This window comes from Cervus canadensis, chromosome 19, assembly GCF_019320065.1.
Source record: "Cervus canadensis isolate Bull #8, Minnesota chromosome 19, ASM1932006v1, whole genome shotgun sequence".
Lineage (NCBI taxonomy): Eukaryota > Metazoa > Chordata > Mammalia > Artiodactyla > Cervidae > Cervus > Cervus canadensis.
The window spans coordinates 45,797,252-45,941,430 of record NC_057404.1 but is presented as its reverse complement, the minus strand read 5'-3'; the positions used below and the strand labels follow the sequence as shown (position 1 = coordinate 45,941,430).

The window sequence follows — 144,179 nt, the reverse complement described above, 5'->3', positions numbered from 1 at the left end:
GTCAGTGATGCCATCCAACCATCTCATCCTCTGTTGTCCCCTTCTCCTACTGCCTTCAATCTTTCCCAGCATCAGGGTCTTTTCTAATGAGTCAGTTCTTCACATCAGGTGACTAAAGTATTGGAGTTTCAGCTTCAGCATCAGTCCTTCCAATGAATATTCAGGACTGATTTTCTTTAGGATGGACTGGTTTGATCTCCTTGCAGTCCAAGGGATTCTCAACAGTCTTCTCCAACACCACAGTTCAAAAGCATCAATTTTTTGGCACTTAGCTTTCCTGATAGTCCAATTCTCACATCCATACATGACCACTGGAAAAACCGTAACTTTGACTAGACCGACCTTTGTTGGTTTAGTAATGTCTCTGCTTTTTAATATGCTGTCTAGGTTGGTCATAACTTTCCTTCCAAGGAGTAAGTGTCTTTTAATTTCATGGCTGCAATCACCATCTGCAGTGATTTTGGAGCCCAAAGAAATAAAGTGTGTCACTGTTTCCACTGTTTCCCCATCTATTTCCCATGAAGTGATGGGACTGATGCCATGATCTTAGTTTTCTGAATGTTGAGCTTTAAGCCAACTTTTCCACTCTCCTCTTTCACTTTCATCAAGAGGCTCTTTAGTTCTTCTTCACTTTCTGGCCATAAGGGTGGTGGGGTCTCTGCATATCTGAGGTTATTGATATTCTCCCAGCAATCCTGATTCAGCTTTGTTGCTATCCTCCAGCCCAGCGTTTCTCATGGCGACTCTGCATATAAAGTTTAAATAAGCAGGGTGACAATATACAGCCTTGATGTACTCCTTTCCCTATGTGGAACCAGTCCTGTTGCTCCATTTGCGCAGAGAGTGTTGCTGTTCCTGACCTGCATACAGGTTTCTTAAGAGGCAGGTCAGGTGGTCTGGTATTCCCATCTCTTTCAGAATTTTCCACAGTTTATTGTGATCCACACAGTCAAAGGCTTTGGTGTAGTCAATAAAGCAGAAGTAGATGTTTTTCTGGAACTCTCTTGCTGTTTTGATGATCCAACGGATGTTGGCAATTTGGTCTCTGGTTCCTCTGCCTTTTCTGTAATAGTTGCTAAATGGTGATTTACTATCTCTTCATTCCTTCTACACAAGATTCCTCTAAAAGGGAGAATTTTTCCTTCTTCCCTGTTTATTTATTATCAGAAGAAACTCACCTGTTTATTTACTCTCAGTTCTCAGTTCATCGCTGATCTGCATTGTCACCTCTGTCATGTACCAGGTGTCCATATATTCTTGGGTCTTTTCGGGCTCTCCCTTTTGTCCAATGGCCTTTTTTTCTTCTCTGTATCAAAACAACATTATCTCAATTACTATGGTTTCATCATTAGCTTCAGTTGTTCCAGTGTCTGTTTGACCAAGTTTCTCCTTCAATAAAAATTGAAAAGTGCCTTGGGTTTTCTTCCTTTTCCATATACATCAGAATCAGCTGTTATGTTTCATAAAACCTCTGTTGATATTTTGATTAAGAATATATTAATTTTGCACATCAATTGGGGGAGAATCACTTTAAAAAATTCAGCCTTTGTTTCCATGAATATGTTTCTCCATGTACTTAGATTTTCTGAGTGTCTTTTAATAATGCTTTATATATATATATATATTTTCTGTACAGAGCTTGTACATCTTTTATTAAATTTAATTTAGATGTCTTTTTTTTAGCTATTTAAATACAATCTCTTTCTAAATTATGTTTTCTATGTGTATATTGTTACAGAAGCATTTTCTGAATACTTGTTAAATTTTATAGAAAAGGAGTTGAATCTTACATATTGATCTTATGGTAAATTCTTATTACTTTTAATAAGCAATCTTTTCGATTTTTTACATAGATTATCATATCCTTTGTGAAATAATGTAGTCCGAGGTCTTCCCTTCCGATCTTTTTGTCTTTGATTTCCTTTGTGTCTTTCAGTGTGAGATTAATAAAATGGGTTGGAGGCCCTGCCTGGTCCTGGGCTGTTGTTTTGCTATCCAAAATCCATCCTGGTCCCCACTGTAGTTTGGCACCATCTAGCGGTGATTGTTCACTCCAGTTTGCAGTGATGGGAAGGATTCAGGGTCTGCAGCTGACTTGAGGGCAGCACCAGTGATTCCAGGAAATTGCTGGCTAGATGGCAAAATTATTGTTGGCCCAGTTTGGGAATATTGAGTTCAGAGATCACTGAGCTAGCAGCATTCAAACTCCACCTCCCCTCTGGGTTTTGTGCTATTTTCCTGCCAGGCTCTTCCCTCTACTCCAACCCCAGAATAAGAACTTTGCTCTCCTTCTTTTGTACCATCTGCAGGGCTTGGTGGTGGAGAGGAACAAATCATCCATTCTATCATCTCAGAATTCATCATATCCTGTGTGTATTGTCACAGGATTTTACTGTACTTATTTGTATATTTTGCTCTCTTCTTTCATTATAGTAAACTTCAAAAGGATTCTTATGTCTCATTCACAGTCATATTTTCATGAGTGGAAAAGTTCCTAGCATGCAGGCACCCGAGAACACTTATTAAATAAAATGAGCAAATGACACAGAAATCTTCCATTACATGATACATTTGTTAATTTCTTCCTGTAATTTTTGGATGAAGCACAAGCTGGAATAAAGATTGCTGGGAGAAATATCAATAATCTCAGATATGCAGATGACACCACCCTTATGGCAGAAAGTGAAGAGGAACTAAAGATCCTCTTGATGAAGGTAAAAGAGGAGAGTGAAAAAGCTGGCTTAAAGCTCAACATTAAAAAAACTAAAATAATGGCATCTGGTCCCATCACTTCATGGCAAATAGATGGGGAAACAATGGAAACAGTCACAGACTTTATTTTTTTGGGCTCCAAAATCACTGCAGATGGTGACTGCAGCCATGAAATTAAAAGATGCTTGCTCCTTGGAAGAAAAGTTATGACAAACCTAGACAGTGTATTAAAAAGCAGAGCCACTACTTGGCCGACAAAGGTCTATATAGTCAAAACTATGATTTTTTCCAGTAGTCTTGTATGGATGTGACAGCTGAAGTGAAGTGAAGCGAAGGCTGAGCGCTGAAGAATTGATGCCTTCAAACTATGGTGCTGGAGAAGACTCTTGAGAGTCCCTTGGACTGCAAGGAGATCAAACCAGTCCATCCTAAAGGAAATCAGTCCTGAATATTCATTGGAAGGACTGATGCTGAAGCTTCAATGCTTTGGCCACCTGATGTGAAGAGCCGACTCATTGGAAAAGACCCTGATGGTAGGAAAGATTGAAGGCAGGAGGAGAAGGAGATGACAGAGGATGAGATAGTTGGATGGCATCACTGATTCAATGGACATGAGTTTGAACAAACTCTGGAAAATCGTGAAGGACAGGGAAGCCTGGTGTTCTGCAGTCCACGGGGTCACTGTCAGACACAACTGAGCGACAGAACAACAACAGTTACTTAGAAAATTTGAGGGTTTTTGATCAGATGTATACAAAATTAAAATTGCTGCAGCTTCTTGATGAACTCAGTCTTTCTTAATGATATTTTTAGTTTTTTGGTTTTGGTTTTCATATTTTTGGTCATGAAACCTATTTCAAGGCAGTGCGCTCAGTGGTCCTGCCAGTCTGTCTCTTGCTTCAACAGTATTGATGCAACAGATGCCGGGATGTCCCTTGCTCCAGCCTCTGACCACCCTCCAGCTTCTCTTCCAAGCGCAACTTTAGAACCAGCCACTCGGCCATCCTTGACCTCTGGGACCAGCCAACACCAATTGTTGAGTTTAGCTCTTTATTACCGATTAACCATGAATTCCAAGATTCCTCAGAATTATTCCACCAAGGTCGAGGCTGCCTTCAACTGCCTGGTCAACTGCATCAGCCAGCCTCCTACACCTACCCCACTGGGCTTCTATTTCCACCACAACAGCATGACTTTGGAGGGCATGGGCCACTGTTTCAGGGAATTGGCCAAGAAGAATTAGGGTGCTGAGCCTCTCTTGAAAAGGAAACTCCAGGGCAGCGGCTGCACCTTCTTCCAGGACGTGCAGAAGCCATCTCAAGTTGAGTGGGGGTAAAACCCAGGACACTGTGGAAGCTGCACTCATGGAGAAGAACGATCTGCCCATGCAGACCCCCACCTCTGTGGCTTCCTCGAGAGCCACTTCCTAGAAGAGGAGGAGAAACTCCCGGAGAAGATGGGCAATCTCCTGACTAACTTCCAGCGACAGACAGGTCCCCAGGCTGGGCTGGCTGAGTGTCTCTTCCAAAGGCTCACCATTCAGCGTGACTAGTCGGAAGGAGCCTTGGAAGCCCAGCAGCCTTTGAGGAGCTCTTCTGGTGTCAGGGCTTCTGCCTGAAGCCTCTCCCTGCAGGCACAAGGCCAATTTTTCACCACCCTGGAGCCCTCTCCCAAGCCTTGGACCAAATGGAAACAGTAAAGCTTTTTGCAGCAACAAAACAAAACAACCCTCCCTGCCCCACCCACCACCAAAACCCCAAAAAACCCCTCCTATTTCGATGCTAACATGCCATAAAGCTTTCTTCTGGTTAAAATCTACCACGTGTCTTTTCACTTGCTTTTACTTTCAACCTACATATGTCTTTATGCTTTATTTCCCACTCTTCCAAACAGTATTTAGCTGGATTTTTAAAAACACAGTTGTATAGTCATTTAACTGGTAAATTTAATTCATTTATGTTTATGATAATTATTGATGTATCTGAATTTATTTCTATACATGTTTAACCTGTTTATTGCCTTAAATTTATTTTTTTTTTGATGATTGCACTTCTAAAAAATCCTTTTGCTTCTTTTTCAGATCAGGTTATTCCTATTAGTCTTATTTTACCCACTCATCTTTAATTCTATTATAATTTTTTAAACTCCATTGTTTATTTCTGTAAAGATTCTATACCCAATCTCCATTCTCGAGTCAAGTTGTAACAGTTATACTAGTCACATTTAAATAGTGCTAACATAGTTGTTAAATAATTAGGTAAGCCCATATGTGCCAGATAACTCTCTAAAAATTTTAATAAAGTATTTTAACCTAGTATACCCAAAGTATTTTTTCAACCAAGTACTCTTTTAAGAACTTTACTTTCATTAGATCATTTAAGTCTCATTTTACTGATCAACCCCATTTTATGGAATAGAAAACTGCAACAGAGAGGGAGGTCAAAAAATTTGGCCAAGGTCACATAGGTAGGTAGATTTTTTAGCTGCGATTTGAATGCAAGTTGTTAACTATACTCACTATATGCTGTGCTTAGTAGCTGAGTCGTGTCCAACTCTGCCAGCCCATGGACTGAAGCCTCCTCCCAGGTTCCTCTGTCCATGAGGATTCTCCAGGCAAGAATACTGGAGTGGGTTTGCCATGCCCTCCTCCAGGGGATCTTCCCAACCCAGGAATCGAGGAGAAAAAAACCTCAGACGTTGTTTTTGGCAAAATAAAATGTTATTTTTACTTTTTTTTTTTTTTAATGCTAGTGATTTTCAACTTTCTCATACAGTAATTGGCTATCTGTACATCTTCTTTAGTTCATCTTTCATATTCTTTGTCTATTTTTATCTTGGAGTCATAATCTTTTGTAGTAAAAACTCCTTGTCTTAACTACAATAAAATGTATTTTTATTTAATAAATTTTTCATTTTACCAGAGATAATTTCTTGGTTAACATTTTAATTTCCTAAGGAAATTTAGAAGAGTTATATAATTCCCTTTTCAAAGAAAACATATCTCTGCTCTCCTTCATCCTCACTATCAGGAAATTCTCAGCTATTATTTTACAGTCCCTGAGCTCAAATTTCCAAAGGAAACCATGAAGAAAGTTAAAAAAAAAATAACATTCTTCTTTTATGTGTATTATGTAAAATATAATTTCTGAATCTCTATAAAATTAAAAATATATATATTAGTTATATCAAAGAACTAAATCTATTTAATATGATATAAGCATAATACAGTACAATGAATAAATAGACAATTTATATTTGTGTTATTTTAAGGAAAAAAACAAAATTTTTAAAAAGGTGAAGATTAGTGATTATGAAAGATATCAAAAGGAATACTCTGTTTTCAAGAATGAGCCACTACAGAGATTCTTTATGGAGAGATCCAAAGTCTTATTTGATTTTTAAAACGAACAGGCAAACAAAGAACCATGCAGTCCCATTTTGAGGCTCTCAACATTTGCCATGGTCAGAAACTGTCCTGGGAAAATTCAGCACAACATAGGAATGTTGCCATCTAGTGTTCACTTTTAGAATTGGCCCCACAAAATTAGTGTAATCTAAACATATTATTTCAAAATGTAGTGACTCTTTGGAGCCAGAGATCAAGAGAGTTTTCAGAGGTAACTGAGAAGTTTTTAAAATTAAGGAGAGAAAGGAGGATGTTACTAGAGATGTGTAATTGTACATGTAAAGATTGCAATGAAGCAGAATAGACAATGGAAAGAGAAAACAGCAAATGCATAAGACCCTTTAGAGGAGATAAAGAATGTTAGAAGGCAGAGGGTCAAATCTTTGAAGCAGTAGAAAAGCAAAAGTCTTTGAAATGTATTGGGTGGGAAATTTAAAGAATAAAATGTATGTTTACAACTTTTGAAAGATTTTTGTTTTAGATAATGAAAAGTTACCATCTGTTGAGGACTTAGTGAGTACCAGCTATTATAAATGCTTTGCATGTAATATATATTTGACTTCTATAATTACTCTGTTACCCCCATTTTAAACATGAGAACATTGAGGTACAGAAAGTTTACAGAGTTTGGTAAGTGGCAAAACCTCGTTATTGATTTGTCTAAACCAAGAAGCTGTTTCCAATGTCCATGCTCTTAACCCACATACTATGCACTTCCTTCTAAAGTAAGTATAGAACTTGAGCTGGGGTCACCATGTAATGTTAGCTAGAAGGTTTAGTCAACTATCCAAAGCATTCTGACGAAATTTTATTATTTTTACTATCTGGATCTGGTGTTTGAACTGATAAACTCATCTAACAATTGCTCAGTTTTCCCTTTTACATCTGTGTCATGTTCTTTTTTAAAAATATTTGTTTATTTATTTGGCTGCATCAGATCTTAGTTGCAGCACTTGAGATCTTTCATTGCCATGTGCTGGTTCTCTAGCTGCTGCGTGTGGGCTTATTTGCCCCAGGGCATGTGGGATCTTAGTTCCCCGTCCAGGGATTGAACCTGAGTCCCCTGTATCCCAAGGCAAATTCTTGGCCACTGGACCACCAGGGAAGTCCCCGGTGCTATTTTCTTGCTGAGGTTTAGTAGGTGCGTGTCTTAGGTGTAAAAATATCACAGCACCGTGTTTTCTTTTGTAGAGTGTGTACGGCAGCATCAGTAGTGGTAAATTTCTTCTCTCAGCTGTTGGTCCTCCTTCCTGTCACCAGCGCAACTGTAGTCACTAGTATGGGGTGCGTTGCGTCACCCCAACCCCGTTTCCCATTCACATGTTGAAGTCCTCACTCCCAGTTCCTCAGAATGTGGCTGTCTTTAGAGATAAGGTCTTCAAAGAGGTAATTAAGTTAATAGAAGGTCATTGGATTGGGCCCCTAATCCAACAAGAAAAGGAAATTTGGGTGTGAACACTTACTGGCGAGACCATGTGAAGACAGGGAAAACACAGCCAGCTAAAAGTAGAGGGGAGAAGCCTCAGAAGAAACCATCCCTGGTAAAATTTGACCTCAAACTTCTAGCTTCCAGAAATAGGAGAAAACACATCTCTGCTGTTTAAGCTGCCCCGCCTAGGGTACTCAGTTATGGCAGCCCTAGCAAATGGAATGGAGTGCGTGCATTACTCAGGCTCCTGGTTTATAAAGCAAACAAACCGCTCTTGCTAGGTTAAGAAGAAGAAAAAAAGACAGTTCCTAAGGAATATTAGATAGCTCAGCGAATCTTTGGAGGACTAGAGAGCCAGGTTGAGAGGCCACACAGTCAGAAACAATGCCCAAACCACATCACCACATTGTACCAGTAAAGGCTTCAATGGAACTAGACCTTACAGGGCACACCACTCACTGTGGACTTGAGATGCCAGGACTTCCATCTTCTGACCACAGGAGATGACATCTCAGCAGCTACCTTTGCCCCTCAAAATGGAATTCCTGCAGCTCTGCCTTGCCACATAGCTCATGTATGGTTTGATGTCTCATGAGGTTGCGTGTGCTTGGAGAAGCCTAGGTTCCATGCCTGCAGCCCAGTTGTGAGTGAGCCAAGGGAGTGAGTTTTCTGACTTCTGCCACATGGAGGTGGATCAAAAGGCAGGAAACTGTCTAGACATGGAAAGAGTGTTAGTGGAAAACCAGAAAAAGCACATAAAGGGAGTCAACTGTAAAATCTCAGTAATATGATTCTTGGCCCAGTTGCTCTGCTAGTACATTTCTCTGAGACCTAGTTGTCATTTCCATAGTCCTTACACTTTTCTTGAATTTATTTTTATTTTCATTAGATAAAACTCTCCCTTGTCTAGAATTCACATGACTATCAAGCACAAACAGCTGGATCCCTCACCCCATCTTGTTGTCTACTTTTTAAGACAGAAAGAAATTAAGGCAGCTAATATGAAGATGCTGCTTTGCAAGTATCCATTCTTCTTTATGCTGGTAAAAGAATTCCCAATTTTCCTCAGTGAGTCATCCTTTTTTCCTGTCTTTCTCTATGATTTCTGTGAGAATACCATTTCCTGGCCTGCCACTCCTGCCCAAGTTCTAGAAGTCTGAGGCTCAATTTTGCCAATCAGAACATGCACATACCATCCCTCCTCCCCAGCTCTGTGATTAGCTCTAGAATAAGCAGCAGCATTGTCCAGGACGGACCAATGAGACTCCATCTAAGGATATTTCCTAGAAGAATACACTTGCCTTCTCTGGCTCTTCTCTTTCTGCTGTGGTTGCTAGGCTAGGACACAAGCCTGGGGCTGCTGCTGACTAAACTGATGCTCTTTGATAAGACCTTTCCTGTAACATTGACACAGTGCAAAGCAGAGCAAGAGATAAATAAACAGAGTCCTAATATCCTGTGAGCACCGAGAACCAGCTGTGCTTGAAGTTTGCATTGCTTCTGGATTTTTCAGTTCCTTATGCCAGTGAGGTCACTTTCTGCTTAAATCCATTTGAGTACCTTCAGTTACTTGCAATCAAGACTCTTGACTCATTTTATTAGGTAAATAAAATAGTTCATTACTACAAATTTTTCTCTAATAACTCTGATTAACAAATATTTATGGTATCTCTTAATTCGATGTCCAAATGAAAAAAACTTGGGCTTGTTTTTACATAGGTGTGCACATACCACATATGCATATGCACAAGCAAACACACACTAGGTGAGGGAAAACAGAGTAACTATATTGAAGGTTTTATTCCTCTTGGTTTCTTTCCCTTTAGACAAAATGACCTTTTTATGATTTGATGAGAGAGAACATACTTGCATGTATTTTTCTGTATTTTTTGCTTTATCTAGATTTACTCTTGAATGCAGCAGAGACATATTTTTCTGTTTCTTACATCCCGGTGTTTGGAGGTCAGCATATGGGTTAGTTGGATTAATTTTGTTTCTTTTTAACCTATGTGTCTCTACAGGTTTGACCTTTCCATTTTTTTCCTACATCTGACTATTACAGGTTAAATGATGGGATGTACATACATGTTTAATAGAGGAGTAACGTAAGTTCAGGCAGACTTGCAACTCTCTGTCTTCTGTAAGAATTTATGAGCACTATCAAATAACAATAGTACCTCACTTTGATTCATCTTTTAGCTTTCAGCGCCTAGTTTTACCTGTCCTCCTTCTTCTAATCATAAATCAGTTTCCACTGTACTTACGAGCAGCTGTTGTATTGACGGAGACAGATCATTATCACTAATGTAAATCTAATGTACTTTGGGGGAAATATTTTGTTAAAGGTACTGTACTGCATCTAGATATATTAAGAATCTAGTTCTTGAGTTGTTTTTCTGCATAAATTACAAAATGAGACATAAATGAGTGCCCTGGAGAAACTATAGACATATGTACCATCTTGGTCTGTTCAGTTGGTTGTAATAAAATGCCTCAGACTGAGTGGCTGATAAACAGACCTTCCTCTGTCCGGGTTCTGGAGGCTGGTGAGTCCAAGATTAAGGCACCAGCAGGATAAAGTTCAGGGGCTTCCCAGGTGGTGCAGTGGTAAAGAACTCGACTGCTAATACAGAAGATGCAGGAGACACATTCAATGGTTCAATCCCCGGGTCAGGAAGATCTCCTGGAGAAGGAAATGGCAAACCACTCCAGTATTCTTGCATGGAAAATTCCATGGACAGAGGAGCCTGACAGTCCATGGGGTCGCAAGAGTTGGACATAACTGAGTGACTAACACATACACACATATACACACAATGCAGCATCTGGTCTTCTGATTATCTTATGTGAAATGAGTCTATGTGTTTCTCAGAATACCACCTTACAAAGACCCAGATCAGTGTGACCTACCTAGTATTCTGGACATCAGGGGAGAAAAGGATTAGAGACGAGGGAAGGCTGGGCAGAAGGAAAGGGGAGAGGAGGAGGAGGAGGAGGAAAGAAAGAGAACTGTGTTTAACTGTGGTTAGCACTTTATATTCTTAGGGCAAATCCTGAGTATCCCCAAGCTTCTAAATAACAGGATAATGTCCTATCTCTGAAATTAAGACCTTGTTTTATGTTATGAATTTATAATTTCCTAATTGCTATTGATATTTGTTGCAGCAGAAAATAAGCATACACACTTTTAAATTAGATTTGCCTATTAAAAACTAATAGATGTCTCAGGTTCAATCCAATTTCTTGGTTCCTTATAGTATGAAAGTTTTTAATTTTGTTTTCTGTAAGAAATATGCACAATTAAATTGGCTTCTCTCTGATTAAATATTTTATAACTTCCTTTATGTATTTGACTTGTGATTTTTACTGATAAAGTGGTTATTTTCAAAAGTGTGTGTGTGTGCTAAGTCACGCATGTCCAATTCTTTGCAACCCCATGGACTGTAGCCCACCAGGCTCCTCTGTCCATGGGATTTCCCAGGCAAGAATGCTGGAGTGGGATGCCATGCCCTCCTCCTGGGGGATCTTCCTGACTCAGGGATGGAACCTGCATCTTATGTCTCCCGCATTGGCTGGTGGGTTCTTTTACCACCAGCGCCACATGGGAAGCCTGTTCAAAAGGAAGTGAAGACAAATGATTGTAGTAAATGTAGGGTAAAGGAGTTAGAGAAGGCAAGGTTCAGAAAAAGAATGAGACCATCACTTTACAGGAACAGATCACTTTTAATGAGATGAGAAGGGGCAGCAGTCAGATTAGTGAGCTGCTGCAGTAACCCAAGAAAAGAGTAAGTACATACAGGCATATACGTGGAAATCTACCGTCTTAAGGGGGCCTGTTCTTCTCCAAGGTTGTTCGGAGTAGTTATCTCTTAAACTGCTGGGGCAAGGAATTCTGGAGATGGGCCAGAGGCTGGACTGGCTGGGAGCTGGGAGTAATCAACCTTAATGTCCATTTTTTTTCTTCAGGTAGGCGGGTTTTTTGTTTTGCATAGAATGGTGGGGAGTTTTAACTCCAGGCTATTTTGAGCCCTGTAACTTTCCTTCAGTAAACAGTGAAATTATTTAAATATTTATAAATAAATAATGTATTTCCTCTAAAATAGGTCATTTCTGAAGCAGACACATGTGTTTACAAATATAGTTTAGGCACAATATGTTAAGATTATGCAATACTTTTTCCAAAACATTTAATATATTTTTTTTATCTATTGTTTTTTAAATTTTACTTCAAAACTTATTGGCTTAAAACAACCACCGTTTTGTTATGCCTCACATTCCTGAGAAGGAAATGGCAACCCACTCTGGTACTCTTGCATGAAGAATCCTATGGACAGAGAAGCCTGGTGGGCAAAAGTCCATGGGGTCGCAAAGAGTCTGACATGACTGAGCGCGCACAATTTGTGGACTGGGATTTGTCTATGGCTTATTGATTTCACTACTAGTACTGGATTGGAATATCCAGGATGCCTGCTTCGCTCACATTAGTCACTTGGACTCGGATAGATTGGACTGATCGGCTGGAGTGGCTCTCGTAGGGTCAGATACTTGGTGCTTTGGTTCCCCCTGCTGGCTGGGTTCCTTGGTCTTCTCCTTGTGCGTCTTTGTGTAATTCTTCCGGCAAGGTGGCCAGACTCCTTAAGTTGCCAGGTGTAAGCCTGAACTGATACACAGTCACTTTGGCCACATTCCATCAGCCAAAGTAAATCACAGGGTCAGCCTGGATCCAGTGTGGGAGACTACACAGGGAGTGAATACTAGGATGAAAGATTCAGAAGGGAGTGGAGGTACCCTGTGGAGTTTAGCTACATCAGTCTATGTGTCCTTAGACAATATCATTTCCTGGATCTTCAAGGGCAAAACTGAATTTTTCTCCAGATGCATCCTTTGTGTTATCTGCAGCTGAAGAAACGCCTTTCAGGTGACAGTGCAAATGACAGCCCTTCTCTTGGGTGTATAATGGAATCCTAAAAGCAGTAAGGATTTTGCAATATACAAAATATTGATTTTGTTTAACCTGGCATTTCCCAAGCATTTAAGTGCATAGAACCATGCCTGGTACTTAGTAATCACTTATAAATATCTGTTGAATGAGCTTTACCCTGGGACATTCCCCCCTTTTCTTTTTTTTTCAAAACATACATGAACATTACTAAGAACTGGTGTTTCCGAAGGAAGAAACTTTGTGAAAAACAGGCTATTATGTGAGAAAGGAGCATGTGATTCTGAGTTTCTTCCTGACCTATAACTCCCCATCTAGCTGTTTCCTAATGAATTAATTGTTGTACTTTAGTCTGTACGCCCCCATCTCCTGGTTGCAGGTGAGTAGACTTGTGTGGGCATCTGACCCAAAGGCAGTTATCTACAGGCTGGCCAGCAAGAGCGCTGTGCTGCAGCCTAGCACAAGAGCTTTTACAAAAGTAGTCTAAATTGGGTTGTGATAGGCAGACCAAGTTAGATCCTGTCCCTTGGATAGTTTGAATGTGGGAAAATCAGTCAGTTCATTGTTAGGGGTAGGAGCAGTAGAAACAGAAGCAGAGAACAAATGAGTTTCCATTACATGGAGCCCTAGGATGCTGTTTCTTCACTATCCTGGTTGTGTGGCTGCTGAAAACACTTCCTATTTCCCTTTCTCCACCCATATTTAAAGTGAAACCCCATTAACTGAGGTAGCCCAAGTGCGTCTCTATGTCTTACTATCTGAAAGAGCCTAGTACATGAAGTCAGGAAGCGAGGCCTTATGCTATCTTATTCAGAATAAGAAAACACTCTATTCAATCATCTTCTCAGGAGAGAAATGCCACTGTAACATGTCCCTCCTGAAGGATGACTCCTACTAGTGGTGCCAACAATAAGCAGAATGGTAGGGGAGGCTGGCAAATGAATGGCTCAGGAAATGTTTTCAACTGTTGTAGGGAACTCTTTAGTTAATAGAGACAGAAGAAACCAGATGTGACTGAGAATTTTTCTATTAGGAGTCTCAGAAATACATGCTGAAAAGTCTGTTCAGGACGTTATTTTCCCCCACTGACTACCAGAAAGGAATGAGGAAATTAATTATGGAAGGGAGGTGACAGGTGGAAGGAGAAAGCACATGGATACCAGTGAAGCTGGGGCTGTTGTGCCAAATTTAGTTGGCTACTAAAGCAGAACTGTTCTAGGGAATAGTAGAAAGCCCGGAGAGAGGTTCTGATGGCCACTAGTCTAAGGCAGAGTCAGAATATAACCACCTGCTCCAGTATTTATTAGGAGGCTGGGGGAGTGGGGAACAGCACCCAGAAAATTCAGTGTAAGGCCACAAAAATGCCAAGCCAACAATGTCAGTGAGAAGAGACAGAATATCGACATTTGAACACCAAATCAATCAGTGGGCAGGGCTGCAATCCACATGAGGGAGAAGAAATTTAAGCCAGAACCCAGGCATGCACAGAACTTGCCTCTTCCTGTCTGAACAGGGTCAGTGGATGGTGAGCATTGAGGATTTTTTAAAAGAGATTTATTTATGTATGTATTTGGCTGTGCTGGGTCTTTGCTGCCATGTACAGGCTTTCTCTAGATTGCAGCGAGAGGGGGCTATTCTCTAGTTGTGGGGTGCGAGCTTCTCATTGCAGTGGCTTCTCTCCTTGCGAAGGCTCTTCTCTGAGCGAGGGCTCAGTAATTGTGGCGCATGGGTTTAGATGCTCTGGGGCATGTGGGATCTTCCGGAGCAGGGATCAAACTCATGTTCTCTGCACTGGCAGGTGGATTCTTAACCACTGGACCGTCGAGGAAGCCCCATATTTGGAATTTAGCACAAGAAAGGAGCATGTTTGCTCTATGGTGTCAGGATTCTTTCATTTTATTAAAACAGTTTTATATTTACAGAAAAATTAAGCAGATGGTACAGAGAGTTCACAAATACCCGCACACCCAGTTTTCCCTATTGTTAACACTTACCTTACAGGGTACGATGTTACAGCTAATGAACAAATACTGATATTTTATTATCAACTGTAGTGCACAGTTTACTCAGATTTCCTTAGTTTTTGCCTAATTTCTTTCTATGCCCCAGGGTCCCATCCAGGATATCACACTGCATTTAGCTGTCATGTCGCCTTCGGGTCCCCTTGGCTGTGACAGTGTCTCAGACTTTCCTTCTTCTTTTTTTTTAATTCGCGTATAATTGCTTTACAATGCTGTGTTAGTTTCTCCTGTAAAACAACATGGACCAGTTGTAAGTACACATGTGTCTCCTCTCTCCTGAACCATCTCTTGCCCCCATCTCACCTGTCTAGGTGAGCACAGAGCTCCGAGATGAGCTCCCTGTGGCCTATGGCAGCTTCCCACTGGCAATCTATTTCACACACGGTGGTGTACATGTCAGTGCTACCCTCAATTCATCCTTCCCTCCCCTTCCCACTCCCTCCCCTGTGTCCATGTGTTTCTTCTCTATATCTGCATCTCTATTCCTGCCCTGCAAAAAGGTTCATCTGTATCATTTTGCTAGATTCCATATATATGCATTAATATATATTTCTTTTTCTCTTTCTGACTTACTTTGCTCTGTATAACAGACTCTACATTCACCCACATAATGACAAATGATCCAATTTCATTCTTTTTATGGCTGAGTAATATTCCATTGTCTCTATGAACCGTATCTTTTTTATCCGTTCATCTGTTGATGGATATCTAGGCTGTTTCCATGTCCTGGTTATTGTAAATAGTGCTGCAATGAACACTGGGGTACATGTGTCTTTTTGAACTATGGTTTTCTCAGGGTATATGCCCTGTAGTGGGATTTCTGGGTCATGTGGTAGTTTTTAGTTTTTTACCTCCATACTTTTCTCCATACTGGCTGCATCAATTTACATTCCTATCAACAGTACAAAAGGGTTCTCTCTGCTCCACACCATCTCCAACATTTATTGTTTGTAGATTTTTTGATGATGGCCATTCTGACTGGTGTGAGTTGATACCTCATTGTAGCTTTGATTTTCACTTCTCTAATAGTGATTGACGTTAAGCATCTTTTTAAGTGTTTGCTGGCCATCAGACTTGCCTTGTTTTTGATTATCTTGACAGTTTTGAGTACTGGTCAGGCATTTTGTAGGTTATCCCTCTATTGGAATTTGTCTGATGTATTTCTTATGATTCAACTGGAGCCATGGGCTTTGGAGGAAGATCACAGAGGTGAAGTGTCATTTTCATCACATCACATCACATCACATCATAATAAGACTACCAACCATCAACATGATTTATCAGGGTTGATGTCAATCCTGATTACCTGACAGGTAGCATCTGTCAAGTTTACTAGCTGTAAAGTTTTTTTTTTCTCTCTATTTCCATAATGTACATCTGGAAGGAGGTATGCATAGCTCACATTTAAGGAGTGAAGATTTATGGTCCCTGACCTTGAGATTTGAGTATCTACATAAATTATTTGGAATTCTTCATAGGAGATATCTCTTCTCCCACTTATTTATTTATTCAACCATTTATTTATCAATATGGACTCACAGATATTTATTTTATACTTATGATAATCCAATACTACTTTGCTTTGTTGCTCAAATTGTTGTTCCATCTTCGGCCATGGGAACTCTTTCACTTGGCTCTTGTGCTCCTTTGACAGAATGACATGAATGTGGTATTTTGTTGTGTTTGTTTTGCTTTGTTTTTTGTACTCCCTCACTTTCTGTCACTATATGTTCCAGGCTCATCTTGTATATTTCTTTGCTAGTCTTTAGGTCAGCTATTATGCCAAGGAACTCTGGTTACTGTTATTGCAAGTGGCATAAGAAACCAAGATCTGGGCATTAGGTATACTTGTTATGATGAGTGGAGTGTTGTTTCTTTAGAGCTTTTTCATTTGACAAAGCAAAGAACTATATATGCACGTATCACTTATGCATATACACGTATCTATAAATGATGATCTATATGTAAAGTTGACTCCCACTTCGTGCCATCCATTTACTTGTTTAATTCCACTGTACATGTACAGTAACATCAGAATTATTAACCCATACACTCATGTGGAATGACTTTATCAACTAGCATACAGTGCTTATGTGTAGTTCCTTTTGCCTTTGGTTTTACAGATTCTACTCTTTTCCAAATTTACTCAGTTCAGCACCACACTTCCCTGTAGTGACACTGTAAGGAATGGAAGAGGATGGAGAAGTAAATTTACAGAATAAAATAGTCTTAAAGATGTATCATACTTTTGAAATTGGTAATATTAAATTACACCATCCAGGGATGTACATTTAAATGGTGAAAGGAAAAAAGCAAAGAAGTTGTGACTATAGAAGTAACCACATAAAAGCAACTCCTCCTTCTGGGCAGATGAATTGTCAGAGACTGGATGTACTATCCCACCCGAAACAGGTTTTAAAAAACCCAACAAGATAATATATGAAACAATGATTTTCAGACAGTAGATACCAGGAAATGCAGGGCAGTGGTTCCTGAGAGATGAGGAAATAAATAAGGTAAGCCCTATAATTGCCTTGGCTTAACTAGGAGAGAGCTTTGAAGCTACAGTGCAGGCAGGGGGAGCCCCAGAGGCCAGGAGTTCCCCTGAGTTAAGGAAATGGCGCTGGGAATCCAGCCTCCAAGGAGTGGAGCGCAAGAGAGGAGAGAGTGACCACAGAGAAAGCTCCAGGGGCGGCAGGAAGTCCACCTGAGCACAGGCAAGCAGGAAACTAATGCAGGACAGAGAAAAATACCTGGAACTCCACCAGAAGAAATCATGTCCCCTCTAGCCAGAGTAAAAAACCTTGGCTTTGGGCAAAATACACATAGCGCTTACCAAAACCTCACTTATTTCACTGAATCAACCAATACAGCCTTGACCCCAAAACACTCACCGGCAAACCCTAATAAAGGCACGTGCCGCACCCTGCCTCCATCCTGCCTTGACCTCCCCGTGTGACCCCTTAAGGTGTGCCGTGTTCTTTGTTCAGGACCTGTGAGTAATAAACTCTCTATTTCAATCTCTTTTGTCTCTACTTGAGCCACAACTCATCCTGCACCCTATGTTCCACTTAACAAATGTCAGTTTGACCAAATCATAACAACATACAATGAAGTACTAACCATCAATAAAATGGAATGAACTACTGATACACACAATAATATGAATGAATCTCAATATTTATGTTGAAAGAATGTAGGGAAAGAATCTGTGCTGTGTTTGCTGCTGTATCCTATTACTCACTACTTCGCTACTTTAACATACAGAAGTTATTAACACAATGCTTTACAGAACGTAAGATACTTAAAGACAGTTTGTGGTTTTGATTAAATCATTATTTACAGGTATAGATAACACACAAATTAACCTAGAATAATTTTAGGAGAAGAATCCTTTGAGATAAATATATCCAACTGCTCCCCCATCCCACCGGAATTTGCACGATTTACCCAAAGTCATATATTTAGTAGAAAACCTAGATGTCTAGCAAGTTATTTCCACTCTCTCTGAAGATCTCCTCTGAATTATGAATAAGCCACAATTTTAAAACATAATTTTTAGCAACTGGTCTTATGAAATCCACTATCTGGGGACTTTTTCCTAAGGGAAAAATAAAGTTAACCACAAGGAAATGCTTCAGATGAAATTGATAAGTGATGATTCAAGGTTTCTTTCAGTCTTGTTTCTTTATTCAATAAAATCCCTCTGGTGGAGAAGACATTTACTTACCTTCATGTATTTTGTCCACAAACAAAATACGGAGAAAATGGAACTACTTTGACTAGAGGCAAACAAAACAGTATTTTGTTCACTCTAAAAATGAATTAGAAATCTTCTCACAAGTCCCAGAATCTCTAAAGGAACTTTCCCCAATCTGTGGTGATTCCCTTCAGATGGAAACCAAACATTCCCGGCTGCTTCCAAACCACCACACCAGTTTCTCAGCTGGTAAGGATTTAACAATGGAATGTGGAGGGTGACTGAGATTCTAATGATCATTTACCTCTGGCTTGTGCAGCATCTTTTCAATTCTCCCAGAACTCCTAAGACTGATGCTCTGATATCACCAGGGTAACTGACTTAATATTACCAAGCTTACTTACCTATTACTCTCTCACTGAAAGAACCTGTGTACCCAAAGGGTTAAAATATACTTTGCTCCAGGTTTCCTAACTTTTATACCTCCTCAGTTTAGCTTAAAATATTTAATTTTTTTCTTTCAGTTTTGATGACATTTGAAATACATAGTTAAATTATAAGAGAGAGCTAATGCCTTCAGTTAATTACTTAGTTATAGATATTCAGGAATGCCCACCCATTACTTAGAGCAATAGTTCTTAAAGTATGGTCCTTTCTCACTAATAGCCTTGCTTCATACTAAATGAGAAAATAAAAGCCTTCAGTGGAAATCCCCTCATCTTCCCACCACCTACACAAATGAACTGGCATCTCTGCCCCTCTTCTCCTTTTAGCTTATTTTGCAGAAATGACTTACTGTCCATCAAAGGTCCAGCTTTATTTATGCTCTGGATTCACAGTCACAAGGACCTCCATCCATCAGTTACCCACCCCCCTCATTGGATCATTCTCATCAGCATACAATTTACTCTAATTTCTCCTTTTTTTAAAAAAAAAATCTTATTTTGATTCTGTATTATCCTTCAACTATATCACATGTCTCTGCTCCTTTTTTCAAGTCAAACATCTTACGGGTTGTTCTCACAGGCTCACTTCATGTGACTTCTAATTCAGTCTTTCCAAAAAACGTTTCTTGCATGCATGTGTCAAAACGATATATCCTAATAGAGTCAAATAATCTTTTAAGGAATTTTAAAACAGAGAGCAAATCCTTAGTCATCTTACCCTTCTCCCCCAATTTCCTTCCCTGGAGGCAACTACTCAAGTCTTTTAGTGAACTTCCTTGGAATTCCCTTGAAACAATAGATACACCACTATTCTTGGTCTTTATGTTTTACACAATATCTCTTATTCTCTCACTATGGTACATGTGGATCTATCTCTCCTCTTCTATCACCATCACTCACACACACACACACACACAAATTTTATCCCCTCAACCTCTTCAGCTAGTCATAGTGCAATTTTGTTAATATTTATGTTCACAGTTTACATTATTATGTCTACGTGTGATTTAGAGCTGACCCATGTAGTAAAACTATTATTAGTCTTCCTTTCCAGCATGATATTTTTCTTCTAGAGACAGTTTCTTTTTCTTTTTTTCATTTTCTATTCTTTTTTTTAAGTGGGCGTGTGTGTTTCTTTGAAAAATTGTTTTTTGTCTTTTTAAAAAGAAGAATGCTCACATAAAAAAAGAGATAGTGTAGAAATATGCTTTTTTGAAAAAGAATATTTCATAAGTGGCTCTAGCAGACACTCCTGGCACCCACCTACGTCTGTTCAGCCCTTACTACTGTGGAGCAGGCTATTTTGACTTCCACCTGTGAATACACTGCCATCTCTTTTCCTAAGAGTTTTCTTTAGGACTAGTGTCCTCTCCATTGAGGTGCACTGCAATCCAAACGTACCAGAGAATGACTACTCCCTGGGAGTGGTCCTTAAGTAATGACTGAAGGGAGTTGTGTAATCGTCCTAGCTCTCTCAGGTGATATACCCTGAATGACAAGTTCAAAGTGCAGAACTCTGAAGTTCAAGTTCAGAGTTCCCTGCTGAAAATAAGCTCCAGTCTCCCACAATGACCGCTTGATAGCACACTCTTTATTGACTTGACTACCTTCTTGTTTCTGTATCACTCCACTAATGGTGTTTCCTGGGATAACTTCCCAAATAAATGACTTGTACTTGAATCTGTCTTTCCATGCCTGCCTCCTGAAAAATACAAACTAACACTATAGTGCCGGGTATTTCCTGTTACATCACTTTTTAGGGTACATGTTATCTGCTGTTTCTCAATTTTAGAGATACTAAGACTGATAGGAGGCTGCAGGCGGTGTCAGCCTCATTTCTCCATTATAAAGTTCCCTTGCCTGCCTGTATTAGTCAGGGTTCTCCAGAGAAACAGAACCGATAGGATAGATGGATAGATATTTATCATAAGGAATTGGCTCACCTGATCATGGATGGTTAGAAGTTCTAAGATCTGAGGTCAGTAAGCTGGAGACCCAGGACAGCAGATGGTGCAGTTCCAAACCAAGTCCAAATGTCTGAGAAGGAGGAGAGCTGATGGTGTATATTCCAGCATGAAAAATAGCAAGCTCGGGACCCAAGAGCCAATGTTTCAGTTCAATTCTGAAGACAGGAAAAAGACCAATGTCTCGACTCAAGGAAGTAAGTCAGGAGGAGTTACCTTTTAGTTGTGGAAGAGACATCATGTTGTTCTATTCAGGCCTTCAGCTGACTGGATGAGGATCACCGACATTAGGGAGGGCAACCTAGTTTAGTGTCTACTGATTCAAATGTTAATATCTCCCAGAAACACAGACACGCCCAGAATAATGTTTAACCAAGTATATGGGCACCCCTCAGCCCAGCCAAGTTGACACAAAATTAGCCATCACATTATCTTTCACCTAACAATTTTATCAGTTACTAATGGTTACTGCCTGGTCATATCATTTACCTGGTCAGATGTTTAAAATGGCGATTTAAAAAAAAAAGCCAGTATTCCTTCTGCATTTATTACCTGAAATTCTATCCATACGAACTTTCCCTTCCTTATCAATTGTTTTATTACTCTGAAATATAGTGTTTACAGAAAGAATGCAATAAATGTATCTTTTCTGATGACTTGGTTTTCTAAGGAGTTATCACTAATTTAATCCCAAACTATGTCAGCTGTCTAAATTATTTTCAGTATGTGACTCCCATCGGATGCTCTATCAATTTCATCTTCCTAAACTGAGCTCTCCAAGGATTTTCTGACTTCATGAAGAAGCTTCTGGATGATTATCCTCTAGACCTGATCCACAGCAGTCATCCTGGGATCTCCCTTCATTAGAATTCCCTCCAGCTGTTTCCTGTGTGGGAGCTCCTATTCTCTGAATGCTGTTTTTCCTCGTTATATTTAAGTGAAGCATATCCCCCAGGTTTCTTTAAGAGAGAGTGTATTATAATTTCAAATTCTAGGTTGGAAGCATTTTTCTTTTCTTCTTTTTTTTTTTCATGGCAATACTTTTTGTTTTAGAGCATTTGTTTTCTAGCTCTTGATGTTTTTCTTGATAGCTTCAGTTCCTATTTTTTTCATCTTGAGAGAAAAAATCCTGCATTAAAGGACTATGGAGTCTGCTTTTTATCAACTGCTAAGTGTATGAGGGAGACAGCAGAGGTGGGGTGGGTTCATACTCAGCTGCAGGGCTGAATATGGCACCCCAGCCATATTTCTCTCAGCCATTCATTGTGGTGAGAGCCAGCTTCAGTCCATTTTCACTCCTCATTCTTTGTTTGTGAACTCTCCTTCTCCTTGGAAGCTTGTAGGATTTCCAAACAATTTCAGAGTGCTGGGGAACAGCATTTGGAAATTTCACAGTGCTTTGTGTGCTTGATATTTATCTGTTTAGTTGGACATTCAGGGAAGATCTGAAGTCCTTCAGTGACAGGAAATTTTGTTGAATAATTTTCTTGGTTATTTCCTCTGGTGAGCTTTTTCTTTCTGGAACTCCTAATATTTGAATCTTAAATTTTCTAGACTGTTCTTTTAATATTTCTCATCTTTTGGATTTTTTGCTTTACATCTGGAAGATATCGACACCTTTCTTCCACTCCTACTATCTTGTTTTTAATTTCCAGGAGCCCAATTTTGTTTCCTGAATACTTTTGGGCATTGCCATTTCATTGGTAAATCTTTCAATATGTACCTCTAAAATTACTCCTTTAATAATAACAATGCTTTTATCACAACAGAAAAAGTTAAGTCTTTAATATCAAAAGTCTAGGGACTCTTTAAATTTCCTGTGGTAAAAAATATTTTTTTGTTTGAAGCAGTTTTCAAATAAGTTTATGTATTTCAATTGCTTATTTTTCATGTTATCTTTTAATGTTTAGTTCTTCCTTGTTTATTTTTTCCAACCATTGAGTTACTGAACAGTCAGGTCATTAATGATGTAGAGTTTTCCACAGTTTGGACTCAACTGATTGTATTTATGCTGATTTTACATCTTCCTCTTTCCTCTGCATTAACTATAAAATGCTGTCACCAGAAGACTTTATTAGAATCAGATTTGACTTTTTGGGGGGGCATTAATACTTTCAGGAAGCAAAAAAGTTCTAATTTGTTCTTTATTTTCATGATTTAGCAGCCATTGATGATCATTGCCTTTATTATTTCATTTAATGGTATAAAATATTATAAACTTATATTTCTTTCTGAATTTATTAGCTGTATGTCTACAAAGGAAAAATTGCTCTCATCAACTTTTTCATTACCTGAGTTACAGTTAGTGCATGGTACAATTAGCAAATGCTTAATATTTTCCTTTTGTCAGTTTTCAAAATGATGAGTAGGTTTATTAGCATCTTCCAAGGATTACAATGAGTTCTTTTTAAATTGTCATCATTATGAACATCTAGATTTAAATGTATTTGATTTGTTTCAATACCTTGTAGATTTTACCCCCTTTAGTCCTCTAATGGTGTAATTTTATTTTTAATTATTTGTTTTTGGCTGTGTGGGGTCTTTGTTGTTTTGCAAGGGCTTTCTTTAGTTGCAGTGAGTGGCAGCTACTTTCCAGTTGTAGTGCAAAGGCTCCTTGTTGTGCTGGCTTCTTTTGTTGTGAAACATGGGCTCTAGGTGCTGGGCTTCAGTGGATGTGGTGTACAGGCTTAGTTGCCCTGAGGCATATGCAATCTTCCTGGACCAGGGATCGAACCTGTGTCCCTGCATTGGAGGCAGATTCTTCACCACTAGACCACCAGGGAAGTCCCTAATTGTGTAATTTTGACAGAGGAAAGCTTCTTCCGTTTGGCTTCTGAGTCCTTTTTACATAATCATACTGTTTTTTTTTTTTTGACAGTTCCTTGTTTTGGATTTGACAAGTTGTTTCAGGCTCATTTGCGTGATGTCTGAAACAATAAATTTGAATTGATACTATCAATGTAAACTTATGATACATTTTACCTGAAAAAGTCCATAAATATTGAGTAACTCAGAAGCATTAAACACTCCTGGAAGCCTAGATTGTGATACCTAAAAAACATTTGCTTCTGAAAACCAGGAATCCTGGGTCTCCTTAGAGAAATGGCTGATTCCAGGTGTAGTGTTGTGTTTTCATCTGAAGCTTGGGATCTTCTTCCAAACTCAGTCTGTTATTGGCAGAATCCAGAAATTCATTGAAATTAAGTTCTATGTACAGATTGTAAATGAAGAATCCCCAAAGAAAAGGCTATAAGGAACCATTGACAATTTGAGGATAAAATTTTTAGAGACATTACTCTGACAGCAATGACAAGAATGGAGTGTGTGGGCAGTAGAAGCACAAGATGCCTATAGACAGAGATTAGTTGTGATTCTTCCTGGATATGGGGAAGGCCTAACACTAAGACAGCAGCAGTAGGGTAAATAAACAGGGGACTGGTTTGCTAACTATTAAGAATGTATGACTGTCAGCATAACTGATGCCAACTTGGGCATGTACAAGTTCCTATCCTTCCACTGACCCTACCCAGAACTGTACACTGCAGTAGATCATTTTACTGTCATCAAGAGCTGTGTAGTTACTAGATACTATTTAATAATCATTAGGATCCAGTGGCTCCCCTGGTGGCTCGCCAATAAAGAGACAGCCTGCAGTGCAGAAGACCCGGGTTCGATCCTGGGTCAGGAAGATCCCCTAGAGAAGGGAATGGCAATCCACTCCAGTATTCTTGCTTGGAGAATCCCATGGAGAGAGGAGCCTAGTGGGCTGCAGCCCATGGGGTTCCAAAGAGCCAGACACACTGAGTGACTAACACTTTCACTTCAGGACCCAGTGGCCTCTGTGCTATCTTAGTCCTTGAACAATGATGAAGACCTTCTCTGACATATTCCCAGAGCCCAGGATACTAGTTAGCCGTCTATAAATCTTGACTTAGAAATGCACTTACTGTTTCTAAGCACCACTCCCATTCCCTTGGCTAACTATAAAACTGCCCCAGTGGCCCCTCAGCACTGTATGCAGTGCAACTGCAAATGCCTCTGGATCATAGTCCTTCTGATCCTATCCTGTAAGTTACTGAACAATAAACAAATCCGTTGATTACATGGACTTCCCTGGAGACTCAGACTGTAAAGAATCTGTCTGCAGAGCTGGAAACCCGAGTTCCATCCCTGGGTCTAGAAGATCCCCTGGAGGAGGGCATGGCAACCCACTCCAGTATTCTTGCCTGGAGAATTCCATGGACAGAAGAGCCTGGTGGGCTACAGTTCATGGGGTTGCAAAGAGTCTGACACTACTGAGCGACTTTCACTTTCACTGACTACATTGAGCTGCCTGTCTCATTTTTTTCAACTGCAAGATATCTTCTCAGTTTGGTGGGCATTTTTCATTTCCTTTTGTCCTCCAACGAAGAGGAAGTAAGGTCAGGTCTTAGTGAGTGGTGTGCGCGTGTAGGGGAGGGCACTGGGTTATGGGCAAGCGCTGCAAACAACTATTTTGGTGCTAGGGACAAGCTACGGAAAAGCCCTGAGAGTGGTGGTTTAGCCGCTAAGTCGAGTTCGACTCTTGCGACCCCAGGGACTGTAGCCCACAGGCTCCTCTGTCCACGGAAGTGGAAAGGAAGGTAACTCTCAGAGGAAGCTCCCTCCATCCCCAGCCCATCCTCAGGTGAAGTAGCCACGGAATTCTCAGGTGAGTTTGAACATGTCCTCTACAGATGGGCATTCCACTCAGTGGTAACCAAAGGCTCTCCCTCAGCCTGGATTTCATTCCTCTAAGGATTTCATGAGAAGCTAATAAAATACATGCCCCTTCTTGACTTGGCCGGTGAGAAGTACCTGACAGAAATCTCCTCAAGAGATGTCTTCTAGTGGGGACGGAGGCACCTGGCAGATAACCGCTAAAACCAGAAGAGATGTTAACTACCGATGGTGTATTGACTTTTTTTTTTTTTTTAACTGTTGGGCAGAATTTCAACACGAAGGGGAATGTGTGGACAACAAGCTGTTAAATCTTCTCTTTGAGATGCTGGAAAATTCCTTTTTATATGTGCCCAAGGCGAGATGAGCACAGATTTGGAAGATAGGAAACTGGTGACCGGGCTTATGGAGGAAAAGACAGGGGCGGGAGACCACGTCCACGTCTTCTTTCTAGTAAACAGCAGCGGAGCTGGGAGCCTGGTATCTTCCTTGTCTCTAGGTCTGGGCTTGGGACCCGGGTCCAGCCTCCACGCATGCGCAGCTCAAGGAGCGAGTCAGAGAGGGACGGGGGAAGTTCCACGACTACCTTCTCAGGCTCCGCCCCTTCCTCAGAATCAGAGGGAGGAGCGTCGTGCGCGCTCGCGTCGGTGCGCGCCCTGAAGCCCGCCCCCAACTCCTGCCTCTGGTCGCTCCACCCCGCACACCTCTGCCCCGGACCCATTTCGGAGGCGCGGCCGACGCGGCGCGCAGTCAGAGCCACGAGCACGAGCGCGTGCCTACGACAGCGCGGGCCAGCCCCGTCGCGAGGAGGCCCCGCCTTCCCGCCCCGCCCCCGCCGGCCTCAGGTCCTCTGGCTTCGCTCACGGCGCTGAGAATCCCGGCACCCGCGCGCGCTCTGTAAGCCATGGAGGTCCCCGGTAGCCTGTGCAAGAAAGTCAAACTGAGCAATAACGCGCAGAACTGGGTGAGTCGAAGCAGATGTGTGGAGGAGGCTCTCAGAGGCTCCGGCTGCAGATCCATTCGGAGCCGCTGCCCGCTCCTTCTGCATGCATCCTGCTTGGAGAATCGGGGATGGTACCCGAGGCCGCGGCGCCTTCCAGCAGGGACGGAGGGTGGTGCCGGGTGGCGTGGCGTGGCGGGGGCGGGGGTCTCTGACTGGGCTCTGCAGGCAGTCGGATCCACGGTCCGTGGGAAGAACGCCTGCTTCTCCAGCTCCACGGCTCGGATGAGACCTCGAGGACTATCTTTCGGGAGTGAGCTGGCGGCTGCTGAAATCTTCTCCCGCGAGGGGAAGCTGCCCGCATCCCTTCCAGTGGCCTGAAGGTCTGCAGAGGAAGCGGAGGCAGGCGCCTTTGGGGCATTCCTGGTTTTTCTTGGCTCTGCCAGTGCAGTTAGCCCAGGTTTGGGTCCGTCTCCATGTCTTTCCATTTCTGACTTACAACATGAAGGGAGAGTACCCAACAATGTGGCCATTCATGAGTTGAGACTGCCCTGAACTGAGGTTCTTTGTGACTCGGTGTTAAATTGGACTATTTAACAAATAACATGGAAACTAAAATGTAGGGGGAAACTAATGGTTTATAACATTTAGCAAGGACTGCCAGTTGGCTTTGATGGTGAAGTGTTCTGTCCTCAGAAGGTTGCTTCCTTCCTTAATTATTCTTGCTAAGAAACTGCCTTAAGCTAAGGTTTTGTAAGTGAGGTGGGAGTGGGGTGGGGGAGGTGGTGCCCAACTCTGGAGGCCGGAAAGGCCTTGGTTTTAAGTCTGGATGGAAAATTTTTTTCACAGTACAGCAAGATCATGAGGTTTAAATGCAGCCTTGTAAGTCATCATTACTCTTGGTGAATCGAAGAAGAAAAAAACCATTTCAGACAAGTGTTCATTTTAAGTCATTAATTTACCATTTCTGAGGTTACCAAGGATTCTCACCCAATTCCTTTCTCCTTTTAATTAACTTCTCTGTTCCTTTAGGTGATGAGGAGGAAGAGGAGATAAAAGGTGAATTAGAACATTGAGAAGGAGCCCTGGACTACCAGTCTGGTCTCTGGTTCCAACTTTGCCATTTAGTAGTTGTTTGATCCTGAGTGAAAACACTCGACTTCTTTAAACCTCAGCTGACTTAAAGATATAATAGCCTGTACTTCTCTAGACAGTTTTGAGGAGTAAAGAAGGTAATGATTTGGAAGGTCAGTGATACCACTGCTATGCAATTGTTGATATTGCTCCTGTTACTCTGAGGTATTACCTGGTTAGGGACATAGGGTTGGTTAAATTAGAGTATTTACAGGTCATTTCAGCTACACTGTCTGTAACTCATTTACTGTTCCACTTGCCAAAAAGTGCGTGTGCTTTGTAGAAGCCCTCAGAGAAGATGAGAAATGAGGGAATTGGTGCTTGCCTTCCAGCTGGTCATGGCCTGGTTGGAATTATAATTGGCATTTGCTGGATGATGAATATATCATTACAGGCCCAGTTATTTTATCACAATTTAGAGGAGAGATTAGTTTAGTCTGGATGTTTTGGAGAGGATTTATGGAAGAGAGGCCTTCCCTGGTGGCTCAGACGGTAATCCGCCTGCAATGAGGGAGACCTGGGTTGGGAAGATCCCTGGAGAAGGGAACAACTACCCTTTCCAGTATTCTGGACTCAAGAATTTCATGGACACAGGAGCCTGGCAGACTACAGTCCATGGGGTTGCAAAGAGTTGGACACGGCTGAGCAACTTTCACTTTTGTGGAGAAGTGTGCTTAGGTTTTGAGGTAGATGGACGCTGTATGAATAAGGTCTAGGAACAAAAATAATTTATATTATTTATTGTAATATTATTATAACTACTATAAATAATAATAATAATTGTTAGTTACTCCAGAAACAGTGAAGAGACCTGTTTATCTGTTCTGGAGGGCTTTTGTTGACTGAAGATAAGATTGAATAAGCAGTCTGGGGCTAGGGTATATAGTTGTTAATGTTTGGCTGCTGAGTTGAGACTAGATCCTGTGGGAGATTTTTGATGAAGCTAGAATTTTTAATTTTAAGGGCCTTGTAAATCTTTCTTTGCCCCAATAGGGAACACCCATCATCTTTGCCTCTCATATACATCAACTGATAGCCACATGTGTAGAGAATGCACACACCTTTCAAGTTCCCAACATGCGATGAAATTGGTATTCCAGAGGGACTGGTCTGCTGAAGAAAGTAGACGCTCTTAGAGCCCACATGTAGAAGTCCTGGCGAACAGACAGGGTTAGAGTGAGGTTTAAATGAATTAATAGATTTGAAGCATGCCTGTGCATCGGTTCAGGTGTTTTTCTTGTTACTGCTATTAAGTCATCCAGCCGTGAGGGTGCAACTGCAACTGGTCTAACGTGGTAGTGGGAAACAGAATAGCTGCATTAACAGCTCTCTAGGAGGAGTTACAAGGGACCTGACTAGAGTTAGGGAATGAGAGGGAGAGGTGTTCAAAGATGATTTAGCCCTGGGAGTTGGGGAGAGTAGTTGTGGCATGCAGGGAATTTGGAAAATAGATTGAGGGTTGGAGTGACGGTGATGATAAACACTAACGAAAGTTTACTGTTCGCTGGAGACAGTTTGACATTATTTGGTAAATTAACTTACTGATTTTTTGTAACATTTTTGAGGTGAGTATCATGAGAGACAGTGGTTTAAAGCAAGGATCCTGGAACTGACTGCCTGGACTTGATCCTGGGTTTCACTGTTTACTCATTGTGTAACCTGTGGCTAGGTACTTTCTGTGCCTCCACTTTGCTCATCTATAAAGTGGGAGTGATAGTCTCACAGGGATGTTGTGAAAATTAAAGGAGTTAATGTATGAAAAATGCTTACGACAGTGTCTGGCATATAGTGTTATGTGTCTGTTAACCCTTATTGTTGCAGTTATCCTCTTTGCTCCAGTTGTTGTTCAGTCACTCAGTTGTGTCTGACTCTTTGCTACCCCGTGGACTGCGGCACTCCATGCTTCTCTGTCCGTGACCATCTCCTGGAGTTTGCTCAGACTCATTGGTGTCCATTGACTCAGTGATGCCATTCAACCATCTCATCCTCTGCCGCCACCTTCTCCTTTTGCCTTCAATTGTTCCCAGCATCAGGGTCTTTTCCAATGAGTAGGCTCTTCTCATCAGGTGGCCAAAGTATTGGAGCTTCAGCATCGGTCCTTCCAATTAATATTCAGTGTTGATTTCCTTTAGGATTGACTGGTTTGATCTCCTTGCTGTGTCCAAAGGACCCTCAAGAGTTTTCTCCAACACCATAGTTCAAAAGCATCAATTTTTCAGTGCTCAGCCTTCTTTATGGTCCAACTCTCACATCTGTACATGACTCCTAGAAAAACCATAGCTTTGACTATATGGACCTTTGTTGGCAAAGTCTTGTCTCTGCTTTTTAATATGCTATCTAGCTTTGTCATAGCTTTTCTTCCAAGAAGCAGATGTCTTAATTTCATGGCTGCAGTCACCATCTGCAGTGATTTTGGAGCCCAAGAAAATACCAGTTAGTGTCTCCATTTTATTGAGAAGCTGAGGCACAGAGCTATCATAGAGGTTGTAAGAGGTGGGCCCAGTATAAAGCATGCTACATGCTTAAGGGACAGACATTCTTAGTAGAGATAGTCTGTAGAACAAAGCTATGTGTGTGCTCAGTTGCTCCATCTTGTCCAATTCTTTGTGACCCTGTGAACTGTGACCCTCCAAGCCCCTCTGTCCATGGGATTTTCCCGGCAAGAATACTGGAGCAGGTTGTCATTTCCTTCTCCAGGGGTCTTTCTGACCCAGGGATCAAACCTGCATCTCCTGTGTCTCTTGCATTGCATGTGAATTCTTAATCACCCACTGGAGAAGCCTGTAGAACAAGGCTGTCTAATAGAAATAAAATGTGAGCCATATAACATAATTTAAAATTTTCCAGAGGTCAAATTTTAAAAAAAAGTAAGAAGGAACAGATTGAAAAAAATTTTAATATTTATTTAACCCAGTATAGTTAAAATGTTGTTGTTTAGTCTATTAGTCATGTCTGTCTCTTTTGCAGCCACATGGACTGTAACCTGCCAGATTCCTCTATCCATGGGATTTTCCTGGCAAGAATACTGGAGTGGGTTGACATTTCTTTCTCCAGGGAATCTTCCTGACCTAGGGATTGAATATGCTTCTCCTTCATTGGCAGACAGGTTCTTTACCACTGAGCCATCAGGGAAGCCTATAGCTAAAGTACTGTCATCTCAGTATAAAAATGGGTTCAGTACTGTCATAATCAATATAAAATTATTAAGAAATATGCATAAGTGTATATTTTACACTTAGCACACATCTCAGTTTAGACTAACCACATTTTATTTTTTTATTTTTTATTTTTTTTATTAGTTGGAGGCTAATTTAAAACCTCCATAGGAACATGTAGATAGCCGATAGGAATAGAGTTAGGTGAAGGTTGGAAATAAAGATTTGCTGGTTAAATTTGAGTTAGAGAATTTAGAGAGAATTGCAGTATTTTCATGTACCTGCAAGAATAGTAAAGAAAATCAAGAATGCAGAGGGCCCTGTTAGCCTCCTCTTATCTCAGTCTGACAAAACATCGGATGTAATGAATATCATTCTCCATCTGTTTGAACCTTTCTCCGTTGGGACTGGTTTTCAGCCGCCTTTGGAAAACACTTCAAAGTGTGTGTTAGTTGGCCCTCGGTTCAGACCCAGGTGTCACTCACCCATTTTGTAGACTCATGTTGGCCCAGATCCTGTTTGAACCTGCTTTATGGTGGGGTTGGACACTTGCTACCCACAGATTAATCTGAGATCTAACACACTGTTCAGAAGCACATGCAGTCTCATTCTGGTTTGCCGTTCCAGTCCCCTTTCTCCTCCACTCCCCAGATTCCTATAACTCCATATGTCCAGCGTCAGTTTTCTTTCTATACCTTACGTTCTCAGGGTTTTACACAAGCTTTTCCTTCTGCCCTGATGCCTGTTGACCTTTATCACTTGTGGAAATCTTCAGAGCCTCAGACGCCTTTACCACAGCAGTGTGGCCCTCCTACGTCCACACACTCTAGGATGAATTGTTTCTGCACCTCTGTGTTACGTTGCACTCTGCTGTTACCATGTAATCATATTTTGTTACAGAGGTTTTGTGTGTACACTGAGCTTCTGCTGATATAACAGGATGGGGATAAAGGTTAGGGTGCAGAGTTAGCTAGGGTACTTCTGATATTAAAAGGCTTAGGTAATTTACTAGTAATTTAGCACAGCTTATATAAGAGAGTAAGCTCCATATGGGGTAGGATTAAAATTACAGTTTTGTCACTTACTACCTGTGTAATCTTGGGCATGTTACCTAACTCCTCTGTGTCTCAATGTCTTCAAACGTAACAATGTGGATAATAAAACATACCTTGTAGTGTCATAGCAAGGTTTAAATCAGTTAATATATTTAAAGCACTATAGCTGGTGCTTTAAATAGGCATTCTTATTTATTTAAGGTGTTAAATTTAAGGCGTTCTTATTCATTAAGCCATCAAATATTTAACACCTGGTTTGTATGTGCCTTTGTCCTCAGTGCTGGAGATGCAGTCATAAAAAGACAGAAAGGGCCTGGCTCTCATGGATATTGCGTTCTACCCGGGAGAGAGTTAATAATGAAAAAGCAAATAAATGAATGAGATACTTTTCCCTTTTATCAGTTCTCCTTCTCTGAACAGTATGTCCCTCATACTGTTCACAGCCTTTCATAGGAGGCTAACAGCTCATTCTGGATTTGAAGGAAGACTGAGGTGATACAAAAGTGAAACAAGCATGCAGAAGTGGAACAACAACATGGCATCTGAAAAACCATATATTCCTCCTTCAGAGCGTGGACCTGGCTGAGGGCAGGGGCGGGTATTGAGCCGGAAGTTAGGGAGCCACTGCTAGAAAAGTTGCCTAAAGGAGAAGGCAAGCTGGACTTCTGCCACGAGTGTGCTCCACTGTTGACTGACCACAAGAACAGGAAGAATGACAGGACCAAATCTGCATTGTCCAATACAGTAGCCACTAGTCACCTGTGGCAACTTGAATTTAGTTAAAATGAAAAATTCTGTGTTTCAAGTGCTACATTTCCATAGGAAGCTCATGGCCACTGTTTTGGACCATGCAGTATAGAACATTTTTATCATCTCAGAAAGTTCTGTTGGATAGGGCAGGTCTAGATAATGACTCTGGGATGGCTATTGACATTTTTTTCCTACTTATTTGTGTATTTATGTATTTGTTTTTACTTTCTTCCTTGGGGAAGGAAATTTTGAGAGATGGTGGCAACTTTGGAATCATGGTTTTGGGCAGTTCTGCTCTTCTGGCTTAGCAGGGTACCCAGCTGTCAGTTAGCCTTCCCTTAACACAGTGACTTCTCTAAAGTTGAAATGTGAAATGAGCTTCCCCAGCCTAGCTCTGTTATATTGACCTTTAAGAAGTAGTTTTCTTCTTCAGTGATTCTCAACCAGGTAAAGATTCGCCACCCCCTGGGGGTGTTTGGTAATATCTGGAGACATTTTTTGTTACATTTATGTGTCTGTGTGGACAGGGTTGCTTCTGACGTGTTGGGCAGAGGCCAGAGATGCTGCTAAGAAAATCTTACAGTGCACAGAATAGCTCCCCCAACAAAGAATTATCACTGGTGCCGGGGTCCAAAAGTCGTTAATGCTGAAGTTGAGAAACCCTATTCTGTGCTTTGAGTAAGAAAATTATGTAACTCCGAAATGCAAAACTAGTCATTTAAAACAAAGTCCAGTTGATACCAGCATTTTTTTCATCCACCTGCCTGAATGTTACTGTCTTTTGCTCTGAGATGAGTCAATTACCTGTAGCCTAATGACAGCAAAACCATAAAATCCACCACTGAATTGTTTTGAAACATATTACTGAGTAATTAGTTCACATGAAGAGGCTGTATCTTTTGTTTTTGTTTCTGCTTTTGGCAGTCACCTAAGTGGTAAGTTTTTCTATGAAATTTCCTTTCCCAAGGACACAGTTCTCAACAAAGTATCTTTTAACTGGATAAAAGTAGTGGAAATATCGGACACTATATAGAAATCCGGAGAAGGCAATGGCACCCCATTCCAGTACTCTTGCCTGGAAAATCCCATGGATGGAGGAGCCTCGTAGGCTGCAGTCCATGGGGTCGTGAAGAGTCGGACACGACTGAGCGACTTCACTTTCACTTTTCCTCATGCATTGGAGAAGGAAATGGCAACCCACTCCAGTGTTCTTGCCTGGAGAATCCCAGGGACGGTGGAGCCTGGTGGGCTGTGGTCTATGGGGTCGCACAGAGTCAGACACGACTGAAGTGACTTAGCAGCAGCAGCAAGGGCCATTGCATTAAAAAATATCCGTTAAGTCAATTTTTAAATGTTCTTTAATCTGTAAAACAGAATAGTTGGCGAGCCATAATGTACATGCAGAGTGCATGCGTGACAATCAGTGATCAAATAAGCGTGCCAGTTTCTTAGCTCTGATTCAGGAGACCTGGGATATGACCAGAGATTCACTTTCTGAGGAGCAGCCAGCTCACTGCCAGTTTTGCTCTGCACCATGCTTTGAGGCAGCAAGGTTTTAAGTGTAGCCTTTACAAGTTGTTTTCTTAACCTCCAGGAACGTCTGAGCTTCACTTTTGCTGTTTGTGTTTGGCTTGTTAATGTTCAAAAGATTAGTTTCAGTCATCAGTAACTGTGAACTAGAGCTTTTTCCTCATGGTACTCTTCAGTTTGCCCACGTGGTACTCTACCATCTCTCCAGTTTACTCACTGTAAATTTGGATGTAAAACAAATTTTTTTTTACCATTTGAGGTGACCATTTGTGACCATTTGAGGTATTCCCTATTGAGGAATACACAGTTTGGCAGTCAGTTTAAGGTGGATGGTGGGATGTGTGATGGATGTTGAAGTCTAGAATTACTCTTGTTATTTGGTATATGCTTTGTGTCTTTGCAAATTCGACTTAAAAATGCAGAGATCTTTGTAAAATCAGAATAAACTCACAGACCTTGAAATTCTCTAAATATCATCATGGGAGAAGTTAGCTTGTTCCTTCGGGAAGTGGATAGAATAACAAAGCATCCCATGTGGAAGTTGCTGCTTTGTTGTTGTTTTACTTGCTAAAATTCTTCTCCTGTGTCGTGGACTGTAGCTCTGCCAGGCCTCTCTGTCCATGGCAAATTAAGGAGGGTCAACAAAGGGGCACAGGGCCACTTGTGTGGATGTTGAGGACAGCAGCAGCAGGTGTAGAAAATGTACGCCGCAAATACGAGAGGCCACCTGACTTTAGCCTGGGAATAGGACTGGTAGTCATTTAGTTCTAGTCGAGTCTTTTAGTCCCAATCAGAGAAAGAGAAGGAATTCTCTGGAAATGAATTGTCCGAGTTCTGCTGTTCTTAAAATTTGTGAGTGTCAGTTGTCAGTTCATTTGCAAGTTATACAGAGAACACAAATCATGCTTTAAATGCCTTATATCTGACTTCTACTGAGCGCAGACTAGGCTCAAGAAAAGAGGTTGGAGGTTGTGAAAAACACAAAGAATCTAACTCATAGTGCTTGACCAACTCTCCCAAGAAAGTAAAAACTATATACAAAGAGACTCCTAAAAGTATAAAACAACAAATGAATCCTATGGGCAGTAAATGTTATAGTGACTCCCTGGCTGTACATGCACCAAGCCAAATATTACTTCAAACCACCCATACTATTAGGAAAGAATAAGCCTGACCTTGCTGCTCTGTGGCTAGAAACTAGGCCATTGAAGACTCTGAGAACAGGAGTGGAGAGTCGGAAGGAAATAACTCACTCTTGGCCCTTAGTCACTAATGTCAAGTTTTCCCAGCAGAATTATAGGCAGGATTTGGCTAGAGTGGGATGGAAAAGGAAAAGAAGGGAAGAGGCCCTAGATTACATACAGAAATGGCCTTTAGATTTTTAGTAATTCTGGCATATACCTACCATCTTGCAATTGTAATAGATTTTAAAAGTGTTCTTTGGTTTATTCTGAAAAACTGGGGATTAGGAGATTGTGGCAAATCTTTTTGAAAGTTTGTTTTTTAATATGAAAAATATCAAACACCCATAAACAGTAAGCCTCCTTGTACCCAGACTGCCATTTTGGCTGCCAGAATTTTTTTAAACGTAGGCGGAAAGAGGCCTGGAGGGAGCATACTTTCCTAGTGATTAAAACAGTCTTATCCTATATCTTCTGTCAACCACATCCTCTACAGTTTATAGCTTCTCAGTTTTTTTTTTTTTTTTAAACATTCTACTCAATTTAAAAAGGAAAGCAGAAGGTATTTTATGGTGCCAAAATGAATTAAAATTCATTAGATTCATGTTTCTTCTTGCCCTAAAGCAAAGTAACTTGGAAAAACATCCCCAAACCAAATGACCAAGTGGAACAGGTTTTGCAAGTATAGACAGCTAACCTGTGTAGCACCCTCTTGGTCCCCCCATTCCTGTCGTGTCCCCTTTCAGCAGACTCAGCTTCTGTCTCCTCCCAGGCTGCCTGACTGGGAGCTGAAACTGGACACTTCAGGAAAGAGGTGACATTCCTTGCCAAGAGATGCAGATGTCTGTGTCTGATACCCCGTGTTTTGTTTAAAATCCTGGAAATGCAGAGCCGGAAAGTTATGTCTGCTGCATCAGTTTAATGGAAATGAAATGGGAGACCCCTATTAGCATTCTTCGTGATTATTGCAAGTACATCCATTAATGAGATGGTTAGTGGGGGAGAGGTCCTTTTGGCTCCTGAGAATCCCCCCAACTCCCAAAGGCAATAAGCGATAGACAGTAAGAGGCAGATGGACAGAGATACTTTCTCCTGCATACCCCGTTGATTGTGCAGGGAGATGAGGAAAGATTCTAAACCTCAGGCACTTCTTTAGGCTAGCCAGTTTGAGATAAGAATACATCTGGAAGTTGAAGATCTCGATGGAAAAATAGTCCCTTTTCAAAGTCCATGTGTGTATACCTGTGAGGGTGTTTGTTCCCCGTCTTGATGGCCTCTGGGTCAAGGTTGAATCCATCTCTGACTTTCATGCGTCAGCCTGAGCCACTCATGTGGCTGTGGAAGCACACGGTCATGGCCACCACTCTGGCTTTAAATGAATGATTGGTGCCTTCAGATGCCTTGTTCCAGGCGCCCAGCAGTCATTCTGGATCTGCCCGGTTACTTCTCTGCACTTGCTGTTCCCGGTCTGGAAGGGGCTTCCCTCAGAGGTCCTCAGAGACCTTCAGTGCCTTATTCTGGCTGAAGCCTTCCCTGGCCACCCTGTCTAAACATCACCCTTCCTCTGATACTTCTCATTTTTGGCTTTATTCACATTCCCCTCCTGTTTGATGCTTATTTCTAATTTACATAATTTCCAAAGTATTTATCTTGGTGTATTTTCTTTCCTCTGTTTTCCCAGTGGGTTCTCAAATTGGCATTGGAGTCACTCGGAGGCTTTAACATGCAGATTGTTGGGCTTCATCCCAAAGTTTCTGACTTAGTTTGCCTGGGATCGGTTCTGATAATTTGCATTTCTGGCATTTCCCACGCGTGCTTGCTCAGTCACTCAGTGGGGTCCGACTCTTTGTGATCCCATGGACTGTAGCCTGTCAGACTCCACTGTCCATGGAATTTTCCAGGCTAGAAGACTGGAGTGAGTTGCCATTTCCTCCTCTAGGGGATATTGCAGACCTCAGGATTGAACTTGTGTCTCCTGCCTTGGCAGGTGGATTCTTTACCAGCATTTCCCAGGAGATGCCAAAGCTGCTGGTTAGGGACCAGGCTTTGAGAACTCCTGCCTTGGCAGGGAGGATTAGAAAGGCCTCAGGAGGACAGTGATTTTATTGGCATTTTCCAGAACCTAGAAGAATATCAGGCATGTAGTGTGCATTCAGTAAATATCTTTGAATGAATGATGAATAAAATTGTGTTGAAAAAGAAGAGCTATACGAAGAATCAGATGCAAACACCCAATTAAAAGACTGCTGACACTTATTTTATAAAGGCATAACTCATTGGAAAGGCCCTATAATTATGTTTTTGCTCCATGGGAGGGCAAAATAGAACCTACATGATTCATATTTTCAATTTTAGAAAACAACTTTATTGAGATAAATTTGCCTACCATTCAGTTTACCCACTTAAAATATATGATTTGTAAATACACATTGTTTAGTATATTTACAGAGTTGTGCAACCACCGGCAGTCAATTTTAGAGCATTTTAATCACCCTAGAAAAGAATCCTGTTCCCATTAGAAGGCACTTAACATCCAGTTTGAGGCAGTCACTGATCTACTTTCTATCCCTCTAAATTTTCCTTTTCTGGATGGTTCACATATTAACAAATGGAATTGTGCAATATGTGGCTTTTGTTACCAGCATCTTTCACTTAGTATAATGCTTTTGAGGTTTGTCCATATTATAGGATGTATTGGTACTTCATTCCTTTTTATTACCAAATAGTATTTCCTCATATGGATATACCATACAATTAAAAAAAAAAGCATTTTGTTTAATTATTGTGATGCACAGTTGGGTTGTTTGACCCATTGGCTTTTGTGAATCAACTGTTAGAGCATATGTGTACAAGTTTCGTGTGGACTTGTTTTCATTTCTTGTGAGTGTAAATCTAGGAGTGGGGATCACTTGGTAATTATATTTAATGTTCTGTAGAACTGCTCTTTTCCAAAGTGGCTGTACGTTTCCATCAGTGAACATATGTGGATTTCAGTTTGCCCATATCTTCACTACCACTTGTTATTGCCTGTCTTTTTAAAAATAATTTTATTTTACTTAGTTATTTTTGCCTGTGCTGCATCTTTGTTGCTGTTCGGGCTTTTTTCTAGTTGTGGCGAACTGGGTCTATTCTTCACTGCAGGGCGTGGGCTTCTCATTGCAGTGACTTCTCTTGTTGCCGAGCACGGGCTGTGAGGCACACAGGCTGCAGTATTTGTGGCGTGCAGGCTTAGTTGCTCTGCAGCATGTGGGATCTTCCTGGACCAGGGATCGAACATGTGACTCCTGCATTGGCAGGTGGATTCTTTACCACTGAGCCACCAGGGAAGCCCCCTTGCCTGTCTTTTTGATTATAGCCATCCTGGTGGGTGTGCAGTGGTATCTCATTGTGGTTTTGATTTTCATTTCTTGGATGGCTAATGTGGTCGAGCATCTTTTAACATGCTTATTTGCCATTTGTATTTGTTCTTTGGAGAAATGTCTATTAAGATCCTTTGAAGCCTATGTAATTGTATACCCTTTTTGTTTAAGAAGAAAAAAATTTGGGAGAACAACAGTTGCATTCCTTTTTTTTTTTTTTCCGTTACCCATTTCATGATACCTGCAGACATCCCTTCCATACCTCTTTCAGGAATCTGCTCAGATGCCACCTACTCAAGAGGCTTTTCCTGATCATCCTGTTTAAAGAGGCACTCACCCCTATCTCTCTTTCCAGTTTTACCCTGTTTTATTTTCAGAGAGCACTTGTCACTCTCTGATTTAATAATTAAGTTTTATTAGTCTGTCTCCCAGTGGAATGTTAGCTCAATGAGGTAGGGGACCTGTTTTGTTCACTTGGTTTACAAGTATGGCCCCAGGAATCACTGGCTGAGTGAGTGATTAAATGAATGAATGAGTGAGAAGACTGGACTCTGGAGTCCACCATTCACAAGTTATGGGAACTGGGGCAGGTTTAACTTTTCTCAGGTTTTAACACCTTAATCTGGAAAACCATAGTAGTAGGACTTTGTGCATCTTTGGGGAGCTGTGCAGACTAAATTATTTGGTGTATGTAAAGAACTGGACACTGTGCCAGGTTCTCTAAAGAAAGGAAAAGCTGTTAGTATTCATCTTTCTTCCTTGCTTTTGTCATGTTACATAGGGCAGTTACTGTATGTTTGCAAGGAATATATGTTTACCTTTTAAGAGACTCAGGTAGACCAAAATTCTTTCTTTTTTCCCCCTTTTTTCCCAGGGGATGCAGAGAGCAACTAATGTCACCTATCAAGCCCACCATGTCAGCAGAAACAAGAGAGGACAAGTGGTGGGGACCAGAGGCGGCTTTCGTGGCTGTACAGTTTGGCTGACAGGTACGGTCCAGTTAACCAGTTTTTCTAAAGCAGTGTTTATTATAGACAGCCTTGACCTGGGAATAAGCATATTTCAATTTTGAGTCCTGTTGTATCTGGAGCATCATACTAGAGCTACTCAGTAATAACATATTTTCTTTTGGTAATTCCTCTTATTCTTTATAAAATTGCTGTTAAAGGGGAAAAATCAAAATGCATCTTAAAATCACTTTACATTCTGTTAACTTCTGCATGCAAATACGAACTGGATTCTGCCTTCAAGATGCTAATGATATAGACCACATGAGGAGAAAGAATGAGCGGTGAAGAATTTCACATTTTCTATCACTCTTCTTTTGCTTTGGCCTCTGATTGATTCTTGTGTTGATTTTTCCAGAGTCTGTCTTGGAGAGGGTAAATTGATCCAGGTGTTGGAGGTAGTTTTAAAAATGATGGATCTTTTCACTTCTAGGAGTTTGATTTAAAATTTTGATGCATCTTGCCAGTTTACCCATGTTGGAGGACAGAGGGAATGAAGAGTGCTTACTGAATTGAGAAGGTATCTTGAGACTGAATAACAAGGCAGGCAGTTCCATATAATCAATGGATCAGTTTATTATAGGGTAACCTACTCACTGGGTGGGATCTGGCAGTGATCTGGAAGCATTCGCAGCTGCACTCTGCACTGCCGAGGGCCCCCTGGGACAATTTGATAGTTAACCTAGGGCATGGGAGTAAGTGCTTGGACATAGGAAGTGCATTCTTAAGTCAATATTTATGAATGGGTAACTAGTCTTCTGGGTACCAGGAGTATGTTAGCTAAGGTCTTCATCATTGTTGGGGATTAACAGAACACAGAAGCATCCTGGACCTAATAATCTTTAAACAGTGTCTATTAACTGCAAATTCTTGATGACGGAGAAGTGAAGTACAGGCCTGGGTAGGGTCAGTGGGAGGACAGGAGGAACTGTACTGGTCCAAGATGGCATCACTTAGGCTAACAGCCACACAACCCGCTAACATTTGGACCTGTTTATCTTCCTAATGTGGACAAGGGTCCATCTTCCAGTGTCTTGTCAACATGGATATTACTCATCCTTAAAATTTTTGCTGATTGCCAAAAAGCAGCATTCCCATTTTTTGTTTTTGTAAATTAAAAGTTTCAGTTGTAGATAGGTGATATGTTTCTGTATGTGGCATTTTTGTGTTCTTCCCATTTCCTCATTCTTAAATTGAGATTGATGTTAAATTGTTATGTTTACATTGTCTAGACTTGTAATGGGCTTTCTAGGTGGTGCAGTGGTAAAGAATCTGGCTATCAGTGCAGGAGATGCAAGAGATGTGGGTTTGATCCCTGGGTTAGGAAGATCACCTGGAGAAGGAAATGGCTACCCACTCCAGTGTTCTTATCTGGAGAATCCCATGGACAGAGGCGCCTGGAGGGCTACAGTCTGTGCGGTCACAAAGAGTCAGACTCCACTGAGCATGCTTGTAACATATTCTGTTCCAAATCTTAAATATACATAGGTCTTTGTATTTGAGTTCTGTAAGTAAATTGATTTACCCTTATCACCTAATCATCAGTTCTTTTATTACAGCATGTCTGCTCATGAGCTCTTTCTTTGAGTCACGTTTCTATGGTCTATATTTTTGAAGTGGATTTTATAAGATGGTTTTCTGTTAGATTCTGAATTCCCTGAGTTGTTATGTTTGAGAATGTCTGCCCGTCTTTTATGACAACTTGGTTGGGTAAAATATGTATTTGGTTCCTACTTTCTTTGTCTTAGAATTCTTAAAACATTATTCCATTTTCTTCTATTAAATGTTGTGACTTTTTTCTGCTCCTTATGAGCTTTTTTTTTAACCTGCATTCTTGAAGAATGATTACTTTTCCTATAATTTCTTTCAGAAGTTTTGCTTTTCTCATTTAGGCTCTTTGTTATTGTTCAGTCGTTCAGTCATGTCTGACTGCGACCCCATGAACTGCAGCACAACAGGCCTCCCTGTCCTTCACTATCTCCTGGAGTTTGCTCAGACTTCATGTCCATTGAGTCGGTGATGCCATCCAACCATCTTATCTTCTGTCGCCCCTTCTCCTCCTGCCCTCAATCTTTCCCAGCATCAGGGTCTTTTCCAATGAGTCAGTTCTTTGCATCAGGTGGCTGAAGTATTGGAGCTTCAGCTTCAGCATCAGGCCTTCCAATGAATATTCAGGACTGATTTCCTTTAGGATTGACTGATTTGATCTCCTTGCAATCCAAGGGACCCTAAGAGTCTTCTCCAGCAGCACAGTTCGAAAGCATCAGTTCTTAGGGGCTCGGCCTTCTTTTTTGTCCAGCTCTCACATCTGACATGACTACTGGAAAAACCATAGCCTTGACTAGAGGACCTTTGCCAGCAAAGTCCTGTATCTGCCTTTTTAGGCTCTTTATCTTCCTGCAGTTGGTTTTTGTATGTAGTGTGAGGGATGGATCCATTTTCTTTTTTTCCATGTAGATAATCAGTTTTCCCAAGAGAATATATTGATGAAGGTATCCTTTTTCTCTCTGATCTGCTGGGCCAGCTGTCATAGATCAGGTTTCCACTTATGTGTGGGTTTCTGGGAACTCGCATCGATTCCACTGGTATACTTCACTTGTTGATTCCTCTCTTATTACCCCACTGTTTTAATTACTATGTGTTTGTAAAGTCCTGAAATTCAATGGAGTAAGTCTTCTCACCTTCTTCATTGGAAATATCTTGAGTATTTTTTTTTTTTTGGCTCTTTGTAGTGTATGAATTTTGTAATCTGTTTAACCAATTCCCCCAAAATCTTGTTGAGATTTGGTTTGGGGTTACATTGTATCTAAAGATCAATTTGGGGTGGATTGATCTTTAAAAAATTGCATACTTCTTTTCTTGAACCTAGTATGTTCCCTTTATTTTACCACTAATGATGTTTATAAATTCTGTTTATCAGATTTTTTTTTTTGGTACTTACCTTCATTCAGGTCTAGGATGTAATCAATTTCAGAATTGTCTGTTTGAAAAGAAAATGTATTCCCCTGATGTGGGCAATATTCTATATACATTCACCAAACCAGGCTTGTTAATTGTGTGTTTTGGGTTTTTTTTTTTTGACAATATTGTTGGATACAGAATTCACGACTTCTTTCTTTTTCTTTCCTTTCAGTGGCTTAACCAGATCTGTCCAGGTTTATACACCATTTTCTTGAAACACTTCTCAGATTGTGTTTCAGATCAGCTTTCTTTGTATCTTTATGTTGATTTGTATATTATTTTACCAGGGCCACTGTAACAAATTGCTGCAAACTGAGTGGCTTCAGACAACCAAAGTTTACTCTCTCACAGTTTTAGGAAGCGGCCAGAAGCCTGAAATCAGGGTGGCTTCCTTCTGTCTGCTCTGGGGACAGTCTATTCCATGCCCTCTCCTGGCGTCTGGTGCATCTGGCGGTCCTCAGCGTTCCCTGGCTTGTAGGCGTACCACTCCAGTGTCTGTTTTCGCCTTCACATGGCCTCGTTATAAAAACACCAGTCCCTGGATTTAGTGCCCATCCTAGTCCTGTGTGACCTCATTTTAGTTTAAGTCATTACATGCACAGAGACCCTGTTTAAAACAATAAGCAAAGGACAGAAAAACCCAGTCTCCCCAGCCTGTGTTCACTCATTGTTGATACGTAACAAGTTACCCAAAACCTAGTGGTGTGGAACAGCCGTTTTAATTCGCTCACCATTGTGGGGGTAAGGGGGTCAGGAGGGCTCTGCTGGGCAGTTTGCCTCTGGATCTTGCTTGGTTGCAGTCTTGCTGGCTTGGGCTCCAGTCACGTAAAGCCACAGCTGGTCATGTGTCCGCAGGAGCCCCACAGTAAGTGCTGCGTGTCAGCCGGGATCTTAGCTGGCTAGGGTTATCAACTACAACACCTACTTCTCATTTCTCCAGGATGTGGTCTCAGAGTATTTAACAGCTGATGCGTAGTTGCTAAGTCGAGTCTGACTCTTTCCGACCCTGTGGACTATAGCCTGGCAGGCTCCTCTCTCCAGGGGATTCTCCAGACAAGAATACTGGAGTGGGTGGCCATTTCTTTCTCCAGGGGAGCTTCTTGACTGAGGGATCGAACTGGAGCCTTCTGCATTGGCAGGTGGATTCTTTATAGCTGAGCCACCAGGGAAGCCCTGTGTAACAGCTGGCTTCTCTCAAATTAAATATCCAAAGAGAAGCTGAACGGCTTTTTCAGACCTGGTCTTGGAAGTCATGCATCATCATTTTCACTGTATTCTTTTGGTTATAGGTGAGTCTTAAGTCCAGCCCAGATTCAAGGGCTGGGAACTATAATAGACTCTGCCTGTGAATGGGACAGTGGCAATGTCCTGTTGTAAAAAAGCTTTTAGGCCATTGTTGGAAAATATACTACCTGCTGTGCTTGTTAATATACGTTTTTAATGTAGAAAGCATCTAATGCTATATTGATCCTTTTAACATATCATCCTTTTTAAAATTTATTTTTCAGTTTGCCTTCTATCCTGACCCGTCGAGAGTTTCAGTACATGAGGTTTCCGTGTTTTATCTTGTCTCTCATAATTGTCTTAGTTGTGAATTCTGTAATAACATACTCCTTAAGATAGCACATGTTAGTGCATAAATATACTTTTTTCTTTTCCTTCACTTCTCATCATTTAGTGACTAAACATCACTATTAGAGGAAGGTGAAATGAGGATATTCTTTTCTTTCTAGATTAATTATGTTACAAATTAGATTCTCAGTTACTTTTATCATGAGAGCCTTTGGGAAGTGTTGATCCTGGGATCTAGAGGTAACTTTCTAATATTTATTTCACTGACTTTTGTCTTTTCTTTTTCTCCCCTCACCAGAAGTAATTTGGGTATATAACTTTGTTTTAGAATTGGCATGCAGTTTTAGAATAGTGGTAACAAGAGGACATGGTGAATATCTGTACTCAACCAAATATAATGCTCAAAATGGTTAAGCCTTTGTAGCTCAGTGATTTCTGGGATACCTTTGGATTTAGACAGGAATTACTAAAACATAAATGCTTATTATATTTAAATTATAGATGTTTTTCTAGCTAAGACATAGTAATATCTTACAGAGAAATATTGGATAAGAATGTTACTAAGAGATTGCTTTGCATAATGAATATAATTAAGCCTGTGATTAAAATTCTTTATTACTAAGTAATTATCCTCTCAATTTTCTATCTGAAATCTGTGGACTGTTCACTTTTAGGCTTATCTGGAGCAGGAAAGACCACAGTAAGCATGGCTTTGGAGGAATACCTGGTTTGCCATGGTATTCCTTGCTACACTTTGGATGGTGACAACATTCGTCAAGGTCTCAATAAAAATCTTGGCTTTAGCCCTGAAGACAGGGAAGAGAACGTTCGACGCATTGCGGAAGTAGCTAAGCTGTTTGCAGATGCTGGCTTAGTATGCATCACAAGTTTTATATCACCTTATACTCAGGTATGTGGCTTTTGCACCATTGTGGTTCTGATTACGTATATTGAGAACATGGTGTCAGAGAAAGCAAATAATCTAAACGTTGACATACTTTGAGGCTAAATCCAAATTAAAACAGTTAACCTACAGCATTTCTGTGCTGCAACTTTCTAAGTAAATTCATTTTTGAAAAGCATTGCTGTGACCCACTCATCCCCTGGCCCCTACCAAGTATAACCAAAGTTGTTGACCAAGTCAATGGCCAAATTATTTCAAGTTTGACTTTTCAGTTCACAAAACCTACAATAAAGACTCAACATGCATTAAACACCAGGGAAAATGTTAGATTTCTTAACATGTGTCCTATTGGGATTCTTTTGCTCACAATTCCTGAGGCTCATCTTTCATCACATTTTTTCATAGAGACCATAGCAGCACTGATTCACTTTTTTGTATTGCTTTGAGAAAAGTCATGTTGCTTTTCCTCATGAGAATTCCGTTTCCCTCTGCCTAGAAGGCGTTCATCTCCTTCCTCCTAGCCTCACCTCAGCATCAGTTGACCCCTGTTCATGCTCTGAGTCTCAGGTTGGGTATCTCCTCCTCTCAGACTTTGCTGGGTATCTGTCTTGGTTGCCCTTGGTAGTGTACCATGACACATTTAAAAGAAAATTAATTAATTTTTGGCTGTGCTGGCTCTTCGTTGCTTTGTGCAGGCTTTCTCTGGTTGCGGTGAGCGGGGACTCCTCTTCATTGTGGGAAGCAGGTTTCTCTTGTGGTGGCTTCTGTAGTCGTGGAGCTCAGGCTCTAGGTGGATGATGGGCTTCAGCAGTTCAGCACGTGGGCTCAGTAGTAGTGGTGTATGGATTTTGGGGTGCGTGGGTTTCACTAGGTGTGGCTTGTGGGCCCTAGAGTGTGGTCTTAGTAGTTTTGGCATACAGGCTTAGTTGCTTCTTGCCACGTGGATTCTTTCCGGACCATGGATCAAACCTGTGTCCCCTACATTGGCGGATGGATTCTTATCCACGGTACCACCAGGGAGGTCGCATTGTTTTATTATAAATACCAGTTTTTTGGTTGATGATGCTAGCAGCAGCAGCAGCAGTAATAATAACAGTGATAATGGTAATAATAGCAGCTAGCACTTACTGAACACTTACTATGTACTGATAACAGTTTTAAAGTGCTGTCATATGAACTAGCTCCCTTGGCTCTCATCACTCAGTAAGGAGGGTGGAGGTGAGGAAACAGAGATGTAAATCATCCAGGCTCACACACTGCATGGAGGAGCAAGGGTTTGCTCCCAGACCGTGCCACTGGGATCCATGCTCTTGCCCACTGTGCTTTGCTGCCTCTAAACCCCACTGGCTCCTTGAGGCTGGGGTTCCGTCTGATTTGTCTTTCTAATCTTGACGCTAAGCCCAGATCTGGGAACACAGTAGATATTTAGAACACAGTAGATATTTGTTAAATGATAGCATAGCCTCTTAGGGAGCCCAGATATGTAAAAACAGGCGAGATATTTTAGTGGTTAAAGATAGCAGCTTTGAAGCCAGAAATAAGAGACTGAAATCTCGGCTCTCCCAGTTACTGTTAGGACCTTGGCCAATTTACTTAACCTTCGAAGCTCAGGTAATGCCTACCTTGTAGGGTTGCTTTGTGTGTGTGTCTACGCGTGTGCAGGTGTGTGCACGTGTGTACATGTGTTTGTATGCATGCACATGTGTGTGTATGCGCGTGTGCGCGTGTGTGTGTGTGCGCGCACATGTGTGTGCATGCATGTGCTCAGTCAATCAGCTGTGTCTCTTTGTGGCCCCACCAGGCTCCTCTGCCCATGGAATTTTCCAGGCTAGAGTTGCTCTGAGGATTAGGTAAATCATGCATTGACTGCTCTTAGCACAATGCCTGATGTGTAGTAAGTATTCAGTAGGTGTAATAAGTAATAGCACAATTCTATTATTGTAACATAAATCTGGACGGGTTACTTAGACTTTTAAAAAAACTTGAGCTGTAAAGATTATAGATTAAGTGTGAGATTGAGTGTTAATCACAGAGATTCACTTGAACTGTGGCAGGAGTCGTAAAAGGTTCTTTGAGGACTAGCTACTTTTCATTTTCCTGAAGCATTGGGATCAGTGTCAATATATCAGCTTAAAGTATCCTAGATAATGAAATGTGTAAGAGAATGAGAGTTGTTAGAGTTCCTCAATTCTTGGACAGAAACAGTTTTCAGAGTGATATAATAATGGTGATATTCTTGCACCTTCTGGGAATCTTTGCAGTTCTTAGAAAAAGAAAAAGTCAGTGATACCTTTGGAGAGCTAGCAACTGAGACCTGGGTATCCAAAAGTATATGCTAATATGCTTTTTTTGGCCCTGTTGTTTCCATAGCATGGAACAAAACTTTTGTTGATCTCATGCCTAAAAGCACTGAGAATGGAAATGAGGTTTAGATTATGCTTAGAGCATGTCAAAATCCACAAGAATATTTGTACCAAGTCATATAGGATATGTGTATTCTTCTGTCACCCCTGAACTTGGGCATCTTGGTTGTAAAAATAAGCCTGATAATTCTTATCCTTAAGGAGTTGGTAGGTGATCTGGTGGGAGCATAGAGATGTGATCTTAAGGCAAGCGATTGGGTACGTGTATGAAAACTGCTGTGGAAGATCCAAAGAGGTGGTGCTGCTTGAGATGAGTCATGAGGGGTGACTCAGTGTACCAGTTAGACCAGAGGGAGGAAGCTATTTCAGACAGCAGAGATACTGCAGTAGTTACAACAGCATGGAAATGTGAGGGAATTGCACCTGGGGGACTGCAGGTAGTTTGTTTTGGCTGCTCTGCAGGATAAACATGAGGAAAGATGAAGCTCGAGCCATTTGCACCAGTCTCACGGCAAACTCCAGACTGCTGAAAACTTTGCCCCAGGGATGGTGGAGAGCTGAGGTTGTGCTGGGGAATGGTGTCTCTGGGTGTGTATTTTAGTGAGGTCACCGTAAAGCCTGGAATGAGAATGGTCTAGAGGTAGGAGACTAGTTAGGAGGCTTTTGGGGGTGAATTCAGGCACCGGCCGTGGGAATAGAAAAGATGGGGCATATATGAGAGCTCTTGAGCATGTATGTAGCATCAGTGGGATGTCGTGCCTGGATTGATTGCTGAATTTGGGGTGAACATGAAGGAGGGTGCTTTCTGAGGAGAAGATGGTCTGATTGAGTTAGAAGATGTAGAGTAGGAAGGGAAGAGAAGACTGTGTCATTTTAGATGGGTTAGATTTGAAGTGTCGGTGGTGTATCTAGGTGAAGATGACCTCTGGGTTATTTGGAAATGTGTCCTGGAGCTCAGGAATGTTGTATAGAATTGAGATATAGTTTTGGAGGTCGTTAACTCAATTAGTTGAAACCTTGATGAAGCTGAGAAATCAAAAGAGTATAAAGAATGAGAAGAGAGTGACAGGTGGAAACTTGGGAACACCTTCATTTGAAAGGACAGTTGTAGTAGTAGGATCACCACTGAACTGCTATGCCAGAAACTAAGGTTATAAAGCTAGTGAAATTATTTCAGTACATTAGGATCTGTGATAGAGGTACATGGTGGGTACTTTCCCAGATGGCACAGTGGTAAAGAATCGACCTGCCAGTACAGGAGACGCAAGAGACGCTGGTTTGATCCCTGGGTCCGGAAGATCCCCTGGAGTTGGAAATGGCAACCCACTCCAGTTTTCTTGCCTGGAAGATCCCATGGACAGAGGAGCCTGGTGGGCTGCAGTCCATGGAGTCACAAAGAGTCAGACACGACTGAGTGACCGAGCGCTGAGAACTCAGAGGAGGTGAGGCCCTCAGCCAGCCTGGACATGTGGGGCAGGGTTCCTGAGGACTGAGCACAGAGCTTACTCTGAGGGAGCACACTGCTGTAGCCGCAGGAGAGGGGTGAGTGTGTTTGCAGGGGGTATGCCAAAGGCATAAGATCCAAGCAACCTGGTAGAAAGATTGGTATTAATTATTGATTAATAATTAATCAGATGCAAGACTTGAGGATGTTGGCCCAGGTGAAGACCTGTCATGTCACTCTGAGATGCTTCGGTTTTACCCTGATGGCGATGGGGGTGGTCTCTGAAGAGTTTAGTGACGTGGTTGAATTTGCATCATCTTATTTGCATCATCTTATCATCCTGGGTACAGTGTAGAGTGTGCCCTTGAGAAGATCAAAGCTAGAAGCCAGTAGGCTGATTAAAAGGGTGACTCACTTGTCAGCAAGAGAAATAAGGTGGAACCAGGAGTTAGGCAAGAAGTGGGTTAGTATAATGTCTGGAGGTAAAATCTGAAGGACTTTGTGACAAAATGCACAAGATGGGACGGCATAGGAACCAGGAAAACTCTGGGGATTCCAGGTGAATAGTGTTAATATTCCTTGATTTGGGCAGTATGGGTGGGAAGGACAGCCTGGGAGAAAAGAGAAGGCGTTCGGTTTTTGGACATGTTCAAGGTACATGGGGGATGTCCAGGAGGGTGTATTTAGGAGGAAGTTAGAAAAGGGTGTTTAATTTCAGAAACGGACAGAGTTCATGCTGGAAAGTTGGTGTGTATGTTGTAGTTTCCACTGTGAAAGCAGTTGAGAAGAGTGCTCTGGGACTGTGTGGGGTGAGCAGTGGGCTCCTGGTCAGGCGTGGGCAACACCAGTGCTGCAGTGAGGGGTGAAGTCAAAGGAGCCCTGGGCAGCCTGCGTGGGATCCCCCAGGGAGTAGCATTATTGGGATATGTACGCTCAGTAGTGTGAAATGTGGTCAGAATGGCCTGGCAAGTGCCCACGATGATGGGGATTTTTGTATCATTTGTTTGTTCACCGGTTTTTAATAGAAAGTAGTGACTTTTACTTGTTGCCAGTGAAGAAAGAGAAGGTTGAAGATTCCGGATGAAGCAGGACTCGTGGACTCAGCAAGTTTCATTAGAAGGAAGGGATTTTTTTTTTTTTTTTGAACTTTTTATTTTGTATTGGGATATAGCCAGTTAACAATGTTGTGACAGTTTCAGGCAAACAGCAGAGGGACTCAGCCATACATAGACATGTATCCATTCTCCCCCCAACTCCCCTCCCATCCAGGCCACCACACAACATTGAGCAGAATTCTATGTGCTATACAGTGGATCCTTGTCTGCTATCCGTTTTAATCATAGCAGTGTGTCCATGTTCATCCCAAATCCCCCGACTATCCAGAAGGAGATTTTTTTAAACGTGTAACTTTAAAGGTTACTTTCCATTTACAGTTATTACAAAATATTGGCTCCATTCCCTGTGTCGTGCAATACATCCTTCAGCCTATCTTGTACCCAATAGTTTGTATCTCTCTCTCCCCCACCCCTGTATTGCCCCTTCCCTCCTCTCCCCATTGGGAATCACTGATTTTTTTCTCTCTGTGAGTTTGCTTCTTTTTTGTCATATTCACTAGTTTGTTGTATTTTTTAAGATTCCACGTGTAAGTGATACCATACTATATTAGCCTTTCTCTGTCAAACTTGTTTCATCAGCATAATGCCCTCCAGGCCCATCCGTGTTGCGACAGATGGCAAAACCTCATTCTTTTATATGGCTGAGTAGTATTCCATTGTAGGGTAGGGCATTTTGAATCTGTGAAAGCAGGAGTGGCGGGAGGGAATGAGGTCAAGGTGGGGGATGTAGGCATATTTATATGGCAGAGGGGAGATGGAGAACATTCATGTCTGGGGATTTTCTTTTTAAAGTTAGAGGTGTGGCCATTGGTAAGAGTGGAAGTAGGCTTGAGTGGAGGGACCATGAGAATGATGGTAAATGACAACAAAAATGGTGGCACCGCCTTGAATATATAGAGTGAATGTGGAGCCTGACTTTGAGAACACGCAGGGCAGTGAAGCCGTCAGGGAGGACTTGGTTTTAGTTAAGATCAGAAAGAAGAAGTAGATCCCTTAAAAGGGCGGAGTATTCCGGAAGACAGCGTGGAGAGATTTTAGGCTGGGCGCTGAAGTGATTATCAGAGTTGGGGGTTAGGAGCCATGCAGAAAAATGAAGTTTGGGGCATGTTAGACATGTGCAGTGGCTGCAGGGGTTTGTATGTGGCAAGAGAATAAACTAGCCTTGGTTCTGAATGGATTTCTGGTGAAGTTACTTTCAGGCCAACACAGGCTCAGGTTGAGGGAGTTGTTGAGAGAGGCCTAATGGCATTTGCATTCGAGCTGAGCTTTGGCTCAAATTCCTCATAAAGTTTAGGTGAAAGCATTCGCGGGGCATTTATTGTTCTCCCTCCTGGAACTTCCCAGTATATCCGATTTTCAGAATAGCAACCCTTTTATGGGCTTGTTAATCTAATTTCTTGGGTTTTTATTTTCAGTTTATATTTTTAAAATACAAATTAAACTTTGACGAATACATTTTGCTCTAACTCAACCAAAAAGCTCTTTTACTTGTTCTTGTTATTAATACAGTACCCTTGGTTCCTATGAGCATTTTTTGTTAAGTTTCTGCCTGTGTCTTTTTTCTAAGGATCGCAACAATGCAAGGCAGATTCACGAGGGTGCAAGTTTACCTTTCTTCGAAGTATTTGTTGATGCTCCCCTGCATGTTTGTGAGCAGAGGGATGTCAAAGGACTCTACAAAAAAGCCCGGGCTGGAGAAATTAAAGGTAAGTAATATGCTTTTTTCCCAGTTTGTCTTTCCTTCAATATTTCATCTTAACCGTATCTGAGACTGATAATCTTTTCTAAGAGATGAAAGTATTCAAACAACCTGAAGCTCCTTGAGAAGAGTCAGTGGGTCTTACTACACAGTTGTATCTCTCAGGCTTAACCAGTAGTACCTGTTGGTAGTAGTACTGTTTACACTCAGTATCACCCATCAGCTTGAAATCCTACCCACAAGACACGTTTTAGAGGACTTGGACTTTGGGGGCTGGTGGAAACCTATTTGGTGTAATTTGGTGCCTAGCACTTCTGTGGTCTTTGTTCTAGTGAAAATGTAAGAAATCCCATAGTGAGTGGGGAAAATGCCTAAATCATAAGCATCTTGAGAGCAAGGAAAATGTCTCATTCTTATGTATATCATGTTGCTTGGAGTGATCTGGAATTCATTCTGTGTATGATTGTTGCATTAGATTGAATTAACATATCAAAGTACACGCAGCTTGTATTTTCAGTTTTATAGTCTGCTCCCGGAGTTTCAACTCTGATGAAAATTTGGCGTAGAGACATTTAGAACTTGTTCCTCTGTGGCCTTTGATACCAGTCATTCAATTTATCTTTTAGACATCCTTTGACATTAGTCCTGGTTTGTTATTATTATTAACAGTAAGAGAGAGCATGCCAACATGAAAAAAGCATCAAATATAGATATTTAGTTTACATTGTTTGGAATCAATTCATGCTGGTAACTTTTATTTGCCTTCCCAGCAGGGAATGTGATAAACTGGGGCTATCAGAAGCTCCCAGGAGCTCTATGAAGTATAGATTTTGGCACCAGCTTCTGACCCTGAAAAGGAAAGGGTGGAAGAGGAAGGAAAATGCTTGTTATGCTGGGCTCTTTTGTCTGGACCTGGGAACGCATGAGCAGTTGGGGCGAGTTCCACTGAATCTGGTGGTGAATTTGGTTCCTTGGGCAGGCTCGTGTCTAGTCTTGCCACCTTGGAAGCTCAGTTTCACCCATTAAGCCTGTACTTTCTTGACTCAGGAAGAACAGTCCTGATTATGATGACAACAGGAAGGGAACCAGTTTATCCATTTAATTTCTTGGTCACTCTCTGGCTTACCTGGTAGCTCAGCTGGTAAAGAATCCATCTACAGTGCAGGAGACCCCGATTCAATTCCTGGGTCGGGAAGATCCCTTGGAGAAGGGATAGGCTACCCACTCCAGTATTCATGGACTTCCCTGGTGGCTCAGACAGTAAAGAATCTGCCTGCAATGAAGGAGACCTGGGTTCGATCCCTGGGTTGGGAAGATCCCTGGAGGAGGGCATGGCAACCCACTCCAGTATTTTTGCCTGGAAAATTCCATTGGCAGAGGAGCCTGGCGGGCTACAGCCCATGGGGTTGCAAAGAGTCAGACATGACTGAGTGAATAGCACACAGCTCTCTCTGTTGACGATCAGTGTTCACTTCTGTTTGTTCGTCGTAGAGATTTGCAAAGAGAAGCTGAAGGATGTGTCCAGGATCCCAATGTTTGAATCTTTTACTTATTTTAACTATAGTTGGTTTTGTTGTTTTTTCAAGGATGGATTGGTGAGGGATTTGTCTGCCCACCTGGAATAAGCACCCTCTTTACCATTTTTTTGTGTTGTAAGAATTTAGCACAAAGCATGACCCAGAAGTAGGAAGTCAAGAGATACCTGGAGTAACAGCAGGCTTGGCCTTGGAGTACAAAATGAAGCAGGGCAAAGTCTCACAGAATTTTGCTAAGAGAACACAATAGTCATAGCAAACACCTTCTTCCAGCAACACGAGATGACTGTACACATTAATACCACCACATGGTCAATATGAAAATCAGATTGATTATATTGATTATATCCTTTGTAGCTGAAGATGGAAAAGATCTATACAGACAGTAAAAACAAGACAGGGAGCTGACTGTGACTCAGATCATGAACTCCTTATTGCAAAATTCAGACTTAAATTGAAGAAAGTAGGGAAAACCACTGGACCATTCAGTGGAAGTGACAAATAGATTCAAGGGATTAGATCCGATAGAGTTCCTGAAGAACTATGGACGGAGGTTCATGACATTATACAGGAAGCGGTGATCAAAACTATCCTAAAGAAAAAGAAATGCAGAAAGGCAGAATGGTTGTCTGAGGAGGCCTTACAAATAGCTGAGAAAAGAAGAGAAATGAAAGGCAGAGGAGGAAAGGAAAGATATACCCATCTGAATGTAAAGTTCCAGAGAACAGCAAGGAGAGATAAGAAAGCCTTTATAAGTGATCAGTGCAAAGAAATAGAGGAAAGCAATAGAATGGGAAAGACTAGAGATCTCTTCAAGAAAATTAGAGATACCAAGGGAACATTTCATGCAGAGATGGGCACAATAAAGGACAGAAATGGTATGGACCTAATTGAAGCAGAAGATATTAAGAAGAGGTGGCAAGAATACACAGAAGAACTGTACAAAAAAGATCATAATGACCTGGATAATCACGATGGTGTGATCACTCACCTAGAGCCAGACATCCTGTTGTGTGTAGTCAAGTGGGCCTTAGGAAACATCACTATGAACAAAGCTAGTGGAAGTGATGGAATTCCAGCTAAGCTATTTCCGATCCTAAAAGATGATGCTGTGAAAGTGCTACACTCAATATGCCAGCAAATATGGAAAACTGAGCAGCGACCACAAGACTGGAAAAGGTCAGTTTTCATTCCTATCCCAAAGAAGGGCGATGCCAAAGAATGTTCAAACTACTGCACAATTGTCCTCATTTCACGGGCTGGCAAAGTAATGCTCAAAATTCTCCAAGCGAAGGTGGGAGAGGGGTTCAAGATGGGGAACACATATATACCCACGGCTGATTCATATCAGTGTATGGCAGAAACCACTGTAATATAGTAAAGTAATTAGTCTCCAATTAAAATAAATTAATTAATTTAAAAAAATCCTCCAAGTGAGGCTTCAATACTATGTCAACCAGGAACTTCCAGATGTACAAGCTGGATTTAGAAAAGGCAGAGGAACCAGAGATCAAATTGCCAGCATCCATTGGATCATAGAAAAAGCTAGAGAATCCCAGAAAAAAACATCTGCTTCATTGACTATGCTAAAGCCTTTGACTGTGTGGATCACAGCAACCTGTGGAAAATTCTTCAAGAGATGGTAATACCAGACCACCTTACCTGCCTCCTGAGAAATCTGTATGCAGGTCAAGAAGCAACAGGTAGAACTGGACTGTTGGTCTGGTTCCAGATTGGGAAAGGAGTACATCGAACGGTATATTGTCACCCTGCTTATTTAACTTATATACAGAGTGCATCATGCAAAATTCCGGGCTGGATGAAACACAAGCTGGAATTAAGATTGCAGGGAGAAATATCAATAACCTCAGATATGCAGATGACACTATTCTTATGGAAGAAGGCAAAGAGGAATTAAAGAGCCTCTTGATGAACATGAAAGAGGAGAGTGAAAAAGCTGGCTTAAAACTCAACATTCAGAAAACAGATCGTAGCATCCGGTCCCATTACCTCATGGCAAATAGATGGGGAAACAATGGAAACAGTGACAGACTTAGGTTTCTTGGGCTCCAGAATCACTGCAGACAGTGACTGCAGCCATGAAATTGAAAGACACTTGCTCCTTGGAAGAAAAGCAATGACAAACCTAGACAGCATAGTAAAAAGCAGAGATGTTACTTTGCCAACAAAAGTCTGTATAGTCAAAGCTCTGGTTTTTCTACTAGTCGTGTATGGACGTGAGAGCTGGACAGTAAAAAAGGCTGAGTGCCAAAGAATGGATTCGTTTGAACAATGGGCTGGTGAACATTCTTGAGAGTCTCTTGGACAGCAAGGAGGTCAAACCAGTCATAAACTAAAGGAAATCAACCCTGAATGTACATTGGAAGAGCTGATGCTGAAGCTGAAGCTCCTCCAGTCCTTTGGCTGCCTAATGTGCCTACTGATTGGAAAAGGTCCTGCTACTGGGAAAGATTGAAGGCAGGAGAAGGGGACAACAGAGGATGAGATGGTTTGATGGCATCACCAACTTAATGGACATGAGTTTGGGCAAACACTGGGAGATGGTGAATGACAGGGAAGCCTGGTGTGCTGTAGTCCATGGGGTCACAAAAAGTTGGACACAACTGAGCGACTGAACAACAACAAATGGCCCAAAGCATAATACTTAGTACATACACAGTAAATGCTTGTTGGATGGTATGGAAGGTGGAGTAAAAATCATGTGTTCAGCACATTGGTCTCCACTGTCTATTTGCAAAGTTTGTATTTGGTGCTAGGGATGTAAAGTTGAATAATAAGACCAAAGCCAAAATACCTTAAGTCACTTGCAGTTTGCATTCTGTATCTGGGAGTATGTTTGTGTTCAGTTTTCTATGTGTTGCTTGTTTGCCAAGTATTTCTTAGTTCCTCTGATTAGGCATTGATAAAACGTTCCTTAGATTAATGTATACCTGTGTGCATAAATGTACCCACATTTATTTATTTTAGGTTAGCCATGATACTAGAGTTCCTGACTGGGTAGTTTTTAGAAATCATTTATTCATTGTTAGAATGGTGCTTAGAGAGTTTCCTAGCAATGAGCCTTGATGGTAAACATTCAAGAACAGGTGGTATTACATCCATTCAGTGGACCTCAGGCTTTTATATGGCACTACTAAACTGTAAGTGTATGCCTATGTCAGATACTTTAATACCTAGATTATTTTCATGATTAATGCTTCAGTAGTTATAACCTACTTATATAAATGTTTTCCTCACAATATACATTTATTATAATCACTGATGGGATAAATTAATTAGGAAGAAACTTCCTGGACTTTTAAAATGTTAAACCAAACCTCCTAACACAGTGATCTTCAAGCTTTGCTGCACACAAGGATCACCTAGGAGAACCTAAAAAATCTAGTGCCAAGGCTGAACCGCAGACCAATGAAATTAGAATCTCCTGAGGTTAGGACCTGGTGATTCCAAGTTGTAGCTACATTTGAGAATTTAGAACTTATGAACTAGAGTTTTAAATAACCAGATTTGTTTGTTCCCTACCTATGTTACTATGACTCACCAGTAATACTGTTGGAAGTATCAGTAATGCAAAAATTTCTTCTTAGGCTTGGGACTTAATGTGATATTTAGGAATATGAGATAGAAAAAGAATGAAATAGGTGGGTTATAGACTTGTAGTGCTCATCTTAAGGCTCCTTTGATACCTATGCCTCTTTTTAAGAAAAAAAACTTTGAATTTTATATTGGAATATAGTCAGTGAACAATGTTGTGATAGTTTCAGGTGAATAGCAAAGGGACTCAGCCATACATAATACATGTATCCATTCTTCCCCAAACTCCCCTCCCATTGAGACTGCCACATAACTTTGAGCAGAGTTCCCTGTGCCGTACAGTAGGTCCTTTTGGTTATCCATTTTAAATATAGCAGAGTGTACATGTCCATCCCAAACTCCCTAATTGTCCCTTCCTCTTATCCTTCTCCTGCAATCATTAAGTTCATTCTCTAATTCTGTGAGTCTCTGTTTTGTAAGTCGGTTCATTCGATGCCTATGCCTCTTAATAGTAGTGATTTTAATTTCATATTTACCATTCTAACCAAGGAATTGATGTTTCAGGGCAAACAGGCCCTGAATGACTTAGGTATGGAGTAATGTGAAAGACAGGAATAGCGTACTTTAACTCAGCCAGCCCATTCTGTGGTAGCAACATGTATTCTTTCTCTTCTAGCAGTTACACAGTAGTGCATATATGATAGGGAAAATCTAAATAGTGGTTAATACCTAAATTGATTGCATTTGATTGTGGAACGTATTTGATGATATAACAGGATTCCTCACCTACGTTTTGCTTGAGCTAATAGTAGTTAATCGATCTTGATTAACCTAATATGATCTTGAACAGTTAATGTGATGGCAGAAGAAGCCTGCAGAGCTATAATTTGGCTGCAGATAATCCTGGTGAATATAATGGACAGATTGACTTGGCATCAGTTTTTGCACTGAGAGGAAAGAAAACCTAGATGAGGTTGGTTTTATGCCCAGGGCTTAGGCGCTATCTCCTGTGTCCCTGTGGAGAAATTGGATGCTCTGAATCACTTGGTATGCATACCTGTTTTTTCATACAAGGCGCTTACTTAACAGAGAAAAGGAAAGGTGATAGAAGTATTGTCTGTCCTCATTATCTGAAGATTCCAGATCTGCACATGTGCCTACTCACTCATGTTTATTTGTAACCCCCACATCAGTGTACCCACAGTGCTTTGGCTTATAAACACATACAGAGCAGCAACACTTCAGTCACCCAGAGCGCACACTCCCAGCTCAAGTTTGAACAGCGCCTTTGTGTGTCAGCTCTCATGCTGTGAAGGGGCGTCCTTTACGTGGCCTATTTAGCACCGTGTCTTTTGTTTTTTAGCTTTTTGTTTGTTAGCTTTTAATTTTTGTTGTTTGCTTTTTAAAATGCACTCCTCTTCCCTGGCATAGTGCTGAAGTGTTATCTAGTAGTTTGAACTGCAGGAAGACTGACCTGCCTTGTGGAGATAACACGTGTTAGATAAGATTTGTTCAGACGTGAATTCTAGTGCTCCTAGCCATTATTTTGGTGCTAATGAATCAACTATATATACATATAAAGAAATACTCATAAAAAGTTATATATTGATTGGTTGATAAAAATTTGGTGACAAGAGGTTCACAGGAGCCCACCTGCATGTTTCTCCTTGGAGGCGTGGTTTAGTATTCACTACTTCCGTGTTTCTCCTTGGAGGCGTGGTTTAGTATTCACTACTTCCGTGTTTCTCCGTGGAGGCGTGGTGTAGTATTCAGTACTTCCGTGTTTCTTCGTGGAGGCGTGGTTTAGTATTCACTACTTCCATATTTGTGGCGACTTCATTGAACATGATCGCTGCGAATAAGGAGGAACGACTGTTTATGTTCAGAGAAGGAACAAAAGTTTAATTAGAAATCTTCTCCCCAGAAAGAAGTTTCAGTAATATAACCCTGTAACCTAAAAGGGAGAGTGTAAAAATGAACTTCAGCATAGCAGAGACTTGCACTGAAGGAAGAAACCTATTTTAATTTCCACCCTGTCTATCATCTGTTACCTTTTATAGGTTTCACTGGGATTGATTCTGAATATGAAAAACCAGAGGCCCCTGAATTAGTGCTGAAAACAGACTCCTGTGATGTAAATGATTGTGTCCAGCAGGTGGTGGAGCTTCTACAGGAACGGGTAAGAGAATGTCAAAGAGCGAATTCCCAGAGAATGACTATGTCCGTTTTATAACATTCCCTCTCCAAATAAAGGGTGGTGGTAATATGGAGTGACATGTATATTTTAAGTCTTTTTTCCTTCCAATTTTATTGAGACATAATTGACATACAGCATTATATGTTTATAGTGTACAGCATAATGATTTGACTTACATCATGAAGTGACTGTCACAGTAAGTTTAGTGAACATCCATCATCTCATATAGACCCAAAATTAAAGAATTATAAATATTTGTGTGTGTGTGTGTGATAACTCTTAGGATTTACTCTCTTAGGAACTTTAGTATATAACAGACATCAGGGCTAATGACTTAGGATTTGCTCTCTTAGGAGCTTTAGTATATGGCATACAGCGGTGCTAATGGCACTTGTAATGTTGGACATGACATCCCCAGGACTCACTCACCCATCACTGGAGACTGTGCCTCTTGCCTGCTTTCCTCCAGGTCCCTCTCCTCCCCACCCCTTCCTCTGGTAACTGCAAGTCTGATCTCTTTTTTTGTGAGTTTGTTTGTATGTTTGTGTGTTTTTAAAGCATAATTGACCTAGAACCCTGGGTTGGTTTCTGTCACATAAGAGAATGGTGTTTTTATACATTTCAAAATGATCACCCCAGTAAACCTAGTTATTACATGTCACCACAAAAATATTACTTCGTTATTAGCTATATTCACCACATTGTATGTTTCTCTTGGAGCTGTAAGTTTGTCCCTCTGAATCAACCTCACCTATTTCTTTCCTTCTCCCCACTTCTCTCTCTTCTGGTAAACACCTTTTTGTTCTCTGTGTCAATAACTCTGTCTCTGTTTTGTTAAGCTTGTTCATTTGCTTTTTTATATTCCACATATAAGTGAAATCATAAAGTTAAAAAAAAATCATTTATTTTTCTCTGTCTGATTTAATCATATCCTCTGGGTCATCCATATTGTCATAAGTGGCAAGATTCCATTCTCTTTTATGGCTCATATTTCACTGTATACATATACCACAACTTTATCCATTCATCTATTGATGGGTACTTGGGGTGCATCCATATCTTGAATGTGTAAATAATGTTACATAGGGGTGTGTATAATTTTTCTAATTAGTGTTTTTATTTTCTTTGGACAAATACCTAGAAGAGTTAATGCTGGATCATACGATAGTCCTATTTTTAACTTTCTGAGGACTGTCCATACTGTTTTCCATAGTGGCTACACTAATACATATTCCACCAATAGAGTATGAGGGTTCCCTTTTCTACACATTCTTGACAATACTTGTTATAACTTGTTGTGTTTTTGATAATAGCCATTCTGACAGGTGTGAGGTGATATCTCATTAGGGTTTTGAATTGTATTTCCCTGATGGTCAGTGATGTTGAGCATTTTTTCATGTACCTGCTTATCAGTTGCCTGTCTTCTTTGTGAAAATGTCTGTTCAGCTTCTCAGAGCCTCTGCCCATTTTTTAATCTTTTTTTTTTTTTTAATGTTAATTGTATGAGTTCTTTGTATATTTTGGATATTAACCTTATCAGATGTATCATTTGAAAAATATCTTCTCTCATTCAGTAGGTGACCTTTTTGTTTTGTTGTTAATTTCCTTTGCTGTGCAAATGCTTTTAGTTGTAGTCCCATATGTTTATTTTTGATCGTGTTTCCATTGCTGAGGAGACATAGCCAAAAAAAAAATGTTATTAAGGCCAGAGAGCATACGGTGTGTGTTTTCTTGTAGAAGTTTTATGGTTTCAGGTCTTATATTTAAGACTTTAATCCATTTTGAATTTATTTTTTTATATGGTATGAGAAAGTGGGCCAGTTTGATTCTTTTGCATGTAGCCATCCAGTTTTCCTAAAATTGCTTATTGAAGAGGCTGTCTTTTTCCTATTGTGTATTCTTGGCCCCCTTGTTGTAGATTAATTGCCCATATAAGTGTGGGTTCGTTTCTGGGCTCTTTATTCTGTTTGTTTGATCTATGTGTCTGTTTTTGTACCTTAATTTTTTTTATGACTATAGCTTTATAGTGTAGTTTGAAATTTTTAGGGAGCATGATACCTTCAGCTTTGTTCTTCTTTCTCAAGATTATTTTGGCTGTTTGGAGTCATGTGTTTCCATACAAAATTTAAGATTATTTGTTCCACTACTGTAAAAAATGCCATTAGTAATTTGTTAGGGATTGTATTGAAGTTGTAGATTGCCTTGAGTAGTGTGCTCATTTTAACTGTATTAATTCTTCCAGTCCATGGCCAAGGTATATCTTTCCATGTGTCATCTTCATTTTCTTTCATTAGTGTCTTTTAGTTTTCTGATAACAAGTCTTTTACGTGCTTAGCTAGATGTATTCCTATCTTATTCTTTTTGATGTGATTGTAAATGGAATTGTCTTCTTAAGAGCTCTTTCTGATAGCTCATTGTTAGTGTATAGAAATGCAACAGATTTCTGTGTATTAATTTTGTAACCTGCAACTTTACCTAATTCGTTGATTAACTTTAGTAGTTTTGGGTAGTCTCTTGCAGATTCTCTATGATTTTATGTGTTGAGTTTCCGTATTCTATGGTTACTTTTAATGTACTAACAGGTTTCTCCAGTGGTGAGCTATTCCACCTCGTCCTTAGTGTGGGATCCAGCCTGCAGAGAGCTTTCCCTGGTGTTTGTACTTTACCTGCAGCTTTTAACATTTAACTAGCCTGTACTAGTCTTCTTGCTCCTCTCTCAGCAGTAAACTACTGTGGCTTATTACCACACTTGTTACCATTCATTACCTAGTGCTAGCTGGGCTCATCGGAGAAGGCAGTGGCACCCCACTCCAGTACTCTTGCCTGGAAAATCCCATGGACGGAGGAGCCTGGTAGACTGCAGTCCATGGGGTCGCTACGAGTCGGACACGACTGAGCGACTTCACTTTCACTTTTCACTTTCATGCATTGGAGGATGAAATGGCAACCCACTCCAGTATTCCTGCCTGGAGAATCCCAGGGATGGGGGAGCCTGGTGGGCTTCCGTCTATGGGGTTGCACAGAGTTGGACACGACTGAAGCGACTTAGCAGCAGCAGCAGCAGCTGGGCTCATGATGGGGAAGTGGTGATGGTTCCCAGTTCTACTGAAGTTCCAGCTTCAGTCTTTTTTCTTTTTTAATAAAGGAGGGGCAATATTTTTTAAATTAATTAACTTCTTTCTTTTTATTTTTTTGACTATGCTGGGTCTTCATTGCTTTGCATGGGCTTTCTCTAGTTGTGGCGAGCAGGGGCTGCTCTTCATTGTGGTGCACGGGCTTCTCACTGCGGTTGCTTCTGCTGCTGCGGAGCGCAGGCTCTCGGCATACAGGCTCAGTAGCTGTGGCGCACAGGCTTAGCTGCTCTGTGGCATGTGGAATCTTCCTAGAGCAGGGATGAAACATGTATCTGCTACCTTGGCAGGCAGGTTCTTATCCACTCTCCCACCAGGGGAGTCCCAGCTTCAGTCTTAAGCAGGACCTACGTCCCTAGGGCCTGAGGGGGTTCTTTCTCAATGTCTCTCCCCCTCCCTGCATGGTAGCTAGCCTCTCTTTGAACCCAGGAGGTCTTGGAGGATGAGTCTTGTGCTCCTCACGTGTAGATCCCTGGTTTGTATTGGTTCAGGGTCTTGGGCCAAGACAATTTCTTCTGCCTCCTTTCGGTGGACCATACGTGGTTCTGTTGTTGCTGTTGTTCAGTCGTGAGGTTGTGTTCCAATCTTTGTGACCCCATGGACTAAAGCATGCCAGGCTCCTCTGTCCTCCGCAAAGTCTGCTCAAATTCATGTCCATTGAATCAGTGATGCTATCTAACCATCTTATCCTCTGCTGGCCCCTTCTCCTTTTGCCTTTAATTTTTCCCAGCATAAGGGTCTTTTCAAGTGAGTTGACTCTCGGCATCAGCTGACCAAAGTATTGGAGCTTCAGCTTCATTCAACTTTAGTCCTTCCAGTGAATACTCAGGGTTGATTTCCTTTGGGATTGACTGGTTTGATCTCCCTGCAGTCGAAGGGACTCTCAAGAGTCTTCTCCAGCACCACAATTCAAAAGCATCAATTCTTCAGTGCTCAGCTTTCTTTATGATCCAACTCTCATGTCTGTACATGACTACTTGCTTCTACAGACCTCCCCCAAAATAGTGGACCCTGGGTGGAGTGAGGGGTCCTTGCCATCCGCCATCAGCTTAAGGCTTTTGTGTTGGATGAGACAGTGTTGCGGGGGGCAGGCAGAGCCTTGTGCCTGCACCACTGAGAGGGCTCACTCACTGGTCCCCAGACCTACTCCTCATCTTCCTTCTGCAAACCTGTTAGAGGTTCGCTTAAGGTGAGTGCAGAACTCCTAGTGTCTGGGTTCCCAGTGATAACAACCTGCCACACAAGTCCACACTCAGCCATTAGAGTTTTAAAATCTTTAAAGCTGTTTTCTTCTTTCTGTCTTTACTACAGCCATCGCTTCTTCCCAGCCTCTACTATAGGGAGATAAATCATGCGTCTTGACTCTTTTTGGTGGGTTCGGAAGCAGTTCATGTTATTGCGTTAGGACCTCAGCTTTGTGATGGACTCGGGAAGGTTTGATTTTATAGATTAGCTGGTCTTTCTCCTTGTTAGATGGTGGTCAGTTGTGAAATCTGTTCCATTTTCAGTGTACTGTCTATCCTTACTCTACTTTATGGGGTTGTTTATAGTTTTCTTATAAATTTGTATGACATTAGTAAGGTGGAACTAGTGGTAAAAAACTTGCCTGCCAATTAAGAGATGCAAGTTCAGTCCCTGGGTTGGGGAAGATCCTCTGGAGATGGAAATGGCAACCCACTCCAATATCCTTGTCTGGAGAATCCCATGGACAAGAGGAACCAAGAGGGCTACAGACCGTGGGGCTGCTAAGAGTCAGACACAACTGAAGCAACGTAGCACGCATGCACAGTAAGTATTCTATGTCATTTTCGTTGAGCTGTGTTTTCAATATTTTTTCTTTCTTTTTAAATTTATTTTTGGCTGTGCTGTGTCTTTATTGCTGTATGCAGGCCTTCTCTAGTTGCAGCAAGCTGGGGCTAGTCCTCATCGCAGTGCACGATCTTCTCATTGCCTTGACTTCTCTTGGGGCGGTGTGCAGGCTTCAGTAGCTGGGGTCATGAGCTCAGTAGGCAAGGTGTGTGGGCTGTGTAGTTGTGACACAGGGCCTTAGTTGCTCTGTGGCATGTGGGATCTTCCCGAACCAGGGATCGAACCCATGTCTCCTGCATTGACAGGTGGACTCTTAACCACTGGACCACCAGGGAAGTTCCTTTCTTTGTATTTTGATATAATTTTGTTTGTATGTTTTGTGTATTGAACCTGTATTTTCTTTTTTAACTTAAGACTTGTCATATCAATGTTAGAAAGTTATACATGGTTCTATTTTCTGTTAGTTTGAATTATCTGTTTTTTACATCTCATTAGTGATTCTTATGTGTTTTATGAAACTTCAGAAAAATACACATAGATACTGTTGTAAAATTTTGGTTCATGACTTTCTGAGACCATTTTATGGGCTTTAGATAATTCCAGATAGTTCAGACACTTAAAAGGGATTAGTTACTTAATATGTGATGGCTATTCTCCTTCCTTTCTTTCTTTCCTTCAATTCCTAAACTCTTCTTGGAGGCCCTGCTCAGAATAGCATCATTTGAATTTGACCCTTTAGTACATAGAGGCTATTTTTTTTGGTAGTAGTGGTCAGATGATTTTTTTTTAAATTTATCTTGATAAAATTTCGTGACTCTTCTGTGAGTCTAAAAGTAGGACAGATTTCTCATATATCCTTCATTAGCTTCCTCTTAGGTTAATAACTTGCATAATCATAGATCGTTTCTCAGAACTGAATAATTAACCTTGGTACTAAAGCACAAGCTTATTTGGATTTCACCAGTTTTTCTACTAATGTCCTTTCCTGTTCTCTGATTCAATCCAAGATTCTTCACTGTATTGACTTATTTTTAACCATGATTCTGTAAAGTGAAACTACAGGCTCACATGATATCTGTTACACCCAGGATTTTGCTTCCCCTGCAACCCAGTGGTAAAAAATACAGGACTGACTGTCACTATAATTTTAGCCTCACTCTACTCAATATTCCCTCAAGTGGTCACCGCACCTCCAGTTCTATATGCCTTTTATTCCATTTAATGTTGTTGGCAGAATCATCTTTCTAAAATGTAGTCTAATCCTTTCTGTCATTTACTCTACAATGTGTATTGATTTTTCCCAGTGTTTATAGGATTAAGGTGATTTGTGTTCAAGGTTCTCCATAGTTTGGTTTGAAGCTGCATTTTTTCTTATGTCTTTCACTACAGTGTTTACCTATTTTTTCCCCCCTTTTATTGCTGCTGTTACTTGCCTTAGTCTCTGTGGCCGTAATTATTGCCTTGCTCCTAATTTGTTTGTTCCTAATTAATGATTGTATCTATTCTTCCTTTTATATGGTCTATGTTATGGTCTATTCTTCCTTTTATTAGTCTATATTATGCTTGCTAGACAGTCTCATAATTGGACAGTTTCATTTAAGGTTTTGAAAAAAGGAATAGATAAGGAACTAATGTCTAGTAAATGCATGTTGTAAGGGACATGTATGTGGGGCTTTGTTTTTTAAAATATTTGCTTTGGTGGTTAGAACTGGGGGAAAGTGGTCTTTCTTCTGCTTTAGCTTCTAACCAGTTCTACCTTGAATTACTATAGTGGTTTCCCACTTGGTCTTTGCACTGAGTGTATATGTTGTCTAATTGTGTTCACACAGTTAACCTATGAGTATTTCAGAGATCTGCGCTAACTTGCTCATGAATATATTGAATTCTGTATCTAGGACTCCAGGTACATGAATTCCTAGAACTCATTTCCACATGCCTCTGGCTTTTACTTTCAAGTGTCCTCATTATACCTCAAGTACAATATAAATAATTTTACAGCAGAAGGATATTCTGACAATATTCTAGTTTAAGACAGAAATTTTCTTTTGAAAAATTACTCATTTGGGTGTTGACAAAAGAAATGTAAATGCTTCCTTAATGCAGTTGCTTTTTCAGGTACCACCCTCTTTTGGGGAAAGATTTCAATTATGTGCTTTCCTCAGGAAATTATTTCACTTCACATTGAAAGTATGTATTTCTGCTTATACTGATTGATCCTGTAAATTAATTTAGCAAATACTTGGTGCTGTACATACTAGGCACTGTTGCAAACCACTGTGGATGTGGCAGTGAATTAAGCAGTACAGATTCCTGCCTCATGAACCTTAATTTTTGGTCGTTTGTTGTTCAGTTGCTCAGTTGTGTCCTACTCTTTGAGACCCCTGTGGACTGCAGCACGCCAGGCTCCCCTGTCCTTCACCATCTCCCAGAGCTCCTCAAACTCATGTCCATTAGTCGGTGATGCCACTTAGCGATCTCTTTCTCTGTCGTCCCCTTCTCCTTCTGCCTTCAATCTTTCCCATCATCAGGGTCATTTCTAGTTAGTTGGCTCTTCACATCAGGTGGCCAAAGTATTGTCGTATCAGCTTCAGCATAAATTCTTCCAGTGAATATTCAGGATTGATTTCCTTTAGGTTTGATCTCCTTGCAGTCCAAGGGATTCTCAAGAGTCTTCTCCAACACCATAGTTCAAAAGCACCAATTCTTCGATGTTCAGCCTTTTTTATGGTCCACCTCTCACATCCAGCTGCTGGAAAAACCATAGCTTTGACTGTTGTTGGCAAAGTAATGTCTCTGGTTTTTAATACACTGTCTAGGTTTGTCCTTCTTCCAGGGAGCAAGCGTCTTTTAATTTCATGGCTGCAATCACTGTCCACAGTGATTTTGGAGCCCAAGAAAATAAAATCTGTCACTGTTTCCATTTTTTTCCCCATCTATTTGCCATGAAGTGGTGGGACAGGATGCCATGATCTTCATTTTCTGAATGTTGAGTTATAAGCCAGCTTTTTCACTCTTCTCTTTCACCTTCATCTACAGGCTCTTTAATTCCTCTTCACTTTCTGCCATAAGTGTGGTGTCATCTGCATATCTGAAGTTATTGATATTTCTCCTTGCAGTCTTGATTCCAGCTTGTGCTTCATCCAGCCTGGCATTTCACATGATGTACTCTGCATATAAGTTAAATAAGCAGGGTGACAATACACAGCCTTGACATACTCCTCTCCCAATTTGGAACCAGTCCGTTGTTTCATGTCTAGTTCTACCTGTTGCTTCTTGGACTGCATACAGGTTTCTCAGGAGACAGGTAAGATGGTCCGGTATTCCCATCTCTTGAAGAATTTTCTAGAGTTTGTTGTGATCCACACAGTCCAAGGAAATGGCAACCCACTCCAATATTCTTGCCTGGATAATCCCATGGACAGAGGAGCCTGTCAGGCTACGGTCTATGGGGTCTCAAGAGTTGGACACGACTTAGCTTGTAAACCACCACCACACAGTCAAAGGCTTTAGCATAGGCAGTGAAGCAGAAGTAGATGTTTTTCTGGAATTCTCTAGCTTTATCTGTGACCCAAGGGATGTTGGCGATTTGCTCTCTGGTTCCTCTGGGTTTTCTAAATCCAGCTTGAACATCTAGAAGTTCTTGGTTTAGGTACTGTTGAAGCCTAACTTGGAGAATTTTGAGCGTTACCTTGCTAGTATGTGAAATGAGTACAATTGTGTGGTAGTTTGAACATTCTTTGGCATTGCCCTTCTTTGGGATTGGAATGAAAACGGACCTTTTCCAGTCTTGTGGCCACTGCCAAGTTTTCCATATTTGCCGGCATATAGACTATAGCACTTTAACAGCATCATCTTTTAGGATTTGAAATAGCTCAGCTAGAATTCCATCACCCCCACTAGCTTTGTTCCTTACAACCTTTACTTTTGGATATTTGGTTCTTACAGCCGTTATTTATAATTATAAGCTAGAATGACTGTATAAATTCTTTTCTTTTGTAAGATGAGATAGAATTTTTTTAAAAATTCAAGAAAGAAATTCACACATAGACATAACTACTTCTATTCTGATGTTTATTCTCTTTTGATTGACTTTCTCACAACGTTGAATCTCAAATGAGCATTAGGGCACATGGGGGTATTCACCCCCTTGTGAATACCTGACATTCAGCTCAAAGTTTATGGTGATACAAGGAGTTTGCTTGCCTATAGCACCCTGATCATGAGGTGACTTACTATAATGTGCAGTCTTTCTAACAAACTTTCTACATGGTGATCCAGGAGTAGCCAATGCAGTTGAACTTCATTGTCATCACAAAGACATTTGTTAGGGTTTCCAAAGGTGGGTTGTTGCTCAGTCGCTCAGTTGTGTTTGACTCTTTGTGACCCCATGGACTGTAGCACTCCAGGCTTCCCTGTCCCTTCACCATCTCCTGGAGCTTGCTCAAACTCATGTTCACTGAGTCTGTGATGCAATCCAACCATCTCATCCTCTGTCATCCCCTTCTCTTCCTGCCCTCAGTCTTTCTCAGCATCAGGACCTTTTCCAGTGAGCTGACTCTTTGCATCAGGTGGCCAAATGTCACAAATATAGATTGGGAGTGGAAAACATGAGTATGTTGAATACAGTGGTATTTTAAAGCAGAGAATAGTAACCAAATCTTCATAGGTTTATAGTGTGTGTGAGTGGGGATGTGAAGATTTATTAGTGGGTCTGTGTTGACCAGCATTATGTGTAAGAATGTAATTGTGAGTGGAAGGGGATGATGGGCAGAGGTGGAAACCTGCAGCAAGAACTCCTGTGAGCTGGACTCTTACCCTGTGCAGAAGCCTTTGGTAGTCACTTCAGTAGCATTATTGCATTGAATTTGTAAGACTCTGAGAAGTAGTTGTAATTTTCCTCATTTTACTGATGAGAAAACAAATTCAGGAAGGTGAAGTTATTTGTCCCAAGATTGAGAAGTGCTGCCTCCCCTGGTGATGGGTGGAATTTTTTTCTATCTGCTGCTTGGTATTGGAGAGACTTAACAAAATGAATTCTACTAGGTATTGTTTCTTTAGCATTCTCTACTACCAACAAAAAATTAATCAGTCCATCTAAGAAAGAAATGGGAAATTTTTATTGGAGTCAAATGTGTGAAGTCACTTCAGTTGTGTTGACTCTTTGTGACCTCATGGACCGTAGCCTGCCAGGCTTTTCTGTCCATGGGATTTTCCAGGCAGGAATACTGGAGTAAGTTGCCATGCTGTTCTCCAGAGGATCTTCCCAACCCAGGGATCAAACCCAGGTCTCCTGTGTTGCAGGTGGATGCTTTATAATACAGATTTTTATCATTGCTAATATATGGAATTGATTTTCACTGAGAAAAAAAATATTTTTAGGGTGCTCTACAGTGGGTATTTTAGGATGAAGAGTATTTTGGTTCTGGCATCTCTGGATTGTCTTATTTCTCTTTTGATCTGGCTTATGTAGTAAAATTGGAATACACAGTGTAGTCATTTATATATTTAATTTTTCAGTATTTTGTCAGAGCATCTTTATTTTCCCAATGTGCTTTGGTGCACACATTTTTATTTAAGAAGATAGAAGACACTGGAAAATATTGAAGCTTTTTATTTTTTTTATTTTCTTTTATTTTTTTTTTGAAGCTTTTTAAATTCATTGAAGTTTTTTCCTAACCCTTGAATGGTCACTAGATGGCCTGCTGGTATTGCATTTTCACTTGACGGGTTATGACATAAGGAAGTAGGCTTCTTGCTGATGGTTTTAATCTAATGTGATATTTTAAATACTGTTTTTAAATCTACTAGGAACTCTAGATTTAGTAGTGCTATAAATTATTTAAAGGTTTGTCTTTTTATGAAATGGTGGTTTAGTGCTCTAAATGGATTTTATACTGTACATAAAACCAGACTTTGCAGCTCCGTTTTCAAGTGATGCCAGAATGTCATTTGGTGTTCATGCTTGGGATGCATGTAGTTTAGATAATAGAAATTTAATAGTTGCATAAAAAAATGATTGAGCTCTAGTGTTCAAATCTGTTGAGCAGACTTGGCTTAAGAAAAAGTTCAGAATATTCTTAAAGGAAAAATTTTAAATGTGAAGTCACTCTGTTTATTAACTTGTTCACAGTTAGGAAGATTAAAAAGAGAGGACTACTGAAAAGAAAGACTACTATTTCCAGGTAGTGAATGTTCTACCAGCCAGTTTCCAGGAAAAAAACGAGCAATTGTCTCTGAACAAAGATGTGAATACAACACATTAGGTCTTAGACTGTATTTAGTCAGTCAAATAAAAAAGTTTTGTGTATCTATGTTACATATTAAATTTAAATTAATATTTGAATATTTCTAGACCTACCTCACTAATGGTAGCATGTAAATGGTTAGTCAGCCAACTAGTCTCTCAGTGGTGTCTGACTCTTTGCAACCCCATGGACTGTAACCTGCCAGGTTCCTCTGCCCATGGAATTTTCCAGGCAAGAATACTGGAGTGGGTTGCCATTTGCTTCTCCAGGGGATCTTCCCAACCCAGGGATCGAACCCAGGTCTCCTGTGTTGCAGGCAGATTCTTTACCATCTGAGCCACTAGGGAGGCCCCTAGCAAATTGTTAACTAACCTCCTATTCACGAGAACTCCTAGGAGCACCCCTGTTTCCTCTTTACCCTTAAATGGTGACTGTGGAGCTGTTAAGATCAGTTGTAAGGGTTTAGGTGCATAAACATCTCTTCCTGACCTGGCTTGTGATCTATTTTTGTTTTAATGCACGCTTCCTGATGTAAAGGGTTTTATATGTACAGGTTGCAGAAGAACACATTATTTTCTGATAGCTGTATCTCTGGGAATCCTAGTGAATCCCAAATAAAATGACTAACTCATGTGGCAGAGACTTCATGTTCTGTTATCCAGATATCTTGTCTCACTTTGAGGTGGTTTTGATCTTTTTTGATGTTTAATCGTGGTTTTGGAAACTAAAAACATTTCGGTAGAATGTGATAGAAACTGGCCGTGTCCACATTTTAAAAACAGTTTGTCTTCCTGATGGTTCTCTTCTCTCTACATGTTCAGTCTACAGAGAACTTGCTTCCTCCAAACATGTGTTCCATGTTCCTGTTGATCCCTGCTGTATTTGTGTTAATTCCAAAAATACTTTCTTTATGTACCTTTTTGAAGAGAAAAACAGTGGCAACTTCTCAAACCTTTATTTTGCCATTGGTTAGTCATCAGAAGAATTTTATATTTAAGTTATGAGGCTAAAATTCATGTAAAATAATTGCTCAGTGTGAATTTTGAAAAAGAATTTGTGACATGCTTGTAATGAAAAAATTAATACTTAAATTTTAATAAAGTTTTAATGATAAACATTAAAATTTTATATAATTTAAAATTATTTTCTTGATAAAAGGAAAAAAAAATGCCTCCTCTCTTGGAGTCTTAACCACTGGACCACCAGAGAAGTTCTAAATTCCCTCTTGAAAAGAAAGTGATTATAGGGGAATTCCCTGGCCATCCAGTGATTAGGACTCAGAGCTTCCACTGCAGGGGTCCCAGGTTCCATCCCTGGTTGGGGAACTAAGATCCTGTAAGCCATGTGACGTGGCTGATAAAAATTAAAAAAAAAAAAATGATCATAGCCTCTATGTTCATACAGATAAAATGGCTTGTTACTAAAAATGCAATCATCCTAAAGCTATGGCATTATTAGTATACGAAACACTAAAAAAATAATTTGGCCAGGCTTATAATATAGATACTCCTTTTTCACATTCAAACAAGTTCTCTTGTATTTGCTCACCATCTCTTTGTACCTTTTGGTTTTTCACTTAGGATGTGGTTGGCAGGAAATGGACATGATGTATAGAAACATGTGTTGCTTCTCAGCTCTTACTATGAACAAACTGTCCTTGGAGGAGGCAGATTCACATACTGGAGTGGATAGTCCAGTGTGGTATGTGATGCAGAAGGGGGTTCCAGGTCCGAGGCGAGGCGCAGACAGACCCTGTGCTGGGGGCATCACAGTGGGCAGTGGGCACTGCTGCTCCTCACTACTGTGTGTGGGCTGACACTAGTGATGCTGGCTGAGGAAGCATCAAAATGCCCTGTGGTATCCGATAGAAATCAAAAGATTTAGTCTGTTGCATGCACTCCTCTGACCCTCCAGGACTGTTGAAAACCGTTAGTGGTAAAGCAGGGGTGAGGGTGGAGGAGAGTCATCAATACCCATCATGAAAGAGGCATCCCATCCTTGCAAAGTAGTATAGGCTTCAGAGATGCCAAAGAAAGATTTATGTAGAGTTGTTTGTATCAGTGAAACCCTTCTCTTCCCTGGAGTTGCTGTGTCATTTGTTTCCAGACTGTGGATTCTGTTTTTTAAAGTTTTAAGGGATCCAGAGTGGTGAGAATGGAGGTGTTCGATTTATTTACAGTGATGGGGCTCGAGAAAGTTTGTTGAAAATCATTCACTTGTTTTTAGTAGAAATGTTTAGGTGTAACTGAAATGTTGAATACTTTTTGTCTAGATCTTTATTAACACAGAAAGATCACATGCTGAAACCCTGGGAATTGTAAATGTTTAATAAAATCATGAAAATAAACTCAGAACACTTTGTGTGACAACATGTTTCATAACTTAGTTTTATGGGAAAAACAGTTAAGGTTTTATTTTTATTAAAAAATTTTTTTAAGTTTATTTTTTTATTTGGAAGAGAACAGTGTTGGGACCTGAGTTGGAATCCCCGTTCCAACACTTATCAATTAACTATATGACCTTGGAAAAAATAACCTAATTTCTTTGGCTTCGATCCTCTCATCTGTGAAATGGGAAATAAAAATAGTACCTGTCTCAGAATTGTTCTGAGAATTCTATTAATAAATGTAGAGTGCTTAGAACAGTTCCTGGCATGTAGCAAGCACACTGTAATTATTGTTTATTGAGTATTTATCATGTGTTAAGCACACTGGAAGACAGTGTAGCAGGGATTTGGGGTAAGTTATTAACCTCTTCTGAGCCTCAATTTCCTCATCTGTAAAAGAAGGATAGCAACAGTTTCTTTTACTTTCATGGGTAGGATTGCATGAAAATTAAATGAATTAATGCATGTGACGCCCTTAAGGCATTGCTGTTTTTGTTGTTAGCATCCAGTAAATGTGAGCCCCCACAGATTACATACTTTAAGTCATTTTTCACACAGCCATGTAACTATATATGTATATACATATACTCACACATACATATATTATATACATACACACTCATACCCTTGTTGTTGTTAAACAGTTGAGAAAGAAACAAGTTGAGAAATGTAGATAACCTGTTCAAGATTGCACAGTTAGAATTTGATCTCAGGCCTTAAGTAGCCAAATCAGAAATAAGTGACCTATAGACCTCTGTTGCTTTATTGGATCTTAATGGTTTTGAAGATGATGTTCCTCTGATGGTTTTGCGATTCATATAAATATTTAATTTCAAGTGTGCTTTGTGAAATTTTATCATATTCTTTCTCTCAAAAGCCTTGGTGAATGTCTGACTGTGTAACTTTTGATTTTAGGATTTGTTATGGAAGACTTGAATTCTTTATTGTGCAAAAATGTGTGTTTCTCAAGGCACCTTTTCGAGCTTTACAGATACTCAAGAAGTTAATTGAACATATAGGGTGCATGTGCAGTTCCCTTAATGCATGTTATATTGTTCTGGGAAACATCGATTCTGAATTTTTATTTTCTGGTTGATGGAGTAATTGACTTTGTGCAAACTGCTCAAAATACCAGTTGTTCTACAATACACTTATGGGTGAAGAACACTTGGAGGGAAATATACAAAAATGATGTTGATAATCATATATAAGGGTGATGGGTTTTTCTCATTTCCACATTTTCTTTACTACTATTTATTTAATTTAATTATTTATAAAATTACTATAAGTTCTTTATAAAAATAATTAAATAATTAATTTATTATTTCAAACAATTGTGTTAAAAATAACTCCTGGAGTTAGAAGTACAGAATGGACTACCTTAAGCTGTTTCTCTTGCTAGATTTTAAAAAGAGATGTTACTTTGTACTGTACTAATATCTATAAAGAGAAAATGGAAGCAGCTGGTGGAAGCTGTCTCTCTTCCTTCACCATTATTCTTTGAGGCCCTCATGTAGTGTTTACTGTTAGTAAACACAGTGAGTAGTCTTCTGCTGTGGGTACCTGCTGCAGGCTTAATTGCAGAAGGAGGTGTGGAAGGTTTAGGAAGCTCTCTGTGCTGTGCAAAGTTTGTATTTAACACACACTTTCTGCTTTCCCCTGAGCAGTGGGATGCTCGAGGGACAAAGGGCCCCCAGAGAGCTGGCTGAACATGCTGTGGTAGCAAGCAGTGCTCCTTTATTTATGTCTTTTAATTTTATTATTTCTTTTTTTTTCTTTCTTCAAATTTACTCTTCTCATTCATTCTTGAGTTTCTCCTGAGAAAGATCAGAGGCCTTGAATTTACTGGTAGGAGGAACTTGGTTTTGGTACATGACTTGGCCAGTGCTATTCCATCTTTATGGGCTTCCAAGGTGGCGCTAGTGGTAAGGAATCCGCCTGCCAGTGCAGGAGATGCAGATATGACCCCTGGGTCGGGAAGATCCCCTGGAGGAGGACATGGCAACCCACTCCAGTATTCTTGTCCAGAGAATCACGTGGACAGAGGAGCCTGGTGGGCTGCAGTCCATGGAGTCACAAAGAGTTGGATACAACTGAAGTGACTTAGCACACGTGTTCCATCTTTGAAGGAACAGAATATCAGAGAAATGGAGGAGAATAACTTTCTAGATTCACAGGACCCATAAGGGCTGCTTGAATGGTAGCATTCAGGCTTTCATGAGGTCATCCAGCTTTGAGACACATGTCTGACTCTGCTTTTTCCCTCTGCTGAAGATATTAATATAAGTCCAAATATAAGTTGAAGTTTCTTCCCAAAATTTTTCCTCAGGAAAAGTAGTAGGTAGTGTCTTTAAACACTTGGTTTTTCCATTAATATTTATTTCGAATTACCTTTTTTTGTTGTTATACATTTTAAAAAATAGACTTTATTTTTTAGAGAAGTTTCAGGTTCACAGCAAAACTTGAGTGGGAATTATAGAGAGTGAACTCCTAGGACTCCCCTCCCTGCCACACGTGGGTTATCCGGCTGTCCGCATCCCTCACCAGAGTGGTAGCTTTGTTATAATTGGTGAACCTACATTGATATGTAGGTTCATTAGACTCATTAGAGAAGATCCCGATGCTGGGAAAGATTGAAGGCAGGAGGAGAAGGGGATGACAGGGGATGAGAAGTGGTTGGATGGGCTCACTGACTCAGTGGGCATGAGTTCAAGCAAGCTCTGGGAGATGGTGAAGGACAGGGAAGCCTGCTGTGCTGCAGTCCATGGGGTCACAGAGTTGGAAACAACTGAGTGACTAAACAACAATGTTGATGCATTGTTATCATCCATAGTTCATTGTTTACCTTAGGGCTGAACATTCTGTGGGTTATAACCACTGTGTAATGACATTTACACACCATTGTAGTAGTATACAGAATAGCTTTACTGTCCTAGAAAGTCCCCTGTGTTCTTCCTATTCATCCCTTCTCCCCTCCGCTCTAACCCTGGGCAGCCACTGATGTTTTTACTGTGTCCATAGTTTTGCCTTTTCAGAATGTCCTATAGTTGGAGCCATACAGTATGTAACCTTTTCCAATGGGTTTCTTTGATTTAATAACCGGTCTTTAAGTTTCCCTCATGTCTTTTCATGGTTTGATAGGTCATTTCTTCTTAGGGCTGAATAACTAATATTCCATCGTCTGGATGTACTGCCATTTATTCGTTCATCTATTGAAGGACTTCTTGGTTGTTTTCATGGGCAGTCTTGAGCAAGGCTGTTGTGAACATCTGTGTGCAGGTGTTTGTGTGGACAGAAGTTTTCAGCTCATCTGGGTAAATACCAAGGAGCACGACGACCCGGTTGCATGGCGAGAGTATGTTTCAGTTCAGTTCAGTTCACTTGTTCAGTCGTGCCTGACTCTGTGACCCCGTGGACTGCAGCATGCCAGGCTTCCTTGTCCATCACCAACTCTCAGAGCTTGCTCGAAACAGATTGTCTTCTAAAGCAGCTATGCCATTTTGCATTCCCACCAGCAGTGAGTGAGAGTTCCTGTTGCTCTGCCTCCTTGTCAGCATGTGCTCCGTGTTTTGGATTTCAACCATTCTGATAAGTATATTCTAACAGGTTTATCTCACTGTGGTTTTGAATTGCATTTTTCTGATGATATATCATGTAGAGTATTGTTTCATACACTTATTTGTCATCTGTATAACTTCTTTGGTGAGGTGTCTGTTCAGGCCTCTGACCCATTTTCTAATAGGATTCTTTTCTTACTGTTGAGTTGTTAGAGTTCTCTCTATGTTTTGGATAACAGTCCCTTTTCAGATACGCCTTTTGCAGATATTTTTTCTCAGTCTATGGCTTGTCTTACCATTCTCTTGAGAATTAATGTATTTTAAATGAGACATTGCTTAGACATATATGAAAAACTTATCAGTGCCAGTTTTGTATGCTTATGGAGATCACTTGATCGATTTGACTTTAAAAATTTAGAGTAATTAAACACATTTGATAATTATTCCTAGGAGTGTGGCAGGTGTGAACAGGCCTCGTGAAGGTCACTTGATGAGCAGTTTCTGAGAGCAGTGTGTCCGTCCGTTTGTGATCATCACAAAAGATACTTGTGGGATAAATGAGGAAGAGCTTTGTCCCAGTATGATATAAATGAGTGCTTGGAGTTTGGATAAAATTTCCAGAATGCACTGCATAAGAGGTCAGAGAGTGCTCTTTTTCAAACCGCAGTGGTGGGAATAGAGCTGATGTGCTCTGGAGTACTGTATTAAATGACTAATAAGGTGGTGTTAGTCACACTGGTGATAAAGATCTGTACGGAAGCTGGAATAAAATGGTTTCATAATATGTTACAGGTAATGGTGATTATGTTTAGAGTGCTGCTTTTGTTTGTTTGTTTCTAAATCCTTTTAGTCATCATTCCTTACTTGGGGTCACCTCTTTGCAGTTGCCTGATTTTGACATACATGGTACGCTGTGGGAATTTCTTTCACACTCAGTAGTGGGAAATTATGTGTAATGATTTCTTGCATGTGGGATGTTATTTGCTTGGGAGTAGACCAACCGTCGTTAGGAAAATTGATTAAATCCCTCTCATATGTTTTTTTAGAGTCTCTTTTTGAAACATTAATTTCCTTCATTAACGTACCGTTTGGCGAACTCTAAATTGTTGGATCAGACATTTAATTTTGCTTTTGTTAATGTGTAGGATATTGTACCTGTGGATGCCTCTTACGAAGTGAAAGAGCTATATGTGCCAGAAAATAAACTTCATTTGGCAAAAACAGATGCAGAAACGCTACCAGCCTTGAAAATTAATAAAGTAAGTGCTTCGTCCTTTTCTCATATCAAGTTCTTTAATCCTATAGATAGTTGTTGGTCTGTAGGATTTGTGATTTTATTGATGTGTTTGAGGGCATGAGTGGTGCTGCTGGTGGTGGTCATCATTGTATATATCACCATTTCCAGGGATGGGAAATATGTTTAACATATAAAACCATATTCCCAAATTACCATGGCTTTTGATTTTATTTCGCTCATTTATTTTGAAATACCAAAGAATAGAGGTTATATAGGATTTTAGGTTTATCAGAAGGAATGGATTCTAAAAAGTAAAAAACCTTTAATAATTTAATAATTAAAATGAACTTTTTTTCCTTAAACATGTTTCCTAATCCCTTGCCAATACCCTGATTTTCTCTTTCTTCTATTGTGAGGAATAATTCTGTTGTGTATTGTAGCTCTAATAATATCATTAAGTGTTTTTCCCAATAAGAAACTGCTTAAACTAGATATGATGACAGTGGAGACTGTAATTTATCACTTTCAAATCTTAGAGAATTTTAAATTGTATCATTCAGATATGCTTTAAAAATAGGTTAGAAATAAGAACTTAAACTAGGAATAGAATTTCCCAGCCTTTCTTCTAGTGTAGTAAAAATCCCAGACACCCAGGGAGGTGCCACATCTGAAAGTAAGGAGAAAGAGAAAAGGAGGCTGAGGCTGGAGAAAGACTCTGCAAAGACTTACTCAGATTCCTGATAGGAGTACATTGTCCGGGTGGTTTGTGTGATTGGGTTTCTAACCAGAAGCTAAGACATGTTGCAGGGAGCAAGGAGAAGGATGAGCTGGGGAGCAGAGTCACTCAAAGCTGACTTTACTGAGGAACCACAGATTTTGTCCTAACAGACTTTGTGTCAATTGAATAAACACACACACACACAGACACACACACACACTGAGGAACCACAGATTTTGTCCCTCAAAGCTGACTTTACTGAGGAACCACAGATTTTGTCCTAACAGACTTTGTGTCAATTGAATAAACACACACACACACACACACACACACACACACACTGAGGAACCACAGATTTTGTCCTAACAGACTTTGTGTCAATTGAATACACACACACACACACACACACACACACACACACACACACACACACTGAGGAACCACAGATTTTGTCCTAACAGACTTTGTGTCAATTGAATAAACACACACACACACACACACACACACTGAGGAACCACAGATTTTGTCCTAACAGACTTTGTGTCAATTGAATACACACACACACACACACACACACACACACACACACACACACACACACACACACACACACACACACACACACACACACACACACACACTGGGGTAGGGAGAGAGAGAGAAGAAAGAAACTGAGAATGAATGAATCTGAATCCAGGTCAGTCAGACTCTGTAACCCAAAAAAGATGGTAGCTTTTTCAAATGTGAGCCTCTTTTTCAATACAGTGGTTTGTTCTTTGCATAGCAGTATGAAAAATAATTAAGTAAAAAAATGTAGGCTACATCATGTAATGTTTTAGCTCAGGCTGCCACAACAGAAACCGTAGCCTGGATGGCATAAACAATAGACATTTCTTTTCTCACGGTTTTGTAAGAAAGAAAGGCCAAGACCTTGGTGCTGGCTGACTTGGTCCCTGACAAGGCCCCCTTCCTGACCTGCCGTCAGACACCTTCTCACCGTGTGCTCAGGGTGAGAGTCGAGCTCTGGTGTGTCTTCCTTCTCTTATGAGGGCACCAGACTACTAGATTAGGACCCAGCCTTATGACCTCATTTAAGCTTTATCACCTCCTTAGGGCCCTATCTCCAATTCACATTGGGGGCTTCAGCATATTTGGGGGGGGAGATATAAACATTCAGTTTATAGTAGATACCATCTAGAATTAGATTCCAGTAGAGACAAATAGGGGTCATGTCAGAGGTTTAGGAAAAATGAATAAGAGGAGAACTTGAAAATGAAACAGTTTGGTGCATGAATCTCATTTTTTCCTGTGAATTGAAGGAGGGGTATACTTTGCCCATATTTGATTTTTCAATGGAACATGCTGGCCAGCATACTTTGAGAATACATGGTAAGCCACATCTTACTACACACCTCTTGGTCAGGTGCTTTATCTTTTCTCTTTTGAGAATCATGGCTATATATATACATATATATACCAAGTTAAAATTGAGCACATCCAGCTTACATTGTTGTTGTTTTGTTGCTAAGTCATGTCTGATTGTTTTGCGACCCCATGGACTGTAGCCCTCGAAGCTCCTCTGTCCATGAGATTTCCCAGGCAAGAATACTGGAGTGGGTTGCCGTTTTCTTCTCCAGGGGATCTTCCTAACTCAAGGATTGAACTCGCATCTCCTGAAATGCAGGTGGATTCTTTACCGCTGAGCCACTGGGGAAGCTCCCCCTCACCAGCTTACATTAATTCATCATTAATTTATCAATTCTTTAATATTCTGATCGGATACACTAGAAATCTTAAAGTTCAAGAAATAATACAGTGTTTGTAAAATGAATGTCATTGGTGAGGGACACTTTTGGTAAGTATTTTTATCTAAAGTTTGTTTTAGCTTAGAACAGTGGTTGTCAGAGTGTAGTTGCTAGAACATTATTGTTAACATTTTCTGGGTACCTGTTAAAAATACAAATCTTTGTCCCCCATAACAAACCAGCTAACTCAGAAACTAGTGTGGAGCCGTCTTCACTTAACAAGTCTTCCAGAGGTTTCTTACATGTATTAAAGTTTGAGGAATGCTGGTTTAGGAGATGCTATTCTTTTTTTTTTTTTTGTCTCCCCCGAGGCGGGTGCACCGTTCCTGGAAGTACTACAATACCAGGTCGATGCGTGGAGTGGACAGAGCAAGCTCCTTTTCCAACTCCCAGCTCCAAAAATCCATTTAATATATTGTCCTCGGATAAAGGACGTATCAGATATTAAACTGATAAGAACAGATACTACACTTGATCTTAGCCAAAAGGCCGAGAAGCGAGATGCTATTCTTATTAGAAATGTTATTTAAATTTATTAAGGAAAACGTGTATTTTCTTAGTGCCCTTGTTGTTTATTAGATTTGTATAACCTTATTCATTCTTGACAAGTTTGTTACCGTTACTTTCAAAACGAAACTGCAGAAAACCATTACTGCTTTTGTTCATCAGTACATGAAACAGAGCATTGTTCTTTACTGTCTCCTTCACAGGTGGATATGCAGTGGGTGCAAGTTTTGGCAGAAGGCTGGGCAACCCCGCTGAATGGCTTTATGAGAGAGAGGGAGTACTTGCAATGTCTTCACTTCGATTGTCTTCTGGATGGTAAGACTTGGACATTTAGGTGCATTGAGTGTGGAAAAGAAGGCACATACTTGCAGGGACTGGTCACTGTTTAGAGAAAGTACTGGTAACGTCTTAATTGGAGATAGCACTTTAAGACTAAATTATATCAGTACTGAATATTTTAAGTATATTCTGAGATCGTCTTTCTAGTTTTAGGTTTCCTGATTGTGATTTATGTGGGGGGAGGACAACCTGGGGGTTAGGGCTGAAAATGGATTTAAAAAACGAATGCAGTTTTCCCTATTCCGTATCTACCTGGTCACGGTAGAAAGCCTCTTCCGAAAGTGTTCAGTTCAGTTCAGTTCAGTTCAGTTCAGTCGCTCAGTCTTGTCCGACTCTTTGCGATCCCATGAATCGCAGCACGCCAGGCCTCCCTGTCCATCACCAACTCCCGGAGTTTATGCAAACTCATGTCCATCGAGTCAGTGATGCCATCCAGCCATATCATTCTCTGTTGTCTCCTTCTCCTCCTGCCCCCAGTCCCTCCCAGCATCAGGGTCTTTTCCAATGAGTCAACTCTTTGCATGAGGTGGCCAAAGTATTGGAGTTTCAGCTTTAGCATCAGTCCTTCCAATGAACACCCAGGACTGATCTCCTTTAGGATAGACCGGTTGGATCTCCTTGCAGTCCAAGGGACTCTCAAGAGTCTTCTCCAACACCACAGTTCAAAAGCATCAATTCTTCAGTGCTCAGCTTTCTTTATAGTCCAACTCTCACATCCATACATGACTACTGGAAAAACCATAGCCTTGACTAGACGGATCTGTGTTGGCAAAATAATGTCTCTGCTTTTTAATATGCTATCTAGGTTGGTCATAACTTTCCTTCCAAGGAGTAAGCGTCTTTTAATTTCATGGGTGTAATCACCATCTGCAGTGATTTTGGAGCCCAAAAAAATAAAGTCAGCCACTGTTTCCACTGTTTCCCCATCTATTTGCCATGAAGTGATGGGACCAGATGCCATGATCTTAGTTTTCTTAATGTTAAGCTTTAAGCCAACTTTTTCACTCTCCTCTTTCACTTTCATCAAGAGGCTTTTTAGTTCTTCTTCACTTTCTGCCATAAGGGTGGTGTCATCTGCATATCTGAGGTTATTGATATTTCTCCTGGCAGTCTTGATTCCAGCTTGTGCTTCTTCCAGCCCAGCGTTTCTCATGATGTACTCTGCATATAAGTTAAATAAGCAAGGTGACAATATACAGCCTTGATGTACTCCTTTCCCTATTTGGAACCAGTCTGTTGTTCCATGTCTAGTTCTAACTGTTGCTTCCTGACCTGCGTATAGATTTCTCAAGAGGCAGGTCAGGTGGTCTGATATTCCCATCTCTTTCAGAATTTTCCACAGTTTATTGTGATCCACACAGTCAAAGGCTTTGGCATAGTCAATAAAACAGAAATAGATGTTTTTCTGGAACTCTTTGATCTCTGGTTCCTCTGCCTTTTCTAAAACCAGCTTGAACATCTGGAAGTTCACGGTTCACATATTGCTGAAGCCTGGCTTGGAGAATTTTGAGCATTACTTTTCTAGCATGTGAGATGAGTGCAATTGTGCGGTAGTTTGAGCATTCTTTGGCATTGCCTTTCTTAGGGATTGGAAATGAAAACTGACTTTTCCAGTCCTGTGGCCACTGCTGAGTTTTCCAAATTTGCTGGCATATTGAGTGCATAATATTCACAGCATCATCTTTCAAGATTTGAAATGTGTATATAGTCACTAAATTGTGCTGTACTGAAGCCCATGCTTGCTTATTAAGCCAGGTGTTCTAACAAGGCATCAGGGTGTCCACGTTTAGAAATCCTGAAATAGGTGGTTGAAAGGATGGTTGTTCTTATTTTAAAACACTGAAGCAATTGCCAAAGAAATCTATATTTAGGATATTGTCATTACATTCTAGCTACCTTAAACTTTGTATACTGTTGGTAGTATTAATTTAGTACAGTAAAGGAGATAGTACTAAATTGTAAAGAACTCTAGTGCCATATGATCTGGCAATTCCACTTCTGGGTATTTATCTGAAGAAAACAAAAACACTAACTACCAAAGATATATGCACCCATATGTTCACTGCAGCGTTATTGATGATCACTGAGACATGGAATCAACCCAAGTATCATCAGTCGGTGAATGGATAAAGAAGATACACACACACACACACACACACACACACACGAATATTACTCAGCTGTAAAAAAAGAAGGAACTTTGCCATTTGTTGCGACCTGGAGGTTATTGTGTTGAAGTGAAATAAGTTGAACTGAGAAAGACAAATTTCCAAAAAAGAACAAACAAAACAGAAATAGACTCATAGATACAAAGAAACTCATGGTTGCTAGAAGGGAAGGGGGTGGGAGTAGGCTAAGGTGAAGGGGATTAAGAGTTGTTAACTTCCAGCTATAAAATAAATAAGTCACAGGCATATACTAATTAGCATAAATATAATACTGTAATAACTTTATATGGTGACAAATGATTACTAGACTTATGGTGATCATTTCATGATGATTTAAATATTGAATTTAAATATTTAAATGTTGTATTTAAATGTTGGATCACAGTGTTGTACATCTGAAGCCAACATAATATTGTATGTCAGCTACAATACTTCCATTTAAAAACAAGTCATAGAACCCTACAAAATTGCAACCATGTTCTTCTGTGTTATGACTTCTTTTGACTGAGGAAGTAAAGTAGATACCGGAAAATGTAATTCCTAATCCTTGTTCTCAAGAAACTTTATCACAAGAACATGAGGATTGAATTTTACTTTTTGATTTTCTTCTTTGGAAATAATGGTAAAAGTTACTGTGGACTGCCCCCTTAGTAATGATTCAGTCTTGGATGTGGTACAAATCTGTCTATTAATTTTCCATTTTGAACTCTACCTTGTGGTGGTAATTTTAAAATAGTTAAGCAGTTATCACTGATTTTGTTAACATCTTTTGCCCCAAGAAGGCATGCCATGATTTAAAAAAAAAAGGTTTCTCTTTGATATGTAAATAATATCTACATATGAATTTGAGAATGCATTTTATTTTCCTAACCTGTACATGATCAGTGGGAAAAGAAGAAAACACTTTTAGCGCTTGAACGGTTGGGAACCTGGGAACCGAGAATGGCCTTCAGTCTCACCAGCAGCGTATTATGGTGTAAATGGAGACACTGATTACATACTACCTTTGTTTTTTCACCAGCGACAGATGACAGGAGTTCCATTCTGATAAAAAACTAAAAAAACATTTTGAGTGCTTTTGTCTTCCTTTCTCAAGGATCGAGACCGAGGTCTAGCAAGTGTCTTCAAGTAACTTGCCACTCAAAATGTAGTTATCAGCAAGGGTTGGTATTTGTCCTGAAAGGGCCCTGAATCACAATTCCTAATCTTACTCGTACATTTTTGGTGATTTAGGTTTAGCCAGCTGCTCTTCCTTGTTACATCTGTGATTCTTCCCCCTAAAGACAGTTTCATGAGTGGTTGTGAAGAGTATTGCTACAAACAATTGATGTTCTTAATTTTTGCTGTTTTTTTTTTTTAAACTCTGGATTTGTTGCTTGTTCTCTCTCATTTTCTGTGCCAGGTGCCAATAGAACATATCACTGGAGTAGTAAACCTTTTATTGTTTGAAGAGTGTCTGCTGAAGTGTGAAAGGTAGATACGAGACCTGTTGAGTAACATAAGCTGTGTGCTTTATCTTCTCTTGTGCCCTGCAGGGGGTGTCATTAACCTGTCAGTACCTATAGTCCTGACGGCTACTCAGGAAGACAAGGACAGGCTGGACGGCTGCACGGCATTTGCTCTGATGTATGAGGGCCGCCGGGTGGCCATTCTTCGCAATCCAGAGTTTTTTGAGCACAGGAAGGAGGAGCGCTGTGCCCGGCAGTGGGGAACAACATGCAAGAACCACCCCTATATCAAGGTCCTGAGTAAACCTTGCCGCGTTTATGTCTTGATTTACCAATAATGCTTGTGCTGAAATGTGAGGCGTTACTTGGATATCAACTGTGCCATAGGAACCGTTAATATTTTGCAGAATCAAGGCTGGAACTTATATTCGTGTGATGAGCATGCGGGCTTGTCATTTTGGTGCAGACAAATTCCAGCAAATATTGTTTAAACACCTCCTGTATACCGGCCCTGAGCTAGGTGCCAGAGCTGGGAACATAGGGCTGAGGTGCATGGCAGGCACAGTCCTTTTGTGCTTGGTATGTGCTCTCTGGTGGTGGAACAGATCCTGATCTTGTATTTACAGGTCGGATGTGAGGGCAGGATGCTATGGGAGCTCACAGAGGGCGATTTTATCTAAGCTGGACTTTTAACTGAACATTGTGTTCCTGGTATGCAAACAGTGAAATTTTAGTCTCCTCAAAGGGCCTCATGTTATTTCATGTATTGTAAGTGAAATATTATCACTGAAGTCACATTTCTGCCCTTTGTTTTAAAGTAGACTTTGAACTGTAAGGAGCTAAGTGAGGGAGTTCCCCGGCAGTCCCGAGGTTTGGACTCGGCGCTTTCACTGCTGGGCCTGGGTTCCATCCCTGATCAGGGAACAAAGATCCTACAAGCTTTATGGTGCAGCCAAAAAAAAAAAGCCTAAGTGAAATTTTAGTAGCTCTGTATATCTAGAAAATTTATATAGTGTCTGTTTAAATCATGGGAGTGTGCTCAATTTTATTTCATTATCTTCTGTAGGACAAAAAAGAGCAATTAAATGTTAAAAATGGGCAGATGTGGGACTTTGCTGGCAGTCCAGTGTTTACGGTGCCACACTTCCACTCCAGGGGGCGCAGGTTTGGTCTGATCGTTGGTAGGGGAGCTAAGTCGTTGGGTGGGGACCTGAGGTGTACTGAGTCCTTTGTCCTTAAATGCCATTCGCTCTATTCCCTGGACACTGTGTTCCAGTGCCCTGTTTGTTTTCTCTGTAACATTTATCACTGGCTGGTATTCCTCTGGTTTCTCCTGTCTTTTCTCATCATCATTACTTTAATTGCTCAGAAGTTTAGGATTGGAAAACACCAAGAGGGCAGAGTGACCCATTTTTCTGTTAATCAACATGCAGCAACAATTAAAAGAATGTTTTTGTTATTTAAAAAGTTACAGTTATTCATATCGAGTTTGTCTGCATTTCATATGCAAATATGATAGCTGTATCACAAATCCTTTGTGAATTATAAAATGTATTCTAATTCTACAGCATCTCTCATTCCCAGTTCAGTTGATTTACTATTAACCTTAAAGCAAGTGATGTCGCTCAGTCGTGTCCGACTCTTTGTGACCCCAAGGACTGTAGCCTACCAGGTTCCTCCATCCATGGGATTTTCCAGGCAAGAATACTGGAGTAGGTTGCCATTTCCTTATCCAACCATTAACCTTAAGATGAGCATAATTTATAGGTATACATAACTCGTGTGAGAGAAATGTTCTTACTTGTTTCGATCTTGATTCCTGTTTAAAAAGTTATTTTCTTTCTCTTGCCATTAGATGGTTATGGAACAAGGAGATTGGCTGATTGGAGGAGATCTTCAGGTCTTGGACCGAATTTATTGGAATGATGGTCTTGATCAGTATCGTTTTACTCCTACTGAGCTAAAGCAGAAGTTTAAAGATATGAATGCAGGTAAGACATGGATCTGATTATCTCACATGGGACTACTTGGAGTCTCTGCTTGGTGGGGAAGTTCATAAGGATTTTTTCTAATACTTACTAAAATGTAAGACAGATTGAGGAGTAAAGATAAGGGTAGTTAGCAATGGAATATGTAAGGAAAGCTATTATAATCAGTCTGAATCCACCTGTGTAGTTCACTCCCTTTCTGCAGATAACAATAGAACAGCAATAACACATTCACTGTTCATTCACCAAGTGTTCGTTGCTCACATGTTGCATGTGCCGGAGTGCCGAGTGCTGAGTATTCATAAGTCAACAGGAGTTTATGGTGTATTAGAGAGAGACAGTCACAAAACAACAGAAAAGGTTATTGACGAGTAGGTTAACAGTGATTTCAGCTTTCTGAATTAGGATGAAGTGGAGCTGTGGAAGTAGAGAGTCTGTAGGAACTCTTCTTTATAATGCTGCCTTAGAAAGTATCCCAGGACAGGGATTTTTTTTTTTTTTTTTAGAAAGTATCCCAGGACAGGGATTTTTATATTAGACATCTGTGATTAGCAGGTCTTTTACACAAAGGTAGGTAAATAATGTGTTTATACTGGTACACCCACAGGTGCCACAGCATTTGCTGTAGATTTTGGGAGGCTTTTTTAAGGTCTGAAGAATTTGGAGCCTCTTAAAATCATACTACTTATGAATTCTCACTCCAGAAATGGTTAAACCCTAAGCATGGGTGCTGCTTTTTCAAATAACTTCTGTGTAGAAATTGAGGAGATAGCTCTATTTTAGTTTGCTGATATTTGATATGATGTGAAATGGATCAGGAACTAGAAATGTGACCTGGGCACACCCCTTCAGATCTCCACGGGCCTCAGCAGCCTGCCTCATTCACTCACATTTCCTGCTTAGACACCTCAGGGTATTTGGTAGTGTAGGACCACATGTCTGCTTCTGAATTTTACTCCTCACCTCTGAATTTGAAGCGCAGGTTTGGCCTAAGCCTCTCGTGCAGGGATTTCTCTGACACTTGCTGCTTGCTTGTATAGCAGCTTGTTTTCTTCTTGTTTGCTGACATGTTTTGGGCACAGTCGTAGGGACTGCATCATGACTGCTCAAAGTCAGTGATGCTGCCTCATTCCCTTTTGTCAGCCTGTGACTTAAAGGTCCATGGTAAGTCTGTTTTGGCCTTTGAAGTGTAAGGAAGAGGGGCTTCTGGGAAAGGTTTTCCTTTCTAAAGAGAATCAGGCTTAGGACAGAAAGTTACCTTTTTCCATCCTTCCTTCTCCTCTTGCTTCGGATGTGGTCATGTAAGGGTTCAGTGTTTGGAGCTCTGGCAGCCATTTTGTAACTGTGAGAATCCATGAGAATCGTATACTGTTTGAGTTTCTGATCAACCCTCGAGTCCTCTCTCTCCACATTTCTTACTCAAAGACCTAATGCATGTTTGAGTTATAGAAGACACTTCTAGTTGAGTCTTATCTTGTTTGCGGCCAGAAGCATCTGATAATTTAACATGTATAGACCTCTTTTTTTCTGATAAATAGGAACATGTTTAACTGAGGACTTGCTGAGACCTGCTCGTTAATTTTTTTTTCCAAAATAATTTATATCAAGAGCTCATGTTAATAAATAATTTTTTGGCACTGTTGAAGGGTCTTATCATGAAATTATCATTCATAATCAGAGACTTTATGTTACATCTGTTTTGCATTCTTCCTTGTGGGGCCAAACATTTTAAATCATTTAGATAATTTGTTGCATAGTGAGAGATTGCACCTTTTGTTTAAAGTAGCTGGGAGCCAGTTATTAGCCTTAAATCAAGCAAAAAGGATGGTGGGGTGTTATTTTGTTTACTTTTCCATTTTAGACTAAAGCAAATAAACAACAGATTGAGTATCTTCCTTTATAGTTCTTATTCACTCTTTCCGGAAGCCAGTAACAAGTCATCTACTTGTGTGTACAAATCATAAATCAAGGGAGAGAAAAGAGGAAATTCTTTTTTTTCTTTTACTTAGGATTCCTTTTTAACCTCCTCCTCCTCCTCCCCTCATATAGTAGAAGAACTCTGATTACCCTGTGTGGGCTATTGTCCTGTGCACATTGATATGGTCAGTTTTGGTGTTTCTAAACCATTCTATAGCTGGAAGGATTGGGAAATCACTGACACCCACATCAGTGACTGCAGGGTGTCATGGTTCCAGGTGGCAGGTTCTTTGAACCATTGATGATTGACCAGTATCCTGGGAAGAATGAATTTCACGTAAACCAATGAAGAGCCAAGTTAGTGTTTATTATACACAGTGGAGTCCTGCTGGGTTACAAAGGGAAACATTGACATGATTTCTTTCAAGCTAGTGTGTGCTAGCACAGTGCTGAATAAGTCTGAAAAAGCTTTATAGAGCTTGTTGAACCAGACTATATTTTAAATGAATTGATAGAAACAGCAGAAATATATCTTAGGCGAAGTTGGGAATGATAGATACATGAGGAAGCTGAGGCGGAGGCAGATCGTCTGCCTCTGAAGGAGCTGCCACAGGCAAGGAGCAGGAGATGCTACGATCTGAGGTTGGGTGGTGGAGCCTCTGTCACCTGGGTCAGGGGACACTCAGATGAGGCTGTGAGCGTTGTCTGACAAAGTGAGTATTTAAAGATGGGTGGTCAAGGTTAAGGGAGCTGCCAGGGAATGACGAGGCATCTGGGGACTAGCAATGTGGGGTAGTAGTACCATTCCTGACATTGTTTCTTAAGTGGGGTAGGTGAAGGCTGGCGCTGCGGGGAGGGGCAGCGGGCAGGAGATGGTTGTCGGGGGTGTGGGCACGGCTGTGGTCACCATGCTGGGGCAGGATGCTACTGGGCACATGTTTTCTCCTCTGTCCTCTGCTTGCCTGTTGGTGTCTGCCTTGGGGAGGTAGGAGTACAGCCCTCCCCCTGCCCCTGGACACACATGTGCACACGCACACACACATGCACACATGCACACACACCAGAGACATGGACTAGAGGGGAAGGTGAACGCAGAGCAGACAGTGCAGAGTCTGTTTGGCAAAAAGCTTTATATTCAACGTTACTTTTCACGTTAATTTGAAAGCACTTTTAGTCTTAAGAGAGAAAACAACTTGTGGACATGTTTCGGGTATGAGAGTCCCTGTTTGTGAAAAATTCTAGTCTATTCATATTTACTCAAGTGGCCTATCTTTGTCTTGTGGATTTTTTTTTAATTCCCTCATGAGCAGTTTAAGTAAAAGAAAAGCTGGTGATTTATGACTGGCCTGAGGGAGGAGGGGGATCAAACTCGTTTTTTTTGTTGTTGTTTCCAACTCTCTTAAAAAATCTCCCACAAAAATAAACATAGCGTACCCTCACCTTACGCCCTCCCCCTCCAGCTGTGGCACTATTGTCAGGACTCTCTTGTTCAGCTGCTACATTAATTTGAAGAAACTCAGAAATGCCTGTACTTATAGTTTTGGGGTAAAATGGCAGATAATAGAGCTTGCCTAGGACTGGAGAGAAGACTGACTAATTAGTGCTGTATGTAGGACAGTTTTCAGAGAAGTTGAAAGGAAGGAAGCAGGAAGATGTTGTAATTCAGGGTTTAGTGGTTGGGATACAGTCCAGGACTCTGCCTGTGGGCTGGGCAGCGAAGCGCAGTTCTGAGAAATCTGGGGGAAAGAGTTCGGAGCATTCCCCTGCTGACCAGTCCATTTGTTGCTCACAGCAGCTCTGCTGGGAACCTGCTGCCATCCCTGGGCCCTTTGCTGAGCAACTGCAGCGCAGGGGCCCAGCCCAGGTGTTTTCAGCATGCCGCGTTGTGTTCCAGGGCCGTGATGCTCGGTCAGGCAGCCTGTGTCCTGCCTGTATCCAGGGGGTCGGGGTCTGCCCTCCTTACACCACCAGAAAGCACTCCTGGTGCCATCCTTCCCCATCACATGTCCGTGCATCCTCAGAAGAACCTTCCCCACTGTCTTCTTCCCCTTCCACCTGCTGCAGGGAAGGGATCAGACTATACTTAACATGAGGTGTTGGCTCCTGGATGGTATCGAATGCAGAGGAGAGGGAGAGAAGCTGTACTGTGGGATTCTTCCTTACTTAGGCATGAAATATAGAAGCCTGGGGAGCTGGGCCCGCTTTTGGTTTGAAATATGCGGGTTATAGTGAAGGTGGAGGAACTGAGGGGGTGGGAGCAGTAATGAGCAATATCTATTGAAATGTTTTGAGTAATAAGTCTCTGTAACTGATGAGTTGGAAGGTCAGGACTTAGAGATGCAGCTAACAGAAGCCATCTGTATGCACATGGTAATTGAATCCAGGCAGAGGGGTAAGTTTCCTCAATGAGCCTGTAAAGAAAGAATGTCATAGGACCCAGCAGTGAACCTTATGGTTCTGAGAGGACTACAAGATGTCAGAAACAGGTGATTAGACTAAAATGGGCCAAGCAGAGTATAAAATGTCATATGCATTTGATCACATCTGTGTAAAAATGTATGCTTAAGGAGAAAAACTAGGAGACTGCAAAAAACCAAAACCAATTATATTAAGATCATGCGTTTCGGTTGGTTTTTTCCTCTCCAAATTTTCTTCAGTATTTCATTTGTATGTATGTGTTAGTCATTTGTGTCTGACTCTTTGTGACCTCATGGACTGTAGCCTGCCAGGCTCCTCTGTTCATGAAATTCTCCAGGCAAGAATACTGGAGTGGGTAACCATTCCCTCTTCTAGGGAATCTTTCTGACCCAGGGATTGAACCCAGGTCTCCCATGTTGCGAGGGTAGCACCTGTCTTCACTGTTGCCACGTTGTTAGGGTATGTGACCCCCACTCACAGTGTGTAGGCTGTGATCAGTCACAGGAGCCTGACTGTATGCTGGGGGAGGAATAGATTGAGTGAGCAGAGACAATGGAAGGCTGGAGGATGGTTTGTTTTATATGGAAAATGTGGGGCACATGTTTCTCTGCAGCAGCCTTCTGGTTTTGCTGTCTCCCACTCCACCCCCTGACTCTTACCACATCAGCCCTGCACAGTCTACTAGGCCAGTTCTCTGTGAAATATGGCTGATAAATGCACAACCTCTGTTTGGATTCATGTCCTCGGACACATCTGCCTTCCTGCTTCCACACTTTTGATCTCACCAGGTGGCTTGGCTACAGTGCTTTTACTTCTATCACCCAAATTTCATTTGTCTTTGAGAGGTCAGTAAATTACAGCCTGCAGGCCAGATCTGGCCTACTGCTGATTCTTGTAAATAAAGTTTTATTGGGAAATATCCACACTCACTCGTTTATGCATCGTCTGTGACTGTTTCTGCACTATTTGTGCAGGGGTGAGTAGTTGCAGCAGAAACCCTATAGCCTGAAAAGGGTAAAATATTCACTCTAGCTCTTGAAGGAAAAAGTTTGCTTTTCCTCGGCAGCTTCACAGTGTATTTTCTATAAGTCAAAATAATAGAATTCCTGGTCCTTTCCCAGAAATGAAGGCAGAGGACTAGAAAGAGATGGAAATCATAGTATTCTTGCCTGGAGAATACCATGAACAGAGGAGCCTGGCAGGCCACAGTCCATGGGGTCACAGAGAGTTGGACGTGACTCAGCAACTAACACATGCACGCACAGGCATCCCAGGAATGAGGCTAGAAAGAAATGGAAATCATAAGTGTTAATAGTAAGTTTCAGTCATTTTGTAGGTAATGTCCCATTTTCAAACACAGTTGAAACTCTGATCTTTGGTAAAGCATTCAGTCTTAAACTAAGCCATAAGAAGTTATAAGTGGAAAGGTAAATATTTTATACCAGTTAAGGTGTGACAATAGGGAATGCATTGTCCTTTAGGAAATGGGGATGAGAATGTGAAAAATTATTGAAAGTTGCTATAAGTATCAGTGGGCTGAGGTCCATAGTAGCCCATTATTCTTTTTCCATCCTTGATGGAAAATTGATGGAGGAAAATTTAATAGTGATGCATGTTGGGTTATGTTTGTTGGGACAATACCTTGGGAGTGTAAGCTTCCAATGGATCAGTTACTCCTGTTACATTGTTGATCCATGTAAGTTCTCTAGTGGAGAAACCAGATGGTAGGGATGAAAATGCAGTCTGCAGCTACAGACAGTTAAAGCCATTTGGGTAATTCATTGATAAATAGTTATAAGGGATTGAAAAGACTGGAAGTTTAGGAAAAGCCTGGTAATACTGGGAAGGAAAAAATGGGCAGACCAAATGATCACTGCATTTCTGAATGGACCTGATAATAAGGAAATAATTCTACCTGGAAGAAATTTTGGCAGTAAAATCCTTTATATGCTGCTAATGTAAACTTTTAAGAAGTCATTCATCTTAACTTTATCTGTTAAATGTCCATGTGGAGCTAGATTAATTCTTTTTGGAAAGGAAGCCTAGGTAGGTGAATTATTAGAACCTGTGAAATATGTGTATTTGAGACAGAATTTATTTTTTATGTTTCCTTTTGCGCATCCTGTCATATAAATAATCTTGCTAAATGGCGCTCTTACAGAATGAGATTTGCCCTGCCTGAAGTCTAGGAATGTGGTCATCACACACCTGAGATGTATTACCCAGGGGTTCTGTTCACGGTTAGGCACCTGTTCCTCATTAAGAACATCGAAGGCTGCGTGTCCCAGCGCAGAGCTAATGCACCCTCGTCTTTAACACTCACTGGAGTGTTCATCCTGGAGTAGACCTGGAGCCACCAGTAGAACAGTGGGTTCAGTTTTCCTGCCAGGAACTTTTAGATGTGGTGCTTTTCTGTTTGCTTGTTAAAGAATGAATTGTCTTAAGGAACTTAGATTTATTAAGTGACTGCAGTGTGCATGCACTCACCGTGCTGGGTACTGTATATTGTCTTCATAACAGTAAGTTTAGTATCACCCCACTAGGAAGATGTCAGAAGTGAAATTAAGACCTTAAAGACAGTCCATGGTTAAAAACTAGTAGACTTGTGATTTGAAACTAAATATCCTGTTCCAAAACAATGCTTCTTCCATGTGTATTTTTACTCTTAAAAATTTTTAGAGAAAATTTCAAATATATGCTACTTATATTTGTTAAGTAGATGCATTAGGCTTCCTTGGTGGCTCAGATGGTAAGAATCTGAAGTAACACTTTAAAGTAACACTTTACTTTAAAGTAAACACTTTTTTTTTTAACACTTGCATGAGACAAATGTTCAGGGCTGGTGCACTGGGAAGACCCAGAGGGATGGGATGGGGAGGGAGGTGGGAGGGGGGATCAGGATGGGGAACACATGTAAATCCATGGCTGATTCATGTCAATGTATGGCAAAAACCACTACAATATTGTAAAGTAATTAGCCTCCAACTAATAAAAATAAATGAAAAAAAAATAATAAAGAAGGAAAAAACTGAAAAAAAAAAAAACATTTTAACACTTTAAAGTAACACTTTGCTTTACTTTTGTAACAGTATGAATGAGTCCCCATTTACCTCCAGGCCAAATTCAGTTGTACCAACTCTTGACTAATCTTGTTTCCCTTGTGCTGCTGCCTACCCCACTGCATTCCTGCATGTTATTCTGAAGCACATCTCGGACCTTATGTCATTTCCATCTAAATATTTCAGAAAGTATTTAAGAGTTAGGACTTTAAAAATAGAGCCGTGATATCACTATTGCACCTAAATAATAATAGTTTATTAATACTATCAAATAGGCTTCCCCAATGGCTCAGCAGTAAAGAATCTGCCTGCAATGCAGGAGGTGCAGGAGACTCAGGTTTGATCCCTGGGTCGGTTAGATCTCCTGGAGGAGGGCATGGCAACCCACTCCATGGAAAATCCCATGGACAGAGGAGCCTGGTGGGCTAAAGCCTGTGGGACAGAGTCAGACACGACTGGGTGACTGAGCACACACACACTACTATCAAATATCTAGTCAGTGATCATATTTCTGATAATTTCATAGTAGTCACGTTTCTTGTTTTTATAGTTTGAATTAGGATGTAAGTAAAATTCACATGTTGTAGTCAGTTCATATGTTTCCCATCATAATTTTTTACCTGGTTTTTTTAACCTTTTGTTTTGAAATAATTTTTAAAATCTACAGAAAAATTATGATAGTACCAAGAGCTCCTATATATTGTACCCAGATCCTATAATTGACATTATGTTTATTTGCCTTTTCATTCTCAGTTTCTTTGAAAGTTGCAGACACAATGCCCCATTACTCCTTAGTTATTTCCACGTGTATTTGCTGAAAGTAAGGACAGTCTCCTGCCTATCCTCTGTGCTCATCAGACACAGAAAAATACACTGATATGAGACAGTCTAATCTGTGTCCTGCCCTCACATCACGCCATCGTTCCGGTTGGTTCTTTTACAGAACCAACGATGACAGCGGAAATCTTCTCTTTGCCACCTTTCATTCCCACTTCAGGATGCCAGTCGTGTCTTTAGTCTGCCTCATTCAGAGCAGTCACTTACTCTCTGTCGTGTCTTTCACAGACTCGGCATCTCTGAAGAGTACCTACTCTTTACTTTCTCGACTGTCTCTGTTTTGGTTTGTCTGCTGTTTCCTCATGATTAGGTTCTGGTTACACCTTTTCTCAGGAATCCCATGGGAAGCAAGGCCGAATCATTGGCACATCATATTTTGTGGCTCACAATTTTGATTTGTCCTCTTACAGATGAGTTCAACTTTTTTAAAAGTTAACTTTTTGCATTAAAGGTCATCTTTACCAGGTTTTTCCTACTGTAAAGTTAACAAGTTATTTTGTACATACTAACAAGTATTTTGGGGGAGAGATTTTGAGACTCAGTGAATATCCAGTTGTTATCAAATTTTTATGTTAGCTTTAGCACGCCGCAAATACGGTGATTCTGTCATTCTGGTTACTTTTATTAGTTGACTTTCTATACTGTGAGTTAGAGTTTCCACTTCTTCACTGGTTTTTTCATTTATTTTATTCTGTCTGGATTCATAGGCTTCTCTTTTACTCCGTGGTTTTCAAACCATTAGTTATGATTTACTTTGCTGTTTAGCATGTCCTTCGTTGGCTTCTGGGGCTATGTCCCTTGACACGTCCTGATTGCTGTATCCTTTGACATGTCCTCATCCTTCTCTGAGCACTTCCTTCTTTATGGTACAAAAGACGATCCGTCTCATGTTATACTTTCCATGCCTGCCCCAGAATTGGCCGTTTCTGCCAAGGAACCCTGGTTTATTTAAATAGGGGGTAGTATTTAGGTTGCAAAATTTGGGCTTTAGTTTTGCTCTTTGCCACTGGGTGGTCACTGCTTGTAGGACCTTTCAGTGGTCAGAACCAGAAGGTAAGCATGTATACTCACACAAATTCATATCTATCCCTGAATACATCTATCCAGACAGCTGAAAACCGTGAGGCAGGTCATCCTGATATTTTCAACCCTAATCCAATACCATGTGGTCTTTCCTAGCCTTTCTTCTTTTGGGTATTTTGGCCTTTCCGCTCCTGCAGTCAGAGTTCTGGCGCCCATATCGTCAATGAATTTACTTACTTGCTGTCCTTCCGTGTGTGTATGCAGTCTCCCGGTCAGACGAGCCGGCTCCTCAGCCCTGGCTCCCCGACCCCACTCAGGCAGGCATCTCCTTGGCCCGGGTGCTGCAGGCTTGTGCTGGCCCAGACTGCTCTTCATCTCTTTCCTCCCCGTGGTCCAAGCCTCAGCTACTTGCCCCCAGCCTCCCCATCAGTGCAGTAACACATCAGCCCAGGAGAAGGATTCCTGAGTGCTTAGTAACTGTCTCTGTTGTTCTTCAAGGCTGTTTACAAAGAATGGGTAAAGGGAAGGGGAGAGTGGGGAGAGAACTAAACTTACTGATGAGATTGAGGCCAGAATCACAATGCAGGTTAAATGGAACAGTGGTAGTGCGTGCGTTCAGGAGACATTCTTTGTTGTTTTTTGGAAAGACTGGAGTATGATAATTAGGAAGTAAGATTCATTCTTGGTCTTGGGCAAGGGGAGTTCGATATAATGGCTAAAAGGGATGTTTTGAAATCTTTTGATATCTATACTTTGGAGTGTTTTCAGAAGGACAGAAAAGCTGTGATATCACCTCTCCTCCTGTTTCCTTAAAGCAGGGTAATTTTAGATAAGTAGGTAAGTAAAGTCGTTCAGTCATGTCCGACTCTTTGTGATCCCATGGACAGTAGCCTACCATGCCCCTCTGTCCATGGGATTCTCCAGGCAAGAGTACTGGAGTGGGTTGCCATTTCCTTCTCCAGGGGATCTTCCCAACTCAGGGATCAAACCCAGGTCTCCAGCATTGCAGGCAGATGCTTTACCATCTGAGCCACAAGGGAAGCCCATTAATTTTAGATACTCACATACTTGTATCAAGACTTCTTTTTGTACCTTATGTCCTGCTATTTCTTTGGTGTAAACCCACCTTGTTCATTTATAAAAGGTAACTTGAAAACTTCATAGCATAGTGATGATGCTCTCAATCTTCGAATGTCACAGTATATGTCCCCAAAAATCTCCTGGTCAAGTAGGTGCCATCGTTTTCTTTCTGTGCCTTTTGTTGCTGTGATAGGAGAGGGTTAGAATTGAGAATAGTCTGGGGATATTATACAATTCAGCTTAAAATTGTTAGGGAAGGGGAAGATGTTCTTCTCTGAGTCTAGATTAGGTTGACATTGCATGATGATTTATCAGATATTATGAGGGCAGCAAACACAGAGCTCCTCTTACTCGGTTGTTACTCTGTTCTGTAAAATTATTCTGTGACCCCAAGGAGCCATGCCTTCTGAGAAAGGTCTCCTGATAGCAAGAGCCCCATGTAGGAGTGAAGCCAGGGTTGTAAGCAGAAGATACGTAGTTAACCGCTTTAATTTATTCAGCACTTTTCAACATTTGAGTAATAGCAATGGTCCTTGTAAGGGATATTGTTGTTGCATGGCTCAGATGATAAAGAATCCACCTGCATTGCGGAAGACCTGGGTTCGGTCCCTGGGTTGGGAAGACCCCCTGGAGGAGGGCATAGCAACCCACTCCTGGGAGTGAAGAATCCCATGGACAGAGGAGCCTGGCGGGCTATAGTTCACGGGGTCACAAAGAGTCAGACATGACTGAGTGACTTAGCACACAAACTATAATCCAAAATCTAGACCTGGCATCACAAAACAACTGGATAGCATTCCAGTCAGTTAGAGTAATCAGTATAAAGAGCTTATTTAGATTGTAAGTAAATTTTCTAACCCCTACATTTCTCTGTCTTTCTTTAATAAAGGACTATCTTAGATCTGATGACGGGATTGACCTGATGGGTTATTAAGGCATAGGCCGAGAATTTATATGCATTGCAGCCTGTTGAATTGAGATGGGTTCGAGCCAGACAGTCTTGATTTTCATCCTCAGATTGCCCGTGAATGCAGGAAGTAATTGTTATAAGTCAATTACTATTATGTGACACAGCCTCCGGCTTGTAAGATTTGTAAAGTAATAATTACTGTATCAGCTTGCCTTGAAGTAAGTGGTCAGAGCAGTACATGCTTTTCCCCCAGTTTCTGATTCTGCGCATGCAGGTTTGCTTAATCCTGAGCATCAGGCTTCAAGAAGAATTGCTTATCTTTTGGGAGGCAGCATTAGAAATGTGCTGTTCTTAACGCTGAAATTCTCTTTCAGATGCTGTCTTTGCCTTTCAACTACGCAACCCAGTGCACAATGGCCACGCTCTATTAATGCAGGACACCCACAGGCAGCTTCTGGAGAGGGGCTACCGGCGCCCCGTCCTGCTCCTTCACCCCCTTGGTGGCTGGACAAAGGATGACGATGTCCCTCTGATGTGGCGGATGAAGCAGCACGCTGCAGTGCTGGAGGAAGGAGTCCTGAATCCTGAGACCACGGTGGTGGCCATCTTCCCGTCTCCCATGATGTATGCTGGACCAACTGAGGTAGATAGCTTTTAAGATTTGCTCTGCAGCAGTGTTGAAACCACTCTTACTAATGCAGCAGGTAGCCACAGCAGACTTATCTTAGGATGTTTCCCCTGATCACAGATCTGTTCTGAGCATGAGGCTGGAGTACTCACCTGCTCTGTTGGGGATGCGCTCTAGAGGTGGCCCCCAGGAGGCAGTCTTGTTAGGACTGGGAAGGCAGGGAGGGGTTCTCTTGCTCTGTTGTGGTTTGTGATCCCAGTTGTGAAGGAGGGAAAGTTTCTTGCAGACAAAGGGCTGGGTAGCCTTGAGCCTGTGTGAAACAGGCTCTTGTCTGGCCCTCGTTACACAGGTCTGACAGCGTGCATCTTATTCCTTTGACAAAGTTCTAAGTCACTCTTCCCAGGGGACAGAATCGGTCTGATTTTTGCTTCTGGTATTTGAGTGGGAAGAAAAAGATGGTATCTTTAAAGAAAACATTCTTCATCTGTTCTCTATTGAAGGACTAATAGAGTCAGGAAATAAAATTGCTGCTTGATTTTGGGTGGAGTAGAGTTCTAGAGTTCTACTTAGCAGTCAAAAGGAAAGTTTTGAGATCTTTTTATAACCATATATAAGGGAGAAGACTTAGGTTTTTGCTTCAAGGTAGAGATGGCTTTCAAAAAAAATATTTGAATAAATAGATAAATCAGTGAATGTCCTGAAAAACAGTGTGTGAAAAATTCCTAGCCAGCTTCTTGTTGAGAGTTTAAGATAAAGAATGGAATGCACATTATTATTGCACTCTTTTTTGCTCCCACCTTGAAGGGGGATGAATTTACTTACTAGATATATTTGGGAGGCAAACCCTTTTAGAAGGAAAAGAACAATTTAGTTGTAGATACTCTGTGATAGTTTCCTTTAAAAAATGTTTTTTAAAGGAAGTAAAAGATGTTTGGCTGTTCCTTGGGATCAAGCCTAAAAAATTTTTATTGGAGCTTAGTTGTGGGGTTGTATACTCTTTATCTAAGAAATACTGACAGAAAATTACAGTAACAGCAGGCTAAAAGTTTACAGGGTATTTGATTCTTCTCTTGGATCAGCCTGAATAACATATTAGAAGACATGAGGTAGAATTCCTCATAATCTTCTCTCTTTGTTGGTATGAAATATTCATAAGAATTGGGTGCTGAAAGCCATTTTATTTTCCCAGAGACCACCGTGTCTTAAGTTCTTACATCTTTTTTTCTCTATTTGTTAATATTTTATTTATGTTTTTTGCATCCATTTTTTAAGATATTATTTATTTTTAGAGTTTATTTTCAACTAGAGGATAATTGCCTTACAATACTGTGTTGATTTCTGCCATACATCAATACGTATCAGTCACAGGTACATGCACCTCCCCTCCCTCCTGAGTTATTTTGGAAATAAAGTCACAGTTTTGTCCCAGTAGTTTCTCAACTTCTTTTTTGGTGCTGTCTTCATCACCATCATTTTAAGGGAATCATTTGGAATGAAGTTTTCCAGAATTAACCAGGTGAGCAGCTTTCAATGTGGGAATGATGCAGATGAATTTAGGGGTCAGGGCTGAGTTTATCAGTAACTTCATTCAAGAGCCAGTGAGGAAAATGAAAGAATTTATCTTGGCCTATTGAGGACATATTTTGTCCCATTTGTGTCTCTGATTCCTGTCTAAAAGGGAAGGTATGACATTTTATTATCTAAATAAACTAAAAAGTGCTTTTGAGAAGGCAGCGAGGGGATAGACAAATAACAAAAACAGAAGAGCGAACACCACACGAGGTCAAACATGCAGTCGTGTCTGCATTCAAAGGGTTTTTAAGGCCTGTCATTTCAGAGCCGGGTGTGTCTCTTGAGGAAAATTCAGAGATCAAGGTGCCTAGAGGTGCCCTTGGGTGCCTGCATTTTGGCTTTCCTCAGAATCTTCCTTCTTCCAAGGCAAAGCTGACGAGGTGAGCTGGCTGCAGCAAGCCCTCCCCCAGCCTCAGATTTGACTCCTGTTGCTACATCCAAGAGCATGGTCTGGTTAAAACAATGTAGGCTCTTGGACTATTCTTGGCCTGGTTTGCCGCCTAATCTTAGGTTCGACTTCTCTGAGCTATGTTTTAAGTGCATAGAAAAGGGTCATTTAAGGCATGCACGGGGAGGTAGGACTAAATATTCTTTAAGGTTCTGTCTCATTCTCCTTAGTTTCTTACTTGTCTTATTTGCTTTTAACTTCATATTGAACTATAATATACATTGGAGAAAGTGCACATTTCCCAGGTATACAATTAAATGAAATTTTCCCACTCGAACAGTCGTGTGACCAGCACCCAGACAGGTGAAGAGACTGTTACCAGCACCCTTGCCGATCTGCATCCTGCCCTCTCCTATCCACCCCGTCCTCCCCACAGTAGTCATCACCGTCCTCACTTCTCACAGCATAGATGCGATGAGCTGGTTGGGAACTCTGGGAGGCAGACTCTGAGATGAGCATTCAGGAGGTGTGTGAGGGAGAGCTCTTGGAAGCAGCACTTGTGGAAGAAGGAGAAAGGCAGCGAGCAGAGTTGGGCTGGGGGAGAAGCTGAGCTGCAGTTCGGTCTTAGTGGAAGCCTGAGCTGATCCTGTGTGGGCTTCTGGAAAGGCCCTTCAAAGATGCTTTCAGCTGCACAAAAAAGAGTCACTTAAACCTCTGTGTTGACCAGCGCTTGGCTGCCCAGGGAGGGGGCCTGCCTCTGACCGCTGCCGCTGCTTTCCGCGGGGACAGTTTCTAAAGAGGGCTGACGGCCTGCGGGCTGTGTGCTGGCAGCCCTCCTCAAAGTGGGGCGGCAGCCCTGCTTCTCCGGGGGACCTGGGCATTGCATCTCGGCACCGAGTCCAGCCTTTCCTTGTGCTTTTATAGCTGAGATCATACCGTGCACACTCTGGCATTTGGCCTCTTTTCCCTTTGCGTACGTTGGTGAGACTCGCCTTGCTGTGGTGTGTAGTTAGTTGTACTTGGTCACTCTCTGTACCGTGGAGTATCCTGTCCTGTGACTGCACCCAGTACTGTTGATGGGCGTCCCAGTTTCTAGTTGTTTGCTATGAAGAATAGCACTGGCGTGAAGATTTTAGTGCATGACTTTTCATGGGCATCTCTGTTGGTTGAATACCTAGAATTCTAGATATTCTAGGGGTGAGCCTTTGTTCAGCTTTAGTAGATGTTGCCAACCAATTTCTAATGTGGTTGTACCATTTTATTGATACATTCTCATCCACAGTATTTCTTCAGCTAAACTTGGTTACTTTTTTCATTTGAGCCCTTTTGGTCCTCTGGCTTTATGTAACCAAGTGTCCTGTATATACTTTTATTATTTCTTAACCAACCTCTAAAATGTTTTCATTGAACCAGTTTCACTGAAGAGGAAATGGAGAAGTAAATGAATTGTATGTATATACCATGATTGAGAATATAAGAATAGCCTATTTTTATTGAGCTCTTCCGGCAGGCAAATGTTCCAAGTGCTTTATATGTATCTGCTAACTTCATCCTTAGAACGACACTAAGAGCAGGTAGATTATTCTTCTTCTCAGTTCAGAGATGAGGAAACTGAGGTGGAGGTGTTAACATGCTTATTCCAGATCATTCCAGAGCCATGGGCTCTACATGCCACAGAATGTTCTTCTTTTATCTTATCAGGTAAAATTAAAATATGTGGCCACAGATTTTTAGAAAATAGACTGGAAATAAATTCTTAAAATATCTTGTAGGAGTTCCAAAACAGTGAATTAGGATGGCCTTGGCTGACATTTATTAGAGGTAGAATCTTTAGTACAGAGCCTTTCAAACTTATTTTTCATTTGTCACAAACCAGAGTTGTGTGTTGTGATCATCTTTGTTTAATCTGTGCGTGCGTGCTCATTCGCTTCAGTTGTGTCCGGCTCTTTGACCCAGGACTGGAGCTGTCCAGGCTCCTCTGTCCGTGGGATTCTCCAGGCAAGAACACTGGAGTGGGTTGCCATGCCCCCCTCCAGGGGATCTTCCTGACTCAGGGCGCAAACCCACCTCTCTTTTGTCTCCTGCATTGACAGGCGGGTTCTTTACCACTAGCGCTACTTGCGAAGCCCTTGTTTAATCTGTGTTCTTAACTCTTTTTTTTTGGACACATCGCGTAACATGCTGGATCTTAGTTCCCAACCAGTGATCAAACCTGTGCCCCTTGGATTGGAAGTGTGGAGACCCAACCACTGGGCCGCCAGGAAATTCCCTTACTCTGTATTCTTCTGATACCTGCCTCATTGTTGTTCAGTCTCTGAGTCGTGTCAGACTCCCCGCAGTTCCATGCGCTGCAGCCCTCCAGGCTTCCCTGTCCCTCACTGTCACCTGGAGTTTGATCAGACTCGGGTCCGTCGGGTCGGTGGTGCCATCCAGCCGTCTCGCCCTGCCTTGGGGTTGTAGTCACATCTGCCTATTTTTTTTTAACTGTTGTTGTGAGAAGTAAATAGAATAAATATAAATCAGTAACACATTGCCTAGCTTGTGGCAATACATGGTAATTAATATCAACTGCCTTGAAAAACAGTAACAAACTGTTGCTGCAAGTTCTTAACATCCCTGGGATTCTGTCCCGGCATCAGGGGAGCTGCATACATCTCAAGGCTGCTCATCCATCTGTGTCAAGTTGTAGAGTTTTGATTATGGCAGAGAGCCTGGGATGACCAACTTACCTAGCAGACTCCACGTCAGAGCACAGATCCTCTGATTCGGAATATCGTTTGCTGTTTGATAGTATAATATAAAGCTCAAATAAAGAATATGAAGGCAAATGAAAATAACCATTTCTTGAATGTCTGTATATGTGCCTATCATATAAACAGATTCTTTGTGCATGTTGTATAACCTCATCCCCACAACAGCTCAGGGAGATAGCTGTTACTTCCATTTTACAGCTGAGGTTACTGAAGCTCAGAGAGACCGAGTAATGTAACTGTGTTCTGTACAAGAAAACTGAAGCTGGACGGTAATTAAAGCAGTAAAAACAGATTTTTACTCAGGAACTGTTACAACATGGGGAAAAGAGACCTAATGGGCTCAGTTGAATACATCATGGTCAAGTGGGGGTTTATAGCCAAGGAGCAGAGTGGTGGTCAGTGGCTGGAAAATTACTAGGAGGAAACATCAGAAACAACAGGCGTGGGATGGTTCTGGTTAAATTGACCTAGCGGGATCCTTGCTAAAGGCAGGACAGCCTGTTTACATATCATATGGAGGTGGTAGGGATGAAGAATTGGATCATGTATGCAGGATGGAGGGGCTGCAGAGTGACTTAGCAAGACTTTTGCCACAATTGGTAGTACAAGCCCTACAAGATGGATTCTGAAGGTCGGGGCATAGAGAACTTGGAGGAACCTGATGAAAGTTAGGTCAAGGAGGGAATCTTGGTCATATCTTAAAACCAGTAAGACGCGCAGCTGGACCTGAAACTTGAGCTTTTCTGGCTCCAAAGACTGTGTCTTCTTTTCATCAGGCTCCTTGCTGCCTGGAACCCTGTGAGGGGCCGTAGCAGTCAGTAGGAGGGCAAAGAGGTTAAAGATGCCCTGTGCATACACAGAGCTCCCAGGTTTCCTAGAAGGGAACAAAGGTATATTAGAGCAATTTCTGCCTGTAAATCTCTGGAGTGTCAGTTACATGCTAAGAGCTGTAGCTCTTGTCAGAGAGCCCCTCATCTGGTACCCAAGCAAAGGCAATTTTTAACTTCTGAACTTTTATAGAACAAACTTAAGAAATTCTGATAAACACCTCCATATTTTAAACTATTAAATATTTTAATGTTTATGACCTGGCAGGATTTAAATCGTTATATTGAGTGGCTTTTTTTTTTTTTATTGAGTGGCTTTTGAAAACTATCCATTTCTTTTTCTCAAGTGCCTCACTTGTGTGCTTGACTTATTTGGCTTATTCACAGCCTCAAATGAAGAATTTTTTTATAGTTAAAAAAAAAAAACACACAACACTCCTTTTTGTAGCTTTCCCAGTGACATCAGGACAAAGTCTGCCAGTAATGCTCATTTGCCAACTAATAATAATAAAATAAAAACAATGACTCTTCCTTTAATCATTTTCTGTAGGTCATTTAGAAGGCATTGGTACCAGATTTGTTTCTCCAGCACAAATGCTTCTCAGAATGATGAGCAGCTGTTAGCCTATTTGGTTATCAACAGGATGTCCCTGATTTTCCAGTCTGTAAAAGAGTTGATGGCTTGATTCCTAAATTCCATTTTAGGAGTTGGGTAGGTGGGGGCAGGACAGCATGTGGTGGGAGAGCTACTTCTCCAATGTTAAAAAGTTGTCCCATCTCACTAAATGCTGTAATCCATTTATATAAAGGACAAATAATGCTTTTTAAGATGTGTTACATGAACATGCTGAAAGTAAGATATATCATGAAATGTAGATATGTGTTGTAAGTTTTCTCCTGGTCTTTAAGGCATTTGAATGAAAATTAGCGGTTGAATTCTGGAGAAAATTTGTCATTATAAGCTGCCATGAAAGTTATCAGTGCAGTTAGTAAATGACTCCTTAGTAGCAACTGATTGTATTTAATTGAGCAAATGCTGTTAATCAGGGACAGTAGGAACATACTGCCACATGATGCAGTATGTTTGTTTAATTAGTCCATGCTTTACACCGATATCTGGAGCAGTAAATAGGATGTCTATTAGGGTTTAAACCCTATTCCTCCCCATAAACACTTCCAAGCCTTTAACAACTAAAGGGACAGCTCTTAGGATCTGAGCCTAATTATAGGAGCCATAAACCCCCAAGTTTTATTTATAACCTTTTACTCTCTTCGAGCTCTTTGATCATTTTGTCTTCTGGTCATTTATTTTATTAATGTTTCTGGAACAGTGCAACACAAATTCACAATCTCTTATCTGAAGTACTTGGGGTCATGTATTGCTTAATCCTGCTTATGGGCCTGGGGCATAAAACACATTAGTATTTCTTAACAAAGTGAATGTTTTTTTCACATTAATTGGGATCAGCAAAGGCTACAGATAAACTTTGTCAGTTTTGATCAGGTTTTGCTAATGTTAGTTTAAAAAAATGGTTTTTGGATTTCAGATGGTTACCATAAGATTACTTAATACATCCATTTGGTAGTATGTACGTGTTGAATACTTTAAACTTACATGATGTTGTATGTCAATTACATCTTGTTAAAGCTGGAAAAAAATGAACTTCAGATTTTTGGGTAGGCATTTGTGGATCTTTATCACAAAAACATTTAGAGTCTGTTGATTTATTTTAAAAATAATTTTGGGCTTCCCTGGTGGCACAGTGGTAAGGAATCCACCTGCCAATGCAGGAGTCATGGGTTCCATCCCTGGAGAAGGAAATGGCAACCCACTCCAGTATTCTTGCCTGGAAAATCCCATGGACAGGGGAGCCTGGCGGGCTACAGTCCATGAGATCGCTGAGGCAGGCACGACTGACCGACTGAGCAGCAGCGTCTGTTTTATATGCTTTTAGCTTGTATGTATCTTGAAAAGTGAAATCGCTAATTTAATTCGGAGACGTTAGATTTTATAGGTGTGTTAGATGCTTTTCACAGGGAAGGAGGAATATACCCTGTTTTCCTCCTGACTTTTCCTTAGACTTCCAGCTCAGAATCTGTTTTTGTCTGTTTCTTACTCTGGCAACATCAAGATCAAATATTGTCTTTTAGTTTGGCCTTTCACTTTTTCCTGCAGTTGTAAGCTATGCTGTTTCTTCCCTAAATGTAGTACTAGCTTGTGTTTTCTCTCCTGCTCTGAGTCCTATCTTGGAGGGCATGACACAGTTTAAGTAGCTGCATGTGAACAGGTATGCATGGACTTTGGCATTGGAGAGACCCGATTTCAACTACTCCTTCTCTCAGTTGTTCATTTTGCAACTTTGAATGTGTTATTGAAAGTTTTCTTATTTGTAAAACAGAAACATTGACTATCTGATTGATTTACTCTAAACATTAAATGAAATATTCATAAAACACTTTGTTTTCATATTAGGAAGAACTTAATAACTAGTGCCTGTTATTTTCTTCCCTCTCCCCTGTGAAGGAACTCATGAAATGTTTTCCAATGACATACCATCATGTTGCCTTCCTGTGGTTCCTTAAAATAATAATCAGTAAGGGGGTGGAGAGACAGAAAAGAGTCAAAGACTTTTGGCGTTTACCAAAAACAAATTTTGGGGTCCCTGGGCTTGGGAGGCCGAAGGGGGAGGAGGACTGTGGATTTGCTCTCTCTCCCATGACCCTCTTCACACCTGCCAGTGGCCTGGGCTCAACCAGGGCAAAGTAATTTACAAAAATAAAACAGTTTGGTTGCTGATGGTTCTGAACAAATCCTTCTCTTACATTTGAGTTATGTTATTTTGAACCCTGAGAGACCTGAGGTTTATCCTTGAAGGTAAAGGAAATCTTTGGGCAAGTCTGTATTTTGTGTATCAGGCCTCAATTCTTGATGTTCAGAATGAAGGGTTTGGATTCCAAAATCTAAACATTCCTTTTCAACTCTTAAAATTGTGTGATAGGAGTAATTATAAGGTGTGTCTAATTCTCTTCTACAAGTTGGAGAATGGAATGTGTAAGTAGATCTCATAATTTTCACATTGCAAATCAGAAATATGACTCTCACGATGACTGAATATTGTTCCATGTCTGTGCAGAACTATGGGAATTGGTAGAAGTGCTTAGAATGTGTAGTTGTGCAGAGACTGGAAATGATAAGTACCCAGGATCTACATGATGGGAAGGATAAACCTTGTCTTTCATTTGCCTCTCTAGGTTTTCCCAGTCAACGTGAAGAGTTTAAAATGGTTCTTGCCATTGAGAAATCAAGAGGCAGACCATTAAGATCTGGGAATTTCAAGAAAATAGGTTAATACTAAAGTGTTGTGATAATGTATAACCAAGATGTGGAGGTATTTTAACATGACATTCAAGAGATGAATGAAAATACGGATGTTTTTACCTGACAAAAATAGTTAGTTGGTTTGACTTTAAAGAATTTTTGCAGCAAGTACATTTTAGACAATTTGGAAAAAGAAAATTTGCATTACAAAACCAGCTTCTGTGTCTGAAGTTCTTTCACAAATCAGTTGAATATATGAATTTGGCTTTTTGATGTGGTTACTTTAAGAGACTTCATTACAGTTAAAGAAAATTTTGATGTGAAATATATGAAGAAATAGGTGATTTAAGTAGGGACTTAAATAACTGATCTGTTTGTTATCTTCAGTATTTTTAATTAAACAAAATTGAAAATATTATATGCTTAATCTGCCAGATTTCTAGGACAGTGGAATTACTCCACTGTGGGGTAGGAAGAAGATGATATAGTACTAGTGGTGTTATATGTCATGTGGTATAGTCCAGTTTTGTAGTTTTATGATATAATTTTAAATTTGAAAAATAAGTTGTTTTTCTCTCAGAAGCCACTGAATATTAAGTTTACCAAAATTTTTGGTAGGTTTAAGAGAGGTAGATACAGTATAGTACAGTTCAGTCGCTCAGTCGTGTCCAACTCTTTGCGACCCTATGGACCACAGCACACCAGGCCTCCCTGTCCATCACCAACTCCTGGAGTTTACTCAAACTCGTTCATTGAGTCGGTGTAGCCATCCAACCATCTCATCCTCTGTCATCCTCTTCTCCTCCTGCCCTCAATCTTTCCCAGCATCAGGGTCTTTTCAAATGAGTCAGATCTTCGCATCAGGTGGCCAAAGTATTAGTGTTTCAGCTTCATCATCAGTCCCTCCAATGAACACCCAGGACTGATCTCCTTTAGGATGGACTGGTTGGATCTCCTTGCAGTCCAAGGGACTCTCAAGAGTCTTCTCCAACACCACAGTTCAAAAGCATCAATTCTTCTGTGCTCAGCTTTCTTTATGGTCCAACTCTCACATCCATACGTGACTACTGGAAAAACCATAGCCTTGACTAGGCAGACCTTTGTTGGCAAAGTAATGTCTCTGCTTTTTAATATGTATTCTAGGTTGGTCATAACTTTCCTTCCAAGGAGTAAGCGTCTTTTAATTTCATGGCTGCAATCACCATCTGCAGTGATTTTGGAGCCCCCCAAAATAAAGTCTGTAACTGTTTCCACTGTTTCTGCATCTAATTGCCATGAAGTGATGGGACCAGATGCCATGATCTTAGTTTTCTGAATGTTGAGCTTTAAGCCAACTTTTTCACTCTCCTCTTTTACTTTCATCAAGAGGTTCTTTAGTTCTTCACTTTCTGCCATAAGGGTGGTGTCATCTGCATATCTGAGGTTATTGATATGTCTCCCAGCACTCTTGATCTGGCTTGTGCTTCATCCAGCCCAGTGTTTCTCATGATGTACTCTGCATATAAGTTCAATAAGCAGGATGACAATTTACAGCCTTGATATACTCCTTTCCCTATTTGGAACCAGTCTGTTGTTCCATGTCTAGTTCTAACTGTTGCTTCCTGACCTGCGTACAGATTTCTCAAGAGGCAGGTCAGGTGGTCTGGTATTCCCATCTCTTTCAGAATTTTCCACAGTTTATTGTGATCCACACAGTCAAAGGCTTTGGCATAGTCAATAAAGCAGAAGCAGATGTTTTGCTGGAACTCTCTTGCTTTCTCAGGGAACCAGAGGATGTTGGCAATTTGATCTCTGGTTCCTCTGGCTTTTCTAAAACCAGCTTGAACATCTGCAAGTCCATGGTTCACGTATTGTTGAAGCCTGGCTTGGAGAATTTTGAGCATCACTTTTCTAGCATGTGAGATGAGTGTAATTGTGCAGTAGTTTGAGCATTCTTTGGGATTGCCTTTCTTTGGGATTGGAATGAAAACTGACTTTTCCAGTTCTGTGGCCACTGCTGAGTTTTCCAAATTTACTGGCATATTGAGTGCAGCACGTTCACAGCATCATCTTTCAGGATTTGAAATAGCTCAACTGGAATTCCATCACTTCCACTAGCTTTGTTCATAGTGAGGCTTCCTCAGGATCACTTGACTTCACATTCCAGGATGTCTGGCTTTAGGTAAGGAATCACACCATTGTGATTATCTGGGTCATGAAGATCTTTTTTGTCTGGTTCTTCTGTGTATTCCTACACCTCTTCTTAATATCTTCTGCTTCTGTTAGGTCCATACCATTTCTGTCCTTTATTTTGCCCATCTTTGTGTGAAATGTTCCCTTGGTATCTGATTTTCTTGAAGAGATCTCTAGTCTTTCCCATTCTATTGTTTTCCTCTATTTCTTTTTTTTTTTTTTTTATTAGTTGGAGGCTAATTACTTCACAACATTTCAGTGAGTTTTGTCATACATTGACATGAATCAGCCATGGGGTTACACACATTCCCCATCCCGATCCCCCCTCCCACCTCCCTCTCCACCCGATTCCTCTGGGTCTTCCCAGTGCACCAGGCCCGAGCACTTGTCTCATGCATCCCACCTGGGCTGGTGATCTGTTTCACCATAGATAGTATACATGCTGTTCTTTTGAAACATCCCACCCTCGCCTTTTCCCACAGAGTTCAAAAGTCTGTTCTGTACTTCTGTGTCTCTTTTTCTGTTTTGCATATAGGGTTATCATTACCATCTTTCTAAATTCCATATATGTGTGTTAGTATGCTGTAATGTTCTTTATCTTTCTGGCTTACTTCACTCTGTATAATGGGCTCCAGTTTCATCCATCTCATTAGAACTGGTTCAAATGAATTCTTTTTAACGGCTGAGTAATATTCCATGGTGTATATGTACCACAGCTTCCTTATCCATTCGTCTGCTGATGTTTTCCTCTATTTCTTTGCACTGATCACTGATGAAGGCTTTCTTATCTCTCCTTGTTATTCTTTGGAACTCTGCATTCAAATGAGTATATCTTTCCTTTTCTCCTTTGTTTTTCACTTCTCTTCTTTTCACAGCTATTTGTAAGGCCTCCTTAGACAGCCATTTTGCTTTTTTGCATTTCTTTTTCTTGGGGATCCCTGTCTCATGTACAATGTCACGAACCTCCCTCCATAGTTCATCAGGCACTCTGCCTATCAGATCTTGTCCCTTAAATCTATTTCTCTCTTCCACTGTATAGTCATAAAGGATTTGATTTAGGTCATACCTGCTTGGTTGAGTGGTTTTCCCTACTTTCTTCAATTTAAGTCTGTATTTGGCAATAAAGAGTTCATGATCTGAGCCACATTCAGCTCCCGGTCTTGTTTTTGCTGACTCTATAGAGCTTCCCCAAATTTGGCTGCAAAGAATATAATCAATCTGATTTTGGTAGATGATAGATAACTATTTTCTAATGGAGTCAGGGAGCAAATGAGACTTTTATGTTTATAAAAAGGGGTAATGGATTAAACATCATATTGTGATGATTCAAGAACTATTCTAATTCTAAAGTGTTTACATTGTAACTATTCTGTGTATGGAGATAAGTAATTTAGGTTCCTATGTCACTGATTTTTGGTTTGTTAGTTGCACAACATCTTAATCTGTGATGGATGGCAGGGAGAACCATTACAGGATTTGCATAGATCAGTCTTATTTGAGAACTGATTATAATTTGAATTGTGAATACTCCCCTTTTAGCACTATTGGGTAGCAAAACTTAATTCTTACTTGTATTGCTTACATTGTGGAAGTAAGTTATGTAGAGCCAAAAAACATTAGCTGCAAAAATGTACTTGGGGAGGAAATTCTGAAACAAATGCTGATTTTTTTCAATGACAATTGCTGATGGTGAGTTGTTGTTGTTCTCCCATCCTTTATATTTGATTTGATTTACAATATTGTGTTAGTTTCAGGTGTCCAGCTTCAGATTATCTTCCGTTATAGGTTATTACCAAATAATGAATATAGTAACAATACAGAATATGCTGTACTGCTCTACAGTAAATCCTTGTTTATTTTATGTACAGCCATGTGTATCTGTTGATCCCATAGTCCTAGTTTATTCCCCTCTTCCCTTCCCCTCTGGTAACCATAACTTTGTTTTCTATGTCTGTGAGTCTCTTTCTGTTTTCTAAGTAAGTTCATTTGTACCAGTATTTTAAGATTCCACATATGGGTGATATCTTATAAATGTCTTTCTCTGATTTACTTCAGGTAGTATGATAATCTCTGGATACATTGATGTTGTAAATGTCAGGATTTCATTCTTTCTTGTGGCTGAGTAGTATTCCATTGCATAAATACACCTGTTGAGCTAAGAAGGCAGAGATTGGGTTTCGGCGCTGCTGAAGCAACAAGACTTGCAGGACAGAACTAAGGCAGGGCTTCCCTGGGGCTCAGTTAGTAAAGAATCTGCCTGCAGTGCGGGAGACCTGCTTTCAGTCCCTGGGTCAGGAAGATCCCCTGGAGAAGGAAATGGCAACCCACTCCAGTATTTTTGCCTGGAGAATTCCGTGGACAGAGGAGCCTGGTGGGCTACAGTCCATGGGGTCACAAAGGGTCGGACACAACTGAGTGACTAACGCTTTCACTTTCAGGGCAACAGAAGATGTGAGGGTGTTCCCCAGAGTTTCTTGGACTGCATTTGTGCAGGGCAAGACTCTGAGGCCTGGTATAGAGTGGCTACAGTAAGTTTGAGAGTGGATTGAAGGTACTAGAGGTTATTCACTGTTGAAAGATGACGTTCCAGTGTAGCTAAAGTAGAGAAATCTTGTTAACATCTTAGGTATGCAACTGAGACACCAGAAACACATGCTTTTGGAAAATAGGCCACACTGTACAGAAAGCATGATATCAATTTGTTTACAGCCAGGAAGTGGGAAATCACACAGAATTGGACAGGGGAAGTTTAAAGAATTATTAAACTTTAGTAGAGAAGTAACTAAAAAAATGCAGAGTGAACTCTAAAGGGTACCCTAGGGCTGAGGGAGATTACCAAAGGAAGGGTAGATTTGGAAAAGGGATCCTCTCCCCAAGACTGGGCTTCAGATCTCATTGGAAAAGGTATGGTTTCATCCCACTGGATGGTGAAGTTGAGTGGACTCTCTGGACCACACTGGTTCACAGATGCCAGATAACAGGAAACCACCCTCTCTCTGGTTCACAGGCTAGCTGAGGCTAAAGACTGGTAAGCTCAGTAGGGGTCAGGACATTCATTGGGAGCTGGCTTGCTGCCAGATTGGTGCACAGTATGGGATACCCATGTTGCAATTAATGCAGGAAGCAACCCTCTGAGGCCCAGTTGAGCACAGCGGGATACATGAGTAAGCAGAAGTCAGGGAGCTGCTGGTGGGAGGCTTGGAGTGCACTGGAGTTTGCATTAGGAGGACTGTAGCGAGGTGATCACTGGACTCAGGCTAGGGCTTTGAGGTTGTTGAAGAAGTGTGCACTTTGGGTTTGCTGCTGGACCCCTGTGCCACCAAATAGCCCCATATTCAGGTACCACTACACATCCTTCCTTCTCCAGTGTCCCTCTAATGCCCTCTGCTGATTTAACATTGTGCTCGCTGTGAAGGAGAAATGCTTAGCTTTCAATCCATTTTCTCAGCAAATACTAAGGGTGAATTTGGAGTTGAAAGGCAGTAGGTTGGTAATTGGCCCAAAAAACTGGACTGAACCTGCCCAATAGAGCTTAAAATTGAGCCTCAAAAAGATAAGAAGAGGTGCCAGTAAATTACCTGCCTGCTGCAATCAGGCTCTCAACATTCTAAAGGAAAACAGCATTATTCAGGCTCCTTAAAACCATTCATTCACAAGTCCAGCATACAGCAACAAATTATTGGAAATAAGCAAGGAACTGATTTATAATCCAGAATAAAAACTTTCACTAGAAGCGTGCCTTTAGATGATACTGATGTTGGAATTAGCCAATAAGAACATTGAAGCTTCTTAAACAAAAATATTGTCTTATGGGTGAGGACTCTCAGAAAAGTGGAAGCTGAAAAAAATCAAGTGGAAAACCAAGAGCTAAAAAAGTGTAGTATCTGAAACAGAAACATTTATTGGATAAACTTAAAAGCTGACTGGAGTTGGCAGAAGAGAAAGGTCAGTGAGTTTAAAAAGTCAGTAGGAATTCTTTGAAAAAGGAAAATAAATGGGAGAAAAGAAGCAAAGCCTCAGTAGCTTGTGGACAACCTCAAGCCATCTAACATGTGTATAAGTGAAGTTCTGAAAGAAGAGAGAGAGAATGTGGCACAAAAAGTTTTGGCAAAAAAAGGGTTGAAAGTTTTCTGCCATTGGTGGGAAACATCAGCCTACAAATTCAAGCAGCCCAATAAATATAAGAAAGGATAAATCCAAAGAAAACCACAATTAGGCACAGAGTAGCCAACCTGCTGAAAATTTATGATAGAGAGGAACCTTAAAAGCAGAGAGTGATGGCTGGCTTCTCAAGAGCGTTATGAGCTAGAAGCAATGGAGTAGCATTTTTAAGAGAGAAAAAAAAGTAGAAACATGTCTATTAATCTAGAATTCTATAGTCAAGCAAATTTAAAGATGAAGTGAAGACATTTCAGGTAAGTGGCAGTTGAAAGTTTTATTAATGAGGAAGAAAAGTTTTTCAGGAATCCTCTAGACAACTTCCCAAGAGATTGTTATTTGCTCAGGTGCCCATGCTGCATTGCTCGGAAAGCAAGGACGTAGCCTTTTCGTCCTTTACGGGGAGGTTTCTGTCATCAAGGAATAGGGAGATCAGGACAAAGAGAAATCAGTTGTTGTGGAGGCAATGAGCAGTGTCTGCCACATGTGAATTAAATTACTCTTATAATCAGAAAAAAATGACAAAGCTATTTGGTCTTTGCTACACAGATGAAAGTAAAGCAGAAAATAATTCATTTGTTGTTAAGTTGGCCATTTACAGATTCTTATAGGGGTTCATAGTAAACTTTCAGGCATATATTGTAGTCCTTCTTCAGTATGCAGTTTCCTGGTAATCATGCTAGCCAGTGGCATAAAAAGGTAAGGAATGCATCTTGACCTCAGTCTGCCAGATAGACAGACAGCTCTTTCTGGGTTTTAACAACCATTTTCTGGGCAGCATGTCATTTTCTTCAGAGAGGAAAGGGATTTTCTTTAGGAATTCTGGTCAGGAAGCAATTAATTCAGCTGTGATTGTCAGGAAATACTTCACAGAGTGCTGGGAGCCGGCACACGAGATCCCACTGGTGACAAGGTCATGAGGAGAAGACCTGACAAGCAAGGCAGATCAGGACTTCAGGGATTTCGAAAAGCTGCCCCGGCGCTCACCTTAAAGATGATCTCTGTCTTTCTGATGCTTGCTATATTAGACTACTCCCTAATTTCTGTGACACAGGTAGAAGGCCTTCCCCGATCTCTCTCCAAACAGAATCAACTTAGAACTTTAATCAATATGTCCCCCAGACGGTGGGATCCTATAAGATTATCCAGGATGAAAGGAGTGTTTCAATTTAGACCCCTTTGCTGGCATTCTAGCCTGCTTGGCAAATGCATACTAATGCACATGACTGCTCACAACACCTTAATCATAAACAGAATAAAGAAGCTGATCACACAAAAGGCCCTAATAGGCACAGAGCCCTTCGGGGGTGAGGAAGCCCTATTAGAGAACACAGAAATATTATTCTAAAAGTGGTTAAAGATTTAGAAAAATAAGAGTTCAGAATTGTTCATTTTAACCAGGAATGCTAAACAGGGGCTGCCTCACCGGAGCTGCAGAGTCTTTGTGTGGTAAACCTTTTAGATAAATTTAACTGATAATTTCTGCAAAAGGACTGACCTTTGTGTTCATTAAAGAATAGATTACGGAAAACAGCTTTGCATTCACCTAGGTCATAAAATGTCAATAGGCCCCATGGCCAGAAGATAATGTACAAGACTCTCACAAAGAAGTATGCAGAAAACACCCTCGTTTAGTGAAGGATAAGCTGATGTAATATTAAACTATCTTATCCTTAGAAATGTCCTAACTTAGAATATAAAAGCTACGGTAAAAAATAAAGATTTGCCAGACTCTGCTGCACCCCCAGTCTGGTCACTCTCTCTCTCTCTCTCTGTCTATCTCTCTCTTTCTCTCGCCAACGCCGTTCATCCTGAGGGTACCCCTGGATCCTGCCGAGGCTGGACCCCGGCAACAGAGTAATAGTAATAGTGGCAGTAATAACAACTTTTCTTTATTGAAGGCCAGGTAGTATCCTGAGTACTTTCAAAACTTCCAACAATCTTATGCATTAAGTGTTATCATTCTCATTTTTATAAATTAGGAAACTGAGGCTTGTATAAGGAAATCGCTTCTTCCGTCAGTGAGGGGCAAAGCTAGGATTCATATCTAGGATAGCCTGATTTGAAAGCCTGTGTTCTTAACCAGATACCAGTAGCCATGGCTGACTTGCATTCTCTTCGTTAAAACATATTACCTGTTCAGTAGGTTATAAGTTGACTCACACTAGGCTTTCTTGGAAGAATGACATTTGATTTGCTTACTCATGGCTGTTAAAAATCATAAAGTTTTCTCATAAGGGAACCATTCATTAAAATATACATTGAAACCGTTTAGGTCACCTGCAGGAGAAAGCTGACTCCATGTTTGTTGTGTTTATGTTTAATTTACTCATATAACTTCTAAAGAAGTCAGAGAAGCAATTAAATTTTCTGACAGTTTTACAAGGCAGAGTTAAAACTGGTCCATGTCACCATCATGCTTTTGAAATATATTCCTGGTTTATTGACCAGTTGGCACTTGAATGATTTAAGCATCCAGACATAAATATATAATGAGCAAAGTAAGTTCACCTAAGTTCAGAAAACTTAGATTGCCCTTTTGATTTAACTCCGTAAGCAGTAGCTATTTTTCATGAGCCAGAAAAGATTTTACATTTAAGTGGAGTTGCAGAGTACTTAATTGATGATTTGATTCTGACTGACCCCTTGATAGAAATTGAGTCTGAACAAGTGGAATTCTTCTGTGTGTCTGCTGTGGAGGGGCAGAGGGAGATGAGCAGATATTTCATGAAGAGCTGAATCTAGGGTAGATGGAGGAAGAGGTGGTGTATGTGGAGAACAAAGGTCTTCTAGCTTCTTGTTTTGCCATCTGGTGCAAACAGAACTACTGCAGCTCACTGCAAGCAGAAGTAACACTGTAGTGGAAAAAGAGGAAGTTATAGGGCCTTGGGGGTCCTTTCTCTTTAGCTGGCTCATGAGGAAAGCAAACTAGGCTAGTGCTCAGGAGGCTTTTTAATGACCCATGTCTGGAAGTGGCACACATCACTTTGGCTTTCATTTCTTTGATCAGAACTCAGTTGTAGGGAGACTGAGAATTGTATTAAACTGTGTGTTTAGGAAGAAAGATAGTACAAGGTATCTAGAAACACAAATATATGGAAACCTAAGCAAGCAGAAAACAAATTAAGGCAATTATTAACTATAGGAAAAACAGTTGTACAAGGAGAGGAGTAAAATAAAGATGATAACAGCCAACATTTATTGTGTACTTACTCTGTGCCAGGTACTATTCTAAGTCCTCAGTTTTTTTACATGTTAATTTTATTAAAAATTCTATCCAGTAAATAAGATTGTAATCCCCATTTTACGGATAAGTGGTTATTTCACCAAAGTATTGATACCACAGTGTTTATTGAATAAATGGGATAGGGAATGAAGATAGTGGAGTAAGAGCCAAATATCTTCTTTTATAGTAGGAAATAATAATGTGGAAATAATGCCTCTGTTATAATTTTGAACATGACAAATTTGAACTGTGCAGGTCCACTTATATGCAGGTTTTTATCCAGTAAGTATGTACAGTACTACATGATTTGTGCTTGATTGATTCCATGGATGCAGAATCTTGAATACAGTGGGCTGACTCTGGGACTTGTGCATCCACACATACTGAGGGATGACAGTATATAATATCTAAAATTAACAGTCAAGTTACAACTGTATGCACATACTGTTTGAAATATAGATGTCAATATCAGCAGAAACAACTAGAAAAGTTGAAAATCTTCAGGGTAACCTGTTCAAATACAGGGTTTGGGCTTGCCTTCATATTCTTGCACTTTATGAACTATGTTGATATAAAGTACTTGTTAGAAGAGATGCTATCAAGAGAGATGAAATGATATGAAGTGGTCATCATTTATACAGCTATTCATATAGAACTGAGATGGTTTTGTAAATTACTAAATAATGGAGCCATACACTGCGAGGGAACTAAGACCAAATGTGTGGACCTGGGTTTGTCCTACAGTCTGTTGGCCGAGTCACTTAACCTTTGAGGATTCGCTTCCTTCTTGTTTTAATGAGAATGATGCTCTCTTCCAGTTACTCTAACTTCTAGATTGCTATAGTTCTAGGTGTTAGACCAAGTAATTTTTGTTTTTAAACAGTAAGTCAGTGTGATGGTATAGGCTACAGAGCTACCTTTGAAAGTAGCTGGCTGTTAAGTCACAGCCAACAGCTTGTTTTATGCTTCCCAGCTCCATATACATATATACTTGTAGAGTTTTTTGGAAGGGTTTTTTTTTTTTTTTTCCCCCCTGGCTTCCCAAGATGATGATTTTAATTTGTTGAGATTTCCTACTGATAGATATTGATTATATAAGAAGTGTATGCATTTATTATCCACTTCCTACTTCTAAGCACTGGTCATGAAATCACGGTTATCTAATGTGACCATTTCTATTCTAGGTCCAGTGGCATTGCAGAGCACGGATGGTTGCCGGAGCCAACTTCTACATTGTTGGACGAGACCCTGCTGGCATGCCCCATCCAGAAACAGGGAAGGATCTTTATGAGCCGACTCATGGCGCCAAAGTGCTGACCATGGCCCCGGGCCTGATCACCTTGGAGATCGTTCCCTTTCGAGTTGCCGCTTATAACAAGAAAAAGAAGCGGATGGACTACTATGACTCTGAGCAGTAAGCTTTACATTCTGTGCATAAATCTGTGAAACACTGTGTGTTCTGAGCTGCTCCTAGGGTTTTAATGTATTGCCTCATCTTTACAACAGCTTACCAATGGCAGGCTTTGTTGTACCAATTTTAGAGACCGGCAAACCAAAGAAACTAATTTCTCAATACTTTAGAAGTAGAAATAAAAATTGAATCTGGTTTCATGGGTCATGATCTTAGGAATTTTGTTGGGAAGTGTTTAAGGCAGTGATGACATTTCTGTCTGCCTTACACAAGTAGTCCAAGGACTCAGTGATGATTTTGCTAGTAAGCGCAAGGGACCTATGTAATAAGAGAGTTTGACTAATATTTGTGCAGTCGTTGTGTGACAGGCACTGTCCTCATTGCAGTATAGGTATTAAGTTAATACTTGTAATTAATGCCCTATACTAATCCTGTGAAGTAGGTGCAGTTATCCCCATCTTGCAGATTAGCAGTAAGATGAGGCATACAAAGTTCAAATATTCTTGTAATGTCACAGATACAGTGAGTTGGCAGCTCACTGGGTATGCTGACCATTAAGAGTGCAACTTCATTCTTCAAAGATCTTAGAAGGAGCAAAAATGAACAACTTTTTTGTGCAAATTACTGATAATATTGAACATGTATCTATCTTCTTTTGACTGGCAAAATTTTATTAGTTGCTATGTATAGATAATATCCATACAGACATACCTCAAGATAGTGTGGTTTCAGTTCCAAACCACTGAAATTAAAGTGAATAATCCCAATAAAGCAAGTCACATGAAATTTTTTTGTTTCCTAGTACAGATAAAAGTTATGTTTATATATACTATAGTATGTTAAGCACACAGTAACAGTATTTCTAAAAAGCAATTTACACACCTTAATTTAAAAAACTTTATTGATAAAAATGTTAATCATTCTCTGAGCCTTCAGTGAGTTGTGATGTTTTTGCTGGTGGAGGGTCTTGCCTGGATGTTGATGACTGCTGACTGATTAGGGTGGTGGTTGCTGAAGGTTGGGCTGTGGTAGTATCTTAAAACAAGACAACAGTGAAGTTTGCCACATCCATTAACTCTTTCACTAATGAGCTCTCTGTAATTACACAATGCTGTTTAATAGAGCTTCTTTCAAAATTGGACTCAGTCCTTGCAAACCCTGCTGCTGTTGTATCAGCTAAAGTTTATGTAATATTCTAAATTCTTTGTTGTCATTTAAAACTCTGTACAGCATCTTACCAGGAGTAGATTCCATCTCAAGTAACCACTTTCTTTGCTTATTAGAAGCAAGTCTTTAGCCATTTAAGTTTTATTGTGACATTGAAGCAATTCAGTCAAATCTTCACACTCCACTTCTAATTCTAGTTCTTTTGCTATTTCTACCACATCTGCAGTTCTTTCCTCCACTGAAGCCTCGAACCCCTCAGGTCACCCATGAGGTTTGGAATTCAGTTCAGTTCAGTTGCTCAGTCGTGTCTGACTCTTTGCCACCCCATGAAGTGCAGCATGCCAGGCCTCCCTGTCCATCACCAACTCCCGGAGTCCACCCAAACCCATGTCCATCGAATTGGTGATGCCATCCAACCATCTCATTCTCTGTTGTCCCCTTCTCCTCCTGCCCCCAATCCCTCCCAGCATCAGGGTCTTTTCCAATGAGTCAGCTCTTCGCATCAGGTGGCCAAAGTATTGGAGTTTCAGCTTCAGCATCAGTCCTTCCAGTGAACACCTGGGACTGATCTCCTTTAGGATGGACTGGTTGGATCTTCTTGCAGTCCAAGGGACTCTCAAGAGTCTTCTCCAACACCACAGTTCAAAAGCATCATTTCTTCGGCACTCAGCTTTCTTTATAGTCCAACTCTCACATCTGTACATGACTACTGGAAAAACCATAGCCTTGACTAGGCGGACCTTTGTTGGCAAAGTAATGTCTCTGCTTTTTAATATGCTGTCTAGATTGGTCATAACTTTCCTTCCAAGGAGTAAGCATCTTTTAATTTCATGGCTGCAATCACCATCTGCAGTGATTTTGGAGCCCAAAAAATAAAGTCAGTCACTGTTTCCACTGTTTCTGCATCTAATTGCCATGAAGTGATTGGACCAGATGCCATGATCTTTGTTTTCTGAATGTTGAGCTTTAAGCCAACTTTTCCACTCTCCTCTTTCACTTTCATCAAGAGGCTCTTTAGTTCTTCACTTTCTGCCATAAGGGTGGTGTCATCTGCATATCTGAGGTTATTGATATTTCTCCCGGCAATCTTTATTCCAGCTTGTGCTTCCTCCAGCCCAGCGTTTCTCATGATGTACTCTGCATATAAGTTAAATAAGCAGGGTGACAGTATACAGCCTTGAGGTACTCCTTTTTCTATTTGGAACCAGTCTGTTGTTCCATGTCCAGTTCTAGCTGTTGCTTCCTGACCTGCATACAGTTTTTCAAGAGGCAGGTCAGGTGGTCTGGTATTCCCATCTCTTGAAGAATTTTCCATAGTTTATTGTGATCCACATAGTCAAAGGCTTTGGCATGGTCAATAAAGCAGAAATAGATGTTTTTCTGGAACTCTCTTGCCTTTTCGATGATCCAGCTGATGTTGGCAATTTGATCTCTGGTTCCTCTGCCTTTTCTAAAACCAACTTGAACATATGGAAGTTCCCGGTTCACATATTGCTGAAGCCTGGCTTGGAGAATTTTAAGCATTACTTTACTAGCGTGTGAGATGAGTGCAATTGTGCAATAGTTTGAGCATTCTTTGGCATTGCCTTTCTTTGGGATTGGAATGAAAACTGACTTTTCCAGTCCTGTGGCCCCTGCTGAGTTTTCCAAATTTGCTGGCATGTTGAGTGCAGCACTTTCACAGCATCATCTTTCAGGATTTGAAATAGCTCAACTGGAATTCCATCACCTTCACCAGCTTTGTTCGTAGTGATGCTTCCTAAGACCCACTTGACTTCACCTTCCAGGATGTCTGGCTCTAAGTGAGTGATCACACCATTGTGATTATCTGGGTCATGAAGATCTTTTTTGTCTAGTTCTTCTGTGTTTGGAATTAGCTTCCTGTGAATGCTGGTATTTTGACCTCTCCCCAGGAATCACAGATATTCTTAATGGTATATAGAATAGTGAATCTTTTTTAGAAGGTTTTCAATTAACTTTGCCCAGATTCATCAGAGGAATTGCTATCTGTGGCAACTATAGCTTTATAAAATATATTTCTTAAATAAGAAGACTTGAAAGTGGAAATTAGTCCTTTATCCACAACATTAGCAGGCATGAAAATAACATTAAATTCATTGCACACCTCCATCAGAGCTCTTGGGTGACCAAGTGCATTGTCAATGAGCAATGCCAATATTCTGTAAAGAATCTTTTCTTCTTGAGCAGAAGTTCTTAACAATAGGCTTAAGATACTCTATAAAACCATGTTGTAAACAGATGTGCCGTCATTCAGACTTTGTTGTTCCATTTATACAGCACAGGCAGAGTAGATTTAGCATCATTCTTAAAGACACTAGGATTTTTGGAATGGTCAATGAACATTGACTTCAATTTAAAGTCATCAGCTGCAGTAACCTCTAACAAGAGTCAGCCTGTCCTTTGAAGCTAGGCATTGACTTCTCCTCTCTAGCTATGAATGACATCATCTTCCAAGAGAAGGCTGTTTCATCTCCATGGAAAATCTGTTGTTTAGTGTGAAAGTGTTAGTTGCTCAGTTGCGTCTGACTCTTTGTGACTCTGTGGACTGTAGCACACCAGGCTCCTCTGTCCATGGAATTCTACAGGCAAGAATACTGGAGTGTGTTTGCCATTCCCTTCTTCAGGGGCTCTCCAGGGATTGAACCCAGGTCTCCTGCATTGCAGACAGATTCTTTGCCGTCTAAGCCACCAGGGAAGCCCATTGTTTAGTGTAGCCACCTTCATTAATGATCTTAGCTAGATCTTCTGGATAACTTGCCACAGCTTCTATATCAACACTTGCTGCTTCACCTTGTACTTTTATGTTATGGAGATGACTTCTTTCCTTAAACCTTATGAACCAACCTCTGCATGCTTCAGACTTTTCTTTTTAAACTTCCTCACCTCTCTTAGTCTTCACAGAATTGAAGAGAGTTGGGGCCTTACTCCGAATTAGGCTTTGGCTGAAAGGATTATTGTAGCTGGTTTGATCATCTATCCAGACCACTAATACTTTCTCCATGTGAGCAATAACGCTTGTTTGGCTTGCTTGTCATTCATGTGTTTGATGGAGTAACACTTTTAATTTACTTCAATAACTTTTTCTTTGCATTTACAGCTTGGCTGCCTGGCACAAGAGGCCTAGTCCATCTCAGTTTTCAACATGCCTTCCTTGCTAATAAAGCGTAATCATTTCTAGCTTTTGATTTAAAGTGAGAGACATGTGCACTTTTGACTTGAAAACTTAGAGGCATTGTAGGTTATTAATTGACCTGGTTTCAATATTGTTGTGTCTCAGGGAATAGGGAGGCCTGCGAAGGGGAAGAGAGATGGGGGAACAGCTAGTTAGTGGAGCAGTGAGAACATACATTTATTAAGTTCACCATCATTATATGGGCATGGTTCTGGGGCTCTAAAACAATTACAGTAGTAACCTCCAAAATCACAGATCACCAAATATAATAATAATGAAAATGTGTGTGTGTGTGAGTCGCTTAGCCGTGTCTGACTCTTGGCAACCCCATGGACTGTAGCCCCCCAGGCTCCTCTGTCCATGGGATTCTCCAGGCAAGAATACTGGAGCGGGTTGCCATTTCCTTCTCCGATTTTAAGAAATAAGTAATCCAAAAAGGTAGAACCAATTGCAAAATACAGGACTTTAAGAAAAATAATAAACATTAAATATTTCATAGTATTTTGAGATGGAGTAGACCTTAGATATTCTTTAGACAAGCCATTAGTTTTATCAATAGAGAAACTGAATAAATTCAGCAAAGATTGCATTAATTAAGTCTTCTTCTCAACTAAACACCGTTTCTCTAGCCCTCTATTTTTCTTATTATTTATTTAGATCCCAATTAGAAAATTCTAAGTTTATTTTTATTTTAACATCTTGTTTAATTTGATCTAAAGACTTTTCAGGTCTTTTAATGGCTGATTCTGTCATACTTGCTATATGCTAATTAAATTTTTAGATTACATGACCTTCAAGGTTATTATTCAAGTCTTTATAATAGAATTATTAAACTAGACTTCATAGAGGACAGAACTCACTAGTAACCTTATGATGTACAATTCAGCTTCTGTTAAACATAGTATTATTCAATTAAATACAAATCCTCAAAATTATATTAGTTTCCAGCTCCCATTTTTATCATGTCTACAAAGATGATTTAGTTTGCTAGGTTGAGTCTCTGATTTTGGGGGAGTGATAACAGTGATAGGTTAAATATTTTTTTTAATTATTATTATTGTAGGATTGGATTCTTGAAGCTCAGAAAACAAAACTATTGAATGTGTCTAGGGATTAGTCTCTTATAATCTCTTTTCCTTGATTTTAATTCTGTTACTAGTGTTGATCCTACACACGCAAATTCAAGTCTCTTTTCTGTCCTCCCTCTCTTCATTCTGCCAAAATGATGTTTTTTTTCTTCCAAGATTTTTGATACTTTCCCTTTACTGATCAGTTTCTTTCTGTTCAGAATTGGATCTAGAACAGTTTCTCCTAGAAATGTCTCTATTTTGTTATGCTAGAGTCAGAATAGCAAAAGAGCACAGACCTTGAAGCCCAAGGGAATGGAATCACATTCTTGCCCCACCACCCCTGTAGCTGTGTGACCTCAGGTAAATCACTTTCCTCTTTCCTCAGCTTCAGAATGGGGAATAGTGATCGTGCTGTATGTATGTATCTTCATAGAGTGGTTGAGGACCAAATCAGTTCATATATGTCATTTGCAAGCAATGTTACCTGGAACCTAGTAAGTACTAGAAATGTGTATATTGTTATCATATATGTAATGTATATATAATGAAAAAGTATGAACAATTGTGAGAATTATCAAAATGTGACACACAGACACAAAATGAGCAAGCACTGTTGGAAAAATGGTGCCAATAGACTTTCTCAAGGCATGGTTACCACACACCTTCAACTTGTGAAGGATACGGTAAACTGAAGTGCAGTAAATGAGGGAAGCCTGTAGGCAGTACACCCTGTAAGTTTAGAGTGGCCGTGTGAGGCTCTAGGAGCAGAAGTTAGGAGTGCTAGCCCCATGCTTGAGTGACTTGAGATTCCTGTGTCATCTCTGGCCTTGTTTCTTTATCTCCAGAATGGTGGCAGTGAATGAACTGATTTCCTTCTAGCTCAAAATCTGTAGTTCTTTCCAGAATCTGTAGCTCCTAGCTATTTTCCGTTAGTAGGAGCTTCATGTTTTGTTGATTAATACTTACTTCATGCATATTGTACCTGCTTATTTAGTCCTCTTGCTTTTTTAGTATAAATTACACTTCAGGTTGAGCAAGTGGTTGCCTCTTAGTTTCTGTGAGGATTGGTTCCAGGACCCCTGCACAGATACCAAAGTCTTCAGATACTCAAGTCTCTTATATAAAATGATGTAGTATTTGTATATGGCTTACACACATCCTCCTATGTACTTTAAATTACCTCTAGATTATTTTTTAATACCTAATACAATATAAATGCTATGTAAATATGATACAAATGCTACGTAAATTACATATATTGTTGCCTGCTCATGATAAATTTTTGTTTTTGCAGTGTCAGTTATTTGTTATCTATCTTCTTTCATTTTGTATTTTGTTTATTTGGATCCTTTCTCCTTTGCTTTTGATGAGCTTGGCCAGAGGTTTATTGATTTTGTTTACCCTTTCAGAAAACCCACTCTTGGTTTTACAAGTTACATTTTGGGGACTTTTTGGAATTCTCTTCTCACCCCCTGAATGTTTTCAGTCAGAGGTTGTTTGAATCCTTGGATGTAGAAACCAAGGATATGGAGGGCCAGCTCTATTTTTTAATTTTTGTTTTCTCAGTTCATCTCTGCTAATGGGTGCTGACTGAAACTTAAGTCTTATAACTTCTCATCTGAAAGAACTCATCCTTTTGTCCATGATACTGTACAGTTCACTCTGTGTTCAGGAATAATGCTGATCCTAACCGCGTGCCCTCATTTAATGTGGCCTGTTTTGTAATGGTTCAGACAAGAAGGAAAAAGAAATTTAAAAAAAATTCTTTTGTTTCTGAAAGGGACATAAATTCTGATGTCATTTAATAAAATAAGTTACCTGCAAAAATAAATACTATTGATAACAAGTGGGACTTGAGGGATTTGTTGGCTTCTCATTTAATGACAAATAATTCTGGAGAAAATGCACAATCTTAGATGATAGCCGACTTTTCTGAGTAATGGACTCTAGAAAATCACAGGAAAACCCCCCAAGTCAATGAACAGAAAAGGCTTATTGTGTAACTGATTTGGGGAAATGTGAAAGCATTTGTGACTGTGCTCAACGGCCTTGGTGTGGGATTCAAGGCAAGACCCACTCTAGACCATTATTTTCTTTTTTCTTTTTTTTTATTTTCTTTTTTTAAACAACTTATTTATGTATTTTAATTGGAGGAAAATTACAATATGTTGATATATTTTTTTGCCATATATCAACATGAATCAGCCACAGGTATACATGTGTCTCCCTCATCCTTAACCTCCCCTCCCACACCCTTCCCCACCCTAGCCCTCTGGGTTGTTCCAGAGCATGGGCTTTGGGTGCCCTGCTAGACCATTATTTTCTGAAGATCTGAGTTGTGGCCCAGGTTATAGTATACTGCCGAACCTCACCATGAGAAGAATTTGCAATAAACCAGAAATGTACCATTTTTACCCTTGTACAAAATTAGGGTTTGCCAATAACTGGAAATTGTTCTAAATCATGGCGTGTTTTGTTTTGGCTTAAAAATAGATGTATGTGTCTCTGTGTGTATTTATATATGTATATGTATGCATATGTATATATATTTGTATACATGCATACACACATACTACAATTTCATTGTCTGAAAAAAAGTGCAGCTATAAAAGCAATGTGATGAGTTTTAAAGGGTCTTTTTGTACCAAAGAGATGCCTTAGAAGGTTAAAGAAAATTTTTTTAAAGAAAAAGCAATTAGAGTAAACTTTGAACTATGTTAGTATATAGGTGATTGAAGTGAAAAATATAAATTAAATATTAAGGAAAACAAAAAAAGCTTCAAGTATGTCTTTTTGTGGTTCAAAACATGTAGGGTCACCATCAGAGATTTTAATTTTCTTAATGTGGAGAGGATTACCTGTTGGCAATTCTTTTGAAAGCTCCTCCTGACATTGAGAACCCCCACTGAGGGTAGGCTTGGTTTCCTACAAATCGATAGAATGTATAGTGCTGGGGTGGAATGCTGGGCAGGGCAACCCTTCACTTCTCACCCAGCACACAGTTTATTTGTGTGGTTTATGTACAAATGTTATGAGTGAAACCTCTTTCTGAAAGTAACAGTTAGTCACTTAGAGAGTTAGAGGTGAGAAGTAGAATTGTTCTGCACGTGGCCAACTACTTAAAACTTAGATGAGTTTGCATTTTGATGAGTTAAGGAAGCAAAACTAGAGTTGAGCTTTTACACTTCTTGTGCGGATGTGTTTTGTTACTGTGGTTTCCTTGCATGATCAGTTGATTTAATCACACACAGGACCATAGAGTCCATCTGTATGTAGTTGAATGATGTGCTGGGAAGCCCTTGATAACTTTCATGTTTTGTTAAGTCTGTGTAATACTGCTTTAAGTCTCTCTTTTAATCATTCAAAAGCTAAATAATTACATCAGTTCTCATAAGATTTTCCAGTGATGAATTCTATATTAGTTGCATGACTGGCTCACTTTCTTCGAATTTTTTTTGTTACTAAATCTTAATAAATTGTAACTTGGGAAGCTTTAAAACTGCCTTAGTTTTCTAATTTTTTATATTCCTGTTCAAGTGTAATTAAGTTGATGGGAATATGTTGGAAAGTGATTAAAATTTTGTGGAAAGGCGATAGTCTTTGATGTAGTGAGAAAACACAGTTATTAATTATGCACATATGAGGTTGTCTTATGTTTGATTAATGGATATTACTCAATGCCAGCTTTTATGTAATTAATGATTTTATCTCTTTGATTTGACTAAATACCAGTGTAAGACAAGGCTTAGGGATTAAAAAACCATGAAGATTACAGGCGAGATATTATTGATAAGAATTATGATAAAAATCATCTGTTTATACTTAGGAAGTTAAGTAGGTTCATATTAGCTGTAATAATGACTCAAGGAAATTTAGTTTAAGATTAAAGCCCATTCTTTCAGCTATTACAAACTTGTAGAGATAATTCAGCTATTTGCAATTTTTTTCCCCTTTAGCAATAATTCTTCTTTGTATTTGGATAGGTTAATGCAAATTTTTGGTTCATATTTTTGAAATAGCAGCTCACCAAAAAGAGAGTGCACGTGAGTCAGAGTGCCTGGTGGAAATGGGTCAATGAGGGAACAGGTAGACATAAATGTTTGCTTTTGGTTATTTCCATGTTATCAGTAGAGTATTTCTTTCATATTTTTAATTCTGAATAAAGTGAAGTTGCTCAGTCATGTCCGACTCTTTGCGACCCCATGGACTGTAGCCTACCAGGTTTCTCCGTCCATGGGATCTTCCAGGCAAGAGTACTGGAGTGGATTGCTATTTCCTTCTCCAAGGATTTTAATTTTGAAGTATACCTTAAATCATGTACTACTACTACTTACTGTTTTTGTTTTTTTTTTTAAAGCACTGCACTTACAGACATCCTTCAAGGTTTTTCTCATGTATTCTTCACTCTTTTATATACTTTTCACAGGAGAGCTCACCTGCTCTAGTGGTTTCTGTGTGGTGACACTCAAAGCTATTCCTCAGTGTTTCCAAGTTGCTAATTATGTTAACTTTCTATTGCCCTGTAACAAATTAACACAAATTTAGTGGCTTAAAACATTACCCATTTATAACCTCACAGTTCCTTAGGTCAGAAGCCTGGAATGGCTAAGCCAGACTCTCTGGCCCGCCTAGGCTCTTATCTGAAGGCTCTGGAAAGAATCAACTTCCGAGATGCCCTTGTTGGAAAAATTCAGTTCCTTATGGTTACAGGACTGAGGGTCCCTGTCTTCTTACTGGTTAATAGGGGGATCGTTCTCTGCAGCTCAGAGCCACGTTGGGGTTTTTCCTTGTGGGCCTCTTGATCTCAGTGTTAGACCCTCCCTCACATCAAATCCCTGAGGCTCAAATCTGTGAGTGCTGTGTCATCTGAGAACAGTCTTTGCTTTTAGAGGGCTTGAGTGATTAGGCGTCTAATTAATTAGTTAGGCCCACTCACATAGTTTCACTGTTTTAGGTCAATTGATTAGTAACTTCAATTGCTTCTGCAAAATTCCTTTTGCCATATAAGGACATATCATGGTAGTGACACCTTCATGGGGTAAAGGTCATGAAGGCCATCTTAGAATCCTCTCTACACACTAATGGGCGTTTCTGCTTAGATTTCATGATGTTATTTAAAATGTTCAGAAGCAGCTTTACCTTTCCCTTCATATATCTCCAAATCCTAAATTCCTTAGTTACTTGTTCTTCTCATTATGTAGAATCTTGAAGTCCTTTATTCTTTCACCTTACTCTTTACACCCAAGTCTTGTCATCTTGACCCCTGAAATATTTCTTGTGTGAATTCTGTTTTCTTTCTTGCTGTATAGTCTTTGCCACACATAAAGATTTCTCTTAAAGTACTGGGGAACTGTCTGCCGTTAATTCATAAAATGTTTTTATTGATTTTGATGTTTCTTGTGAAAACTTGTGGAAGTCTGACAGTAATTGCATGAATTTGCCAATGAGTCTTGTCCTGTGCTTGCAGATTTTTCACATACTTTATGGCAAAAGTTTTATTTTTTTATTGCATAGATAATAATTATTAGATAATAATAGTAAATATTATATTTATTGCATGGGGGTTATTGCATAATCATTAACAGATAAGGTCTCATTTAAAATCTTTGAATCATAATTAATGACAGTACTATATATATTTTTGAAAGTCAAATTATATATTTTATATATGCTGTATTTTGTTTTAAAGTCAACATTTACATTGAAATTAGGATAAACTTTCCAAATTTGCTATTCTTTTATTTATTAACTACATATTGATCTTTACTACATATACCCTTGCTAAGTGTGGGCACTGTGGTTGGAAACAAGCTTGATTTGTTGCCTTAATAGATATAGAACTTACATTCTGGAGAAGACAGACAATAAACCATTAATGACACAGTTAACTAAGGGTCGCATGTGCTTTGCAGAAGACTTGTGGCAAGCTCAGCTGACACTTATCTGACCAAGTCTAGGTTATCAGGGATGGGTTGCTGGAGTAGGTGACATTTAGGCTGAGTTCCAAAAGATGAATAGGCATTCATACCCTTGATAAAGATGGAGGTAATAGACTATGCCAAAGCCTTTGACTATGTGGATCACAATAAACTATGGAAAATTCTTCAAGAGATGGGAATACCAGACCACCTGACCTGCCTCTTGAAAAACCTGTATGCAGGTCAGGAAGCAACAGCTAGAACTGGACATGGAACAACAGACTGGTTCCAAATAGGAAAAGGAGTACGTCAAGGCTGTATATTGTCACCCTGCTTATTTAACTTATATGCAGAGTACATCATGAGAAACGCTGGGCTGGAGGAAGCACAAGCTGGAATAAAGATTGCAGGGAGAAATATCAATAACCTCAGATATGCAGATGACACCACCCTTATGGCAGAAAGTGAAGAAAAACTAAAGAGCCTCTTGATGAAAGTGAAACAACAGAGTGAAAAGGTTGGCTTAAAGCTCAACATTCAGAAAACTAAGATCATGGCATCCAGTCCCATCACTTCATGGCAAATAGATGGGGAAACAGTGGCTGACTTTATTTTTTTGGGCTCCAAAATCACTGCAGATAGTGACTGCAGCCATGAAATTAAAAGACACTCCTTGGAAGGAAAGTTATGACCAATCTAGACAGCATATTAAAAAGCAGAGACATTACTTTGCCAACAAAGGTCCGCCTAGTCAAGGCTATGGTTTTTCCAGTGGTCAGTATGGATGTGAGAGTTGGACCATAAAGAAAGCTGAGCGCTGAAGAATTGATGCTTTTGAACTGTGGTGTTGGAGAAGACTCTTGAGAGTCCCTTGGACTGCAAGGAGATCCAACCAGTCCATCCTAAAGGAGATCAGTCCTAGGTGTTCATTGGAAGGACTGATGCTGGCTGAAACTGGCCTCCTGATGCAAAGAGCTGACTCATTGGAAAAGACTGATGCAGGGATTGGAGGAGGAGAAGGGGACAACAGAAGATGAGATGGTTGGATGGCATCACCGACTCAATGGACATGAGTTTGGGCAGACTCCGGGAGTTGTTGATGGACAGGGAGGCCTGGCGTGCTGCAGTCCATGGGGTGGCAAAGACTCGGACACGACTGAGAGACTAAACTGAACTAAACTGAATAGCATTCTGGACAAAGAGATAAGCACTTGCAAAGGTGCTGAGGTGATAAGACCCAGAGGGCTTGGGAAGAAGGGCAGGGTGGATAGGAAAAGGGAGTGAAAGGAGCAGGATGAGATGGGGACTAGATAAAGCAGTTTTTTGAAAGGTACAAACTGGAATAGATTTTTTTTTTTTTTTTAAAGATGGAATTTTTTATTATCACAGACATTTTTACCCAGATGAGTATTTATAGCAGAAAAATGACTACTTGCACAGAGTTTAGCAGTTTGGAGGTTAGCGGTAGATAATAGGAGTACAATTGCTTCTAGTTAGACAGATAACTATAATACAATAGACTTACTTGTGAAGCTAAACTCATAATTGGTCTCATAATTGGAATAGATTTTTAAAAGATAGTGTTGTTACAGTGTACATTAGATACTGGGAAGGTCAAGTTTTTGGTAATTAGGTAAATTGGATTATACTGACTGATTTCTCCTAAGAAATTAACTAAAAATTCTGGATAAAGAAAAATGTTTTCAGAAAAGTATTATGGCACTGATAAGATGATAAGAACTGTCAGGGTAAACTGTTAAGTGAAAGTTAGAACTTCTGTTAACTTAATTGTTGAAGTTGCTTTTGCCCTGATGAACCTAGCTGACTTGAGTGTTGATTTCCATAGTCCTGACCAGGGTGGGGAGTCAAACAGGAGACACTCCCGTGAAGCTGGTGCTCCCTCCCACCTTAGGTGTTTAGAGAGAACCGGAAGTGAACCCCACTCATTCCTCTTCCCTGAGAGTCTGAGCGGAGCCCTGAGCTTTAGGCTCAGAAGCTCAGACCTGCTCAGATGGGCCAAACTCAGATTACCTTCTTGTTGCTGCTGTTTAGGCACTTAGTCTTGTCTGACTGTTTTGTAACATGGACTGTGGTCCACCAGGTTCCTCTCTCCCTGGGATTTCCCAGGCAAGAATACTGGAGTGGGTTGCCATTTCCTCCTCCAGGGGGTCGGGTATCAAAGCCCTGTCTCCTCCATTGGCAGGTGGGTTCTTTACCACTGAACCACCAGGGAAGCCCTCATATTGCCTGGATTATGTTAAAAAAAATCAGCAACCCAAAAACTCTCAAGCCGTGAAATCAGTTTTTGGTGGTTCTTAACTGGGCATGCCTCTTAAATATTCAGCAGAAGCGAATGTATACTCTCACTGGATTGTTACTTCCTTGTCTTCAACCTCAGCTTAGTCCCACAAATAATTATACAGGCTTAATAGACAGTTTAAGTCAAAAATGATAAAACATACAAGGAAACAGCACCAACAAAAGAAAAAAAAAAAAGGAAACTGCCTTCAGCACAAGCAGGTTTGCAAAGACTTCACATATCAGAATTATCAGACGTGAATTACAGAGTAACTATACTTGCAGTGTTTATTAAACACAGACACGTTTGGGACTACTACTTGGCCCTTGAAAGTACAGACATGACCTAGCAGTATAGAAGAGAGAACGGTGGGAGGGAGGTCATTGTGGAGGTGTGCTATGGTGCAGGCAACAGTTAATGAGGTGATGGTTTGGGCAGCTTGCAACGTGGAGACTGGAAGAAAGACAAGTAGGCATTCCCTGGAAACTTCTTATTTGACTGAATATCTGAGAGGAGCTGTGCTCTAGCTTTTATTTAAAGAGTTTTGAGGGGAGGAAAACATGATGAATTAAGATTTTGGTAAATTAGTTTGAGATAATTAAATTTTTCATGTGTTTTGATTGGTCTTTGGTTTGGAAATAAAAAATTATTAAATTTGTCACATATGATGCCAACCAATGCTTTTTGGTTCCTGGAAAGAAAGCCATAAACAGCTAATTATCTGATTTTGAATAAATTATTTGTATTTGAAGAGAATTCTTAGTGTTTTGAGGTACACTGTATTATGTATGAGTTTCTTTCGGGTTAGATCAAAGTTAATTAGCTCCCAAAGAGTTAATTAGATTCACTTATAAGTTACTACCCTCATCTTCAATTCTGTCAGAGAAATTTCTCTTTGTGTCTCTGATTGCTTATCATCTAATTAGCATTTTTTTAAAAAAGCCAGTTGAATTGAATATGAACTTTTGAAAGATAAATGCGAAGGGCCCCCCTCTGACCCCAGCCTCTTGTCTATCTGAACAACTTGAGCTGGTGGCTCTGTTGGTCGCATATGTGAGAGACAGCAGATGGTTGTAAAGATTTAAAATCTTGAGCACATGGCCACGAGTTGCTGTGCTTCGGAGTCGGTCAAGATGCTGGCCACATGTAGTGAGTGGTCGTACATGGGACAAGATGCTGCGCCCCAGGCTCCCACAGTCTGATGGCTGCCGTGCCTTTTCCATCCCTGAGTCCTAACACCTCTTCCCCTTCGGTTGTTTTTTAGGTTGTGTGTTTTATTGTTTTTTGGAGAGAGAGAGAGAGTGTGTGTGTTTGTGTGTGTGTGTGTGTGTGTGTGTGTTTTAGAGAAGGCATTCTTTCAGCTGTGGATTGTAAGAATCTGTGACCAAGTGGTTTTGAAAAGGGAAAAAAACCAGACCTGCGTTTCTTTTTTCAGGTGCTATGGATGTCGGTTACCGAGTGCAGTCAGACGGGCTAACTGGAATTGCTTTGCAGTGAAAGCCTGTGCTGTACTGACTTGCTCCGTCGTGTCTGACTCTTTGTGACCCCAGGGACTGCAGCCCGCCAGGCTCCTCTGTCCATAGGGGATTCTCCAGAGAGGAATACTGGAGTGGATTGCCTCGCCCTCCTCCAGGGGCTCTTCCCAACCCAGGGATCGAACCCAGGTCTCCTGCATTGCGGGCAGATTCTTTACCAGCTGAGCTATGAGGGAAGCCCAGTGAAAGCCTTAGGTCCTTTGTTTAGTAGCCTGACCTGCTTCTGGCAGATTCCCGATTACTCACAGGTAGGGTTCATAGCTAGTTTTTAGGTCATTCCCAGAAGAGCTCAGTTTTTACTTGGTTTATTTTTTCCTGTGGAAAGCTATCCATTCAAAGCTGTGATTGTGAAAACTGTGATTAGATTACAGATAGTGACTCTTGTGTCAAGTCCTTGCATCTGACTTCTGATAAAAAAAAAAAAATACAATCCTCATGTGATGGATAGAAGTACAAGTATGAGGCAGAGGGAAATAAATGTGTTTTCCGGAGCCAGGGTGGAGTGGAAACACCAGTTTGTGGAAGCAGAAACTCCCATTTCATGTGATGAAGAAATGCTTGTGGCATGCGGGACAGATGGAGTGTGAAATAGGGTCAGGAAAAGAGGTACCCAGGGACTGTGGTTTTAAAGTGCAATTTCAGAAGGAATGCACGCTGACTTCTGGATTTCAGACTCTTTGGCATTCTGAGGAAAGAAAGGACTTTAATTGGTCTGGCTTTTTTCCTTTAATCACAAAGTCAGGACAGAGTCATTCTGCAAGCTGCTCCCTCGTTTTCTTTCTCATTGCCCATCAGGAACAGGCACTTTCTACACAGACAGGGGGTTTCCTTTTTTGAAATCAAAAGTTTAAATTGGCATGGCCAGAAAGATCTAGGGTCATAATTTTCCTTAATGAGGCTTATGGAAGGAATTGTTAAGTGAACCTCCTGAGGAACAGAAACGTTCAAGCAACTTTTGTCAAATGATTGTTAGCCAAACTAGTCAGTTGTACATTGGGTTGGAATGAGTGTTTTTCGACACAGTTGGAGAGATCTGGACCCCTGCAGGCCCTTGACTTCCTTTCCAGGTGCTGCTTTGCTACGTTCTGCCTGGAGGGATAACCTCTCTGGCTTGGAGATAAAGTCACTTAACTGCATTGATGGATCTTATGATCAGTTCCTACCATACAGGTTCTGGGTTCCTCTCAGGAGATGATCTTACATCTTTATTGAGAAGGTTGAGACCATCTTGCATTAACCACCTCATCTCTTGCTAACTATAGATCATCACTTATTTCTTTTCTTCATTCTTCACTCTCAGAACTTCTTTCTCTTTGTTCATCCCAGACTTTATCTTCTCCAGCTTTCATTTCTTAGCTGTTTCTCTCTCCTGGCTTTCATTCTCCTCCCTTTTCTCATTCTTGCCACTTATTTTCTTCTGCCTACATACGTGGTAAGACCTCTCCTTTCCTTTAAAAAAAATCTTTTCTCCACTCTGTATCTCTGCTGCTTTACCACTTGATCTCTTTCCTTCATCATCCGCTTGGTTGTTCAGTTGCTCAGTTGTGTCCGAATCTTTGCTACCCCATGGGTTGCAGCACACCAGGCTTCCCTGTCCTTCACTATCTTCTGGAGTTTGCTCAAACTCATGTCCATTGAGTCAGTGATGCCACTGAAACTGCCAATTAAAGAGAATTTAAATTTTGATTCATTTATCCAATGGATTTTCCTCTGTCATGGTCATCTTCCTTAGCCCCTCTGTGGCCTTGACAGAAATTTTACTTTTTTCATGAATCATCACTTACATTTTTTACTGTTCTTCAGTATACTCTAATGACTGTGTAACTGTATTCAGGGATGTACGTAGTTTACTTAAACCTTCAACTGTCATCATTTACAACATTTTTACATAAAACAACTTTAAATAACTATCTTTATGCATAATGTTTGCAGGCCTCTCCAATTATTTCCTTTACATCAGTTCAGTTCAGTTCAGTCGCTCAGTTGTGTCAGACTCTTTGCGGGGTTTTTGCGACCCCATGAATCGCAGCACGCCAGGCCTCCCTGTCCATCACAAACTCCGGAGTTTACTCAAACTCATGCCCATCGAGTCGGTGATGCCATCCAGCCATCTCATCTTCTGTCATCCCCTTCTCCTCCTGCTGCCCCCAATCCCTCCCAGCATCAGGGTCTTTTCCAATGAGTCAACTCTTCGCATCAGGTGGCCAAAGTGCTGGAGTTTCAGCATCAGTCCTTCCAATGAACACCTGGGACTAATCTCCTTTAGGATGGACTGGTTGGATCTCCTTGCAGTCCAAGGGACTCTCAAGAGTCTTCTCCAACACCACAGTTCAAAAGCATCAATTTTTCGGATTGATCCCTAGAAATCTAATTATTAGTTAAAACATACCTGGCATATCTGTAGAAGCAAGGACCACTGGCAGTTTATGATTTCACTTGATTTACAAGTTAACTCCACAGATAGCAAAGTGGGGAAGGAACAAACGTACAGCCACTGATGAGGATCACAAGGAGGGCTTGTGATCTAGTGAGTTGAATGACCTAGAACTCTCTCTGGGTTCTTATCTGCTGCCTAGTCAGTCCCCTTGTTTGAGGGAAAAGGTTGAAATTACCAGTAGACATTGTGTGTCTTAGCCATAGGTGCTCTATACTTAATAGTCTAAGGGTTTTTGTGTGTTTTGAAGGTATGAAGCTGAAAAGAACTAACACTGCCTTTGTGTAATACCTTATCAATGGAATAGTATTAATCATTGCTACTTACTTGTTTATTATTTTTCAAGTTCCAATTTTTCTCTTGCTGTTCCAAAATGCATTTAGCCTTTCCAATTCAGACTGTCTAAAAATTTTTCAACAGGTGCTAGTTAAATTAGATGTTTTTCCAAAAAAAAAAAAAAAATTCCTATTTCTAAATTTTTAGTTGCCAAGAATTGGGGAGGAGGGAAGGAAATGTGTATGGTTATAAAAGGGCTTCCCTCATAGCTCAGTCGGTAAAGAATCTGCCTGCAATGCAGGAGACCAGGTTCGATCCCTGGGTTGGGAAGATCCCCTGGAGAAGGAAATGGCAGCCCACTCCAGTATTCTTGCCTGGGAAATCCCAAGAACAGTGGAGCCTGGCAGAGTACAGTCCGTGGGGTCACAAGCGTCGGACGTGACTTAGCGACTAAACCAACAATAAAGGGGCAATCCAAGCAACCATCATTTTATTTTGTGATTTTTGATACTCTGATGTTTCTTGGTCTGTGACAAACCTGAAATCAGGTTGATATGTATAAGTATTACATTTCATCTAGATCTTTTTCATTAAGCTTCTCTACCATGAACAGAAGAAACAAACTTTTTTTAAAATTTCACTATTTACAAAGTTTTTTAAAATGTGAAATAATTTTCTTTTTTCTCTCCCTTTCAGCCATGAAGACTTTGAATTTATTTCAGGAACACGAATGCGCAAACTTGCCCGAGAAGGCCAGAAACCTCCTGAAGGTTTCATGGCTCCCAAGGCCTGGGATGTGCTGGTGGAGTACTACAAATCTTTGGAGAAGGCTTAAGCTGTTCACCCAGCCAGTTCACCTTTGACACCACACCGAATAACAAGAGGGGACCACGTAGTTACTGTTGGCATTTTTTTGTGGTGGTATCTGTCCAGACATGCATCCCCCAAACAGACCCCTTTCCTTAAGTATTAACAGCATCGTTTGGTCTGCCTTATGAGTTCTGTTTTGAACTAGTGTAACACACTCCTGGTTTTAATGTATCTTTTCCAACTTATTGTAGTTATATTCCTACAGTCCAGTTTTAAAACCTTGTCTTTTTGTATTATATTTATGCTTCTGTCTTATCATTTTTTCAAGCTCGTATATCAGTTGTAACCAATAGTATACACATTGAATCTCACTTTTCATGTCTTGAAAAAAGAAAAAAAGATCCACTAAACAATAAACTTGGCTAGGTCTTGTTTTGGGAATTTTACAAGACATCTGTAGAAATTAGATTTTTTTTTTTTTTTTCTGACAGTGAAAATATAAACTGCTTTCTTCTTTCCCCTCAGCTATTGATCTCTTAACTCTTATAATCTAAAGTATATTAATGTCTATGTAAACTCTGAATGAACTTTCTTGATTCAATAAAATTAAACTTTTTGGCTTCTTATTTATGTGATTTTTAAAAAATATTGTTATGTTTACACATACTTACCCTTCGTGTGAGAAAGTTTCTGGTGGAGAAAGGAATCTAATAATTAGTAGAATCGAATAATCAGTTCCAAGTACTGTTTCATAGTGAGTTTTTAAGTGGGAAAATAATGATGCATTCTCAATCCATCCAAAACCTCAGCCTCTTTTCCCAAATATCTCTCTAATATTCTTAAATACCTCAGATGGTGGTACTAGTAGTAGACCATGATGGAGGGATGTTAGGGTTTGCCCGTCAGTTTATCTGGAGTGGGGGACAACATATCAAGTTTGCTTTTGTAGAATATCCCAAATACTCGAGTCGTGGTTTCATGGTGGCAGTGATGGAGTCAAGATTCTGGGGGCAGTGAGTATGCAGTGGTGATGGCACCCATGGTATCGGGATCTCCTGGGCAGTATTATCCTATCTCAAATATTCCAGTGGAATGACCTTGGCTGAGTCCTCTGCCTCTAACTTCTCATTTCTGATCATTTTCTAAGCCTTATTCTCTTGCCTTTTCCATCAGTTCTGTAAGATACCCAGCAGTTTTCCTACATATTCCTTTGGTGCTTAAATTATCTGGAGTTCCTGTTTACCAAGAGCCCTGGTCATAACAGGTGGCAAGTGGAAAAAAAAAATGTGTCTTTCACATTAAAATCTTGATAGTGCTAAATTGAAGCTGATTTTTACTGTTAACATTTTTTTTTAAGGTTTATTGCTTTATTTTATTTCTGACTGTGCTGGGTCTTCATTGCTGTGCATGGGCCTTCTCTAGTTGCAGTGAGCGGGGGCTCCTTGGAGTTGCAGTGCTCAGGTTTCTCATTGTGGTGGCCTCTCTTGTGGAGCACAGGCTCTAGAATGTATGAGCTTCAGTAGTTACGGCGTGCGGGCTCAGTGGTTGAGGCTTGAGGTTCTCTAGGCACTCGGGCTTCGTTTCTCTGCAGCATGTGGGATCAAACCCATGTCCCGGCATTGGCAGGAGGATACCTCACCACTGGACTGCCAGGGAAACCCTACTGTTAACATATTTTAAAAGTGTAAATACAGAGGAAGGAATTTTAGTTCTTGGCACTCAGAACACTTACCCTTTTAAAATTACAAAAGTATACTTGTAAAGTCCAGATGAGAACATGAAGAACAGAAACCAATGGCATTAAGGTAAAATGTGGTTGAAAAAGCAGCTTTGTGTTCTGTTGTTGTTCCCAAGTTAGTTGTGTTCTATCATATAATTGTCGTTTCTGAGTTCGTCCCATTGTGGAATTTGCCGTCACCCCCCCAGAGAGGCACATGATGAAAACGTGATTCTAGGACCCAGTGTTCTTGGAATTGGCCAGGCACCTGTGTGTTCTGGAAAGATGGAGAAGAAAATAAAAGTACCCAGTGATTTCTACAAGTCCACAGGTCGGTATGTGTGTCTTTAATCTACAGTTATGATATATGTAGAAATTTTATTTTTTCCTTTCCAGTTCATAAAAATGAGCCCAAACCAGTCTTTAAAAGCTTCAGCCCTTACACCAAGCCTCTCCTGCCAAGTGGTCTTGGAAATCTCAATGCCATTTTTATCTATCCATCAGCTGGAAAAGTGAATGGAAAAATAATAATTTTTTTTCTTTGAAGGAAGTAAAAGAAAGTGCAGTCATCTTGGCAGAAGTATAATGTTTTAAATCTGTCAATTCTCTATTCCACTCTGATAATCAAGACCATGGATTTGCATTTCATTTCCATCCAAGAGGAAAACAATTATGTGCATCTCTTGGAAGTTAGCATTTGAATGCTTTATCAGGAAAAATTCAGAAGTCATGCTTTCCACATATGGTATATTTTTATTAGCACATATGTATCCAGGGCTGAGTTGGCTCATGAAGTAAGGAAGTATGTGCCCACTGGGCTTCTTTTATGTGTGGGCTATATTACTTAGAGGGTCTGTAAGCTTCTTTGTATTTCTGTGGATTCCGTTTTCTCCTCCACACAGTCTTGTCCTGGATATAACTATATGTAAGTTGTGTCAAACACATTCTGCCCACCTAACTCAGTCAGTCTTTCTGGTCTGAGGTAAAAACTGGGCTTCCTAAAGGTAAGTACTTGAGGACTATAATTGAGTAGGGGTGTGTTGAGATTGGAAAATTTTTTTCCTAATTTTCCATTTTACCAGATTCTTAGGAAAATGGCACCAGAGTTTAAGGCCTGGATTCAAGGAGCTGAAATTGGAAACAGGGAAAATCTCATCATGGACCTTTATCTCCCAGACCTGCACCAGCACTGAACATCTGTAATGACCTGCCTTTGTTAAAAAATCATGGCTACCTGAAAAGGGAAGGTGGGGCCGGGGAGGGAATAAATTGGGGATCAGGGATTAACAGATACACATTACTATAGGGAACTGTATTCAATGTCTTATAACCTATGACAGAAAAGAATCTGGGAAAAACCCATATAGACATATACATGTGTATAAATCAGTTTGCTCTACACCTGAATCACTGTGAGAGTTGGACTATAAAGAAAGCTGAGCGCCAAAGAACTGATGCTTTTGAACTGTGGTGTTGGAGAAGACTCTTGAGAGTCCCTTGGACTGCAAGGAGATCCAACCAGTCCATCCTAAAGGAGATCAGTCCTGGGTGTTCATTGGAAGGACTGATGTTGAAGTTGAAACTCCTACTTTGGCCACCTGATGCACAGAACTGACTCATTGGAAAAGACCCTGATGCTGGGAGGGATTGAGGGCAGGAGGAGAAGAGGATGACAGAGGATGAGATGGTTGGATGGCATCACCGACTCGATGGGCATGAGTTTGAGTAAACTCCGGGAGTTGGCGATGGACAGGGAGGCCTGGCGTGCTGCCGCCCATGGGGTCGCAAAGAGTTGGACAAGACGGAGCAACTGAACTGAACTGAAATATTGTAAATCTACTATGCGTCCATTTATAAAAGAAAACGTGTCCCCTGAAATGAACTGAACACCGACTTGCTCTCTGCTTTGTTTCCAACAGCCCTAACTTGTCCTCTTTAAGTTTTCTTTCTGAGTGTATAACCACCTCTATTGCCCAAGGGAAAGTATCTGTTAAAAATTAACCTGAAAAAAAAAAAAATTAACCTGGAGCCTTGCTTCACAGTTGGATCCTCAAGGAAAAAGCCTAATGAAGGAGAGAGAGTTCTGTCTGACCTGTGACTGGTTCACCCCTTGACTGCCCAGAGTCTGCCCCGAATGACTTTGAACCTCAGTATGTGGCTAGTGCTATTTTGTGTGATGTAGAGGCACATCTGTATATTCTATTTAGGTTTGCAGTTGTAGCAAATTTGACTTTTGATAAGTTGCGGGCAATTCCAGTGGGCGACATACTTGGGCTATGCAGCCATTAAGAGAGTTTTGAGTGAAAGGCAAGTTTAAAGTTTTTAGGAGATGTGCAGACTTAAGCAGAGACACAAGTTTAAAAGGAACTGTAGTTTTGTGGTTAAGAATTCAAGCTCTATGGAGAACAGTGGGGAAGTTCCTTGAAAAGCTAAAAAAATAGAGCTACCAGCGGGCTTCCCTCATGGCTCAGATGGTAAAGAATCCACCTGCAATGTGAAAGACCTGGGTTTGATCCCTGGGTTGGGAAGATCCCCTGGAGGAGGGCGTGACAACCCACTCCAGTATTCTTACCTGGAGAATCCCATGGACAGAGGAGCCTGGTGGGCTACAGTCCTTGGGGTCACAAAGAGTCGGACACGACTGAGTGACTAAGCACACAGGACGTATGACCCAGCAATCCCACTGCTGGGCATTTATCTGAAGAAAACCATAATTCGAAAGGCATGCACCCTGATGTCCACTGCAGCACTATTTACAATAGCCAGGATATGGAAGCAACCTAAATGTCCATTGATAGAGGAATGGATAAAGAAGATGTGATACACATATAAAACGGAATATTATTCAGCCATAAGGAGTGAAGTAGTGCCATATGCAGAGACATGGATGGATAGAGAATGTCAGAGTGAAGTAAGTCAGAGAAAAATATCATGTAATACTGCTTATATGTGAAATCTAGAAAGACGGTAGAGGTGAACTTATTTTCAAAGCAGAAACGCAGTCACAGATGTAGAGAACAAACTTAGAGTTGCCAAGGAGGGCAGAGGAGGGTGGGGTGAATTAGGAGACCTGTGCTGACATATACACACTACTGTGTATAAAATGGATAACAAGTGAGAACCTGCTGCCCAGCGCAGGGAACTCGACCGGGTGCTTGGTGGCGACCTTGATGGGAAGGAAATTTTAAAAAAGACTGTACAAGCCCTGCTCTTTGTTATTATTTAATCGTGTTTGTTGGCCAAGTAACACAGTGATACCAATATTTATGAGACTAGACCTTGTAATCTTTGCTTTGTAATACCATTCTCTAGACCACTGAGCAAAGTGACTAAATATACTATGTTAGATACAAATCTAAAGGCAGTCAAAACACAGTATCCCTGTTTTAGCCACACTTTCCCCTCACTTTTCCCCTGTGTTCAGCTTCTCCTGTGTTTCCTAGATTAAGAAAACAAGTACAGAGAAAAATCAGAAAAATACATTTGCTTAAAGTAAGCATAGACCAATCCTATGAAAAACTGATAGTACATTGGGAAAGCATCATCCAGAGAAAGGTCAAGATTAGAAAGGTCAGTTAATTAATTAATAAAGGTCAGTTTATTCTCAACATAGAAGATCTGCTTTAATTAACTTGGTCATTACTTAACATTAAAGCTGCATTTTACAAGTGTTAACATTTTCATTTAAAAGTTCAGTTTATTGATATGTCTGATAAAGCATAAAATCTTAAATATATTTAACTTTTAGAATTGAACTATAAGTGGTGTTTCATGTACTAGACAATTTTTTACATCTTCTGTAGATATAACAGGAATAAAGGTATTAGGAATATGAAGTACAAGATTGTATACCATTTCCCAGATAAATTCCCAGAAATTTTTTTTCCTATTTGTATAGTCAAAAGATCTCATAGCTAAGAGAGGATAATGAATAAATAATTTAAGTATATCCTGAGTAAGCAATAAAAATCATAATAGTAGCTAACATTTGCTGAGTGCTTGCTCTTATTTGCCAGTCACTGTGCTAAGTCCTTTACATGTTAAGAAAGGAGAAGAAAAATTTTTCAAAGAATTAAAAATTAACAGTATAGTAAAGTTTTGTTAGAGAAATTGACATTGAAAGTTAACTTTGATAAAGAGGTCGAGTATAAGATAAATGTGCAAAAACCAAAACCACATAAATGTGAAAAAATAAAAATCTCTGTATTAACAATAATTGACTACAAATGAAAATGTCTGATGGAGAGGTCATCAAGAGGACATGACTGCCAGGCGACCTGTGAGCTGGATGCGGAAAATCAGAGATGCCTCGTCTCTATTCATCCTTGGAATGTACGTTCTCCTTACAATTCCCGCAGCCAGAGCCATTTCAAGGATGCAGCCTTGAGAGGGAACGTGCTGTTGAGACCATCTTGACAGTACTTATCAGTACCCTGTCAAGGATGCTGACAGGATTCTAATGGGAGGCTGTGGAGCTGTGCTCATTGCACAGCCTCTGGGGACAAGCCTCCCAAGTTAAGTCCTGTTGCTTAGTAGGACTGGGCCTAGTAATCGGGAGCTGCTGCCTCATTCCTTTTTCCCCACCCGCTATGTTCAGGAGCTGTTTTCACATTTCACCTGGGAAATTCCTGAGTTTGTGAACCTACGATGTCCCAATAATGACAGTCAAACAACCTGTAAAATACTTAGGAACAAAATTAAGAAGAAAAGAAACAGGGACTACTTGAGTAAAACTGTAATTTTATGAAAAGTCATAAAAGCAAGATCTAAAAAAGTGGAACAGTTTACCATGGTCCTAGGTGAAAAAAATGTAACAATGTCAGTCTTCCAGAATTTATGATTTTAAGGCAATTAAAACCTCAATGAATTTTTTAGGGAGAGGAATTAGATAAAATTTTATCAGTTCATTAGGAATAACAAATACCAAAAAGGCAAGATAATTGTAAGAGGTGAGAGGAGACAACTTACCTACTGACTCAAAGACTCAGGAAAAGTGTGGGGAGTTGCTTTAAGCTGCTGAGTTTTGGGGTGCTTTGTTATACAGCAATAACTGATTAAGACAGGCCTTACAGCTCATGTATCCTAACTGTTGTACTCACCTGAGGACAGGGCTGGGGAAATTTGAGTTATGGTAAAGGTAAAAAAAAAAAAGCAAACTGGAGTAGGACCTAGAAGCTTTATGATTAGAAGAATAAATGATAGAATCAATTAAAATAGTAGCAAGATAGAAAACAGAACTAGACAACAATGTGTGTGTGTATGTGTGTGTGTGTATATATATGTAAAAGAGTGTTCAGTTACAGAGCTAAAAAATAGAATATATCCTTGATAAAATAAGTAGATAAGCACAGGAGTTGGCAAACTATGATCTGGCTTGCTGCCTTTTTTGTAAACAAAGTTATATTGGAGCATAGCTACACACATTTAAGTATTCTCTGTGATTGCTTTTGTGCCCTAGTAGCAGAGCCGACAGAGAAGGCAATGGCAACCCACTCCAGTACTCTTGCCTGGCAAATCCCATAGATGGAGGAGCCTGGTGGGCTGCAGTGCATGGGGTCGCTAAGAGTCAGACACGACTGAGCGACTTCACTTTCACACATCCGAGAAGGAAATGGCAACCCACAGTGTTCTTGCCTGGAGAATCCCAGGGACGGGGCTCTGGTGGGCTGCCGGCTATGGGGTCGCACAGAGTCGGACACAACTGAAGCGACTTAGCAGCAGCAACAGAGCTGAGTAGTTGAGACAGAGACCCCATTGCCTGAAAAGCTGAAAATGCTTATCATCTGGCCCTTTACAGGAAGAAATTGCCGACCCCTGCTCCAGGCTGATAATTACTCCTATAACATGGCATTCCCATGGCAGAGTTCCTACTAACAGGAGAGGACAGGCTCAGGGAAGGGAGAAATATACGCGATATTTAGTCTGTATATCTCACCCTTCTATTCTCTTCTTC

The 144,179-nt window shown here is 40.5% G+C and overlaps 1 protein-coding gene, 1 non-coding gene and 1 pseudogene across 2 annotated transcripts; 2 read left to right on the top strand and 1 right to left on the bottom strand.

The window, feature by feature from the left end:
- The first annotated feature begins 3,778 nt into the window (after positions 1-3,778).
- LOC122422082 lies at positions 3,779-4,264 on the top strand (annotated as a pseudogene).
- A 21,859-nt stretch (positions 4,265-26,123) lies between these two features.
- PAPSS1 (3'-phosphoadenosine 5'-phosphosulfate synthase 1) lies at positions 26,124-137,135 on the top strand. Its single transcript, XM_043438310.1, has 12 exons — positions 26,124-26,279; positions 39,294-39,408; positions 44,634-44,869; positions 51,353-51,491; positions 58,635-58,753; positions 77,045-77,158; positions 80,370-80,481; positions 84,209-84,414; positions 85,977-86,112; positions 97,728-97,996; positions 117,581-117,810; positions 136,396-137,135. Exons 1-12 carry the CDS (start codon positions 26,220-26,222, stop codon positions 136,532-136,534), a joined length of 1,875 nt encoding a protein of 624 aa, XP_043294245.1. The 5' UTR covers positions 26,124-26,219; the 3' UTR covers positions 136,535-137,135.
- On the bottom strand, positions 79,970-80,160 carry LOC122422420. The gene has a single exon (XR_006263826.1). It is a non-coding gene; the product is annotated as a U2 spliceosomal RNA (small nuclear RNA).
- Positions 137,136-144,179: the final 7,044 nt, after the last annotated feature.

Coding starts and splice junctions, on each gene's coding strand:
- PAPSS1 (XM_043438310.1), top strand. CDS start 26,220: ATGGAGGTCCCCGGTAGCCTGTGCAAGAAAGTCAAACTGAGCAATAAC. Junction 51,492..58,634: donor CCGGGCTGGAGAAATTAAAG/GTAAGTAATATG, acceptor TACCTTTTATAG/GTTTCACTGGGATTGATTCT. Junction 77,159..80,369: donor CAGCCTTGAAAATTAATAAA/GTAAGTGCTTCG, acceptor TCTCCTTCACAG/GTGGATATGCAGTGGGTGCA.